This window comes from Diadema antillarum, unplaced genomic scaffold (genome assembly GCF_040938485.1).
Source record: "Diadema antillarum isolate AM-2024a unplaced genomic scaffold, OU_Dant_1.0 seq00001982_RagTag, whole genome shotgun sequence".
Lineage (NCBI taxonomy): Eukaryota > Metazoa > Echinodermata > Echinoidea > Diadematoida > Diadematidae > Diadema > Diadema antillarum.
In genome coordinates, this window is record NW_027272640.1 from 32070 (window position 1) to 166482 (window position 134413).

A 134413-nucleotide genomic window follows, 5' to 3' on the forward strand; every position below is an offset into this window, starting at 1 on the left:
ATCCACTCAATCAACACATAATATTGTTTACTTTTTTCTCTTTATGTGAGCGAAGAATTTTTCAAAATATCAGAACTGAGAACAGACAAGTAACAACAGAATACAGATCCCCCCCCCCCCCCCCCCCCCCCCCCCCGTTAACAGTTTGTAGAAATGTGTATCAAAAATCCTTGCTCTATTCAGTGATAGACACAAGTGGATATGGCTGTATGTAGGCCCCCTACATCGCACAAGCATGCTGGTCGACAGATTGATTTTTTTCTTGCAGTCTAGACTACTTCGTATGTTACATTTGTTATCGATAACCCATACTCGTCCTGAATTCTTGCCAGTTTACGCCTGCATGTAAAAAATGTAGTCCAAAAATGTCAAGTTATTTGCAGACCTACATTAATTTGTACCAACATTATCCAACTTTTGTCTACGTAGTCAAATGTGTGTACATAATAGCAAGGAACACACACACACACACAAGGCGCATTCTAGGCTCACATCACTTGCAGCACATTACTGTATTCACACTCATCTCATATACACACAACGTGTACGTATCACTCATTAGAACTACAGATGTATTGTACATAAATCTTTTTATCTACAATGACAAGACATCTGAAGACCAGTGTGATGTATTAGCAAATTGTACTTGAATCTTCACGGGTTTCAAAGCATATCATGTTTCTTATACAAGTCACATATCATATAAAATATCTCCAGTTCGATTCGAGAAAACTTCATACACATAAATTATGATACAACTTTCCCCACAAAAAAAGAAGAAGATACACAGCAGAAAGTTTACACAATACCTGCACCTGTAATCTAAATATTAGTACATTGTATACCATGGTTAAAGATAAAAATTATAGAGCAACAAATAGGCACTACTAAAATAATGTCACATGCATTCAAGCAATAGGGGCTTGTACAGATCCCCTGTTTTCCTAAATTAAGCAAACAGTGATGCAGAAACAGTATTACACATGCCAACTTCCATTTTACAAAATGCATGTTGTTAGGAGTCTAAAAAAAAATCCACCTCTTCAGTGCTTACAATGACATCTCATGGAATGAAATACACTAACAGAGAAAATCACCTCAAAGTCAATACACCTGAACTTTGATTAATGATTTGGATTATGCATGGCTGGAAGACATTTGAACTTGAAGGGGAAAATGTTTTAAAAAATCAATGAATACTTCTAGACTTTTTATAGAAAAGTTGTCAAGCAATTCAGAGCAAACATTTTCTTCACATGCGATGTAACACATAATATGTAGAGATGAAGTTTGGCAGAAAATTATGAGACCTGTATGACTCCTCCTTGACTACTAAGTGCCTTTATCTGCAAAATGCGTGTGAGGGACTGTGCACAAAATGGGCAAAACTTCCAAGCAGAGTTCATACATGAAGAGATTAACAAGCAGTCTACTGTAATCACCATGAATGTTTCCTTGAGATTGAGACTTAATGTACATAACACACAGCAGGATACAAACATGTATATTGTACTTCACACTAGGCTATGGAAACATAATGTTATGTCAATGTCAGTCACAGCCTCACTGCAGCTGTTTGTGCCTAGTCAATCATTAAAATCTTAATTTCACCAGCAGCGCCTTTTCCATGACCCCATCTAGTAACAAACAAAAAACAAAACAAAACAAAACAAAACAGAACCAACCCACATTATCTGTGGTTTAAGGGTGCATTTGTCCATTAGAATTTTCGTAATTCATCAGTGTATTAGCTTTTCATATAGTGGAAGTAACTTCTTTTTTCTTTTAAGCCCCATTTTGGTCATATGCTATTTCAGTTGCATTATTATCATCCTGTAAATTACTACATTTTTACCCAATATTTAAACTGGGAACATTCAAGATTAAACGTAATGTTCTTCTTTCAAATTGGCAATCTTTTTTTCCTGATTTAGCAGAAGTTTAATGAACTTGACTGGTTCTATCTTATCTTTCTCCAAGTACAGGTAGTAAGACATTTCTGAGTTGCCAATATATGAAAGTTATGATGATGATTTCTGCTGCATAATTACCCCATGACTTCATGAACTACATGTATAAGAGGCAATGCACACAAGTCATAATCTGACTAGCTGGTTAGCCTATAACAGTGACTTAATTTCAGCAATGCATGCTTGAAATAAATTTTAGCCACATATGACAAATTTCAACGTATTAAAACAATGTTACACAAGTGGGCAAGTAAGAAAGACAACCTGAGAACCAGCATTTGCTATGAACTTGTATGTCTAATATTTGCCTTGTGTCATTAGAGCTCAATATAACAACACAAATTTTGATCTCATTTCATGCTCATTTCATGCTCATTTCAAACCCTGTAACAATGCTCATTCTTGTGTACATAAAATAATAGTTACTGTATGTCACAAAATGTTTCCTCCCTACACAAAAATCAACAAGGAAGAAAGTAAACATTTTGATTACCCGGTACAAATTTTTGACAGAGACTCACATTTCTGTGTGAATACAAAGGCCAGATAAACTTCAGGTACAATAGTGATGCCTCTTTACTATATGACAAACATACACTTGGAACTAACACTCCCAGAGGCCAGCATCAATCCATTCATAATACCATTGTTTTTCTCAGGGGATTGAAAGGTCCCACATCTTCCCTCCAGCTACATATTTACATGTATGCAGGCATCCTGCCAGTTAACACAAGGGCAGAAGTCAAGGTTGACTCTCTGCCATTCCGGGATCAGTAAGCTGGAGCTATAACAGGTTACCATTGCATCAGATTTCCAGTTACTGGTACTCTGCACAAAGATAACTGAAATTGCACAAGTAATCTTGTGAGTATCAGAGAAGTGTGTGTACACAGAGTCTCTAAAGTATACTTTGTACAAAGTATCAGCAACCACACTAATGGTGCATGCAAACTCTGAAATATTGCAGGTACAATACACTGTACATATGTATTCCACTGCCAGCAAATTGGTCATGTTGTAACCCCTACTCATTGGGTACAGAGACATCAGCACTGACAGACATCAAGATTAAACCTGGCTGAAATTACGGGAGAATTCCTCTTTAAAAACACAACAGCAGGTATACACATAACGCAAAACAGGAGTAGTGCACACTCAACTTAAAAGAAAATTGGGCATCTTCAAAGTCAGTATATAACCTCATATGAAGTTAAAAGAATATAATATAAAGTTAAATGAAGAACTCAGATACAGTAGCTTTTTTCTGTTGTTGTCAAAATACAAGAGTATTGCACATGTCATGCTGCAGTCATGTGACCAAGTTTGCTACCTTAGGGAGCTAACCACATGACTCATCACTGGTCATACAATTTGCATGTACAGTGTACCTCTCTTCACCTAATGCTGAAGCTTTCACTAATCTTTATGTCCATGTACTCATGCATTGAAAATTTCACCTTGGAGTAAATTCTCCTGTAAACAACCCAGAAATGCCTCCTTTTCCTTTCATATCTTTTTTGCGTGTGTGTGGTTATGTTTTTACTACTCCAGTACAAACAGCCAAGTACATCTGAAATATCCTGACTGATATTTTGTAAACCATTGTACAGCAGCAAAGCTGATACCTGACAGCATACTGTCATGCCAAAGTCACTTACAGAATCTCTAAGTGGAAAGAAATAGAACCAGAACATCTTCTGCTGAGTCATGTTTCTTTCGCAATGCCAATAGCATAAAAGTCAAACACAGCATCAATGTCAAATACAAGACTCAACTCAAACAGATTCCTTTGCTGAGATTTTGAACTTTGACACATCTGCATTCTCCTCAGCATGAAACTGACTGGAAGGGAAGTGTATGCATACACACCCTGCCCTATCAATAGCTTTACCTGGAATTTCTGCAATCAAAAGTCATAAATGGTAATAATACCAGATAAGGAAATGAGACTAAACTGGAACATACTAGTTTGACAGGGGTACATGCTAGCTTACTTTCTGCAGGCTTTCTTGTGGATCCTTCATCTAACCTACAATTTGTACATGTACCAGAACTAAAACAAGTTCGGTAATTTTGAGACTTTTCGATCTAAAGCACGAGTCAGTTATATCAAAGTCATTCTGAAAATGAGGAGGGATGCACCTGTAAACAAGTATCTAAGAATGAGTAACATTGGAAGTAACTATTCAGAGCTCACAACATACCAGTACATATCTGTGAGAAACTTATGAAATACGTGGTTGAAAGTTGAGGATGATAACACTTGTTGCATGTACATGTACAAATGTAAGTGTACATGTACTTGTACTCCATTTTCTGAACATCGACTTGGGTTGACTTTGTAGTACAAATTTTATGCTTGAAATATACTTATTTGACACTCTGTGTGCTTTTTGACTGAACATAGCCAGTGTAACCTTATCTCTGATAAAGTACTTAATTCAATGATGGCATTTTAATATTTACCCACCTGTCACGAGTACAGCAACTAAAATCAATAATTGTATGATGTCCCTGATGGCAAAATTGGATTTATATATGGTATATCACCTTTGCAGTGTTACACAGCTCACTCATGATGTAGGTGTTGGACTTGTATTTTCGCGAGAAAGTTCAAAGTTATGTATGGCAAACTTTTTTCCTTTCATGTGACAAACCACCAATTCAAGATAATATTCAATGACACCTTCCCTCAAAACAGCAAGAATATAGTTTGGGATGTTATGTATTCATGATTAACTAAGCTTCAAGGAAGATTTAAAAAAGCTTTTTGGCAGATGTCCTTGCAATGAAGGGTATGGTGAATTCTGAATACATTGTACCTTGGTGAAAAGGTTCTATGCCACGTTACAGGCTGCCAACAATGTCATATTAAAAAAATAATAATAATAAATCATGGAGGTCCAAAACAGTAACCAGGCAGGTCATTGTGTGCTACAAATACAATATGTATCTCCCTACCAAAATAATTTCCCCAAATCACAGAGACTTCATTATTGTGTTGCCAAGACATGACGACATACTATTTAAGTTTTCAGCCAGCCTCCTGGATGGAAAAAACTTCAAAGTGCTGGTATTATCATAGTATGTGATAGCAAGTGAAAATGGATGTTGGAGCACAAAGAAAAAAAAAAAAAAGGGTCAAGCCTACACTGGTACTAAGATTCATCATACAATGGACATGGTCACAGTATCAGCAATTTTTTTTTTTTTTTTTTAATGTCCTATCCCGCACATGGATTTTAATGCATGTACATTAATTCTGGCATTGTATTTGAAATAAAAAAATGGAGATTTAATTCTTGGGCAAGCCCCTCTCATACATGTAGATTTAAAACAGCATTGAATGATTTGCAAAGCAAGCAAATAAACACATAAACACTGATAATGTGAAATGTTACATGTTGTGGTTCATTTGTAGGTATGCAGAAGTTCAGAAAACTGGCAATGTCCACAACTAAATATCTTTTTTAAATAACATATGCAGCATACAGATATGAAGGTCATGTTTTCTTAACACAGCTTCATCCCATGGTTAGTAACTGAATATTCATTTATAAGGTAGCATAGAATCAAAGTTCGTACAGTGAGGCACTTATTACTGGTCTACAGGAAGAGTTTTAGGCAGGATGCAGATGCTCCTTGCCCATTCTCATGTTTGGGACACCTCTTTCGGTGGAAAGCGAGACTGAAACACCTGCATTCGGTGAGCTGGTGCAAGCACTGGATCCAGAGCCCGAGCGACCTCGGCAATACGGGATTGGAACCGCATTCGGTCCCTGGCGCAGGTCTGCCAGTCGGGGGGATCAGAGTCTGAGGCCTGAACAGGAGGGGAGTCCTTCTCAACCAGTACGATGAAGGACGAATCAGCACAGAAGCGGACCTACATTTACAAGGCAACAATTACAATGGGGGAATAAGTCAGATAATATACATAACTAAGAAATGAAAATTCGATTTTACTGACAGCATGCTAGGGAGAGTGAAGGCTTAAAGTTTTTACACTACCCTTGCCATGTCATCCATAAGCGATACTATACACAAAGGAAACACTAATCAAATCTAATTGTCAATGGATCTACCAGTAGCCTCTGAACAATGGCGTACCAAAAACTTTAAACGCTGTACAAAGTAACAGCATTTTCAGCTCATAAACAGGTACAATGTACTCTGGTTACCTAGCTAAATTCTGCTCTCATCACCCTTATGCAATCAAGTAAACAGTGACTCATTGTTAGAGTGTACAGGACTCAATACACACATATCAAGGAATAAAAGTAAAATATGAAAATACTGACATACTGGTAATATACTGCATATTCACTTTTGCAAGATCTTCCTATTTTTTGCCGTCTTCTCTGCCTGCTTCTATCCCTCTCTCTTATCTTCTGATGCAATATGTTTGCATACAATACATAAATTGCCAATTCGTTCAGAGAGACTTCTTGAGCAATCACTTGCATGTACATAAGGTTGTAGCTTCTGACCTTTTGTAACACATCACAGAACAACTTTCCCATGAATTGAAAGCATCATTAAAGTATACATTGCACATGGTCTTTGTTAAGAGAACTTTTTTGAAAAACTATGTCATACACTGTATTGTAACATTACCTTCAGAATGCGACTGTGGCACATATCAATTTTTTCTCTTTTTTTTTTTTTAAGCAAGAGTATGAATTTCATCATTTATACACATATCTGCATATGAAATATATTTTTTTCCCACCTCACTAGCTAGCTTCATTGGTAAAATACTTGTTTCTTTTTAATTATGAAAAAATGTACATTGAACATTTACACAGCCAGGTCTGTGATTTACATTGTCAAAGTTACCTTTTTCTGTGCTCTCAGTTGAGGTGATATTTGGGCTTTCTTCAGGCAGCTGGTGCTGGATGTTCGCTTCATTCCCACTCCGTCTGGCAGTGGACTTCCTGAGGGGCAGTCGATGTCGTCCTTTGAGGAATACAAGCAGACTGTGGGAATCTCAAATGTGGGAGTCTCATCAGCTGCACAGTTAGGTGAGCTGCTACTGGCTTTCTCGGCAGTGGCAACATCTTTGAGCACATCACAAAGAGAGGTATGGTGTTCATCTATACTAGGGACGCTGGTCTCAGTTTTCAAACTCTGCTCTGTGGAAGACAGAATGGAGTCCTTGTGCTTCCATGCATCCATTGGGCTGTACGGATCTCTTGCTTTGTGAAATGAGTTCCACAGGAGATCATCATGCAGGTTGCACGAGTCGTCGAGAGTATCCCACTCCTCATCATCCTCATCCTCGTCTCCAGAACTGGCTGCCGATCCCAAAATGAAGGCTACTGAAGGGTGAATAGGAGAGGTAGCGCCCGATGCTTGCTTTGGTGTAGAGGAGAAATTCTTGCATGCTGTTTGGAGTTGAGGCATTCTGAGCTTGAGAGGTCCAGTCTGGTCAAGCCCCGACTCGTGAAATGAAGCACTGCCCGCTTCCACACTGCCATCCACGAGATCGTTGTCGCTGTTGTCAACCTCATCCTCTGAGTCTGTCAGGACATCACCTTCATCGGTTCCAGAGTCCACGTGGCTTTCAACCGACATCTGCCTCAAGCAAGACGGGGTCGACGACACTGGAGTACAACTCCATCCTCGCAGGGGGTCATAAGGATCATTCACACAGAAGCTGTCCCACAGATCCACGTTTTCATCTGCTGAGAAACTGAGATCAGAATTTGCATCGCTAAAATCACTATCCTCAGATGGATGCAGAACTGACGACGACTCATAGTCAGCTAGAATAAGATTAATAGAGGAATGACGACTGGAGGGTACACTGGCATTGCTTTCATTTGAACTTGGCTCAACTGCTCTAGTCTCAGCATTGCTACTTTCTCTCTCCTCACTAATTTGCACTTGTTCACAGTGAGAGGTCTGTTCACTAGCCACAGGACATATTGCACTTTTAAGATCTTCAGGTTCTCCACACACCTTCGCTTCCTGGGGGGAATTGCTGGCTGCAGGTAGTTCACTATTTGCGGTAATTGTGACACCACCAATTTGATCTGCCTCAAGCTTCTGTGAGTCACTCTGAGCTCTGCTGCGAGAATGAGCTGTTTGCACATTATCTGAAGAATGGGATGAACAATTATTATTTTGCTGTGTAACGTCCCTCTTTGAATGCTTGCGCTTGTCTCTTTGACTGTTCCTTCTATGCTTCTGATATTTCTGAAAGTGTGGTTGCCTGTTCCGTTCCTGGGGATATAGTACACCGGGCTCCCTATTGTACTGCCCTTGCATCATCCTTACATGAGGCATCAACCACGGTTGCCGTGGAAACTGTGGATGATGTTGCCACCTACCAGGATGATCACATTGGTTATTGAAACCCCTTTGTGAATAGTCCATAAAAGGCCCTGGCCTGCTCATGCAGGGGTTCCATGGCTGATAGTAAGTCCTCTTATAGTTCTGCGTTGCAGAGATAAGGCTTGGTTGGTTATTAAAATTCTCACTAAAATACGGATGAAAAAATGGGGGTGGATTTCGCTGTTGAGGATGATGATTCACATATCCCTGGTTGTTAATCCACTTTGGGGGATACGCGCCATCCATATTTTGGTAAGTGTTGGACTGGTTCCCACTCATCATATCACAGGAAAGATTAGTAAACTTTGCTGCAACAGAATCTAAGTCCGCAAGTCTGGATCTGGAGTCTGCGCTATGCTCTTCCTGACGAACAAAGTTCATCCCAGTACGACTGCGTTGGTGATGTGGCTTCTCAAACTCAGAAAACATGGTCCTCACTCTGTCAAACAATCCATTTACACAGCGAGATTGCTGCATCTCAGATGCCTGTAATTCAGGTTGGGAGCGCCTTGACCTGTGGCTCCACGAGTTCTGCCTGGAGTGTGGCGACCTTCTATCCCTGGAGGAAAGCCCAGGACTCACTTCCATTTCGTCACTGCCACTACCAGCTGACGAATTCTCACCACAGCTATCCAGACGGAGGTATGATGGCCTGATATTCTGCTGCTTATAGTGACGTTGTCTATCAACTGTCTCGTCCTGCTGAAAATGCTGTTCCCTATCTCCACGCCTGCATTGCCTGCTGTTGTTGTTGGGCAGTGGTCTATTGTTCTTTGGATTTGGGCTCATCATGTGCATGATATTGTCTGCTTGTGGCGGTCGCAGCTTCCTGGACCAGCAGTGGCCACTGGCACTGCCACTGGGATATCTTCTTGTATCAGTAATTGTAGACATGATTACAGGCAATACAGACCCACAGGATGAAAGTCAATATCACTCACCAAGAATGATGAGACAATTCCAACCCAACTTGCTCTAAACTACAGTACAAACGTGTCCTTAAGAAGGCAAATGAAAGCAATATGGTCCTATGCAAGTCAAGCATGTACACTGTAGTCTGTGTAAGTCAATGTGCCCTCGAACGGCCCTCAAAATCAAAAGGCAGGTAAACACTGTTGCTGCCAAGTAGCCTTCATCTTGACGGCAGGATGATGGAGCCTAGGAGGTCCCTTTTTATGGACAGTCGTATGCTTACCAACGCATCTTTCGTGCGGAGTCCATTTCCTCAAACTCGGGTAACTCACACAAGGTAACAGCTGGTTCTCAACGACAAATGCGAGTGCGTCTTCGTTGCATGCAAGTCCATGCACAAACTTGGTGATCATGTAATCGTGTACATTCTCTGCTTCGTTGTTAAAATTGACGATGAAATACTTGCTCACTTGTAATGCCGTCAAACACAGCAGTAGGCTCTCAACTTCCATTTCTATTGTGCGAAATATGGATAGATATAGTAGTGTGAAAAACTCAACTTATCCGTACGTTGCTCTTGACTAGGAACTCCTTGTTGATTGTAATATCGGCGACATGGTGACGAATAGATGTGGAGTAGTTGCGTATAAATTGTGGATATGTAATAGCAATGTGCACGACGTACATGCACAAACTAGCCGGTCGTCGCGGTACGTTTTGTACGTGACCCCCTGCGGAGCTACGGCGGGCCAGCTTGAGAAAGGCGAATGGACCGTCAAGTAAATTACGTGTGCGCAATTTCGGTCGTCGTGACGCACCGGCAAAAAGAAAGAAGAAAAAGAGAGAGGGAGGGAGAGAAAAAAAGGGACAGGCCGCCCTCAACATCCACCAAAAAATTGCATCATGGTTGTGACGTCATAACAATGGCAGAACTACGAGTAGTCGTACATTTCAGGTAAGATACTAACTTGTAGGAAAAATATCAATCTTAAACAGAGGTATAATATCATGAGTTGCTTACTTAAATTTTATCAAAGGGAATACTAGAACAAACCAATTACAAGTACTAATATCTCATGTAAGGAAACTGCTTCTGCAATTTATTGTGAAGTTAAACTTCTTAGGTGTTCCAGAAGACACATTGTTAAAGACTATCATTTATGTTTATTCATAAGTCGCCAGTGCATACAGCGCTGTCGGGTTTTCCCGTTGTTCGGGAGATCTCGACGAATGACGAAATTTCTCGAGTCAAGCCGAATCAAGAACAAGATATTGATCAACAACTCGCAGATGCTAGAGGGCGTCTAGAAACTGTAAGATTTTTTAGTCCACTCTCAAATCCTGAATTTCATGAATGTAACAATCATAAACTCCATTTTCCGTTTGATATGCAGTGTTTTCGAATTCTCCTACAGGGTGATTTCCTAATCTTTGTGGTGGAATCACAACGCTCAGGCGCTCTGTCGTTTCTAGAAAGCCCTTGCTTATCTCATAGGAATTATTGGCAAGCCACTGCGTCGAAATCCAGAAACGATCACTTCGGTCTAGAAACTTAAAACAAAAAACAAAAAACAAAAAACAAAAAACAAAAAACAAAAAAAAAAAAAAAAAACGCGGGAAAAAAACTCGCAGACCACGTTAAAGGGGAAATCCATTCCAAATAATTATAGTCAGATAAAAAAAAGAGTAAAATCTTACAAGTTCAACGGTAAAAAATTGACTGAAATTGGATGAAAAATAAGGAAGTTATGACATTCTGTGAATTTCTGCAAAACAGTTCTTGTACAGTGGATATGAATATGCAAATCAGTGAGCTAACCATATCATAATCTCACAATTTTCACAAAATTCAATGTTTCTGTCATTGAAGTCTGATATATTATGATGTTATTCCCGCTTGAATAACTTCAGATTGATGCGTTATAATACGAGGATTTGAGCCTCGGGCATAATGATTGCGCTTGAATGAAAAAAACTGGAAATTTCACAATTTTATGCACAAACTATATGGTAAGTTGTGAGGGAATGACATGCTCACTTTTCCATTTGCATATATTCATATTGACCGTTCAAGAACTGTTTCCCCAAAATAGCGAAACTTCAAAATGTTGTAACTTCCTTATCTTTCATCTTATTTTTCGTCTTATCAGACTAACTTCCTTTTGAGACTGGATTTCCCCTTAAATGATGAGAGAAAGGCTGAAAATACGCAGTTGACGGACGATTATCTGAACACAAAAATACATAAACAAACTTTTAAAAGCAATTCACGTCACTATCAACTTGAACTCAAAACTGTCTGCTTTTTGGTTGTTTTTGTTCTTGTTTTGTTTATTAGTTTTATTTTCTAAAAGATAGTGTAGGCCTATCGTTATTTCAGAATGGTAATTTCAGAATTCAGTATGGAACGAGTTAAGATGTTAAGAAGTTAAGAAGTTTTGAGAATGCAGTAATTGGGTTAGAGAAGCCAGGAGCAATTTTCATCCGAAGGCTTTAAGTTGGAAAATTATAACTCTAAGCGCTATAAAAAAAAAAAGGAAGAGAACAGTATAACAATTCTGCGGTACCTGAAATGCTTGTCTATTTTTGAGCTGCACGCATGTAATGCCTACACCAAAATACGTGTGTGCTTTTATACAAATTATAAGTAATTCTGAAGGAAACATTTTTAAAATTATGACGCAATGGATTTAAATCTCTTACTGCTTGTAAATAGCTAGGAGAAACATGTTTATAATAATTTTCATAGAAATGGAATACAATAAAACCCAGAAATGAAGAGCTTGCTTCCAAAAGGCGCTAAGTCCATTAAAAATGATGGAATTAGCGCCTTTCGGAAGCAAGCTCTTCGAATTATAGAGTTGAACAGTAATTTGTATCTTTTATATAGGCCTACTTTTACTGTTTTACACGTTTCATGCGATTCATGCATTTCAGCGATGTGTCAAAGGCCATGAAATTACCAGAATGATGAATTCACCGCCTAATAAATGCTTTAATAATACGAATCCATGTGCCTGTGAAACAACACACAAATACACATACACACTCACGCAGATGGGTACAAACCATACGCACACAGCAGCATTTTTTCCAGTAAAATTTAATTCATTTCATCCAATTTTCATAATGCAACCATACAAGAGTTAATTAGTCCCCCCCCCTCCGCTTGAGTGTTCACAACAAGTTGAACATTATTTTTCATGTTCATCGTAACACAGATATAGTATAATATTTCACTTGAAATAAATCATGCATTGCGTGAAGACGAAACATTGAATGAAAAATCACAAAAAGCAGTGAAAACAAAAACTTATATCTACATCTTCTCTCCCCTGCCCCTCTCTTAGGAATCTTTATCCCACAGTGGCGGATGTCGGGGGGGGGGGGGGGGGAGCGCCCCCTTTAATTCTGTTTTCAAAAACAAAAATGAACACCGGGCGCCCCCTTTAAAATATTTACTTGTCAGCTGATTAAACCCGGAAGTGGCACCAAAAATGTAAACTGCCCAACTTTACGGAATTCCTGGAACCCCCCTCCCAAAACAATGTATGTCTCCCCTTCCCCGTCTTCAATTCCCAGGTTTTTCCGTTCATGTGAAATGTCAGGAGTATCAACAAAATAAAGAAAAAAAATATGATCAAGCAATCTGGGGATTAGATGTATATTTATTAAGAGATAGTAAGAAATCAATATCAATTGCTAACACTTTAATCATCTTCACTCTTCAACAATAAAGCAAATGCAGCTAAATGACAAACTGCCTTATAAACATCGACGTAAACATTTTGTCAACGTCTATGGGTTACAGTTCGTTATTCCGAAGGTTCTTTAGTCCGAAGGTTCGTTATTCCGAAGCTTCGTTATTCCGAAGGTTCGTTAACCCGAAAATGAAATAAGGTTCGTTAATCCGAAATGAAACAAAGTTCGTTATTCCGCAGGTTCGTTACGGATCCCATTTCATCAACGAATCAACGATCAACGAACCTTCGGAAAAACGAACCCTATTTCGTTTTCGGATAAACGAGCCTTCGAAATAGCAAACTCTATTTCATATTCGGATTAACGAACCTTCGGAATAACGAACCTTCGGAATAACGCCACGCGTAATGTTCAGATCAACGAACCCTTTTTCATTTTCTGACCAGTGAACCTTTAGGTATAGGGAATTGTGTGTTTCGGATTAACGAACCTTCGGAGTATAATGAATAGCACCCACGTCGATGTAGGGCAAATTGTCAATCAGTTGCAATATATAAAAACATCCCAAAGCAAGAATTTCATTCATTCATTTCAATTTCCACGTGCTTTATACAGGGATTACAGAAACTGCACTGGCTGTCGGACGGAAGCACGGTATAGGCCTACTAGTGGATATAGGGCACCTGGTTCGAATCCTGCCCGAGTATTTATAATAATGCCCATAATTTCTATCATGACTACTACTCACTGACTATGATTCTGTGTTTATTTATGTCAATGGGGTAATTTGTTAATCAGTTGCAATAAAAACAGCTCGACGCAAGAAATTCATCATTTTGAAGAAATGAAGTCATCGCAACCTCAAATAGGCCTACTAACATGACATTACACTATAACTCTACCCCCGAGTATTTCAGACATTCCAATTTCAATAAATTAATGTTCATTCAATTTTCCCTTAACATTATTGCTAATTGTCTTTATTTCTGCAAAACAACTTTGTTTACTTTATAAAAGAATCATAGGATCACAAATCATATAATTCTAAACTTGAATATCATATTCAAACATCATTATCAGAAAATTAACACATTTAATTGGAACTGAATTTCCAGACAATTCCACAAACCTATCTGTCCAATATTCCTAATTTCTATTTATCAAATTGCTGTACTTATGATAAGAGTTTTACCTTTATCTCAGTGACAGAACAAAAAGCGTAATTATGTCTTAATTTTTTGTTGGCAATAGAAGAGTAAATTATTTCCGACTGAACCAATTGTAAAAGTTATACAGTCTGCAGTAAAGCACCGTATGATAATTTAAAATGAAATCATGTGTTAATATTCATGAAAGATGTATAATAACACCTGGATATATTACATTATGTCTCAGACTTCTTCATTACTCCAACGAAAACCACTTAGACCACACCTTTCATCTGCGAAAGTAACACAAACACACACACACACGCATACACACACACATACACACACGCGTCTATGGTGGAAACCGAGGACTTGTTTTACCCATAAGAATTTTACCACATAACCGAGGACCTGTGTGTCAGTAAGACTCTTGTCAACCGAGGAATCATTCGTATATTACCATCCAACTGAGGACTTGTTACAATAATGCTAATCAAGGACCTACAAAAATGTACCCCTACATGTAAAAGCAGACCGTTTGGAATGGTCTGCATACCGAGGAGGTCCTCGGTTCTCTGTGTGTCCTCCGTATAAATGTAAAGTTCGTATAAATGTCCTCGTTTTACACCATGGGTAAGTGCACACACAGACACACCAAGATATACACACATAGTTACTACTGCATTATCACTGCTGCATTTGTCAGATGTCAGTGCCATATAATAGTTAATGCTGTGGTGGTTTTTGAAGGCTTGTAAGAATCTACACTGCTTGTACAAGACACTGAATGAGAACTATCAGAGGCAATCAGCTACTAACATTCCAATCATTTATTCTCTGCATTAATCATAAGAATATGAATTTGTCAAATCCTATTGTCATATCGTTTTCTTACATAACCTTGTAGTCTTTATACATCTTGCAAGATAAATAGATCTTTTTTTAATCATTGGTACATGAACATACACATAAAATTCACCAACCACCTGCATAAGTACGTCTAGCGAATGCTTTAATTACTGTAGTGTAAACTTGTCTGTTCATATCATTGTTATCATGGGAGTTAGTTGTGTGAATGCAATTTATCGTCAAGGGTGGCAACATACACTACAATGCCTGAAAAATCACGGTATACATCGTTATCAGTGAATTCACAATCAATGGCTATATTCTCAGATTATGTAAACTGTACAATCAGCTGTCACAAGTAACCTGTTACATCAAGGAAACACCATCGCAGCTTTAATATCGAAAAAGAACAGTTTCCACATAACTTCACAAAGCAGATGTTGAGCAGGTCCAGTTACAAAAATAGAAGAACAAACAAACAAAAACAACAACACATACAGTTGTCTACAGATACTTAATAATTCAATTGTGAGTATGCAGGGTTGAGGCAGTACAGACATGAACATAAGTCATGGTTTTCTGGCCAACATATCTTCCATATTCCCCACACGTGGGATTTGTAGATAGCTTCCATATCTATGATACTTTTTGGGTTGGTTTCTTTTCTTTTCTTTACTGGAAGTTTGTTAGAAGTATGCTAACAAGAGAGACAAGAAATATCTGGATTTAAAATGCAGCTGCAAAAAAAAAAAGTCATCCCCTTTTTATTTATTTTACTTCTCCAACAATTAAAGTAACGAGAGTAATTATATAAACTTAGACCATGAGGGACGGGCAACAAAACTGTTTACACTGTGACAAAGTCGGTATGGCTATCTGTCACTTTTCGGGGTGATAATCAACACTCAATACACATGCATGGAATCAAATGTCCATAAATTTCTTACAGATAATAACATGGGAAGTAACACCACAGACCAAGTCATATCACTTCCCTCTCCATTCCCACCTAGTTCTGAGTATAGCTACAAATGGAGACAGAATACACCTGAATCTCATCAGTTCAATGATAATTCTGGGCAACAAAGTTAGAATTTACACTTTGATGAAAATCTGCAGTGAAAAAAACAAAACAAAACAAAAATGCTCATTCCTCAATTAAAATATCAGTACATTTAGAACTTCAAAATTTTACCTGGATTACAGCTGATTTACAACCAGTTTTTCCTTTATGAATCCATACTGTCTTTGTAACAACAAATAATACTTGTCACTAACCATTGCTCACTTGAAAGGTATTTATTGGATAACGTCCATTGCAGCCCACAGGCTGAATTGCGGACATTTACATGAATCAGCACGAACTTTATCCTATACAACTCATCAAGACAGAGCTCCATTGGTGGGGCAGTATTACTGACAATCCTAGATAATATTGGCTTTAATCTCTATCACTTCTTTACTGCTTTCAGTCATTGTAACCATCATTATAAACTTCTACTGCGGCTGGGTAAGGTCTATACCATCTTAAAATATATATCACATATCTAAATTCTTGTGGCAGCTTATGTCTTATCATATCCCATCCAAACACAAAGACAAGTGGTCTCTGGAACGCAGCTGGAAATGCTCTAGAGGCATTGATAGAAAATAACAATGAAAAGTAATAAAGCTTTAAACAAAAGAACGGAACACTGTCATTTCAGATGAGAATTCAAACATGAATGTATTTCCACGATAATGAAAACCTGAATAACATGTACATATCAGTATATCCCTTCCTTTCTTTCCTTTCTTTTTCCCCTGTGCTGCCAGATTACTGGGGCTTTAGTAGCAGGAAAATATGATTTACGCAGATCATAAAGTGCTTGGAATTGAGAAACGCCCAATACACACGTTTAGTCTCCACCTACAGAAGAAAGTCCAATTCAAGTTCAGAAGAACAAGTTTCCAAAAAGAAAAGAGAGTAAAACAAACAGAACAGTACTTGTTCAATCAACTTCAGTCACATAAAAGTAAAGACTTAATGATTACAATAATGATCACAATCACATATTACATCGACCCTTGATGGTGACCACTATATTTTGCTATAACTTGCCAGGCTTCTTCATTAGCATTTGTTTAACCATCAACGCTCGAGCTCATTGTAATTAGACAGCCCACTGAAGCATAACAACAGAGAGGTCATCACGACATGGTAGGGATAGACAGGGATGTGAGGGATTAGGTAAGCTGTATTCACTGATGGTTAGTTTCTACTAGATAGTTGTGTCAATCAGTGAAAAACAACAGCACTCCATTAACCCATTGAAGACTAGTCCCGAGTATATTCCGGCAGGTGTCTATGGGAAATGAGCCCGTCCTGAACAGGTTAAAAGTGCTTTGTGCGAATACAGAACAGTAAGGGTTGAACAAGGGCATAAACTTAAAGGGACGCAGTCCTCACGAAATTAAAAAAAAATATGTTGTTGTTGGTACCTCCAATGAACTACTTTCATCAAAAACAAACTTTCAAATCACCAAATAAGCTCGTACATTTCGGTTAAAAAAGTGTGACTCTGCAAATGAGCAAGTCTTGGCGGAGAGTCATACGTCATCGATGCACAACTCTTTCCAGCGGTGTTCTGCTCGTCATCCCTAGTTATTTATAAATACATGTTTACTATTTATTTTTATATTAATTGTATATATAAATAAGCTTGAAATATTTTGTTTGAAATAATAAAACCACATATTGTCACATTTTATGAAAAAATCAGATACGATCATTTTGAACACTTAAATTGGTTTTCTGAGGCACGGCTGTCAACTTGAGTGGGGCATCAATGACGTTGCACCTTTTGGCAGGCTCTTACACGATCGCTTGCAGGAATTATTTTTTAAAAATCACGTACGGAGACAATTTTTGATGTCCACGCGTATAAATTGGTGAAAGGTTATATTTTTTACTCTTCTTAATTATCAGTACAGTGAAAATCTCAGGACTGCTTCCCTTTAATTGGCTCACAACTCTCCCCCTTGTTACTGCAGAGTAATATTGCAAGATGCTTCTTTTAGTCTAAAAAAGGGAATCAACAATTGTGACCCCACCTGGCTTAAAAAGTCATCCATGCTCATAACATTCAATGATTTGATAAATGGATGATATCCTCAAAGCTTCCACGTTATTCCTGTCAAAGAGACAAATTTAGTGTGCAAATGAATGTAATTCTTTTGAGACCATGATATCACTCCCTTATCTTATCTAAAGCAGGAGTGCCAGTACGTGTCTGCCATCTCTACTTCTTCTTCTATCCCCTTTTTATTAAACAAACTCATTTCAGGGGTTAGATTCTTTCAAGAGAATAATTCCAGGTGTTATATTCAGAAAATCTTTAAATGCTTTGCAATGTGAAAGACTGCATAATTCTAGATATGCTTAGTCTATATGCAAATATTCATCAAGTTCTGCTTCGAAATGGTTTCGTTCACAAAACACTAGGGGAAAAGACAATAAACAAAAGAACAAATGAACACACAGAAAAAAAAGGAATACATCAAAGACTTACAGATATCTGAGGACATTACTTTCCATACATACAAAAATATAACTCTATATCCCAGCACTGTCAGCCAATAACTTGCTGCACTAAAAATTTATGCAGAACTATACAGTGTAGAAAACAACAGGCTGCAGTAAAATATCATATTTCCTCTACTCTCTGCATCCTTTCTGCCACAGTATATCACTATTTCCTTTCAGTAAAACAACCAAGAAAAACTCCAAAGAAGAAAAACCCTTGCATTCACAAATACAGGTGTACTATCAGAGTTTCTATTTGTTAGATTATTGCATTGTTTGCTTCTCTGAGCAATAACTGACCACAATCCTGCACACTAGCTGCCATCACTTGCTCGTCGAGAAGAAACATATAAATGTTAGCATATGAACTATCAGTTCTTTTTGTCCCACTGTGGAATGGTCACAGAGAATAAGTATTATTTCATTTTCTCTTGCTGACACATCCTAAGTCTCACCAGTAAACTAATGGCATTTGCAGGGAGGGTGGATATCCCAACAAATCTGATATGCAACATTTGCTATTTTCATGCCTAAGTGTGTACCTTGCTTACAATTTTCTTTATAACTGTACAATAAATTTAATAAAACCCTGAAATACATAGAGCTGTTACATAATAGTAAGAAATAAATGGGAGATGACACTTACATTTTTTTAAATAATTATATGTGAACTGTCATGGACACATTCAAGCTAATTAAACATTGGTACACAAACCAGGTTATACATTGATTTCTTTCATATCAAAAGCTGATATCAATGAGGTACAAATAAATTCTAGAAGATGTCTTTAAAAGGCATACTGTTGCATATTACAAACTCCCAGCTATCCAAGTATCTGAACACAAACATGATATTTTCCACAGTCACTTTGCTGGCCCACTGCAAGAGATTAGATAGTGATAACTTTGTTTAATGTTATTTCCATTTCTATGTACTTGCTATTTAAATATTATGATGTGTAACATATAACCACAATTGTCTTTAATTCAATGGTTTCAGGTCTTTGCAGCAACACTGATGGGGCAACATTACATTCTGAAACAAAAATAAAGACAATTCTGTAGTCTACAGGCAGGGTAAACCATGATGGTCTCAAGTTGTAATCAAAGAGGATGTTACCTTACTTTAACAGACCATGCTGCATTATAGATGGAACAGAGTGAACATGGGGAAAACTCTGTCATGAATCTGCAACACTTACATTTTTCTTTTGCTTGTTTCTTTGTAGGTACTGTGAAAACTAATAATAGAATGTTGTATTCATAAGTCCCTTTGCATTGCAGATAACAATTTGGCTTAAACAAGCACCATGAGCACCAAAAGGTGAACCTGTGCATGAGACAAATAGCCACTATTATCATTATTATTATTTACCCTCTTTCAACTTGAATCCTGCATTTCTCTGCACATTACATGTAATTGCTTACAATCATATAAGTCACAGCAATGCATTACATGAACTTCCTTTGGCGAATGGAAGTCTGCAATATTATCATACATTTACACACCATTCTTTATAATGTCTCCAAAGAACACACAAAGTATGTTTTTCCTACCATTCTATTTTGTCAGAAATTATTTAGGATTAAACGTACATTGCCTTCTCCCAATGTTCCAACGTCTGTACTACTGGTACCGGTAATACAGGCAACACAGTCCTGCATACAACTTATAGTTGGCATGATGGAAATTACCCTACAGCATAGGTCTAACTGCCACTGCATATCACATGTATGTAGATACAGTATAACTTTGAAATAAATTTTGAAATGCCAGCCTCAAGCTTGGTATTTACAATCTATTCTTCCCACTGACTTTCAACATACACTTGCACCACTGATCTTTACGGGACGTGCCTGGATATCTCATTGGCCCATTTACACTGCACAAAGAAGTGAAGCCGCCATGCGGCCATCTTACCAGGCACACTCTATGGGGACATGCACATATTTTCCAGCAGAGACCAGGGGTGTATCCAGGATTTTTTCTGGGGGGGTCGTAACCAAAATTTTTGGACCTTTACCTTTGCGAGGGAGCGGAGTAACCGAGCGGGGGGAGGGTGTGGGAGGGGGGTCAGGTGTCCCCCCTTCCACGGTAGGGAGTTTTTGAATTTTATATTTCAAAATGGGGCAATTTGGTGCATACAAAAGTGAATTTTTGGCATGGCAGTGCAGCTTAGAAATAAGGTAAATTATGGCATATTAAAACTAAGTTATGAAATTTACGAGGTTTTTGACAATTTGCTGGAACACCACCTGGTCACTTTTTTTTTCCTGTTGTAGGCCTATATAGAGTAAAAAGCCCTCAAAAAACAAAAATGCCTTTTACAAAAAGTGGACCTTTTGAAAATTTGGGGGGGTCGTACGACCGTCCCGACCCCCCCTTGCATACACCCATGTAGACTGTCACCAAGATCATGTGATAACATGAGCTTCGTACACAAGAGAATGGGCGATGTACGTGGTAAGATGGCAGTGCGATGGCTTCATAGCGATTGGCCTATGAGATATCCAGTTACCTCCTATAGAGATCAGTGGCCTGCACACACACAACCCTGCATGCAGTCATGTCATTGCCATTGGTGAGGAGTATGTGGTGCTTTGTGGTCCCACATGCTAGAGATGATGTTAGCTGCCATAGAATAACCATCCACACACATGGGAGTGAAAAATCAGCTGAAATGCACAAACTCAGCCAAACACACAAAATAAATGATTATGGGTGGCGTTAATCATAAGAATCCAACGTTAAAATTTTGTAACGAGGCATCAGGCAATAGGAATCCACGTTCAAGCCAGAAATTCACAAGAGCTAAAGTCATGTTGGACTCTAGAATATGATTTTTGTTACATTTTTGCAACAGGACCTGACCATTCAGGAGTTACACTGAATTGATTAAATCTTATTGGAATGAAAATGTACAACTTTTACAAGTTCCTATGCTACGATATGTATGAGGGGGAGGAGGTACAGTGTTAAAGATATAATGATGGTGTCAAAGCACTGTTCACTGTCAATACTGGTAAGGACCATCTATGAATCTACACTGTGCTGAATAAACAATGAGACATGAACCAGCTGCACCCAGAAGACTCCATTACCCATTACCTTTTTGACATAGAAAACATGCTGGCGATAAACAAAATAAATGCTACTCATATACACAAAAACCCAACTTAAAAACTTATAACCGGAAATTCTATGTCTCTCTTTTTTCTGTCTGCTAATTCCCAAATAGTAGTTGTACACAACCTTTATCTAGTACATGTTCACCTCAAACACATTTATTGCACTTTGTAGATGTATAGTATACAGTACTTATGGAGGTTGAACAAATACAGTATCTTTTGTAAATCTTCAACAAACACAGCACATCACTGCTAAGACTTTACATACATGGAATATATATGGACTACTGAAGGCAAAACTTTTTTTTTTTCAACCCCACACTGTCTCCTGAGCCATGTTGTAGTTAGCACTCTAGCACAGGAATACATTTGTAATGAAGAACACAGCAAATTACAAGCTGCTAGCAGAGCCGATATGATGTGGAAATCTACCAATGTGCTGTGACAGCGATTATTTGAGTGCATTATTTTTTGTCAGTGTTTATCTAATATTTCAGGACACACAGCTATAGTCTGCAGATTATTGATGTAGCGCCCTCTACAGATAGTGCATCAGGTGACTGGGTTTGTGTTTGAGTTTTCATTCAAGCTACACTTCTCTTTGGGGTGATTCCCCTCTTGATCAACCTCATAAAAGATTGACAACATGTCTTCATTGATGATTTACACAACTCCCTATAAAAATATTCTACTTCACTGCTTTGTGCTGCAATCATATCAAATTAAGCATATTCTCCCTTTTTTTTTCTTTTTGGCTGTTGATGTGCATGAATATGGAAGGTTACCTATTTGTCTTTCATTTCAATTCACAATAAGTCTTTTTCCCCTCCGTATTTCAGTCACTTCAGAACTAATTTCCATTCCTTTCCAATCCATTCCATCACATAATTTAAATCCCCCCCCCCCAAAAAAAAAAAAAAAAAATGTTCTTTGGGTTTAGCCCATTTGCCTACTTCTTCTCCTGAAATGTTATCTGCTGATTATTCACTTTACATTAATTTAGTCCTATTGTCCAAAATTTGAGCCAATAAAACTAAGGCAAGTATATGGCCACAAGACACCCTTTTGTAACTACCTCTTTAGGGTGAACTTTTTGTGTGTGTGTGTTTCTTCATTTTCAATATTAAGCCAAACTGGACCAAAAATACTAAAATATTTTTCTTGTACAATCTTGGTTCCACTTGTCTAGAGTTATACTATCGACCATGGTTTCTAAGTGATACTTTCTATAGCATGAATCCGAGAAAGGTCACTGCCTGTTTAACTGTGGATGTACCTCTTTCTCTTGAAGTCATTTGGGCAAAATGTTTGTCGGATATACGAGATGTGAGTGTGCAAATTCTGTTGAACTGATGCTACATGCTCTGCTATTGATTAGTTTGCATGTAGAGTGTAATTTTCGGCAGCAATTAGCACATCTAAGTCTCACTCGAGATACTTCATGCTGGGCGCGTGATATGACCCATGCAAAAAAAAAATTGTGGTATTTCAAAGCTGGATTACCCAAAAGTGGATGAATGGCCTTTAGCAATATACTCAGATTACTCCTGTTCTATTTACGATGATTTAAACTGCTAATCTTCTATTTGTCTTGACTAATTTTTTCCTCTGTTAAAATAGCACTAATCACAAGAAAACAGAAGTATTGAAAACCCTGAATCCATAACTTACATCACAAATCAACCCAGAAAACATGCCTAAACAACTTTTCACTGCAATAGGCAAGCTATTTGGTAAACAACAGATACAACATCATAAAAGGCACTTGGCATATACGTCCCTTCCTGTTTTTGATTTTGCGTAAGCCTCACAATTCAAAGACAACAGCATGTATTTCAAAACATTGGATTCATCTGGACTTATTATATACATAGCAGAACAAGATGTGGCACAACAGGGCCCCATTTCATAAAATGTTGCTATGACAACAACTCTTGCTGGAATGGCAAGTGTCATGGTGATGACAAGAATCCAGCTTCCTGATTGGCTGTTGCTATGGGAAGTTGCTATTCTAGCAAGTTGTTGCCCAAACATCTTCTATGAAATGGGGTCCAGGAGTGCACTTATGAGTACCTTCATGTGGAAAATATTCCATCTTCACTACACTATCACTTGGATCATTACACACCATAGAATAAGTATACACTCTTGATTAGCAATATTGTGTTTATACTTGTAACTGAATAAATGACCGTACAGTAGTTCAACACTAACTGTATGTTAACCTTGCTGAAAAAAACAGAAAGGGTTAGCATTCATATTAACTTTGACGTTTTCTAGTGTCACCACTGGTACACTTTCATTAGTGTACAAGTGTATCAATTGAAAATATGCACCTAGAATGTGACAGCTAGCAGGCTCAAATGAATTAATGGGCAATTCTATAAAAATAAATGCACATGTCATGCTACTGTCATTCCAATGAATCCCTGGCAGCAAGAACTATGTGTGACTCACTATGGGGTTACATGTTGTCAAGTCATTTCTGGCCTACAATTACTTCATAATCATGTGCATGAATGATTTGTTTTCCTGCTAACTGTCCAAACTGTCCATACCTAATGGACACTCAGATTGTCTGGCAAAGAAAGAAAGAAAGAAAAACAAAAGAAAACAAGTCATATATTATACATCATTACTGTGACTTCACTTTGAAATCAAGGAAAAAAAAAATAAGTGCCCTAAAATTAACTAATTTCAATGTATTTTTGCATTACCCCTAACAAACACATCCACACAACATACATGCACACACACACACACACTCACAAACAAACACACACACATACCTGGGCACTGAATACATAACTCTGTATCATCCCTGCACACTGAAATATAATAGTAACTATTAGCGAATGCACAGAAACACAACCGCGAGTGCCGCTTCTTCGCATTTGCCTTTAAAGTGTGTGTGTGTGAAGAAACAACTGCGTGTATCGTAAAGGCGTCTAGCTGCGGATGTTTAAAATGGGTCTAGCCCCGTACACTGTCGTAACCCTTGCTGCTGCACTGGCCTTGGCGTTTGAAGTGATACAAGCTGGGCAACTCTGTATAATGTGCGCATATGGAGCATGAGGCCATTTTTTTTAAAACCCACTGCAAGCTGCCCAGCCATTTCGTATCAAACTTTGCTACATATTTTGCAATGAGAGCAAGTGCAGTAGGTGAACAGGCAAATGAAAGAGGTTAAAAAGACCTAAACAAATAAATTGTAAATGAACAATGGTAACTTTCCAATGGCTTGGATTATTTTCCATTCTTGGGAATCTACTTCCCACTCATAAATACTGTCTAATTGTCCATCCTCTGATGAGTTGTTTGATGTTGTAAGTATATACGAATGAGCAGGACACAAATACAGCCTTTAAATCGCAAAGAATAGAACACAAAGAAAGGTTTCAGAGATTTTACACGTTCTTTGTATTTTACTGTTTTAAATCTACACTGCACTGACATACAACACTGTGGCATGTCCATATACACAGTAATAACCATGAAAAAATAAATATCAGGAGAACAGACTTGCTCTTGCTTTTTTTATGAATATAACCTTTTTAAATGTTTTTTTTTTTCATTTTATAGGTTTTACAGTTGGATGTGAACAATCTGTCCATGCTAGGTAAACTAGGTTAAATAAATAAATACAGATATACTCGAGGCGACATAAACTAGACACACATATACACACACTTTATGTCCCCGGACTATATTGCAATGGAACAGGGCTGGTAGTGAATGACATACAGCATACAGGCCCCTACTGTTTTCAGATTAAAGATTTTCTCTGTCACGACAAAATCCCCCACAAAGGTTTCATTTCATTGGCGCCTCTTGCCATAATGATGACACAGTTGCAAACGTCTTTGGTTGCATCCTTTGGGTAAATGAGCACCGCTAACACATCGTTGAGACTGTAATGCATTGTAATGCATAAGGCAAGGTTATGGGAAAAAGTTTCAACAACTGCGCTATGCAAAGGAGTGCCATTTTCAATAAAGATGGCCAGGTCTACTGGGTGTCCATCACTATGTGCAAGCCAGTATCTTTGCATGCCGAAATTTCTAGGGGATACAAGTTTCTGGATTCGTTTAGCCAGTTTTCATTCTCAGTTGACGTAAGACCTACCTCCATACAATGCTGAAAGTTACTACTGCACTCTGTACTTCAAAATCAGTATATATGGGACTGAGAGAAAGTTGTGGGTATTGTGTTGACTCATTTCATTCCTCATGGCAATAAAAAGATGAGACTTACTGCAGACATAGTGCATGTGTGTCTACACCACTTGTAGCAGTGCACCTAAAAACAGTTTTGCAGCAACTGGAACAGTGTTGGTATGCACACATCCATAAGCACAGCTATTGGATTTTTTTGGTTTTGTTTTGCTTTGCCTAAAAATGAAGCCAGAACATGGAGGTACTACTGTTAAAGATAGCCAGATTACTGAGAAAGAAAATCTTGGCAGGCCCATATGCTAAAGCTACCACGCTAATAACTAATAAATCTCAAAATAACTCTACGATCAGTGATGCACGCGATGGCAAGAAAGTAACGGTTGAACAACAAAAAGTTCCCCTAAATTACGGTAGCAAAAACATAACAAGAAGCCTAGCACACTGTCATTAAAGCACAGATCAAGTTACCAGCACAGCACCATTTTCTAACGGCCTTTGGGAAGGTGATTGACAAAGTTGGAAAAATCATCAACAAAATTCTTCAGGACGTTACCAACTAAGCGCTGCAAAGATATCAGTTTGGTCATGTGACAAAGACATCACTAGGGTGGCACTTGTCGTATGACTTTCAACGAAATGTCACTGACAGGAAATTTTCTTTAAAAAAAAACAACAACAGGGACTTTAAAACTCTGCGTCTCTCCACTCAATATCACATGTGAACATTCAAATGGGCAGAATACTGTAAGCACAAAGGCTCTGCCTTTCACAAAGTTTTGAAGAAAAAAGAGTGTGCGAAGCCAGGTAAGGAGTTCTCCTCAAGACGCTCAAGTCAAATGGCCAATTCAGTGATAATCTGATATGTCCTTTAAACATCACAGAAGCTGAGTCCATGACGCTCACATAGTTCGTTTGATTTTTGTTTTTTGTTTCACTACCAGACCTCAAATTTTTGGCAAATTATTGTATTACTTTCACATCTTCTGCCAAAGACATAACCAAGCCATAAACCCTCCAAAAAACAACAAAACAAAACATCCAAATGACAAAATCTCTTTGAGCAAATTAATAATTCTTGCATTGAGATGCTTGGTTTATATATATAATAATGTATTGCAACTGATTATCAATCAGTTGCAATATAAAAACAATTCTCTTTGGTATAACTGCTACAAGAACGAAGAGACCTGCCATACCACTTGTAAACAAGGTTTGGAATAGATTGCAGCACTAAAAGCAAACATTTGTACTTTTTTTTTCAAAGTGCACAAACATTTGATCAAATGTTTCCCATCGATCTCACGGTAAACCATACTTGGACTCCTATATCAGCGCTGTGTTGATCTTTCTTTTGTAATCATTTTGTTCTTAGTTTGCATGAACCAGGGGCAATGATGTGCAGTTGCTCAACATGTAGGTAGAGTGACATGATTTTTTGCTACTATTTTGTGTTTGCATCCACATTGGAGAAGAGTTGAAAAAGGCCTCAAGCCTTTAGGACATTGACATGCGACAGCCTAGCTGTACGCAACTCACTAGCCAGCCCTGCGTAGTGGGAGGGAGGACGAGGAGATGAGGGGGAGAAGAAAGAAAGAAATTCTCCATCGTCACGGATTTGTGTTCAGGTTTGACTGCGAATTTGACGACGCCGACGACGACGAGCCCTGTGATTGCGAGGTGGAGGTTGAGGAGGAGAGCGAGAGACTGATGTGGAGAGCCTCCTTGAGGTCCTCCAGGGAGCCCGAGATCTCCTTGCGCTCCAGGAGCTTGAACTCCTGGGTGAAGAGGACCATGTGGGTGAAGATGGTGTTGAGGTGGCAGTGGAGGTCCAGCCGCATCATGTGGTCGTAGTGCGCGCAGTAGATGTGCTCCAGGACCTGGAACAGGAACCGCAGGATCCGCTGGACCACCGACTCAAAGTCGGCTGGGAAGACTTTACCTGGGGACGTGCAGGGAGAGACAACAGATGTCTTTATGCCTCAGCAACATGAAGCAAAATCCCAAGTATAATGTACGAGGAGCCAAGAAATTTATACTGTGGACTCCCATTTTAACAAACGCCGTTAAAACGAAATTCTTGTTACAAGGAAGTTAAAATTCAGGTCCCAAAATCATCATCTACAAATCTTTATGTACTTTACTGTTCAGCTCGTTAACTAAATTTTGATATAATGAAAGAAAACCGCCAGCCCCAAGGAATTTGTTGTAATGGGAGTTGTCTGTACCTCATAGATGAGAAGAAATGTCAGAACTTTGGCAGCAGTAAGATAAGATACAGTATGGAAGACACTGCACTCAGCTGCAGGAGCACATTACTGCGCACAGTCATTTTGCGTCTTTTAAATACAGCCAAATGCTAACATAACATCCTCCCACGGACTCACCATACTTTGTGGGGAATACCCCCTCGTCGTCTATATGCTTCTGAGCGAATACCATGACATACTCGATGTACTGCGGTGCCGTGCATTTCACTTTTTTCCCTCTGTCGTCGTGCCATTGATATTGTCTGCGAGTAAACCAAAAGATAATGACAGATTGAAACCATCACCGATATAAACGTACATGTACACAACTATTACAAATCTTTGTGACAAAGCAAATTTTCCTTCTTACTAATACAATTGTTTTCCTCTTCCCCAAAATGAACAATTACTCATACTTTCTGAAGTTTGCAGTAAACTGATAATGAAGATGATCATACAGACAACAACTTGCATAAAGTATCAAATGAGTAAACTATAAAATGCAAAGAATGAAGGTACATGTGAGCAATTTTAAGTGCAGGTAACCCACTTACAGTCATTGGTAATTCCCTTTCAATCAAATCTATTCTTTTCCTTTACTTTTTGTATACACAAACTCCTTTAGATTATATCACATATCATTTTACGATAGCTTAGCATGATATCATATGACTTCAGAACATTGTTTTTTCTTGAAAGATACAAATGTACATGAAGATAATCAAAATAAGGAAATATGTTTTGTATTTTCTTAACATACCAATCCGTCCATCCAGGATGTAAAAATCATGCAATTAGAAAACTGATATCAGCACCTTTGTTGTTGTTGTTTCTTTGTGTACTCTTTGCAAGGGGAATTGTAAGTGATTTTGGTATGGGGTGTCACTTAGTGAAACAAGGAGATAATCACTAATGAGTAAAGGAGGATGAATAAAGATATTCCAACTCACACATTGCCGGGTGCTGACATACTTGTACAGGATTCATTGGTACAAAACTGGCCTGCTAAGACACCATAGAGGACGTTGACATTATTAAAGAAAGAGAGAGCTGCAAAAAAAAAAAAAAAAATAAGAGAGGGAAAAGAGATACATTCAATGGTCAGTAAAAATTTTTAACATATTGAAAAATACAGTGTGCAGTGTATCTCATCAGCCCCACCTCCATTCTTTAAATGATTGCAAGTGAAGGTTAAAGGTCATCAATCATGACTAAATGGCTGAGCACTGAGTTTACATGCAAACCATTAAAAAAATGCAGAGGTATGAATGAGCATACACCTAACAAGAGAACTTTGATTTTCAATTTTTAATATCAATTATCAATCTTACCCTTTTCCAATCCCATAAACCTATTAAAAAGGAATTCAGATTGTTTAAACATTGATGTTGTAGATCCATAATATAGAATTATAATTGTTTTCATATCATCATTGTTATTTCACAAAAGGCCTCACATGGAAATAGTCAAAAAAAGGTTTTCTATGTGTGTTTTGTGTTTGCAAGTGTGCATGCTACCTGTACATACGCTGTATGTGTAATTGAGTAGGTACATACGAATTGTAGCTTTCAGAATCAAAGTCTATATTTAGAAACAGAGACTTCTGAGAAAACATTTGCTTTTCAACACCAATGGCACTTGTGTGCCTTCATGTCTAGATATCACACACAAACACACACACTCTGACATTTTGAAGTGTTTCTGTGTCCCATTCCATTGGAAAACTGACAAGGTGCAATCACATTCAGTGTTCTGCATGAATGCTCACTGAAGTGATATTGTTACACAGATCCTTGGTGAATGTGGGGACAGTATAGCACCCAGGTTTTGTTGTGTCAGCTATATGCAAGGCTGAAAACTGCACATACACATGTAAATCAGTGGAGGGGGGGCTAAGACAAATATGATGCACGAGCAAAATGTAACCACTGAAGTAACTCTAATGGTGCTGTACATCTTGCACCATGCTGATTTAGAATGAATGTGAAAAGCAATCCACAGTTCTGCAAAACAAGAAATTTTCGCATGTATGAAACTTTTGTGAATTTCGCGAGGAGCCAAGATTTGCGAAAGTAAAATGCATGCAAAAAATTCACAGTTACACAATACACTGAACGTCAGTAGCAATTACCAAAAGTTTCATGCTGCCAATATTTCTGGTTTTACATTATATTGACTTAAATTATCAAATCATGACTTATGAAACTAGAAAAGCACTCACAGAGTGCAGACCTCTGCCAAGCAGCTCATTTTCACCCATACATACAAGCTGAAAGTTGCCCAATTTCCCAATAAAGAAGCCTTGTGTTTACCTCAACAGCTTCCTGCTGCGCGGCATCTCAAGCAGAGCAAGCGCTTTAGTGTGCGTATGCAAACCTCAAATGCGCGCAGCTTGAACTCCCAAGTTCATTGACCCTATTTGCCAAAAGACAAAAAAAAAAACTTCAAAAATTTGTAAAAATTTCCCAATCACCGCAAAAATTTAAACATCCTTTCCTTACAAGTGTTATCATCAACTTTTTCTGTAGGTTTCATCTAAGTCTGTTTACAACTTTTTGAGTTATTTTGCAAACAAACAAACAAGCAAACAGACAAACAAACAAACAAACCCACACTGACAAAAACATAACCTCCTTGGCGGAGGTAATAAGTCATGGAATCTTGAAGAGTAATTGCTTGTAACCACATACAGACAAACCTGTCTGTAGCGGCTACCCCACGGGAGACAGAAAGGTAGCCATTATAGACATGTGGCCGCTAAAGACAGGTGCTCACTAGAGTAGGTTTGACTGTATTCTGTTCAAGAATGTATGCACATTACAAGATGTGGTGATCACATTATTGCCTCAAACTCTCATATTGGTAGGCACCTACTATACATAATATTGGAGGAATCATCTTTTGGTCTATAATTTAGCAGTACAGCTGTTTCCCTGAAAGTCATAATTGCTATGAACACAGCATTTCATCTGCAATCAATGGATGAAAAAAAAAATGTTTCATCCTTTATAATTCTTTTTCAAAGACGTAGACTTAGGGAAGACTTTTAGACTATATCAGAGTTCAGACTAACATGACTTGTGAGATGACGATATATCATGCAATTTGCAGTCATTATATATGATTGTGGTTCATGAAAATGTGTGTGTCACTTGAGAATTCTGCAATTTTCTCATTTCATGTCTAATTTACACAAAACCTCTTCTTTTTTTTTTGCTCTCATTACTTTACTTGGAAAACATACAACCTTTCAACAGGTTTGCGCAGCCATCTTTTTTTTTTCCGTGGTAACTGTTGATAATTTGAATTTGTTCATTTGATACTGTTTTAATTCCCGGAGATATATTATGAGAGTATATATATTAGGCATATTTTATGATATCACACCGCATCAGATTATTTAATGATGTAGAATTTATAATTTTGTTGTACTCCGATCAATATTTGTAAACATTCATTACATTGTACATTTGACTGTTTGTAAACATGTGATCAAAACGCAGTTTAAGTGTGACGAATGTACACTTATAATCAGTAATGCCGTGTGGTGGGAGAATGAGAATTTGTAGTGTCTGTATGTGTTTATGTGTGTGAGAGTCACTTATTGGATGTGATGAAGAGATGATTGTGTGTATGTGTTTATGAGTGTACCTGTGTTTGCGCGTGTGTGTGTGTTTGTGAGAGAGAGGGAGGGGAAAGATGTGAATACAATGTAAGAAAAGGAAGTAACCGCATGGGTCCCTTTTAATCAGTTTATGTTTACTCGTCACGTACAGTGTGTTGAATGTAGTGAATGTAATATATTTTATAATGAATAATGTTGTAAATGATGTTAATTGTTATTCTTTAAATAGTGATGAATGATTTGAAAATTGTAAATACTTTCTTTTTTTAATCAACTATGTATTGTGTGAACAAATGTTGCAATTCAGCCTTTTGGCTGCGAGAACATTTCATTTATAACCATACCATACCATACCATACCAATTTACAATTTGATTTTTTCAAACTCATGTTTGACAGCTTGGTGAAAAGAAGCTTGCAGTTATTCGAAGTTATACACTAACTGCATTTACCATGGCAACAGCCAACATGCACTTACTGCTGATACATGTAGGCTGCTACCCAGCTATTGCTTAAAAAAAACTTCAAAGCATTTGAAAACATGCAATAGTTGTAAAGCTGCCCTGTGACTGTGACCCTACAAAGTCTGGGGGCTGGGCCCAGTCCATACTTCAAACACTTGAGGTGGGGAATGCAAACTTACTATTGGTACAGAGCCATTCATTCTGTTCTAGACCGTGGGGTAACCACACAATTTCTCTGATGTCGAACTCTATGATTTGTGCTTTGACGTTCTGGGCATCGAGGTACGGCTTGGGCTCTTCCGTCGGACTTGCTGGTGGCTTGTTCTTGTCTTTATTACGCGCTTTCCTGAATCATGACAGAAAGATGTTAAACAGAGAGACACAGAGATTAATGCAACATACTGAATATATATCTTCTTTACATGAGTGGTAAAACTTACGATGACATCAGAAACATTTCCACAAAGGGGACATGCTTGCACGTCAGCAGCCAATCTAACAGTGTTCAAAGCAGAAGAGTCTGGATACCTCCGTAGACCACTTTCATATTGGGATACACTGCACAAGACAACATCAAACTGACTGCTCAGTAACTTTTGCTGAATTTTTATAAATTTGACTGCTGCCAGCTGAATGGTTGCCTCCCGCCTACTGCCATGACAACTTCAAACATTGGAACTCTGCATCAGTCACAAACTCTTCCAACTATTAAAACAGCCTTGTGAGGAAGAAAGTCTTGGGTCCTAGTCTAGTGTGATTTCGGCCGTTTACAATCACTGTTTCTAAACAACTGCAGAGGAACTTTAATTTTCACACAGAAGTACAATGTAACTGTGCATGAATTGAAAGTTCCACATGGTGTTTACGAAGCATCCTCTTTTCTAGCAACCAATTTACTGTTATTTTTTTTTTTTACAGATCTCATTAAACACAGACACAATGACAAACTTGCACTGATGTGACCTGCAGTCCATACAACCATATGTGACCCGCGACAACGGTTTCAGGCAAAAGTCGCAAGAGCAAATTCCCTTCTAGGCGGGGTACAAAGATTTTGACTATCATTTTTGTCGATTTAGGTTTTTTGCAGAAATCGAATCTTTGATATGTTTTCTACATCTACACTAAATTTCATAGCATAAGACTAAGTTTTTCCTATCGAAAATGGAATTTTAAGCACCCTATGTTGGATCGCACTCGTCAGTTTCGAGTTTCTTTCGAACGCCGCGCCAATTTCCCCAGTGTTGCTACGGCGCATGGTCTCGCATGCGATTGGCTGGTGCGTCGCATACATTTCCATAATTCGGCTTTCGGAGACACCAGTTGCAGCGTGTGGGGAATGCTTTGTCCACGCGTGCACGACTACATGCTCCATTGTTCTTGCTAGAGTGGTTTATACGCTCGCTCTGTAGTGCGTGCTCTTCGTTTGGCTTTCTGTCCAAACTATTCTGACGCAATGTTCGACAACAGAAGTGAAACAAAAATCGTGTAGCATGACATAATCGTGTGAAAAAAAAACTAAATATTCTCAAATTTGTCTACTTGTACATGTAGTAAAGATTATGACAGCAGACTGCCTCAATGGAAGGCAGATAAGAGGAAAGGAGCGGTCACATGTGACCAATTATATTCAAATACTACACATCAAAATCGCACCAAACTAACGAGTCGTGTTTGGTTTTTTTTTTTTTTTTAATTTAAGCAAAAGGGTCGCCAATGATAAAGACAAATCAACCACAATGAAAACACAATTTGTAAATGTGTGGATTCGCCACCGCTCCTGTTACACATGCACACAGTCATGGCGTGTGGATGCCATTGCGTAATACGTGCACCATACACGTCATGCACATGTACACCATACGTGCAATTATCGTATTCGCCATCTTGAAAGACGTACTGGTAAACAAAACCGAGCGAAACGCATTGTTTTTCGGCTCCATACGCTGAGCTCCGAGGAAGGTGCCCGGGAAATTTGACTCTCTCAGTGAGCAAATCAGAAGGCGATGTGGTTGCTAGAGGCAGGGCTTAACATCGATTGGCACCTTCGTACGGATGGGTGATTCTCCCCTCGCATCGCCGCTCGGACATTGTCTTTGAGAAAGAGGTGAATCTTCAAAGCCTGTTTTCTCGCAATTTTGTCAGGCTAACAACTTTAAAAGTGCATTTCATTTCTCTTTGTATGCCCACTTATGGTGCCAAAGAATACAAGTGTTTTATATCAATGCAAAGCTTAGGAAATGGGCAATGTGATTCAGTGAAAAAATGAATTTTCAAAATTCCCGACTTTTGACTGAAACCATTGTCGCCGGTCACATGTAAAATTGGTGGAGGGTTGTTGTACATTGTCAATTTGTGTTACCAGGTATACAATTTATGCATATAAGTTGATTGCCTGATCTATCAACCAAATCACACATTAAAATTGGTTACCCCGCACATACTAATTACATGTAAGTGTCAATTTAGAGCACTGCAATACGCATACATATTGTACATAGTAATCTACTAAATGTATTAGTCCATGGGCCAAGACCCGAAAAATGGGTTGTTGGTACCACCTGAGGTGGCACAACCTTTTCGGTGTCAGTTTGTTTGTCGGGCATAGATATGCTTGTCAAGCTATGATAGCATTTCCAAATGAGTAGCTTAGTCATAATAAATGATTTTTTTACCAATTTGATCTCGTTTTTATATCCCTATACTTCTGAATCGAAACTAACCGCTATACAAAGAAGAGCACTGTCTTCCGTATGTCCACAGGTGTTCTGTTGTAAACGCGGTGCGCTTAGTCTTTATTCAAGGCAGCAAAGGGAATATCCAAAGGGTTATGACGTTCACAGCTGTCACGCGGTGCGCTTAGTCTTTATCTAGACCAATGTACCGTTATCATATCTAAAGTTCCTCATAAAAGGGATTATCTATACTGTTTTTACACTACCCTATCAACAAATACATCAGTTTTAAACAAAAATCACTCTGTTCATTTACAATATTATTCATTATAATGTATCGTAGTGTACCGGTACATTTTTTTTTTTGCATTATCTTATATTGTTGGATGGAAATAAAGCGACATTGGCGTGGTATTAGTGTTTTCACCGGAGCGTTTTCGCCGGAAAATGATAAATAATTGAAAAATACGGTGAAATTCACGAGGAATTGCTTTTTGCTCTTGTTGTTTTTTAGATAAAAGGATATACACTGTATCATACGCTTTGGATATTCCCTTCGCCGTCTAGAATAAAGACTAAGCGCTGTGGACATCATAACCTTTGGATATTCCCTTCGCTGCCTTGAATACAGACTAAGCGCACCGCGTTTACAACAGAACACCTGTGAACATACCATAGAGCTGCATTTTACATCTCTATGGAACATACAGAAGACAGTGCTCTTCTTTGTATAGCGGTTAGTTTCGATTCAGAAGTATAGGGATATAACAACGAGACCAAAGTGGTTAAAAATTCATTTATTATGACTAAGCTACTCTTTTGGAAATGCTATCATAGCTTGATAAGCATATCTATGCCCGACAAACAAAATGACACCAAAAAGGTTTTGCCACCTCAGATGGTACCAATATCTGGCCTGGCCCATGGACTATATGGTTGTACATTCTGTAGGTGGTCACATCTCTGAATTCTAGCATGTGGCATGCAAAACAAACAAACATGGAGAATATAAACTCTGAGTTACTCGACTTTGGCTTTCCACAATAATTAATTGCAAAATGCCCCTCTACATCAATGTATTGACATATTTGAAAAAATGAGATGGTTGCCAATATGACCACAATTGTCATAATGCACAACATTGCTACACACAGTTTGAGAGCTGAACTCCCAGGGGATGAACTGTGGGAAGGAATGTATGGTGATGCAGATGTTGGTGACTGACACAAGTAATTATCAATCATATCAAGCAGCAGTCTTTGACAACAGGGAACATATCATGAATAGTTTGCAATCAAGTACCTAACGTGCATGAATGTAGCCAATGCTAATGAGATAAGGCCACTTGAGGGAAACCATACTAATAGTCTTTACAAAGATATGACCAAAGTGTAGAGAATCATGGTGAGCATTTTGAATTCCAGCACACCTATTCATATGCCATTAAAATGGAATAATCAATGAACTCTCAACTACAAATTGTACATTGTATCCACATACGTGTACATGTACACTGTACATATGTGTGGATGTGTGTGTCTGTTTGTGTGTTCTCGCACACAGCTTCAATCGGGGATATCGCACAAAGTGTAGCGTGCCACTCAAGGCAACTAGCCGGGATACGTTTCATGGCATATGCCCATTTGTTTACAGTACTGTATACAACTGTACGTCATATATTTTCGTGTCTTTACAGGACAAGTCCACCTTCATAGACATGTGGGTTGAGTAAATGCAGCAATATTAGTAGAACACATCAGTGAGAGTTTGAGGAAAATCCGACAATCCGTTCAAAAGTTATGAATTTTTAAAGTTTCTGCTCAGTCATGGCTGGATGAGAAGACTACTATAGCTTGTGATGTCATATGCGTACGATATAAGGAAAATAAAAAGAGAATTTCACAAAACTTGAATTTTTGAATACAGTGCACATTTCCTCGACTTGTTACACTGACTTATGTTAGAGGTAATATTATTCCCCCCGACTTTTTGAAAGAAAAAAGTCGAGTGTTCTTTTATTATGTGAGAAAAGTGAGAAGATCTGGAATTTTCTTTATACTTTCTTTATATAGTAGTACTCATATGACATCACAAGCTATAGTAGTCTTCTCATCCAGCCGTGACTGAGCAGAAACTTCAAAAATTCATAACTTTTGAACGGATTGTTCGATTTTCCTCAAACTCTCATTGATATCTAATATTGCTGCATTCACTCAACCCACATACATGTCTACGAAGGTGAACTTGTCCTTTAATTTCGGGAATAGCAGCTGACTTGCGAAATTCGCGAAAATAAGAGCCTTGCAAAATATTCAGCGTATGTAGTATTTAAAACAAATGAAAAAGTACAGTATATAATGCACCTGCCTGTTCTGCATATTTAGGACCTGTATGTAGGCAAAGAGGTTTTCACACTATTCAAATGGGGATATTTAAAAATTTGTGCATATATATATATCCTTGAATGTTGTGTATGCACCTATACACTGTACATGAAACCTGATTTTTTACTTTACAACTAAACTGAATTTAAGGACTACTTTTTTTTAATGGTTTCCAATTTCAATTAGTCAATTTATCAGGGAAAAAGAAAAGAAAAATAATTTTTCAGAAACATATAAAATGGAATATGCCCAGTTACTTTGAGCAAACTATCACATCCCCAGTTGAAGCATCTTACGAGAGTGCGTGTGTACAAACACCGGTACATTATGCAGACACTTGATTAGGAGCCTATTCAATGTTTTTTATACCATACATATAATTGTATTTAATGCTTATTACAGAAATTACCATAAAAACTACACAGGGCCCCCCAGCTAGACTACTGGAACAGATTACCCACACTTGGTCTTTACCTATCAAGGACCTGAACTGGGGATTATATTGACAAGATTTATATTTCTATGATTCTATTAAGTAGCCCCTGATCTCCTTACAGACAGCTGTTGTCGCATGTTGAATGGGCTTTTGAAGCTGAGGATATTCACCTGTCTGTTGCGGAATGGCATCCAATCTACGATAATGGTGGCTTCAAGGACAACATTGATAATACTCTGTAAAATATCGACAACACACACTCAGACAGTTCCCCTAATGACTGCAAGGTAATCTACATTGTATATTGCATTTATCTACCGTATAATTTTGTGAACTGGGACTTGTCTGACTGCCGGTATGTTAATGCAAGCAGATTAATTTGTTATTGAGAATGTGTTGATGTACATTGTTTTAGTGCTCCACCGGCATATATAGTGTGTGTGTGTGCGTGTGCAAAATTTTACTCAATTGGAAACCACTGATAAATATATGGCATGATACAGGATACTGTCATGCCTACTACACAACCTTTTCACCAGAAAAAAACCTTAATTCTTATCATGAAAATATTATTAGGAAAAAAACACTATTTTCAGTCAAAATCCACTGAATTCACAAAAAACCCCACTTAATTTCTTAAGTCTCTCTTTCTCTCTTCCGCCCCTCTATTCTACCTCTCTCTCCTTCTCTAAGTCCTGCTGGTCTCTCTTTTTTCTCTCTCTGAATTTATTATTATCATAATATCTTTCTGTATGTACAGTGTACAGCTACATGTACAGTACCTACAGATAAACACCTTCTTATTCTTGATGAACAACCGAGTAAGGACTGCATTTGATATTAATGTCTCTTTTCCTCTCTCTCTCTCTCTCTCTCTCTCTCTCTCATTTTCTAAGTCTGTAATCACTTCTTTTAGTGTCAAGATCAACTGGTTTATACAATGTACTGTAAAAGTTATTTTTGCGAACAGATATTTTCGCAGAGGTCATAGATATTTTTGTGATGTCTTCTTTTGCAATTTGACACAGAGGCTATCATAAAATGGTAAGTGCACTAATGCCTGTCTGATCACTATATTTTTGCATGCTGTTAAATTCGGAGTCCAACAATGATGCGCGAAATTTGCAATAATCACACCCTCGCGAAAATAACAGCTCTTACAGTACCTGTTCGTGAGTGACACTGGCCATAAACTGTTTCTATATACCTGTGCATCACGACACGTATGATGGTAGAGATTCTCTCCCCTGCACTCATCTGTCTCACAACTCCCATCATTGTCACCGCTGTCGCCTCGCTTGGCGATGACGGAATTTCGGAGGCCAAACCACACAATCTGGGGCTGTAGCTGGGTGTTTTTCGGCCACAATTTCATGTGCTGATCAGAAACCCTTCGGTTCTTCTTTCTTCTGCCACGGTTATTCCAATAGTTTGGGTATAAGACTAATGGAGTGCAAACAGTTTCGTTAAGTTGAAACAAGTTGACTCCTTGATGTTTTGGACCTCGTACACACCCAGAGGTTGAGGGTACAGGGTTGTGCTGTCGGCACACATTCTTATTGACAATTCATTAGGATGCCTCCATCAATGGCAGGTTTTCTTTTGAAGTATGCACACAGAAACTGTTTACGTTAGTCCAATAACCCTATATTTTTCTTAACTTTTTATGAATTTCTGGCAGGATTCTTGCCATCAAGCTCTGAATAGTGTTGTTGGAATCATCAGAGCCTATAAAACTTTGTAAATTTTAGTGTGCAGTCAAATGCTGCGATACAATTTTTCAATATTTCATCGCAATTCACAAGTGATAGAAATCAGGTGTGCTTGTCATAATGCAGGATGACTGTCATGCCAAGCGTGCACCTGTGTAAAACACCACATCGATGTATAATCCACAACAGCACCAAGGATGATCTTAGAGAGCAAACAGATCTTGGAAGTTCAGATTTGCAACACATTTGATACCCTGGACAATTAATGCACTTATATCAGTCTTCAAAACTATCCTGGGAGTAACGGAGGTATTCAGGTCGTAGTCCAGTCCACTCTGGTACAGCAGCGTACATGTAGTCCTCAGACAGACTCGTGCTTTGAGAAGTTTTATATCCCCGCCATAAAAGGATTTCGACGTGACACAAAAGCCAAGTCTGAATTCCAGATTGCGATACCAAGCAGACAGTGTGTACACAATGCACTCATCAACAGAGAAAACTTTCACAGTACTACGAGGGGTGAGTGCATTCAACAGCACATCTCTTCTTGCTAGCAAATGCTGATGTTGCTGCAAATGATGGCGGTCAGTGAAGTCACTTCTACAGGTACGCACACCACCACACTGGTATCAGAAGGGCCAAACTGGGCAAATGAAGACGAAGGTTCAGATTTACCTGATATTCGCTTTTAAATAAACATGGTATCTTTCATCAAACTTTGTGTCAATGGCTGCAAGCATCCCAAGCGCAGGATGTGTGTGAAGCTGAGGGCAAACAGCTCTGTTTATCTCCGAGTCTGATCCTAAACGTTCATAGTATTTCCCTTCAAACACTTCAACCCCCCTTTGTTTGTCCGGTTGTACTTTAATGGTGAGGAAAAAGGGATACGCACTTGTTAGTCCGCGACCAAAGTCTGACATAGGATCGCATGGGGCGTGCGTCACAGAGATAATCATCTTTACAGTGTCATGGCTAAGTATAATACTGCGTGATTAGATGACGTATTATTTAACAGATAAATCATATATATCTGACTATTAAAAGACATAGCAAAAATTGCTGTAAGAAGGTCACGATATTCTGTAAGAATGAAGTTAATATTAACAGTTTGATGGTATTTACAGACCAGTCACTGCAGGATTATATGATCAAAGTACATTCTGATTGCTTTGAATAGTAATATCTCATTATATATATAAATTTTGTCTGTAATGCACAGACGCATATAAACAGAAAACAAATAGAATGATACACAGTGTAAGTTAATCAACCGTCCATTCCTTTGCCAGATAGATCCCAAAACAAAAACTGTTAAATGTGACCCCAAATGAATACTTCTGTGGCTTTCAGTTCCCCACAGGCATCACAAGCAGCCATCACCACCTTACATTGTAGGTGTATCAGCCTTTCAGACACAGATACAGATAGGCCTCATAGCCTTACAATGTCAGCACAGCAAGTCATTTATGAATACATTGGTGAAGCAAGTATTTCACAGTTCCATAATATGTCTGGCTCTGATGAACCATTCCATGGAAGGGTCATTATCATACACTGTATGGGAAAAAAAAATGCAGAGAACATAATCAATATTTGGATGTTATTTTTCATGAAGAGTGGAAGTACAAAATGTGTAAAATGTTTCACTATCTCATACACTGTATCTTTGGAATCCAGCCTTTTTGTAAAAAGTTACATTTTCATGACTGAGAATGAAGTTTTAGGAGAAATAAGGTTGCTTGTGGGCTGATGTCCATGTTAAAAAAGATATGATTAAAGCAATCCACTGCTTCTATCTACTTTTACTAAAGGGTATACTCATTTTGATTCAAACGTATGAGTTTTGTTTACTCTAATAGCAATGTCCCAAATAGATCACTTTGAAAACAGGTTTTATCAGTGTCACGCAAGACACTATAGAATGGCTGTGATGATAGCTGTAGGATGTCATGCTGCAATGTATAGATCTGTCAAATGTCTGTAGTACTCAAACCTACTTAACTCTGTCTGAAACAAAGTAAGACAACAACTCCTTGTCTGCAATGAAGAATCTAGCTAAACCTTGTACATTTAGATATAAAAGCATAGAAAAAGAAACTTGAGAATGATAAAAATATAAACACAAACACAAAATAGAATAGATGACTTACCACAGAAAACTCATCATGTCAAAGGAAAGCCAGCACTGGAAAAACTCTACTCAGGTATAGACGAGTGCAAGAGTGAACGATTGAGCAACACAAGCTCTTCACGAGTCTGCAAACACTGTGCGCCGGAGCCCCTTACTGTATTTAAAGTGGGTGTCTTTTAACCGCGTGAGGACAGAACCCCAATTATGTATTTCATGAATGAAGAAGAGCAAGGATTGGGTGGAAAAAACTCACTGGCGAAGAGAAGACGAAGGCAAGATGCACTCAAGCGCTCTGTCTGGGGATTTTCACAATCAGCCTCTTTTCTTTACTGGTGATTCTCTTTTGACGTGCAATGAAAATGTGATACACAGAAGAATGTCCGCAATTCGAGAATCCGCACAACACACACAACCCACGTACTGGCATAAATTCATCCAAGGTGACAACTTGTGCCAACCAATTAGAGGAGCACAAATGAGTATCCAGTTGATATCACGTCAGGATAGCTTGAAGTGTCCTTTTCATTCATCAAGGCTCTGATACTGAAGCTCAAAGCCCGTCCCACTCCACTACCCACTCTCTCCCCCTTCCCTTCTCCTCCCTCCCCTCCCCCCTTGAACCCACCCCAAAACATCGACCCAATCTCTTTAACCCTTGTTATACCTGATTACTAAATCAAAAACAAATACAAAAACATCAGGCAACAGATCTGCTCTTTGTAAATGACCCAGAAAGAAGATGCTGTAAGAATTCATGACACCCTCCAGCTTTTTCCTTCACATTCTTATCATGGCTACCACATCCAAATACTATGTACAGGACAGCCACTGGGCAATGTCCCGGGGCTGTAAACCTATGACTACCCCTTGCAACTTTTACTAATACATGTAATTCATCCCAAATATATGGTGTCAGAAAACTAAAAACTGCAGACATTTCTAAGAATTCAAGCCTATTATACTCTCAATAAATTTCTTTTTATTCAAGGGCTTCAAGAGGCCACCCCCTCCCCCATTCAAGCAATGAGGTGTGGGAAAGTTCTTTCATTGCTTTTGTAATGATAACTGTACATGTTATACTCAGTGCAAGAGAATCTGGACTTATCCATAACAAATTTAAACAAAGTTACTGCAGTGATGTCCCAGCAAGCACTTTCTTCTCTCTCCCTTTCTCTCCTATCACAACCCCCCCCCCCCCTTGCTCCCCGAAGGACTTGGAGGAAATTATTACTACCCCTGTGACCGATGAAATGCTTCCTCTACTTGTTTACCAAATCTAAGTAAATCTGATGTCCCCCCATGGGGTTGGGGACTGCTTGATACAGGCGCAAGGAGCCAACTCGCTCTCTCTGTTTTTTTGATGTTAAAGGCTCTGCAAGATTCAGGGAAGGCGAGATGACAGAAAGTATTCATACATTCTCTCCTTGACTTTTCAAAATACATTTGAACAAAATCCATTAAATGGCATACAGAGTGTACACGCACGCACACACACACACACACACAAATCATTTTGCTCACATCATACAAGTACGTGTACAATATAGACTTTGAGGTGAAGGAAATAATTCAAAGTGACAAGGTAATGACTTTCTGATGGAAAATGAGAAGTCAACTGTTGAGTTTTAGAATGCACTGTGTGATCATACTGAACAGTATCACAACACAACTACAATGTACATGTACTTTTAAAATATTCACTTTAAATATTATATTTCTTCATGTCTTGGTGAACATCTCATTGCTTTTGTGAAATGCTTACTCCTGAAAAATAAGCACCTGTGCAGTGTGTCCTACAACTGAAGTGATCAGTAGGGCCTAAATCTGTCAAAGGAATAATTTCAAAAATCATGTACACATGTACCTCTTTCCCTATGGTGAAAAAATTAAAGTAAGAATGTTTCCATTCAATTAGTGTGCCCTACACCCCTCTCCTGTAGATGAATTTCTTATTGTCTTACATTGCAGTTCCGATTTTGGTTTGGTTGCCTTTTTCTTTGTATGTAAAGAATTGGAGCATGTCATCACTTACAGTTTGTGATGGGGGTATATGCATTTAATATTTGAAGCAATTTGACTTGGTATAATAGTATGACTTGATAAACTAGGTCTTTTGACATTCAATGTAATCTTATTCAGCTTTCATTTCAATTCCAAACATTATGCAGGGCAACAGTCTCCTGCACAGTACATGTAGGTCACTAATGTCACATTTTATGGCAGGAGCCCTGCATTGGGTTGTAGAACTATATACTGTACTTCAGATTTGCTTTAAAACTTTTCTGAAACTACTGTTAAAGTGGAAATTTCCAGAGTGTAGTTGCAGTGCAATTGCAGTACGATAGATTTTATCCCTTTTATTTTCTTGACACCTGTCATATTTCAAAACTGGAAATACTGACATGCAGTGTGAAACACAGCTGCGCACTGCATCCCATATGTTGTAGAAATGCATGCAAATTGTAAAGAAATGTACATGATTTTCAGCTGCACTGCATTTTTCTCATTCTGAATAATGTTCAAGGTACATCTCACTGTAGCAAATACATACAATTCGTACTGCCGGTACACAGTGTGCTGTCTATAGCACATATTGATTTTTTTCCTACAAAGGATGTTTACTCCAAACCAATTTTCTGCGTGGATGATTCCAATTTCCACTGAAAACATCAGCTGTTGCAAGCATTTGTCCTCTGGAGCAGGAAAGGGCTGTATCGGTGTCAGATAAACGCGAGAAAACAAGTCTTCAACTTCATCCCACTGATAGAAAGCATGTGGCGATGAGTTACACAGTCCAGATTCGTCAATCAATTTTCGCTTACGAGGAGACGATAAAGTTGCTGCTGCTCTAACGAATACATACAAAAAAAACTTTCAACTTAAGCGCATCTTCCTGTTTACAACTGCAATGAGTTCGTTCAGCACAAAATAAGAACACGAAATGCACATTTGGCCGGATAAGAGTAATTTAATTGCACTGTTATATTTTTAAAAGTACCAGTTAGAATACCCACTACAGGGTAATTTTATCAAATCTCGGCTTGGCATTCCTTCTGACGAGTCAATCTGGAGGGTTCACGATCTGTGTCAGTTGCAGAGGAGATAAAGGATGTATAGAGATACATGTACAATGTGTACATGTAAATTCAAATCTTTGAAGACTTTAGACAATAGAAAAGAACCCATTGCATCTGAAGGTATTTTGTCCGGTGTTTCATACTAATTGATTAATACTACTATTGAACACAAACTTGCATTATTTCTAAAATCAAATAGGGCCAGTCATTTTTCAGTTCCTTACATTTGTAGGTGCTTTCAAATTCACTAATTAGAGTTTTGCTTGATTCTGGGTGCACTTTTGCAAATTGTGTGAACACATGTACATATGTAACCTCTAAAACCATGAGTGAAGAGATGGCGCACACACATGTAGCTTGACCTTGTTGCATTGATTTCCGCCATGGTGCACGATGGTGTATCAAAACTGTATCTTTAATGAGTTCCTGTACATGTGTACAATGTACATGTTTGTACAGCAGTTTGTAATTTGCACATGTGAACATTTGCAAAATGACCTGAATTTAATCTTTTTCTTTCTTTCATGGTTGATTTAATAGGCAGTTCACTCGTTTTCTAAGCAACATGATGATGATGATGATGATAGTAATGATAATAAGGACAATAATAATGATGCTAATAATAATAATAATATCAAATTCCTAGAAATGTATGGTACTGCCATCATGATTAGGATTGGAATATGGTATATGTACAAAATTTATAATGTACGATGTAAGTCTATTAGTGACCTTATGTGTATAAAAAAGGAAATGTGACCAATATGGTTGTATCCATACAATGTACAGTGTACAGGGTCTTGACATCTGATGACATTTCATGTAAAATGTCCAAATGGTCTGTACATGTACTTTCTGTGTAACAAATTGTACTTTCACTGATATGCACTTGACTGTTTCACTGCCATCAGTAAAGTTGGCTTCCTATTTGAAATGACCTCTTGTCATTTTGTCTGTTTACATACCATTTCTTATAACAAAGCATTCAAAGGGGGTATATTGTATTGTGCCCACTCTGTTCATACAAGATTAAAGGGATACATTTGTAGTATTGTTTTGGTTGAGATGGGGATTCAGCTTTTAACTTTGTGTGAGATACATGTAATTAGAAACCGCTTATGAAATATGAAAGAGCATACAAAAACAAGTGGAATTCAAAGTTTATTGATGAAAATTGGTTTTGAAATGGCTGAGATATCAAAAAACAAAGAGGCCCAAATAAGAGGTGGTACCCACCTTAACAAACCTCTTTGTTTTACTTTGTTTTTTTATATCTCAGCCATTTCAAAAAAAAAAATTCATAAAATAAACTTTCAATCCCTCTTAGAATTGTATGCTCTTTCACATTTCATTAGTAGTTTTTAATCATCTTGCAAAAATTAAAATCTGAATCCCCCATCTCAATCAAAACAAAAAATTACCATTTCTTTATCATCTCATCCCATAACCCTATCCACTAAAAGCTATTTCTTTCAACTAGGCTTTCCCCACACGATTTGCTAATAATATGCTTTTAATGAATTATTCTCACTTGGTCTTCCTGTTACAAACTATGGGGATGGATGGACTTACAGTTGTAAGGACAGGAGTGATCAAGCACAGATCTTCTGTATGTGGGTGATAAGGCATAATCCAACATTGTGTACAGAGACTGAGTAAATGTACATAATGACTAAGACGAGTGCAAAAGAAACATCATGTGCATGCTCATGAACATGCATACTTTGTGCCTGGTGAGTCATACATTGTAAGTTCCCAGGTCCCTCCCCCTAATGCCTAGTTTACACCTCTTTTTCTTCAAAGCAGCATTGTACTTTGTAGCTTGGACACACTGTAATGGCAGTTCTTTCAATATCACGCAAGGGAAGCGTCTTGAGATAGACTTGGCATGGAGTTGATTCATGAATTCTAAGGAAAGTGTGAAACCACTACATGGTATTTAACCTCTATGGCGCTAGTGTAGAATGACGTCAGTCATGGAATACTCACTATGGGGTATTCACATACACAATGTACTACATGTACAATGACCACAAGAACTGTGTTTATTTCAGGTTTCCAGAACTAGGGTTTGAAATGTGAAATGGTCACTAGTTTAGCATCACACTCACAGTGCGGTCTTTATCCCTCTTTCGGAACTGAATGATCTAGGCAAGTGCATTCACTATAACCTTTTAAATGAAGAGCCGCTACAGTGCACAGACTGGGATATTGGCCTTCAGAACAGTGCTGGCTGGATTTATTGCTTAATTAGATCGCAAGTTTACGAATGGTGCACACATTAGGTCACATAAGATTATGCTGATAATAACAATAATGATAATAATAGTAATAATCATCATCATCATCATCATCATCATCAAAATCATAATTATAATAATACAGTGCTTACTATATATAGCACATCACTACCGTAGTGTCTCTATGCGCTCTATGATAGTTCCACAATCAATTGTACATGGCGTATGAGGTGTTATTACCTGTCATGGTTACTATCACAAACATTAACACCGTCTGTCTTTCTTTTCTTTTTTTTTTAAATCATGGTCTAGTGGACCTGTTACTATCTATCCATGGTAACTGATGCAGTCAGCAGCACTATGTTTTATGAGTTGTGGTTTAATATGGATACATTAGTGCTAATTTTTGATGCAAAGACAATCTACGAAGACTAGGAGAAAAACCACAAGATATAAAGTTTTTCAAATCTATTTGTCTGTAATCGAGGAGGAAAATTCTTATAATATTTACTGATAGGCAGGAGTAGAATTCCTTGAGTCCTCTTTAGGGAATTCATACACTATAAATGACTTTCCACTTCTACACTATGTATTTTCTCCATGAGTGAGTCTTCCTCTCTCAACCCCCAACCCCCCCCCCCCCCTTCAGAGGTTCTGTAATTTAAATCTAAGCCTATCAGAGCAGGGTATAATTTGATTAGTATCATGGCATTATTGCGCAGATGCTGCAATGCTCGATACGTTGATACTGTTCACTTGATACACATCATGTACAAGTGTATCATGTATCCAGTGTACAGTGTACATACAGTGATGCCATCACCAGGGGGCATTTCATGAAGCGTTTTGGTCGGATGTTTTTCTGACAAACTGTTTCAAGTTACGGAAATCCTTGCATCTGATTGGCTGAGAGCAAATTTGTCTGACAACTTTGTCTGACAAAATGCTTTGAGCATGAAATGCCCCCCCCCCCCCCCCCCCCCCCCCCGAACAGTGGGGGCTAGAAATGAAGTTTATGCTGTATGTACATCATTCTCTGAGTGCTGGACACCTGTTCTGCAAGAATCACATGGCTAGCCCTGCCTCTTCCCTACACCCCCCCCCCCCCCCAAAAAAAAAAAAAAAAAAAAAAATCACTAAAAATCATAGTTGAGCCATTCACATTTTCATAACAGTATTCAATTAGGGTAATCATAATAATATGAAAGCTATAATGTGCTGTAAACCTGTAAATGGGCTGCTGCATTAATAAGATAGAAAAGCCATAATGTGAGAATGGCATCTTTTATTCTTCTCTTCCTTTCTTCACAACCACCACACTGGAATGTTGTTCCCAAGGGCAGTTTTTGTCTCCTTACTGGTCTTTTGTTTTCACAAACAGTTCCTTGTAATACACTGACTTGCAATAGGAGCATTCACACTTACACTAAATAAATTTTTTGGAAAAAATAATGCCTTTGGCGACACTTTGTGGCGGAGGCATAAAAATGCAATGCCATGGGAAAATTATGAAATCTTTATGATTATCAATTCTTAAATTTCTTTATACTTTCCTTAAAATTTTCCACTAATGTCAACAGGACATTGTAATATGCCTAAATATTGAGCAGTGCAAAGATCTATTCAGCTTGATTTTTTTTTTTTTAAAGCTTACAAAAAGTGATAATTTGCCCTGCAACAGGGGACACCCCTGTCCACACCATCTCTCCCAACCCCCTCCCCCCTTTGTGCATGGTTGGTTTGCTCCCTTCCAGTGTCTCATTCCAAACTCTCACTCAAGGATGGCAGCTCTCTGAAATGTGTACGTACAGCATGTGTACTTTGTCCATATACAGTGTGTACAAGCACTACATCATCTTTCAGACAAATAGAATTTGAAATTGTGCATTTTGCATAAATGGGAGATGTGTTCACTGTCTTTCTTGAACCCTCTGACAGTTCAATCTCTCATTTCTTAAGAATCCACTAAAACATAGCTTTTACATCGTATTGACATGTAAGCACAGGGGAGAGTACTCCTACTGCATCTTCTGTTGTTTTTTCCCCTCTTTGATGTTTGAGGGGTGGGTGCATAGTGGCTGGGATAACAGTTTACTGTAAAAGTGGAAATTTATGTAACGTGTAAATTTTAATACATGTACATGTAGAACAAAAAGAAAAGCACACTATTTTTTTGTTTTGCTTTTTTACATGTACATGTAATACTACATAATCTATTTTGATTCTGCTGAATAAAAAACACACAATATTCATTTTGCCAAGCCGAGCATGAAAAATTACTCGCACATAAATTAAAAAATGTTCACTTTTACAGTATTGTACACATACAAATTTATAGGATGATCAGCCCACTCACGCTCTTGTACAGCTCACAACTAAATGCATTTCTCAACAACATTGCAATGCATGCATTGTACTTTCGGTTTCAGGGAAGAAGGAGAGTTCAACCTAATGCTCTCTTTAAGAACCGCAGTGAACACACAATACACATCCCCTTTGTATTGTGTTGTACACGTATGTAATCTCTGTACATGTACTATGTAATCTCTGGAGATTGAATGACATGAATTCCAGCATACAGTGTAAGACACTACAAGTACATTGTACTGTGCAAGCATGCGACTCTACACCATGAAACCATCATGAAAGTCACAAGATAATTTTTAGCTTAAGGCAGATTCGGAAAGACCTGACTCTGAACTTTAATAATGACATAAAGTATAACTCAATACAAATGGACTTTCTAAACTCATCCAAACAATGCAAAGAGTACTCTTGGACAAGGCATTTACCTGGTACTGAGAAATTAGGATTGACGTCAAGTGCTTCATCTCACCCAGCAATGAATGAGATAAAAAAGGGACAAAAACAGGATGCAAAATTCCATGACAATCACTATGAAGTGATCATAAGATTAAATACATTCTTTACTATTTGCAGATGAACCAAAACCCAGCTTTAATACATCAAAATAGTTCTAAAATGTGAGTTAGGGATAGAAACAACCAGTGTAAAAAGTTAATTGGTATACTGGTAATCAATGTTAAGTATTGTGATGAATACAAAATGTGAACAATAATAAAACTGTTTCCAGACTAAAACCATCCACACTGTACAATGGTTTTGTGAGAAAAATAGTGATATCTCCTTATATTTTAGGCTTTATTGCAATTTTTTTTAATATGGGTAGTTGTTTTGTGATTCAACTGACCTACCCATATGCATCAAATGTGATAACTTGAACATTTTTAAAATCACTGCTCCCAATGGTAAGCAGAACCTTTAAACTGAAATCTTGTACACTCATTATTAAAGCACTGTACATAGTCATGACTAAAACTCACTTTCAATGCACTACATGTACGGTACTGTAGCAACATCATAACGTGAAAAGTCCGGTCAGGGTTTTTAAGAGATACAAGGGACCTCTACGACACACCTAATCACACACACTCACACACACCCACACACACACACAAAAAGAGTTTCAAATAAACTATTAAAAAAAAAGAGCTCACTAGACAATTTAAACTTAAACTGCTAGATCTTTTGGCAGTCTACCCGTGCCTTAAGTTGCCTTGGGCAGGGAGGTACAGTACAATGTATGTGGATGTGTAGCACTCTGCAATAATAGCCAACTAAGATTTGCCCAGTAGTGGTAATCAATAACAGCTCTTTGGTGGTCACACCACATTGGTGCTTTTCATCATACAGTTTACAGTGTACTGTACTATCCTTAGATGAAACCTTTGTGATTCTTGCTCAAGAATGTCTTCTAACAAGGGATATCATATCCTTTCCAGGAATACAGAGTATCCACACTCTCTGCTGCTTTCTAGAATCAAAAGCTGAAACTTCACTGTATGACAATCTTTTGCTACAAATTGAAAAGCCCCTCCATATGCCAGTTGACATCACTGAACAGAGTAAAATCAATACACGGCAGTAGAACTTTCATTGAAATTTGACATACTGATGGAGGAAAAAGACTAGAAAAGTTTCTAATGAAATTTAGGTTTTGGGTTTTACAAAGCAATATTGGTTGCAGACAATGAAGTGAAAATTGAAGCTGACAATAGTCCTAAATTGGTTTGAAATAATTTGTCAATGAAATCATTTTTGATAAATACCATAGACTTAATTCATCACCTTTATCAAGAATCTGAAATCAAATAAAGATTTGTGTGTAAAACACTCGGAGGTTTGTGACGCACTGACATTACTACTTCATCTACAATGTATCATTGTTATAAACAGTGTATACATTTGTATGTGAAATCATTATTTTGAAGTGAAACTTAAGCGCTTGCCCTATTTGTTGGACTAACCTGTGTTATTATCAGCTTTAACATGAGATGGATTTTAGCCAAAATATTTACATTGTACTAGCAAATGAATGGTACAATTGTAACACATGCATACTGTACACATACTGTAAATGTACACACCATGTATTTTTCCTTTGGATCAAACAATTTTCTCTACATCATAAGCCAAGCTGTTTGTTGTGAGGCAGCAAGAGTATCAAGTTGCTCATTTGCCTAAAACTGCCACCCCTCAATGTTAGGGAAGACAATATTTCTGTGTGCCATAATTGTAAATACATCAGTTGCCTCAATCCACTATTGACAAAGGCCCCATACTCCAAAATGCAAGTACTTATTAATTATACTTGCACACGAGTTAGCTTTAGTTGCTCAAAATAGTGGGCAAGTAGTTTGCAGCACCCTGAATCATGTACAGTATTTCTGATGATCCCAATGCCAATTTTCCTTCCATGTCAACTTGTGTACATGTAATCTAATCACAATGATAATACAAATTTCACAGAATAACTGTTCAAGAATTTTTTTAAATGTTATTATTTTTTTTTCAGTAACACTTATTACACAATCACTGTTGTCATTACCACTCATTCCCATAAGTACTGTAGTTCCTGTACTGTACGCATTGCGCTTGTGCATGAATGAGCATGTAAATGAGAAAAAAAAAAATTATTTGTAGGCATTAATTGTTGCATAATCACAAACAAGAAAACATTTTTTTTTTTCATTATAATACTAAAAATTATTTTTATTTATTTTTTTTATTTTTTTTGTAACCCAGGGTACAGTACAGTGCTAAAAAAAACCCCCCAACATAACAATTCAACAAAATGGCAAATTTTCATTTGGTACCCCAGGGAATCAAATATTGCATCATATATTGTAGTGCATATAATGCACTTGTCAATGTAATGACTCACCCCACTACCCCCGGACATGGGTGCGTCATTTCCTCGTTTGGTCCGTCAAATTTGTGACCCAGGTGTGCGTCATTTTACCAGCTATGTCCGTCAAATTTTTGACCGAGAGGTGCGTCAAAATCCCATCATTGTCGTCAAATTTTTGACCGAGGGGTGCGTCATGGTACGTCACTTGGCTATGGAAAATAACACGCATTATTCTGAACCGAGGGGTGCGTCATGGTATGCACTTGGCTATGGAAAACTGCACGCATTTTTGCACGCTACCAGTACCGGATACACGTACGTACCGCGAGTGAATTTACAGTGAGCGCGATCCCGCGGCAAGTGAAAATCAAAGTCGGGAAGCGTTTTGGAGTAGGCCTAAGAGGGAAAAATGCTTGCCCGAATCTGGCAAGCAAATGACTTAAAAGCCACCCTTTCTCCTCACATTTTCTTTCCAACAAACTCATGAAATCACGCATACTCAATCTCAAGCCAGACGGACTGTTTAGCGATATAACGATTTCAACCTCACAGTACTAAATAGTAAGGCAGGCAAATCAAAGATCGTATACGGAATTCCGTATACGATCTCTGGTATACCGTTGCATGGTGCGTACTGCGCGTACCTGCAGTATAGCAGGCAAGTCGAGTGTTCGTGGTGCGCGACTCGCTCGCTAACGCTGTGCAATTCGCAAGTGAGCAGCGTGCTCGTTATTCCTCATCGAACGTACATCGTGCATGGATTGTGTTGCATTCAACCGGACTAGAAATGGCCGCGCACATACAGCGCATCTGCAGACAAGTCATATGTATATATGGCCAGGTGACTATGGATTGCATGCACACGTTGATTATACATTCGGAATATCGTAGCAGCAGAGTGATGTACGGTGAATGACGGTACGGTGCTTACAGGGCCAGGGTAAGGGAAACTTGCCGAAACTTTGACAAATTGTGTTTACGAACCGAAAGAAAATGAAATTGCTTGAATAAAGCGTATGCAAAAATCCTTTCAGTATTTACGGGGGTGCGTCACATGTACCGAGGATGTCCGTCAAAAAAGTGACCTAGGTGTTCGTCAAAAACCCCGTGTTGTCCGTCAAATAAGTGACTGTGGTGTTCGTCAAAAACCCCGTGTGGTCCGTCAAAAAGTGACTGTGGGGGTGCGTCAAAAACCCCGTGTGGTCAGTCAAAAAATGACCATGACGCACCCATGTCCGGGGGTAGTGGGGTGCGTCATTACATTGACAAGTGCATAATGTCATGATAGTATGTAGTAGTCTTCTGATCCAACAGTCTCGTCACCAAAATGTCAAAAAATTCATAACTTTTGAATGGATTGTCCGATTTCTTCAACCTTGTCCTGATGTATTCTAATAAATACAATAATATTTGATGAATTCTAATAATATTTGGGTTAAAGGAGAAATCCAGTCCAAATATAAGTTAGTCTGATAAGAAAGAATAAAATATTACGAGTTTAACCGTATAATTTTGATTGAAATCGGATGAAAAATAAGCAAGTTATGACATTTTGAAGTTTCGCTATTTTTTCAGGAAACAGTTCTTGAACGGCCATTATGAATACAGGCAAATGACAAAGAGAGCATGTCATTCTCTGACAACTTGCCACATAGTTTGTACATAAAATTTTTAAATTTCCAGTTTTTCACTCAAACGCAATTATGCCCAAGGCTCAAATCCTGGTATACTATTCTGAAGTTATTCAACCAGGAATAGCATCATGTTACAGACTGAAGTGACAGAAACACTGAATTTTCATCATTATTTTTTGGACACGATCAAAGGAAAAGTGTGTAAGGTCATGACATGATAAAGCTCACTCATTTGCATATTCATTATCCACTGTGCAAGAATTGTTTTGCAGGAACTTGAAAACTACAGTAATAAGACTCAGCCCTAGCCCTGACCCTCTGACTCTGTATGCTGATGAAATCATGCAATTCATTCAAGCTTACAAGTTTGTGTATGGCACAATGCGATGCACATGCCTGATCCATTTGCCATTGCAGACTATTGCTATTCATGTTATGGGTACAATGCTAGTCACCTGGGGAGAAAACAAGGCAAAACTACACTGTAAGACGCCAACCCCTCAGCCCTTGGTTCGCCCCATGGAGCGAACCAAAAGGGGTGGGCAGTGGCATCTTTCGCCCGTTTTCTTGTGTGAGGGGTGAATGTGTCGATGATACTGCGTAAATTTACTGGTACGCAGGTCATCAACAGAACTGGGATATGGGTGATTGGGAGAATTGAGAAGTACATTCTTGAATATCGGTTCTAGCAGTTAGCAGATAGCCAGTCACAGTCCATAGCGCATTACCATCTGACTGAGGAGTGAAGGTGAAGACGTTCTGGAACTCCTGAAACTCCGCTGATCCCGAGTCCTGTATAACCTGGATGTGTACGGCGGACCCCACATGGTCCCTGCTTTTTCCATCCCATCATAAATTACGATCATTACTAACTAGACTCTCGAAGTAGCTAGTACTAGTACCGTTACTACTGCTTAAATAATCATGATAATAGACATGGTAATGGAAGGGTAGTCCCCCTAGTTTCCCATAGTAGCTATTCGTAGCACGAATTATGCAGGAGCCTAGTTAGTTGGGAGGATCAAGGAATAGGACTGCGAGTGTACGTCCTCTCGTGCCGGTGCATGCTGTGTGTGTTGCATGTTGTGCGTTGTGTTGATATGAATGATAAACCGGCGATTTGCGGGAAAACAATAATAACAAATGCCCTTGCTTTCCCGCACTAGATACAAATGAAGGGAGAACCATCATCGCTATTCCAGAGAAATAAAGAAGGATATGCTTACCCCATCAACCAATCCATGATGAATAAGTGAGAATGTTGCCAGTAACTTTCGATTTATATCTGTTCCTTACGGATGGATCATCATCTCATAGCCACAACACATTCGCGATTGCCTGATCATCAACGTACTGTACTCACTACACACAGTATTCATTCACTACATAAAATCCATACAGTCCTCACGCAAATCCAACAAGCATCGGCAAAACGCACTTGATTTCAAAATTGGCAATGATTGGTAGCGATTTCATACAATATTTTTTTTTATTGAATCATTAAAATTCTTTTGAATCCAAAATTAAACAATCATATTATTAATATAGTTTCAAGGGTCGATTAAAGTAAAATAATTAATATCATATATTCTTATGATAATATACATGCATTATCTAAACTCTAATCTGTAGGACTATAATTGCCAATTTCTTATGCTCATGTGTTTTATATTGCAGACAGCGAAAGAAGATAGACCATGTAACACTAATAGAAAACTGACCACGGGCAAGCACAAGCTCGGACTTCATTTGTCACATCGGCGGTCAATCGTCGTTTAAATTGTAAGACTTAGTACAGATGTAATAGCCAGTATAAATGTAGTTCATCAGTGTATGTGCTCTGTGTATGTTACTCTCAGAATGTTAGTGGTAGTCACGAAGATGTCGTGCTTGTGTGTGGAGTTATCCGACACGAATACTGATAGTCCCAGATGTATTATTCTGTGTGTGTAATGTACGCTCATAGCTCTTCGGCCTTTTTAACATGTATCATCACACGCGCTGCGCTGCTAGCTGCTGCGGCCTGCCTTTACCGCGATACCGGGTACTGTAGTGTAGACATCTAACGTTTCATTTTCAATCTGAAAAGATGTCTAGCATGTCTGGATAACCCATATTTAGCTGTACTAGCACATCGTCCATGGGGTCCAGTGCTGGGACCGGATATGAGGCATGAGCATGATTGATGACTCACGAGGGTTGGTGGGTGGCAGCGCGCGCAGCAGCAGCAGAGCGCAGCGCAAATCTCGCTATGGCCAATACGCAAAAAAGTACCTGGATGTGGCTTTTTTTGGCAATTGTGCACTTTACGGCCCTATATTATCGGTGCGAGATTTTACCTTAATCGAGCAGTGCGTACGAATTGGGAGTTCCTATCACTCCACAGGCACCGCGGGTCGACAGCGGGTCTTCCGGCACTGTACTGTATACATGTGTGTGAGATTTCGTGTTGGGATGCAAAGCTCTTCAGGTACGCCACATGGTTGCTCTAACGCCCTTCCCTGCTGCCTCTGCGGCGCGGCATGATCGAGCGCGAGCTGTGCATTGGCACACACACAATTAGAATGCAAGGAGTGGTAAACTTCTGTGCTTCAATCATGACTTTAAATGAATGAATTTTGCGTTATATATTAAGCAGGGTATCACTAATTAACCTATTGTGGAGGACATATGTCCGCTTTGGCGGCCTTGGCGGAATTATTCTGTAAAATAATAACAAAAAACCCCCAAATCTTATCGTGATTCGTCAGTCTGTTAGTGTTTATTTTGTCTACACAGTTACCGTTTGACGAGCCCGACCAGATGCCATGTGAAGTGTGTATAGCTACCGATTTACGGGCAGCCACTACATGGACACACACACACACACACATAAGCCTTGCCCGCATGGTTGGTTTGCGCGATTTGTGATGGGTTGGGATCGGGATGGATAAAGAGGCATGAAAATACATGTATTCATGTAACTGTTGTGGCGAGCTAGCGGCGCAAGCTAGGAAGTTCAAAAATGGAATCTATTGTATCACAGACTACTGCAAACTTTCTTACACTTTGTGCTATGATCATGGCAATTTACTGCAATGCAACATTGTATATTTTGTAAAGCTTGATAATCCTGCAGCGGAGAGCAAAGGCACGCAAAATCGCGATCGCACATTGTTCAATGTGTCAGCTAGCTCCGCAGAAGTGCCGTGAGTGAGGCGGGCTTTTAGTGACCTTATCACTTGTCAAACGATGTTCCATACAGCATGAGAAGCTCGCCAGCTGCTCAGTGCGGGATGGTTTATGGGATATCACCTTAGCACACGGCGAATGAGGTACCGATAATATAGGGCCATAAAGTGCACAATTGCCGCTTTTTTGTCAAGATTTATTGCACTTCAGGGACTTGGGCACTTCTGGTGCGGGGCATATTTTGCACAGCGCTAGCCTGCATATAGTGTACGTGTACGCCTAGCACCGCGCCCTGCCCGCCACGGATAGGCGCCAGTACCTGAGCCAGGCCTGTGATAGGCCCCTAGCGTAGCCCCTGTATTTGCCCTAGGCCTTGCACTTACAGTTGTATGCAGACAAGCGTAGACATACTGCTCGATCATAGCGATCGACTTGCACATCAGTCATCTCTGCATACCCCACAACAACACTAAAAATAATACTTGAAAATATTCTCCCCCCTGGATATCGTCATGGAAGGTCCTTCTCGAAACTTCGAGAGAATGACCGTTCCCCAGCTGAAAGCATTTTTGACATAAAGAGGCATTCCTTGTCGTGGAAAACACAAGCCTGACCTTGAATCACTGGCAGTGAAAGTGGACAGTGAAAGCTGAAATGTACAGCGTTCACCCACATCACCTCTCGCATCCAGGGATATTTCTGTAGACTTCTTCGTTTATTGTAGTACGACCAACACATGGCACTTTTATTAGCAGCTTTGCAGTAACAACCCATAGTTGTATTTACAGCAATTTCTCTAGAATGGAGAAATTTCAAAACAAACGCTAAAATTCAAGTCGAGGAAACAGTAAGTACACGCCAGAATACAGTCGGCCGGCTGTATACAGAGTAGCTGTAAGCTGTATGCAAGGAGCATTCGTGTATCACACATACGAACGGAAGTGACTTGGCTTCCCAAACTATCCCATAATGCACCGTAAATGACGCTTAAATCAACATCCGGGTACTTTTTGCCTATTAGCGATTGCGAGATTTACAAGCAGGCAACCAGCGCAGCCGCGACAGACCACTTCTTCATCAGCATTCTCGTCGTAAAATACCTCAATTTATCGCCTTATAGGGAAAGAGTGCCATATGTAATTTATTTACCCCCCCCCCCACTAACCTATTGACCGATTCGGGTTCGTTGAGGGCAGCAGACATTTTACGGCACAGGGCGCAGCCATAGTGGGTGTATCAGCGACCACCCTGCTCTCCCCCACCCCGGGGCAACATGTTTATCACGCACTTGTAACAAAGGTTCGCGCACTAAGCAAGCATTCGCGCACTCAGTACAAGACACCCATTGGCTAAAGCAGTTTTTCATTCTGCGCGCATGCTAACGTAGGGAGAGGGGTGGGGGAGTGCGGAGGGGGGGTCTGCTGATACACCCACTATGGCTGCGCCTATGCTAATAATACACATAGCGCGTCACAGAATCGGTCAATAGATTAGTGTTGTAGGACTCCGGGGTCCATGTGACCCTATGACACCGAGATCAACGTTACCCTATATCCCTAACCCCAAACTGGCCCTGGGCCCTGGCCTAACCCTAACCCTATAAAGCCACCTAAATATATATCACAAATTTAATTATATTAACGTTACTTATAAGATATCATTTTGTTTATTTTTTTCAGTTAACGGGGAGTACATATGGAGCTCTTGCCTAATATACTAGTTGCATGGGTAAAATTTACAGGTGATGGTGGGTTACATGCACCTCCAGTTTTTAACCCCTACAAGGAGTATTTTGGAGGATTATTCTACCAAGTACCAAGTTTAGCAGTAGACCTATTCATTAGTCAAGTACAAAGTACTTTATGTATGCACCCTGCTCGAATGTTCATACTCTTTGCAATGAATAAATGAAGTGAGATCTTGATAACAATATATGTGCATACCTGTGTACATGAGTTACATATTGTAAAGTTCTAAATTTATACAGTTCTAACCCTCACTGCACTCTTGCACTGATGTACAGTGTACTTTCGTATCCATCTCAAATTCTACGCACCGAAATGGCACAAAAGTCACAGGAAATACTTACTGTTCATGGCTTATTCCCGACCACTCATATAAAGTTGAAGCAGATTGGTTATTAGGAAGTGTTGATGTTGACGTGGTAATTGATTTTCATGTCATTGCTCAAATACAAAACAACTCACTCTTAGGTTAGCGAGCAATATCGCTGCTAATGCAATCAGAAACTTAATATTAGTTGCTAATATTAGATCTATGTGCTTTTCTTTTATAGGTTTGAGAGATTGCCATGGCAGTGAGTAGTGAGCCTGTAGCCCACGAGGTGCCCCCAAACTGGAAGGACAAGTTCACCAAAGAAGACAACCCTCATGGTTTAGTGGAGGAAAGTTCATTTGCGACACTGTTTCCAAAGTACAGAGAAAAATATCTCAAGGAATGCTGGCCTCTGGTGCAAAAGGCTCTTAATGAACATGTAAGTCATTGATGTTGCTCCTCAATTGATGATATCTTTATTGCTTTTTGAATGTGAACACGCACAGTCCAAAAAAAAAAAAAATACTTTGTACCTATTACCTTTTGTTCATCATTTCCAAAAGGTCGTCTAGGAACTACCACTGGAAGTTTAACTTGGGGGTATGATGAGAGTGGAGTTTACATGATTACACAGTTTGAATTAATTTTGAAGCTTAGATTTAAAAAATGCTGCATTTGATGTCCACGGTATGCAGGGGAGATCATTCCAGAGCTTCATGACTTCTGCAGAAAAGGATTCTGCAAATGGTGTTGATGTGCATTGAAACACAGCTAACTGCTTGTCATGTGTTCGCCTACTTCTTAGACTTTTCCTCTGAAGATAATCTTGAAGTGGTAAATCCAGTTTTTTTCCTCTGAAGATAATCTTCTAGTGGTAAATCCAGTTCTGCATTGAGTATCTTGTTAAGTGTTGTTAGCCTTTGGATTAGGCGTCTTTTCTCAATGCTGTCCCATTTGAGTGTTGCAAGCATTCTGGTTACACTGGACTGAGGAGTGATGTCTCCGAGGACGAACCTTTCTGCCCTCTACTGCACTTTCTGTGGGAGGTCCCTATTTTTCTTGGTTCTGGGGTTCCCTGCTGAGCTGGCATATTCCAGGTGGGGTTGAACTATGGACCTGTAGAGGTTTTCTTTCATGGTTCTTGAGCAGGAGGAGAAATTGCTTTTCAGGTAGTTGAGCATCTTGGTTGCTTTGGTAGCAGCATTGTCAAACTACTTGCCCCATTTCAGGTTGTTCTGGGTAACGATTCCCAAATATTTGATCTTGTTAACCTCTTCCAGGGGCTACCCATCATCTGGTAGTCAGTCTTGCTGGGATTTTGTTTTCTGGAAACTCTCATTACTTTACACTCTGAAGAGTTGAACTTCATGCCCCACTGGTTAGACCAATTTAGACGATTGTTGAGGTCAGTCTGGAGAGAATTTTTGTCTTCTGAACTTAGGGTTGGCCTGTAGATGATACAATTGTCAGCAAATAGCCTGGTTGTTGATGTGACAGACTGTATGATATCATTTATGTAGAGGATGAACAGGTGTGGACCAAGGATGGTTTATGTGGGGCACGTCGCTAAGTACTCGCATCCATGGAGATGTTTTTTCATTCACTGCTACCCTCTGTACATGCCCGGTAAGAAGGCCGTAACTTTGAGTGGAACATTAACTTAGTTCTCTTAATGACGAAGAGGAGAAAAATAACCATCTCCGCTAGTATCAAAAGTTATGTGATGTGTCTTATTCATGATTGACTAAAAGAATTTTATCACAAATAAGATGCTTTTCTTGAAATAAGTGATTTTGTTTGTTTCTCCACCATATCCTTGTACACTGTGTAAGTAGACTCACCATTATAGTGAATCAACAATTTTCAAATAGCTATTCACATTTACAGACCATTTTTTTTTCATAAACATTGACCATACAGTAAGTCAAAGGCCCTGTATGTAAGGGTTACCTCAAAACAGGTCAACCTGTTGAAGACCAGTAGTCCCAAATGTACTTGGGCAGAAGTCCATGGGAAATGTGTGTACAGCAAAATGAGCTCTTCACCAACAGGTGAAATATGTTATCCTGATCCAATGTGGTACAGCAGAGCTGTGTAATAATATACAAATAGTGAATGGTCACAAGTGCGATGGTACAAGATTTTGCACGAGGTGAAAGATAGAGGCGCTCTATTCAACGATGTGAAGCTGAGTTGAAAAGTGTGACTCATCTTTCACCGAATGCGAAATCTTGTTTCATTGCATGAATAAAGACCATACACTATTTGTTTGATTTACAGCTCAACACCTCACCTCAACACCTCAAGGACGTCAATAAACATATCCACACAGATACTTGAATTTAGCACAGAAATGGCAATCATTTTCCTTGAAAGGTGAATGAGTAGCTGCACCACAGTCACAGTCAGCCGTGTATGTACGTACACATATGTACCCGAAACCAACCGGTTGAAATTGTTTACAAAACTTGAGTGACAAAATACACACTTATAAGCATCATGCTTGTAATTGTTGAGTGCACAGAGCAAATTTTTATTTATTGTGACATCACAGCCATGCAATGGAACAAAAACTTTTGAGTCAATCGTGAGTTTAACACGGGAGTCAATTGAAATTGGTGATATCAGCCATACCATATCCATTTTTTCTTGCACAGAATTGCACGGCTGACAGCAACTGTGGGCAATGGTACTTTTAACTGCATGTCACATGATGTGCAATTGACCAATCAGATAGCTACATTCTTTTTAGAAGTTGTATAAAGACTTACTGTTCATTTCATATTTTGTTTTTCGTTTCATTCTTTTTTTCAGACAGGTTATAAATGAAAAGTTGCCCCGGAAATGACAATTTAACTATGGAAGTGATTTTACAAAATTTCTCGCCCATAATGTGGAAGCTCCTAGCGTGACATGGGACTCCTTCTGACAGAGCAGTATGCATGTGACAATGATCCTATCTGAATATTATGTGAGACAAAATTTATAAGTAGGTTCTGTATTCAGTAATAGTTCTTTCAGTAAAGATCAAACAAGTCCCCATAGCTTACTGTATAGCTGTTTATTCTGTGAGGTTTTTATTTTCGCAAATTTCATGAATCAGGTGCTTTTTGTGAATTTAACAATACACAGAATTATTAACACTGATCTCAGCATGAATGTGATGTGCACGTGTACATGTCTTACTATATTACTGTACAGTGCACTCCTGTTATAACGAACACGGTTATAACAAAATTCCGGTTACAACGAAGTAAAAATTCAGGCCGCAACGTTATCCACTCTATGTATTTTCATTGTTTATTTGTTTGGTTATAACAAAATTTCGATATAATGAAAGAAGACTGCCGATCCCGAGGACTTCATTATGATGGCAGTCCACTGTACACACTTAAAGGACAAGTTCACCTTCATAAACATAAGGATTGAGAGAATGCAGCAATATTAGTAGAACACATCAGTGAAAGTTTGAGGAAAATTGGACAATCGATGCAAAAGTTATGAATTTTTCAAATTTTTGTGTTGGAACCGCTGTATGAGGAGACTACTATAGCTTATGAGTCATATGCGTACAACAGTATAAAGAAAATGTAAAGAAAATTTAACATATTTTCACTTTTTTCGCATAACAAAAGAACACTTGACTTGCCTCTTTCTAAGGGCAGGGGGAATAATATTACCCATAACATATGTCGGTAACGAGTCAAGGGAATGTGTACTTTTTTCAAAAGATGAAATTTTGTGAAAATCTCTTTATATTTTCCTTATATTGTTGTACGCATGTGACATCTACACTGTAAGTTATTCATACACTGCAGTAGTCTTCTCATCCAGCGGTTACTGCACAAAAACTTCAAAAATTCATAACTTTTGAACGGATTGTCCGATTTTCCTCAAATTTTCAATGATGTGTTCTACTAATATTGCTACATTCTCTCAATCCTTATGTTTATGAAGGGTTGACTTGTCCTTTAATGATTGCAAATTTAATCACTCTCAAAATTGTCAGGACATCCCGATTTGCGAAAAATTAGACTTGCGTAAAATATGGCGAAGAGAGCTAGTTTATCATTTTCATGCCACGTTCCACTACTTGGCTTACAGGGCATCAAGGCTAACCTGGATCTGGTAGAGGGCAGCATGACTGTTAAGACAACTCGACAGACGTGGGACCCATTTATCATCATCAAATCCAGAGACATGATCAAGCTGCTTGCCAGGAGTGTTCCATATGAGCAGGTACAGTCAAACCTGCCATAGCAGCCACCTGTCTGTAGTGGCCATCTGCTGTATGCAGCCGCTAAAACAATTCCCCTCAAGAGAAAAACCATGTTAAGACCCTGTCTGCAGGGAGCACCCTGTCTTTAATGGCCGCTTTTTTGTCTTCCATGGGTGGCCACTCTAGACAGGTTTGACTGCATTTGAAAGGCAGAGGTTTATTTGTAGACTATAAAGTAAGCAAGAACAAGAACAGACTCTTTCCCCCTTATTGTGAGATGACTGATATCCTCAAAATTTACAACATGCAAATATTCAATTGTCTCCCATAACAAATATGTGCTATATCTCGTCTCTAGGTCGGGAAATCACAAACTGCTCTCCTGACAAGGGATGATTACTTCTCATTCCTTTTCTATGATTCTCAATTATTTTATTTTATTATATTTTATTATATTATTCGGCCACTCTTGAAATCTTGTGACAATTGTTGTAAAGTGTCAAACTCTTGACATCGGAAGGGTATACAGTATATCTGTTCAAGAGAGAAAGATGGTGGTTGCGGCTAACAACAGGTAAAACATTTGTGGAGACTTATACTAGGACATTGTGAAGGGGGTTCTGTTATCCATATGGAGTACTAATGTGTGATTGTCGTAGCCATTCATCTCTATGGAAACGGGATCTAAACAATCTCATCTGGCCCAAGTGTTTGTGCAGGCAGCACCTGGTTCCAACCCAAGCTATAACAAAAGACTGTGACATCATTACCTCTGTACTCTATTCATTCCCATTCAATAATTTCGTGTGTGTTAATATTCATGACACTGACAGGCTATTCGTGTCTTGGAGGACGATGTGTCCGCGGAGGTCATCAAGATCGGTCGGATGGTAAGGAACCGAGAGAGGTTTGTCAAGAGGAGACAGCGACTCATTGGACCTAATGGATCCACTCTCAAAGTAAGTCTAACTTTGATTTGCCCATGCACTTAGCTGTTAACTTAATACTTGCCAAGCTATTTTATTGGCTTAAAATTATCCCTTTCAGACAAAAACGAAACAACTAAAAAGCAAAATAAACAAAGAAATGCAGTGATGAAACATACACCAAAATACCCGTAATGATGGCACCATCTCATGCAAAAGTTATGATATATTATAGTGATTTGGAGGAGGTAACCTATATTCACAGATGATTAGTTTTAGGACATCTATGCAAATTGATGAATGAATCACAACAAAGGTATGAAAGAAACATATCTCAAAAAAAAAACAAACACAGCTGAAATCTTTGAAATGAAAGTCCCACTTAAAGTTTTGTCAGTCCACTTTCAGAAATTCATAGTGACTAAAGTTATGTGACCAGGACATTGTCTGCCTGCTTGAGCATTTGCTGTCAACCAAAATCACAATCTTGTTTGTTTACATGATCAACCATCATAATGTTTGCATGTTAGTGAAAGAAATTTATGGGGGGGGGGGGGGGGGGGGGGGGGGCAGAATCCCCCTCCCCTGATATAGCATAGCCAAAAAAGCCCAGTCAACATTTGTGGAATGTATTGTTACTCTAACTATACTTCTACTTGAAGTGTCACAAATTGAAAGGAACGCCCACTTTTGGATTTTCTCCCACTCCAGGCCATAGAGCTGCTTACCAAGTGTTACATCATGGTGCAGGGTAACACCGTGGCTGCTGTAGGACCCCACCGAGGCCTTCGTGACGTCAACAAGATTGTGACAGACACCCTCAACAACGTCCATCCAATCTACAATATCAAGGTAAGACTTGCACAACAGGATCAGATCATTCTCTGCACATAAAATATATATCATCCCATCACCGCAAGAGCTTATTATGTCACCAAATTAATTTTCTTGATTTGATATCTCTAAGATTTCCAAACTCCAAGATGTCTAATGATGTATGAGTTCCCCAGTACATTTTCAGAAACCTCTGTAGAAGTGATAAAAAGCCTGACCACCAGATAAACATGTTTTCTTGATTCTTGGCTTTAAGTTTAGAGGAAATCCAGCCTGCCAGAGAATAAAGATTTAAGCAGAATAGATCAGTGTTAGATGCCATTGCAACAGCTTTCATTAAAAAAGAAAGACATCAAATTTCAAAATGTTTTAATGCTAGAAATTCAGTAAGGTTCTTGTAATGATTAAACATTTTAGATAAAAACCAGTGACAAGTTTTCATAGTTTTTTCTATCATATGAATTTGTTTTTGCGGTTTTCTTAGCTTTGATATCTGCAAGTCTGTCGGGGTAGTTTGAGAGTGGGTAACATGCAACCAATGTATTAAGCTGATACATCTGTCTTTGTTGGCGAGAGTGAAAATGCAAGTGCCTCAGATATTGGAATAGGCCCCGTCTTGTTGGACTCTTCTGAAATCTCGACAGACCTTTGGCATTCACTCAGATTTGGATGATTTGTGGCTTGCGTCCTTTTTGCAAAGCTAGGGCAGCAGAGGCATGAATGATTGAAGTGTCATGTCTTGTCTTCTTTCTTGTCTGTTTTTGGCAGATTCTGATGATAAAGCGGGAGTTAATGAAGGATGAGAAACTGCGCAATGAATCCTGGGATAGGTTCCTGCCAAAGTTCAAGTCCAAGAACCTGAAGAAGCGGAAGCAGCCTCAAAAGATCAGGAAGAAGAAGGAGTACACACCCTTCCCTCCACCTCAGCCAGAAACCAAGGTACAGCTTTAGTATCAAGCAGTTTAAAACATAGATATACAAATCATATCGTTGCAAGCAAACTTCACTCTTTTGGTTGGAGAAACTGGCCAAATTGTGAAAATGTGATAAAAATAGCATGTTTATACCTACTTGTCCTCAATCACGTAGGCATTATCAGTTTGAGTATTGGTTCATCTTTAAAAAACACAACATTTCAATGCTTTTTGAGATTGATCTTACACTCTTATTTTTTATTGATTATCAATGTTTTGTGTGGCTCAGATTTTATTTGAGCTCAATGCATCTTAAACCTGTATATGAAACATGTTATGGTGCTTATGAAAATTGTGATTTCCATGTATATTGCAATTATTCTTGAAATTGCAGGTTGACAAGGAGCTGGCCACTGGTGAATACTTCTTGAGAGAAGGACAGAAAAAAGCCAAGTTAAAAGAGGAGAAGAGAGTAAGTCCTATCCCCTTTACACAATATATGACATGGTTTATGCCACATTATGTCAATATTGACATTATTTGAACAGTTCTTCTTTCCCCCTTCAAATGGGACATGGTTGCTTCACATCTTTACCAGAAGATGCACAAAACAGAACACAAAAGAATGAAGAGGAATACTGCCAAAGCATACCAAATTATTCTGTAGCTACTCCATAGCCATACTCTGGCAGACCACTTTGTGAGATGGTTTTAATGCGTACAGAGTAATATCCTTACTGTACAGTGTTTTTTGCCAATGATGAAACCAAAGCTATTTTCAGTATGGGAAAACACTTCTAAGTTTGGAAGTTCCGACAGTTGCCACCATCACAATGCTGTTGCCAAAAGTTAAAACTCTGGGTAGAATTCACTGTAATTTTTTTTCTTTTTTTCCCCTTTTTTGTAAGGGGTATGACCCCAAGATGTGATTGTTGGCTTTATGTTACATCTTAGTGGATATGTTTCAATTTATTGCAAAAGCATATAAGATGCTTCCTAGATACTTGATGAAATAGGAATGCAAGGGGAATAATAACTCCTCTTGCAGCTCCAAGAATCTATAATACTGAGATGAACTATATTGTGTCATGGGGAGGTTCCATGGTGAAAATCTCTTATTTAGACAATAAGAGTCTGCACTGTGCGAGTAAACTCTGGATGAGAGGCTGTAAAGATGTAATAGTTCTAACAGCCTATCTGAATGTTGTCAGATTTGTGGCATGCACAGTTTGACTAGGTAGGTGGTTCCAGATCCAAATTGTCCCTGAGAAGAATCCACACTTGTGTGCATTTATGGATGTCTTCAGTATGATGAAGTTCAGGTTGAGATCCTTCCTTTCATGGTAAGTTGCTGAGATGTCACTTAGATGCAGTCTGTCACCTCTTTACACTTCTTCCATCTTCCAATGACAGCTGAAACAGGCAGAAGCTGAAGTAAGGCGGAAAGACAAGCGTCAACAGCCATTCATCCCTCCTAAGGAAGCCGCTGCATCCGAGAAGAAGGCAGCTCCCAGGGAAGAGAGTAAGATGGACATCGAGAAGCTCAAGGCAAAAATCAAGCAGTCCCAGGTAACTAAATGTCAGTGCAGAATGTCAAGAGTGTGCATGTTTTGACCTTTGACCCCTCTAGATGAGTACTTGATTATCCTAAGAGAACAACCACTGGGCAATTAATGGCTCTGGGATATGGCTTGTATAGGGAGGGTAATAGACATCAGTGTTTTGGGGCAGGGGGTTTGGAGGGGGCTTGTGATAGGAAAAGGATGAAATTCATATGGTATCAGTTTGGAAGATGGGTACAGCCAACAGATTTTGTGTACCTTTATTTTGTTGTTGCTTCAATTTCAATAAAACAGGTATAAAGATGACAACACTTTGTTTAAAACAATTTTCCCTTTGTTGTTTTTATTCTCTCAAAGCATGATGACTTTTAACTGATCTTTTTGTCTTACAGTTTGATCATTCATCTGTTACCATTCCCATACTCATTCACTCCATGTGATTATATACCAGTCTGGTTGATATCATGTGAATACCATGTTGGTTGGGAGACCCTGAATATGTACTTGATGGGATATGGTAGTACTGTATAATTCAATTCATATGCATGATAATTTTCATTGTTGATTGTGTAATTCTGTCTGCCAAATACAACAATATTTACCACAGTTATGAAATGTGCAACCTGAATATCAAATCAGTAAACATTTGGAATGTCCAGCTGGGGCCTGTTGCATAAAACTTACTATTGAATTTCAATGGTAACTACCGTCAAAATTAGGCGTCACAGCCAATCAGCATCAAGGATTATAGAATTTACCGCTAATTTGAAGACTTACCGCTAGAAAGGAGCGGTAAGTCCAGCGGTAAGGGTTTTATGCAACAGGGCCCAGGTCATAATGTTGTAACCATTCATCAGAGTTTACATTTTGAAAATCTTTAATTTGACTTATGTGTTTCCTTCCTTCATATTCTGTTCTTAGTCCTGTTCAAAACAGATATTGTTTGTTGTGGGGGGTTCCCTGTGGAACTGCAGAGACTCCAACCCCAAGCACCTTCTGATCTGGAGATTTTCCCACCTGAAACCCCTAGCAAACGGGAGACTCCAACTTGATGTGCGCAAAGCGCACATCACGAGCGCAAAGTCCCTTGCAGTCTAGGGTTCTAGATGCTCTCTCGCGCTATTTAAGGCTTGTTTTTGAACATACAATCCCCTCGACATTCCGCGCGATGTATCGCTAACGCGAAAAGCTATCGCCGCGACGTTTCATGACTTTTTTCTTTCGAGTCTCCCGCATCTTTTGACACCAAATTTGCGATACCCGGGCGCGCGGTTTCGAAGTTGCGCATAAATGTATGTGCATGTCAGACCAAAAATTGCTCAAAAACGTGAATTCGTGTACAATTTCAATGCAAACTGTGCTTACAGGCAAATTTCATAAAAGCATGATTATTTTGGGGTTTCATAGATTAAAATCAATTAATAACATATTTTCTTGTTCGGAACAATGTTGCGGACAAGTTTCATAGAAAAAAAACAATGAAAAACATAAAGTCGAAAAAACAAAGAAATACATAAGAAATTAAAAAAACAATAAAATACTTAAAGGACAAGTCCACCTTCATATACATTAGGATTGAGAGAATGCAGCAATATTAGTAGAACACATCAGTGAAAGTTTGAGGAAAATCAGACAATCCGTTCAAAAGTTATGAATATTTTAAGTACCTGCGCAGTCACTGCTGGATGAGAAGACTACTACAGTGTATGATGTCACATGCGTACAACTATATAAGGAAAATGAAAAGAGAATTTCACAAAACTTTACTTTTTGAATAAAAAAAAACATTTCTTCAACTTGCTACTGACGTATGTTAAGGGTAATATTATTCCCCCTGCCTTCTGAAAGAGAGAAGTTGAGTGTTCTTTTGTTATGCGAGAAAAATGGAAATATGTTGAATTTTCTTTATATCATTGTACTCATGTGACATCACAACCTTACTTAGTCTTTTCATCTAGCCGTGACTGAGCAGAAACTTCAAAAATTCATAACTTTTGAACGGATTGTCCGATTTTCCTCAAACTCTCACTGATGTGTTGTACTAATATTGCTGCATTCACTCAACCCACATGTCTATGAAGGTGAAATTGTCCTTTAAGAAATTCAAAAAACAATAAAATACTTAAGAAATTTTTTCTGATGGCACAATTTTTTTCTCTTATATTTGCTCAGGACACTAAAAAGAATATTTACACAAAAAATGTGCCCATTTTGAGCATTATTGAGTGATTTATACCAAATTGTCTGATTTCATGCATCATTATGCATAAATTAGCATAATTTAGCATAGATGATAATTTTTAAAAAATCTAACTTCATGGTACTTTAGATTACATCATAGGCAATGTGTGTGCCAATTTTCGCCACGATCGCGCTGTCGACGGCCGAGATCTGGAGGGGGGCCTGGGAGCCCCCCCAGGTCTATGATCTACCTAAATAGCCCGGCCTAGTTAGGGTTAAATCTCAAGTGGGAGAACGGGAGATTTTGCAAAAATGGGCTTTTGGCGGGAGATCTCCCGTCGAAAGCCGGAGAGTTGGAGTCTCTGGAACTGCCTGCAGTTAAGGTTTTCAGTTATAAAGCATATTACTTCTGAACTCTCACTGGTGATTTGTCAAATACCAATATTCTTTCTGCTCCTTTCCATCCTGAACAGAAGAGGAAATTCCACTCCAAGGGCCCCAAGGTGTCTACAATACCTAGCAGCAAGAAGAAACAGAAGACGTGACAGGACAAGATCCTCCCTTATTGAACTTTGACCTTTAGAGATTAGTATGTGATTGTTACTGACACATCATGCTGGACCATGCACACACAGAGCGTTGTCACTTGATGTCCAGTTCTGGAGATAAAGTGCTCCTTTGGCCTGGAATCAGCTGTTTACTCCAGAGACTATTTTCAGTGCAGTCGAGAGCCACATGATGAGCCATACACTGGATTTTAGTGGCACAAGGTTTACCTATAATGTATTTATTTGGTGCTCAAGAACAGACAACATGCATACCAGTGGGAATTATTCTAAACATACAGCAAACAGTATAACCAGATTCTTGCATCAGTAAAATATAAAAGCCATTGGATAGAGACATTCCATGACACAAAGGTTCTTCATTGTGAGGACGTAAAGGTTCATATCTCTCCCCTTAACTTCAGATAATCTAATATTTTTTGCCTATGATATACTGTAAGAGTGGATATTTTCGCGCGACTAATTTTTCGCGCTTGGCCTGGTAAGAAGAGTTTTGTGTGTTTTTATTTCCGCGGAATCAAGACATCACGCACAGGAATGTATAGCAAGCAAAAATATTCGCATGCTTTTATTTTCGCGCTAGTTTCTGGTTGCGCGAAATGCGCGAAAATTTCAACACCGCGAAAATTTCCACTTTTACAGTAAATAGTATTCTTTCACATCACACTATAGCTCATTCATACCTTTACAATGCATTTATGAGGTTAATTTGGTGCAGAATACAGCAGGTCTCTACAGGAGCATGCCGAGTGGGCCATCTTCCTCTTCGCGTGTGACAGGTCACCACTTGATTTAACTGTGTGACACTGATGCCAGTCTCTACAGTCGTGTTGTCGACAATGGCACAGACCGGGCTGGCCTTGCTTCCTATTCTCCCTGGAAGGCTTGTTACAGGGAGCATGCATTTCCTCAGTCAGTCCCGACAACAGCAAGATGAGGTCATCCAGTAGCTTAGGATGCATTTAAAGGGACTGTACAGTACATGGTTGAGGTAGGGATTCATGTTTTGAACATTCCTAAGTGAGATAATGAAAAGCCTCTTATGAAATATGAAAGAGCATGTAATTTTAAGAAGGATTCAACGTTTATTTGATGAAAATTGGTTTTCAAATGGCTGAGATATCCAAAAAAGTGCTAATAATAAAAGGCGACATGCCACAACTTTATTAGGATACTTGTTTCACCTTGTTTTTGGATATCTCAGCCATTTCAAAACCGATTTTCATCGAATAAACTTTTGATACCCCTTAGAACTGCATGCTCTTTGACATCTCATAGAGCGCTTTCTGAATATCTCGCAAAACGTTAAACGCTAAATCTTCACCTCGACCAGAACTGTACGCACCGTTTAATCTCAAAATTTTCTGAGGCAAGCTCATGATCCTATAAAACACATTTGAGATATTTATGGGCAATAGGTAAAATGCAACCGTGTTTATAAATGCGTTTAGAAATGCCATTCAAAGGATGATTCGAAACGTGTTTGAGACCATGATTGCTCTTCTGCGAGTAGATAAGCGAGGAAATAAACTTGAATGCATATGTGGAGTATAATGTGTACTTGTGAGTCAGCAGATATTTTATTTCATGCTGTTCTGTGATTGATGTACAATTATAAAAGTGCCATGTTAGTAGGGTTTGATCGAAATAATAGATTATTGACTTACATTGCACAAGCTTAGGATGTAACAGTTGGTTCATATAACATTGTATGCATGTATTTCATTTCAAGCCATAGCATTACAATGGCTGGCTGCATGTGTATTCTTTTATATGAATCATGAAAAGGATGAAGTAAACAGTGACTGCTGGTGGATTATGGGTCTGTCTGGTTGTGTGTGACCAGCTGTCTGAACTACAGTTAGTGTAATCATTGGCTGGCAAAACAGCAACAGTCTGGGATTAAAGCATGGTAACACACACAAACACACACACAAATTCATGTTAGCTATTGTTTCCTTTCTTTACATTTTCATTGTCTGTCTGAGCAACATGACTCTAGGGGATACATACACATGTAGGCCCGAATTCACGAAGGTGGTACAAATGAAACCATGGTTTAAACCATGGGCAAAAACCATGGAGCGCCAAACGTCACACAGAATATTTTGTTACGAAATTGGTCATTTCATCGACAAAATGACCGTTTGGTTTAAGAAATTATCATTTCGTGGACTTTTAGTTACAAAATGTTGTCATTTCATGACAAAATAATCATTTCATCGACGAAATGACTGATTTCAAAACAACAAAATATTCCATGCGACACTTGGCGCTCCATGGTTTTTGTCCATGGTTTAAACCATGGTTTCATTTGTACCACCTTCGTGAATTTGGGCCATTGTGCACAAAATTCATGCTTAGTAATCAGCAACATGCAAGAACACACGGAAACAAAACACACATACATGTTAGTATATGATCTCGAAAATGAAGAGAAACAAGAGACCCGCGGGTCTAGCGCTCACCTGAGTATCGCACCGCAAGTTTACCTTTCACGCAGTCACTAATCTAAATTATTCACAGCTCTACTAAAATTTGACCAGGCATTCTAAAGTAGAAGATGAAAATGTACAATAGGGACCCAATTTTTTTAAGATTTCTTAATTTGGGGGGATTGGGGCCCCCTGGGGCCGTCTGGGTGGGGCATGGTGCCCATTTTGATAAATTGTGATCCTGACCCCCTAGGGATGCTACCTGCCAAGTTTGACGAAAATCCATCAAGAGGTTTTCAGGAAGAAGATGAAAATGAACAATTCAGGCCCCTATTTGGACCTTCCCAGTCCCCCCCCCCCCGCCCCCAAGAGGGGCACCCCTGGATCTGCTGTGAACAAACTTGAAACTACAGTCATTAATGTACTCACTCATAGTATTATCTTAGCTCTATAACTTCTGATTCTAGAGAAGATTTTAAAAGATTCCTTCATTTTGGGGGGTTTGGGCCCCCTGGGGGCCCCCTGGGTGGGGCATGGTGCCCATTTTAACAAATTGACTTCCTAACCCCCTAAGGATGCTACCTGCCAAGTTTGGTGAAAATGGGTCATGGGGTTCTCAAGAAGAAGATGAATATGTACAATTTAGGCCCCATTAGGACCCCTCCCCACCCCCCTCCCCTGGGTCCCAAGGGGGGCACCCCTGATTCTGCCATGAACAAACTTGAAACTACAGTCATCAATGTATCAACTCATAGTATTAACTTAGCTCTATCACTTCTGGTTCTAGAGAAGAAGATTTTTACAGATTCCTTAATTTTGGGGGGTTTGGGCCCCCCTGGGGGCCCCCTGGGTGGGGCATGGTGCCCATTTTAACAAATTGAGTTCCTAACCCCCTAGGGATGCTACCTGCTAAGTTTGATGAAAATCGGTCTTGGGGTTTTCAAGAAGAAGATGAAAATGTACAATTTAGGCCCCATTAGGACCCCTCCCCACCCCCCTCCCCTGGGTCCCAAGGGGGGCACCCCTGATTCTGCCATGAACAAACTTGAAACTACAGTCATCAATGTACCAACTCATAGTATTAACTTAGCTCTATCACTTCTGGTTCTAGAGAAGAAGATTTTTACAGATTCCTTAATTTTGGGGGGTTTGGGCCCCCCTGGGGGCCCTCTGGGTGGGGCATGGTGCCCATTTTAACAAATTGAGTTCCTAACCCCCTAGGGATGCTACCTGCCAAGTTTGATGAAAATCGGTCTTGGGGTTTTCAAGAAGAAGATGAAAATGTAAAAAGTTTACGCACGACGGACGACGGACGAAGGGCGATTGCAATAGCTCACTTGAGCCTTTGGCTCAGGTGAGCTAAAAATAAGAAGTATCACTAAAGGTGATTAATACTCCTGCTCCCACAGTCCAGATTCCTGTGAAAAAGAATTGAACCAGGGTTTGATAAAAGGTTACGAGTGTGTGTGTGTGTCTGTCTGTCTGTACACATGTGTGTAGTACCTTGTGAGTACCTGGTGAGTTTGCTTCACAATTGTTGAAATAGTTCACTCCACAACATTTGAAGAAAATATGCAATTACCATGGCAACACCTTATCGGGCACAAACACAGAGTGTCTTGCATAACTACCCCTATAGATCATTACAGGCCCTACATACTGAATTTGAAATAAATTGCTTAAACACTGAAGAAAGTAGTTCACTCCACAAGGTTTTGATGAAACTGTGGTTACCATGGCAACGTTTTCTCCGACAAACACAAAAAAAACATGTCTTGCACGCCTACACCTCAATGTCATCATGTAACCCAAGTTCCATCAACATTGCTTCAAAACTGTAGGAGGAGTTCGTGACACAAGATTTGCAACAGACCGCCCGACCGACCGACCACATGCTGATTCATATCATGGACCTAATACACATGGACATTCATCGTATCGTTGATTAATTCATGCACCCGTACATCTCAAAAGCGCCACAAAGACATTTTTAGCATGCTTCACTGCTTTGATCCCATGATCGTCACCGCCAGCAAGCCGGGAGAAGAACAAGACGGAGATTCGAGAAATCTAAAACTATATGCGCAGAAGAAAATAACTCGCAAAAATCAAGTAAAGTGAATGTGCAGTTGTGGTGTATGTTAGGAAATCATACCTCAAACAATTTCGCTTGGGAGAAGCAGGCAGTTTTTAAAAGAAAGCTAACATTTTGGAAGAATGATTGTCATTTGTGATCTCAATATTTCACTTTTCTCCGGCTTATTCCAGAGCAAAAAGGGACGGTAATGGTAGAGAACAGATATATCTTGCCATTAGGCAAGGTCATATGTGTGTGCGAAAATGTGCGAATCAGCAATTACCCATCTTTTGACACAAAATTTGTAATGATCTCAGGTTTGCTGCTCCTCATCATCTGTATTTATTCAAAGACATTTCCGTCTGAAAAAAGGCACATCAGCGAAACCAGACTGAAATGAGGGAAACGATTCTTTTGTTAGTGACGATACATGATTACACAATCATTATTGTCAAGACACCTGAATGTACTCATTAAGATGCACATAATCATGTGTCGGTGACGATCATTACATCAAAGAAAGACTACCGTGAATAGTCCATGTTATATTACGTCCATGTTCCTATATACCCCCTTATACACTTCATGTATGCGGGTGTATCAAAACGAGAATTGTGGGAATGTGTTTTGCTATTGTGAGAGCAAAATTATGTTTAGCTTGAAATACCTACCTACTATTTACACTCCAAAGGACTTCCAACTCACAGGAAGCCTACTGCATCACAACGGCAACCTGAACACAATTTCAAAACCTTGTTCTAGTTGAACAGTCAAGAGGCCCACATGTCTTTTTCTCTTAATTGAAACACTTCTGCAAAGGAATGCACACATTCTGACACATAGAAACATTCCTACTTCTCAGCAAAAACAGCATAGTGCATTGCACATACAGACAGACAGACAGACACACCCACCATGCAAGTGAAGTCTCCTGTCTTTCTTCTGTGTAAGACTTTAAAAGCAAATTTTACTCCGAACGGATCTCTACTCTGGACAATTATTTCATGACGTTCTCAGAAATGCATTAAGATAAACATATCTGATATCTGTAATGCTAACGTCAAGTTGGTCTCAGTTCAATGAGCTAAAATGACTGCTGCATGTGCCCTAAAACTAGATTCATCTTTTATTAGTCTATGATGGGACATAGAAATTTTAAAGAAAAAATAAATATTTTAAAGGAAATAAGTTTAAAGAAAGATAACAGCAACACATTGTTTCTTCTTTTAATTCAATTTATTTTGCTTTCTGACGTGGCTGACCATCAGAGGCAGACACTTAAGCAGTGAAGCACATTTCACAAATCATCTCTTTCCTATAGTATGTACAACATGTCATCTTTAATCTCAGGAAAAACACTCGTCTTCGTTTTGAGATTCATGTGGTGACCACTTCAAAAAACCTAACATTGCATCGATAAGAGTGACATCAAAATCACAGGCTATACCCTGCATTTATGTTTCTCTAGTAACATATAACTTGCTTTGGTTTCATTCTCATAATGAAATGATGCCCTGGTTTCCATGGTTACCATTGTACTTGGCCATGAGAGGATACAGAGGCTGTTTCCATAGTAACAACACTGGTGCACTTGGCATCAGCTGGCATCAGTTTGGTTTAATACAAATTTCTTGCACCCTATCTGAAAAAGGCAACTACAAGGATTGACCAATGTACTGCAGAGAATGTATGTTCTTAGAATGGCTTCTGCTGCAATTCAATAAAGTGTGATGATGAGAGGATGAATCATTTAGTGAAGTCAAAAATTCCACTTAAGGAGGAATGTCACACAATACTGAATGTCACATATGGATTTGCCCAGTTGCTAGCCACCTGCAGAGACAGATTATCAGCAATGGCAACTACCAAGACAACTGTATGTTAGCAGTGAGCATTTTGTTGAAGTCACTGCAGTTTTGTTTGTTTTTTGTTTGTTTTTGAGTAGCTATTCTTTATAGTACAGTTCTCGTAAGTCTTAAATAAAATGCAATAGGTATATCAATGATAAAACATGTGCGTGGAGGGGGAAAGGTGGTTATTCAGGATGTAGAAATTGAAATAGCAATGAAATCAATACATCTTCCATCTTATGTCAATTGCTGGAGAAAGCAGAGAATAGTACTCATCCACTTAGCATTAAAAGCAAGAGGAACCAGAGGTTGAGAGACTAACCTGTCCTTTTTGTCCCTATTTATGCAGCCATAGTCCTTGGTTTAGCACATACAGCTAGTAGTTGCAATTTTTCACTTCATTCTCTCAAATATGTTGTTAACATCTTGTGTCTCTGTTTTTATCATAGGTCTTCAAGGGGGTGTGGCCATTCTATCTAAATCCCAAATAGCTATACACTCTTAATTCACAGTTGGGGCTGGTTGCACCTCGTCAATTCCAAGATCAAAGTAGCGATCGGCACGGTGTCTTCTGAGTCCCCTGATGGCGCCGTACTCCACCGTGGTCGGCGTCACTCCCAGGTCTTCTAGTCCCGGTACGCCAGCCTGAAGGACATCTGTGGTGTGTTGCTGGAAGATGTGAAGATGAAAAACAAACAAACAAACAAACAAACAGGACATAATCAAAATTCCAATGGACGAGGTGTTCAGCATGAAAAGTATATTGCAGTTGTGTACTTACGTGCAATGCTCTGCACAGACACTCGGCATATAACTCCCAGCATGTGAAAATATGAATTGAGTGAGTACAGGGGGTACTTGACCACATGCATGCAAACAAATTGAAAGATTACTGAGATTACCTTTATTACGGAGAAGTAAATGCAAGAAGAAGTAAAAAAATCACATTCTTTAGACAATATGGCTTTCAGTGTAAGCATGCTATTTACTGAAAAAAAAACCCAACAACAACAAACAAAACAACTCCTTAATATTTATTCTTCAATCTGCACTTTGATAGCCATCGTCCATCGTATTTGTTGAGGTCATGAACTTTGAGTGTTTTCCATGTGATTCATGAGACTTTTCAATCAACTTGCATGACTAGGCTAGTTATTACCTCCTCCAAGGAGGTGAAGTGATCATTGGCATTGGTTTGTCTGTTTGCAAAATAACTCAAAAAAGTTGTGTACGGATTAAAATGAAACTTGCATAAAAGGCCGATATTGACACAAGGAACACCTCATTCAATTTTGGTAGTGATCCAGGAATTTTTATGGATTTTTGAAGGATTGTTCATATTTTAGCATAAAAGGTCAACAAACTTGGGGTTTAAGCTGTGCGTATTGCTCGGGCAAGGCGCCGTGTAATGACGTAAACAAAAGGCTTCTATTTTGAGAAATCGCATGCATGTAAGAGTGGAAATGAGTTGCTGGCTTGGCGGAGGTCTGTGCTTTCCGAGTGCTTTTCTAGTTTGTACGGTAATGTCAGGCAAAATGTACAGGACGGCCTGAAAAATCATCACAGAGATGTTTGTACATCAAGGTATGCAAGTCCCCATTATTAAACTAGTATTTCTGTCATGAAAGCAATCATGAAAAGAAAATTAAACTTTGACAAATTGTCCAACAAATGTGAATGGTAAAGCGATTAATCGTATAATTTTCTGTTTGTGGCTCTAAAACATTTTCATTGGCCCGAATAAAAGGGCTGCTATGTATGATTCAGCTATACCACCAAACACAAATTTTATCTTGTTACTCTATGTGACCACTATACATCGTCGCATACTGACCATGTGGCCAAAATGGGTAGGGCAGCAGCTACATTTACACTCATGGTCTCAATGAACAGGGGCCTTCACTCCTTGTTGAAAGGGGGACTGTTAGTGGCTACAAAGAGCAGGTGACCACAAAAGATAGGTGACCACTATGACAAGTTTTACCATATGACAAAGGCAAGTCTGTGCGTTAAGTGACTCACCAGTTCAAGCATATCTCGGGTCAGGAAGGGGTCAAAGGGTGAGAGTTCAAATCCACGGGCTACTAGCCTCAGAATCGGGCGGGGCACGTAATACCTGACGTACGGTCTTCGTGTTACCCGGTAGAGGAAGTCCACCAGTTCCGTGAGATGGTAGCCCTTGGGTCTGGTCAAACAGAAAGAAAACACATCTCGTGAGTCCATGGTATAGACATGCACAGGATGAGGGAGGAAACCATCGAGGAAAAGGCTAAAAATCAAGTATTAACGAACACCTACAAAAAACGGTACAGTGAGATAAAAATTACAGCTTAAAGGGACTGTACAGTACTGGTTGAGGTGAGGATTCAGCTTGTAACATTTTGCAAGATATTTAGAAACCACTCTATGAAATGTTAAAGGGCATAGAATTCTAAGGGGAATCAAAAGTTTATTTAATGAAATCGGTTTTTGACATGACTGAGATATTTTAACGTAAGGAAAAACAAAGAGATCCTCATAAAAGTCGTGGCCAGTCAATTTTATTAGGATCGTTCTTTTGGATGTCCTAGCCATTTCACGGCCAATTTTCATCAAATAAACATTGAATCCTTCTTGAAATTATATTCTCTTTCATATTTCATAAGAGGTTTCTCATTATCTCGCCCAAAAATGTTATAAACCTGAATCCTCACCACAACCAGTACTGTACAATCTCTTTAATATCTTGCTAGTCCTATCACTGACATAAGGCAAAAGCAATTTACAGCATTTAAACTTCTTAGGTGATACTAAATAAAACAATTCTTCAAGACCTTTTTTTGTTTTACTAACATGCTTCTACACACTGTGGAATATTTCTTTTCCATTTTCTAGCCACAGGCAATAATTGTGTGAGCATTGATGCATTCACTTAATAAGAAACAGAACAGCTCCTAGTATTTTGAATTTGAATTGAATTTTCTCATACGTACTGACACAGAGAGTCTCCTGTGAATTTCACAGTGTAGTGCTGTCAGATTTCAATAAAGCTTACAGTACCTACAGCTTACACTGTACTTGGCTTTACCTTGGGCAAAACTGTGATAAGACCGATGGCATATTCATTTCTTCCCCTACACCCCCCCCCCCCCCAAAAAAAAAAATATAAGCCACAACCTGATACTTACCCAGCAAGCTCGTACAACTTTCCATCTACATCCTTTTCCCTGGTGAGAGTCATGATTGCCTGGGCAACATCTGCCACCTACAAGAAGGCAAAGGAATATGCACACATAAAAATGAAAATGTAACAAAAGGAAACACACAAAAAAGACTCAAATTGATACAGTGGACTCCCGTTATAACGAAGCCCTCGAACCAGCAGTTTTCTTTCGTTATATCGAAATTTCAATATAACCAAACAAATAAACACTTAAAAAACTAGAAATGTCGCTTTGGCGACTGGTATGCCTCCGCCATAATGCATGATTTTCCCAATAGGTCTAGATAGTACATGTGGACAATGTGTGATTACATTTTCACAAATTGGCAAAATATTGAAATGACAAGTTTGTCACAAATGTGTTGAATGTTCATCTTCCTTGACCTAGGTTTAATTGGATGAATAGGAGAGCATGTATCTAGGGATTTAAGGACTTTAACTCGACTTTGACCCATTCACACATTTAGGCATTGAGTAATTTTCAAGGTACAGGTGTGGAGAAAAAGTGCAATTTCTGAATTGAATAGTAAATTGTTACCATTTTCATCTGTTCCTTGACCCTAAAATTCATAAGATAATCACTTTCAAGTAGAACATGCATAATATGTACTATGTTTCAAGATAACTTGAGCCACTTCCGAGATATGAAGGAAAAAGTTAGTTCAGCACTTTCACTTGATCTTTGACCTTTTGACCTTTGAGGCAAAAAAAGAAGAAAAAAAAAACTTTCCAGAGAATTTCTATTAGGTTACACATGTATGCATACACCAAGTGTAAAAAAAAAAATAACCCTGCTGGCATTGCATGATAGGAGGGAAATAGTAAAATTTTGAAGTGTTGCACTTGACCTTTGACCCCTGACCTTTGACCCCATGAACCCTACATTCTCTAGATAATCACTTCCAGTCAGTATATGTATATACTATGTTCCATGAAGATACCTTGAACAATTTTCCAAGGTATGGAGAAAAAAAAAAGAAGTTTTAATATTTTTACTTGACCTTTTGACCTTTGACCTTTGACCTCATGACCCAAACTTTCACCAGAGAATCTTAATTGGGTAATACATGTATACACTAAGTTTCAAGAAAATATCTTCAGGCATTCAATAGATATGGTGGAAATAGTGAAATTTTAAGTATTTGACCCTGACCTTTTGACCTTTGACCTTTGACCTCATGACCCAAACTTTCACCAGAGAATCTTAATTGGGTAATACATGTATACACTAAGTTTCAAGAAAATATCTTCAGGCATTCAATAGATATGGTGGAAATAGTGAAATTTTATGTATTTGACCTTGACCTTTTGACCTTTGACCTTGAGCATGTGCACCCAAAAGTTGATAGGCACAACTTCACCCCCTAATACACATACATGCCAAGTTTCATTAGGATACCTCAACAGGTTTTGATAGTTACCTTGTCCACAAAATTCATTACGGACGGACGGACGGACAACCCGAAAACATAATGCCTCCGGCACCACTTCGTGGCGGAGGCATAAAAACATAGAGCTGATAATGTGGAGGTCTAAATTTTTACTTCGTTGTAACCGGAATTTCGTTATAACCGTGTTCGTTTTAACAGGAGTGCACTGTATTCAGTTCAACATGGATACAAGGAAATGCCATAAACACTCATGCAAGGCAACTTGTGTGGAAGACTAAAAGTGCTAATCCACTGCGTTTTCCCCATTGAATGTAGAAACTTATCACAACAGAGACTCCAACTCTCCCGTTTTCGACGGGAGATCTTCCGCCGAAAACCCATTTTTGCAAAATCTCCCGTTCTCCCGTTTGAGATTTGATTTCTCCCGCCCTGGCTCTTTGTCTCCCGTTGGAAAGGATTTCTTACTTATTTCTATCATGTGTTGAAAAAATAAGCCTTAGATAGCAAAGAAAGCATCTTGAACCCTAGGAACTTCGCGCTTCGCACACATCCAGTTGGAGTCTCCCGTTTGCTAGGGGTTTCAGGCGGGAGAATCTCCAGATCAGAAGGTGCTTGGGGTTGGAGTCTCTGTCACAATGAGCCATAAGAGATCATTAAATTGGAACTGCTAAACTTTGACTCAACTAATACAGCTCTCACAAATTTTCAGACACAATATCATCCCTCAATGAGCCATGCTCACCATTACTTGCAATTGGCACACAGTTAATGTTCAAGTCTACAGATCTTGGTGGTTGGTTGTTATGCATTCATGACTGATTCCACAGTTTATATTTCATTGCCCAGCAGTCAAGTTTTGCTTGTGTACCTCATAGAAAAAAAGCCTTTTGCTGGAGTGAACTGTGATCATGTACGTTACACCCCTAGTAACTCTAGCCCTGGAGGATACAACCTTGGCACTTCATGAAAACTTAATTGGAAATATCAAGGACTTAAACTAGGATTCTTCCATAAAAAGGACACCATCCAAAGCAGAGGAGAAACACATCTCCAAACTACAAAAGCACTCGTAGAGCACAGACCTCCACCAAGCGGCTCATTTCCACCAATTACACATACATGCTGAAAAGCTCCCAATTTCACAATATAGAAGCCCTTCGTATACATCATCAGCTTCTAGCGACGCGACACTTTGCCCATGCAGAACACACGCTCTAGTGCGCGCATGCAAACTTAAAATACACGCAGCTTGAACTCTCAGGTTCATTGACCCCATCTGCCAAAATATAGAAAATCCTTCAAAAATTCATAAAAATTCTCAGATCACTACCAGAATTTAATCACCTGTTCCTTATGTCACTGTAAACTTTCCCTGTACGTGTCATCCAAATCCGTTCACAATTTTTGAGTTATTTTGCACACAGACAAAATACAAACAAACAAACAAACCAAAGCCGGCAAAACATAACCTCCTTCGTGGAGGTATTAATCTGTCACAGATGTAGGAAAATATACTCACATAGACTGGTCTCTTGACAACTTTCCTGGCTGATGGGTAGAGGGGCACACCCCCAAAGAACCTTTGGTCTGAGTGAGAGAAGAGGAGGAAGAGAAGAGAGAAAGACAAAAATAGCACATGATTTACAAACTATACATCTCCTGACAACAAGTCAGTATCCGTTTTTAAAAATCTAGCCAACTATTGACATCTGGGTACTGCACTAGTAGACTTTTTACTGGCTGTGTAGGGCAAGTAGGGTATCAATATGGCAGTCTTTGAGATATACACTGTATTACCATGCTTCTTTTGAGAGAAAAGCCATGGGTACATAACACTCTGTTATCGGAGTGTATCCCTGTAATGGAAGAAGCATTCTTTAGCAAGCATCCTGCCATCAGAACCATGGATAGCAATTGCACTCCACAACTTCAAGATGGATGGATGGTGCACACATGATCTAATGTAGACTGTGCTAGCTGATTTCAGGTGCTCAAGATGGGAAAAAAAGAGACATGGAATTCAGCTCATACATCCTCACATCTCTACAAAATCTTGATATTTTTCTGTAATCTTCATCTCTTGTTCATATCAACAAAAGAGTGGCAACATACTGCCTTCTAAAGGAAATATATAACAGCAATATCACAATCTATCATGTGTATCTAAGTTACTTGAGGAAAATTGCTGACTGGTTCAATATGAATAGATATTATCAGCAGAAAAGAGTTTAGCTGTGTGAAAGATCTGATCAACCCCTCCTTAAATATGCATCATGATATCAAAACTGAGGGCTTTTGCTACTCACTGGCAAAATGGTTGAAGAACCTGTCCTCTCGGCCAAACATTTGGGCCGGCCTGATGATGATGGCTTCTGGAAACTGCTCCCTGACAACCTTCTCGCCAGCAGCCTGTGAAGGGTCACAGAGTAACAGAGGGCAAAGGTCAAACATCTATTGTGATAATAAGCATGGCACCCACTCCCCCTCTTGATCCATTCCTTCTAAATAAATAATAGCATGATGGGAGTCATCAGATTAGAGTATTTCGGATCATACAATATTCCGTGGATACCAATAAACATAACATATACAAGCAAAAGGAAAACAAAAATCATCTGAGTCTGCATGAGGCATCATCCAAATTATCAATACAATTTTGTCTCACAAATGACACTCTATACTTGCAAGTTTTACCTACACAGGCATACATATTTAATTTGTTACTAGTCTTCTGGAAGTTGTTGTTGTTTTTAGCTTTGTTTTCTCACTGTTGCTGCAATTAAAATGTTTCTGTTTGACAAGAAAATGTGGATGACAAGAAGGATCTCTTCAATTCACAATGAGTTAAATTCACCTCCTTCACCCTCTTATAAGACTGACACATATTATATAGATGATGACTGGTGGGGGAGGGAACATACTGAATGTTCCACCCGAAGGGTTTGAAATGCTATTGAGGGAGGTTATAAGTCCCGAGACGAAGTCGAGGGACTTATTGCCTCCCTCAAGAGCATTTCAACCCTGAGGGTGGAACACTAGGTACATGTTCCCGACAAGAAAAGTCATCATCTGTTATATTATATGGGTTAGTCAAATACCATCATTCAATCGTTTGGTATTGTTTGTCATTTGTTACGTGAAAATGTTTTCCCATGGGAGGACATTACAAAAATGTTCTGCCCATGGGCGAACATAACCCATGTGCCTCCATCACGTGACGGTGTTCAGCCAATCACTAACCGGTATTTGACTAACCCATTTAATATATACCTTTGTTCTCAGGAACTTGGATGGAGAGGCCAAATCTGCCCCTAGGGCAGACACATGGATTAGCCTTGGTACCCCAGCCTCTTTGCAGATTCTTGCTAGATTCCGTGGTCCCTCGATGTTGACGTCTTCAAAGGTGTAATGCCTTCCATGATAGCAGAGAAAAGGACATCAAAATTTTAACAGCTGCAGTCGTATTGGAAATGACTTTGATGTAATTGCACTGAAAAGATTCATCACTGACAATGATTAATCTTGTCTCAGAACAGTTTGTACATATCATGTTAATCAAAGTAAGAAGTAGAGAAGTTCACACAGAATCCTTGCTCAAACATTCTCAACTAGTTTGATGCTACAAACTTTTAACATGCAACGAAAATGTGTATGTGTCAACAACAAAAAAAACCGATGTTGGCGAGTACTTTCATACTGATGATGACCAAGAATTCCAACTGCCTAGAACTTTACTCCAAACTTAACACCACATCCAAGTTGGCTTTCATAAATAGAGTAAGACTAGAAGCAAAGACAAGTCTACAGATTTTGTGGCAATCAGACCTGACGTGAGAAAGTGAAATGGAATGTTTCACATGTTGTCACAGTGAAATTAGAATCGACCTCATTTGGAAATTGGAGGAGGTACAGATGCTGTTATCTTACAATGTAATAGTTAAATACACATTTGAGCATGGTATAGAATTGCACTGCGAAGCTAGTGTAAGACAAGCACTGACGGAAAGGCATACCTTGTCTCAAAGTCTTTGCCAAGTAGGTTGATCACCACATTGCAGTGTGAAACAATGTCTCGGATTAGGTCATGGTCCCTCAGCTCATATTGCTACCGAGACACCGGGTCAACAAGAGGGAAACAAAACCAAGAAACAACATAACTGCATTGCCTAGGCTTTTAATAAAACCTCAGCAGGAAACCTAGAAATCAGAACATGGCAAGGACATAAAAGTCATAGACTACTGAAATTGCCAATGTGATAGCTTTTCAGTCTCTCAACCTGATTACAGCTCTCACCAGTGACAATCTACACATACATGTATCCTGTAATAATCCATGTGACACAATGTTGCTCCTGGATTTTGTGCAAGATTTCTGGTAAGGCAAGCTGACAAATGCATGGATTTTCCAGACCTCTTACATGAATGGTTTCTTGCATACTCAAAGCATATGAAAAAGTAGATAACTTTACATGCAAGTCACATTACAGATTTAATCTGGTTATCAACTATTCTGAAGAGCTATCAAATTGACATCAGCACTGTCCTTCTTCTCATATTATATGTGAACTTGGTTTCCCCATTTTTGCAAGGATTACTGCCTACACAGGAAAACTTAAAAACAGGAAAATCACATGACATTCTGACCGCAAAAGGCAACTAAAACTCACTGTTGTGCACGTGATATGCAAATGGACACTTGCCTGTTTTAAGTACTGGGGTTCCTGCCCAGATGCCAATTTCGGCAAGTGGGCGAAATATATCTTATGTTACATGCCCTGAAGGCAGTAATGAGAAAGAAAGAAATACAACACTCGCTTACCCTGAACATGACTTGTCCTAGGTCTCCCATAAGCTTGATTGGCATGACCCAGTATGGGTCACATCGGTGAGGTAACACAATCTGAGAGCCTTCTCGTCCTACAAATATGAGATTGTTATTCAATGATAAATAATATGCTATTCTCTGTCCATGGTAGCATCTTCAGTGTTGCCGCTGCTCTACAAGAGGGTCCTGTCATTATTACAACCCTAGCATTGCCAGGTACCCATTTGTACACTCGTGTTGAGAGGGATATGGTGGGTAAAAGCATCTTGTCCAAGGATGTATGAGGACATACAGGCACTTGATGAGATTTGAACTCAGGACCTCACACTGAAAGTCACGACTCTTATCCACTACTGTAAAAGTGAAATTTTCTGCGCTCTGCCGAATAAAACAAGTTTCCCGTGTTGACATCAACTACTGGAACATACGGCATGCAAAAATATTTGCGTGCCTTTATCTTTGCGCTAATTTCTGGTTGCGTGAAATGTGCAAAAATTTCCACTTTTACAGTATGCCACAGTGCCCCTGAAGATAAAATGTTGAATGATCACTTAAAGATAAAGTGCAGTTTGCATGTATAAAGTCTCTGTACTGTCCACTTTCCCTGTAAAATGTCACTACACTATAGGCTTATTATTAATTACTCATCTCACTTAAGACAAAATCCTACTACAGGTAGTAATGAATACTAATTATTGAGAATTCATGATGCACCAATTCCCCCTCAGTAAGATGCTCATGGTGCAGAAATAAAGAGATATGTAGAAAACCAAAACCTATAGAGTGTGCAAGAGTAAGACTACACTTGATATGCCTTCACACATCTCTATAGATGCACTCTGCAACAAACTATAAACAGTACAGAGTTTTGCTACAAAATGTACTGTACTGCCACTCATTTCATTTCAGCTGAATCCCTCATTGAAACCATACGGCCATTTTTACAATCAGTGGTGTAAAATGCAGTATTGACACTAATTGGTGTATAACTTTCTTATACACTGACAGATATGCATTATTTTTTCTCATAAACTTACCACCCACAGTGTCTACCTTGGGTACCTTAATGAACTTTCCTCTCTTTTTCTTTCAGATGTGGCAGGCACTTACATGCTTGAAATCCAACACTTTTGGTGTACTTACTCTGACATAGTATTTTTGTCAGAGCTAGCATATTAAATTGTTTATTCCTTTTCATTATTTTTGTTGCTGTTATGATAGACAGGTATCCAACATTAAGACCTATTATGTTTACCAGGTTCTGCTTTGTCTTCTTTAAATACTGAAATTGTCCAAACTTTATGTTTCGGAGGTGACATTTTCCGTTAACAATTAACCCCTCTTTTGAGTTAGCTCTTGTTCACAATTCTGAAATTCAACTTTGCTAATTTCCATCAAAACAGAATAGTAATCAATCTGAGTTAACTTTGATCCAAAGATTATTTAATTCAAATAACTTATCATTTTTTGGTGAGCGTTTATAAATTTATGTAACTTTTCCGTTAACATTTCTGTCACCTCCGAGACAACAGATTTATGTATTTAATTTTTTTATTCTTGACATCAGTTATACATTACATTTGCAAAAATGTAACATATCCCCTCACATTATCTCTGAAGGAAGGTAGTAGAAATATAGCCTGTTGTTTTCATTTCGGAGCAATTTACAATTTTCCGTTAACACTTGTCACCTCCGAAACAATTGTCACCTCCGAAACAACAGGCATATTATATTTGATAATTTCTCGAAGACAAAGCAATTTTGTTTGATTCTGTCCAATTGACAGGAATCTCTTTTGGATGACAATAGTAATATGGCAACAGGAAGTGAGAATTTTCTAGGGATTAATAAAAGATTCAATAAAAACTAAAAATTACTGTTTCGGAGGTGACAAAACACTGTTAAAAAGATTTTTTGTTCATTTCTGTTGAAGAGAAACCATATCATGTACTCCAATGGTTTCATTTATTTTAGTAACATAAGTCTGAAAGTGGAGAAATCAACTACCACACTCTCACTCTTTTTTTTATTACTAGACTGTACGTTTTAGGGCAAATTTACATTTTTTCACTTTTTTTAACAATGAGAATGCACAAAATACACCCATCTGTTGTATATATAATATTGTAATCAAGATCATTTCTCCTGCTTTAGTTAAGTAAACATATAGATGCTTTCATCATAGAAGCTTGATTTCCAACAAGCAATTTAGTTGTGAAGATTTACCAATCACAGCTTTCCTTGTAGGTTGCTTTTTCTTGTGTTTCGGAGGTGACATTGTTTGTTAACACCATATTGTTATGTGATAGTGAAAGGCAAGACTTCAGTTCCTTTTCACTATCTATTAATATTTTCTAATACATTTAATATACTACAAAATTATCACAACAGAAGTGACTTTTGTATACATAGCTCACCAGAATTCCCTTGATACCAAAGTAATACATGTGGCAGTTCATGCATGCCCTAGTCCACAATCTTTAAAAAAAAGAATGTAAAAAAAAAAATCATCAAATCATCAAACTCCACAAAAAGGCCACATGCCTACAGCTGGTGCACAACTTGTTCTTGAATTGTTGTTTTTCCATGTACAATGTGGTAATCATAAACAAAATTATGTGATTTTTTTTTTTTAATATGACAATAATTATTACATTTTCCAAGTTGAACCAACTGTTTATGACATTGTATTTTTTAAGATTATTGAAGTTATGTGACAACTAAAGTGAACAGAGGAACAAGTCCCCAGGACTGGAAAGGGAAAGATAAAAAAAAAAAAAAAATTTGTAGTTCTATTTCAGTACTTTTGATGAGGTGTTTACCTTGTTTTGTTATTATGTTTTATCTTAGAATTTGGCTTTAAGTACTGGAATTTCAAGGAAAAGAAAATAGTTTCTTAAAGGACAAGTCCACTTTCATATACATACATGGATTGAGTGAATGCAAATGTTCAACAGTAAAACATATCATTGAAAGTTTGGGGGAAATTGGACAATCCATTCAAAAGTTATGGGTTTTTAAGTATCTGCGCAATCACTGCTGGATGAGACGACTACGACAGTGTATGATGTCACATGCATACAACGATATAAGGAAAATATACAGGTGTAAGTGAATTTCATAAAACTTTACTTTTTGAAAAAAAGTGCATATTTCTTGAACTTGCTTCTGATGTATTTTAGGGCAATATTATTCACCCTGCCTTCCAAAAGAGAGAAGTCATGTGTTCTTTTGTTGTGCAAGAAAAATGAAAATACAGAATGTTGAATTTTCTTGATACTTTCTCTATATCCTTGTGCACATGTGACATCACAAGCTATAGAAGTCTTCTCATTCAGCTTTGACTGAGCAGATACTTCAAAAATCCATAACTCTGGAACGGATTGCCTTACTTTCCTCAAACTCTCACTGATTTGTTTTACTAATATTGCTATATTTACTCAACCCTTATGTCTATTGAGGTGAACTTGTCCTTTTCCAGTTTCGGTCCCTTATAGGTTTATTTGAGACCAGTTTGTGTCCGGGACCTTCTGTGAAGTTGATGGGGAAAATTACTGAACAAAAACAAATTTTCCCCTCAAGTTCACAGAAAAGCATTATGCTGCTCTCTTCAGCTGGGAAACACAAACTGTTGTCTTAACCAAACTGTAAAAACCTGTTAAAGATTAGTATGAATTACAATCTCAAACAAAATATGAGCTGGTATCCATTATCATGAAAGAGAATAACCAAACAAAATAACAAGTAAAAACTGAAAGAAAGAGCTTATATTTGAAAATTAAAGCTATGAGGAAAGACATGAATGTTCACTAAATATTTAACACCTGAGAAGTTGGGTTGTCTCTGTGTTGTGTCACCTCAAAAACAATAAAATGTTTTTTCTTATCATATACTTTTTACTCTCAAAAGTGACTGTTAAATATGCATGATTTGCAGGTAATTTTCAATCAATTCAAAAAATGTAAAATATATTTTAGTAATGTCAACAGTTTAAATGAATCTGGTGTATAGAAAATTTATCCCAGATGAACCAAACACCTTTCACCAGTATCATAACATTGGTATGGTGGCTATCAAGGATGATGAAGAATTCATGAACATCCTTGAATTAATGTATTTATAAAACTACCTGCAAACAAAAACGTACACAAGTCAAATAAGAATTTTTGCCTTTGGTATTCATACCGTATGTCCCCGCCAAAAAATTACAGTGGTACCCTCCGCAACGATAACTTTAAAGATAGTGAATCAATCTAAAATACAATGTAAGGGATTGAAACTATAACTCATTGCCCACGCCTTACAGAAAACCCCATTCACTTTGCTTCAGAGGTCAAAGAGAATTGAGGATTTTTGTAGAGCATGTGAGGATTCCCTTCCCTCCAAGTTCTGTATATTGTGCTTACACATTAATATGCAGTTCCAAGAGCATCCAAGTGCTGAACTTGGAAGAATCAGACTCCTGACATCCTTTATAACAATCCACATTTCTTTGAGATCACTTAACCAAATTGACTGGGGCTTTCTGCAAAATAGAGCTAAGATGTTATAATTTAAGACCCCAAAGTAGAATTTAGTTGATTTAATCATATTGGGTGCTATCAATGCAAAAGTCTAATTGTAAATTTTTTTGGGGGGACATAGTATATGAATACATGAACACAATGTTAACATTGAATGTCACCTCCGAAACAAAGTTATTCTTCCCTGGTGTTGTGGAATAAAATATTCTGAGAGTAAAGAAACATTACTGAAATGATCTTACACCCTCATTTCAATTTAAGGTAGAACATGGAATGCCATGTTTCTTCAGGTTACAATATCTAGCTTATGTCCATCATATTCTTACTGTAAATTAATATTCTAACACAATGTTAACATTGAATGTCACCTCCGAAACGAAGTGATTCTTCCCTGGTGTTGTGGAATAAAATGTTCAGAGAGCAAAGAAACATTACTAAAATGATCTCACACCCTCATCTCAAGTTAAGGTAGAAAATGAAATGCCATGTTTCTTCAGATTACAATATTTAGCTTACATCCTTCGCCCAAATGGAAGGCACACTACCGGTACCCATGCTAATTAATGAAGTGTAACAAAACACTTGTTCTGTGTGGTTTATCTGCTTGAAACAGGAGTTAATTTCTTGTTCTCGAGTTATAATTATTAAAAACATTGATAAAAAGAAGAAGTTTTTGTGTTATTGTCACTTATTCTAAAAAAAAAGTGAGTGTTAATATTAATGTCACCTCCGAAACATTCTAATATGTTAACTGTCACCTCCGAAACATCCATGTGTGAAAAATCCAAGTTTTAAAGAAATGATTGGAATTTTATTTAACCTACATAGGAAGGTAGCCCTTCTTAAAGACTTGTTATAGTAAGAGTTTGACCTGGCCTGCCCTCCAATAAATAGTTAAAATCTTAAAAATTGCATGTCAATTGGTATTTTTAGCAAAAATTTATAAATCTCATGTATTTTTTTAAAAATTCACTTTATATTCAACCCCCAAATAGTTTTGATTCACAAACTATATATTGTTGTTAACCATATAAACTTTGCATGGTGAAGTTTGACTACAGAGTTTTGTCAATATGGTGCAATTCATGAAAGCAAAATTTTGCTTAAATTTACTTCAGGTGCCAGGGTTTTCCTTAAATTACACCAATAACCCTTCAGCTTTAAGGTCTGAAATGTTATTTTTTCAAAAATTTGAATACTTTCAAACAGGAATCAAACAGAATAATGAAAAAATATTTTGTTTGAAATTTTGACCCTCCGAGTACAAAAGTTACACCACTGATCGTAAAAAAGGCCATACACAAGTTGTTTAAAAACTTATTTATTTGAGCCAGTAAGCTCCAAGACTCTGATGTTCTTTAATAGACATCATAATCAGACATTACAGAAGTACAATTCTTACCAAGCTAATTTTTGTTTAGTAATCTACAATGTCATTGTTTTCTGATAGTTTACTCAGACAAGAGGTAATAATTTCAAAATGACATGATTCATGACTAAAATAGGAAACTATAATTCAAATGGTCAAATCTCTCTCTGCATTTACTTAATTTGGTACTAATTTTTCTACAAAGGTACAATGTACATTGACAATGTACATTGTAGGTATCTTGAAAAAGAAAAATATTACTTGATGCCTTCTACTACAATCAAGATTTATAGAAAATGCCTTTGCACACATCATATCTTAATGTCTTCACTCTTTTAACAGATAAAATGTTTTTAATATCATTACAAACTTACAAATTTGGTTCTTACCGAGTCTACTGACAACATATCTGCCAAGAAATCCATTTCCTCCAAAGACGGCTGCAACAACTCCACTGAAGGAAGACCGGCCCCCTGTTCCCTTGGGCACCAGAGAGTGGTGGTAAATGGCCTTGGAACGCCGAGGTTCAACACACAATGGCCCACAGGCACTGACTCGCACAACCAGGGGTGAAACTGAAAGAATCCAGTTTGGAAAGTCTTCAGATTACAGACCCATTCTCACTGGGAAATATTGCAACATTGAAAATAGCAATACGTATCATTTTCACTCAAGTGCATTGTTACTAAATGACAGATATCAAAGTTATGGCAATAGAGAGTTATTACCAGTTTTGGCAAGCAATTAGTGCTAAAAGTCCAGTTTATTTAAAGGTCATAATTTTCTGTGGTGAGACCAGCGCGAACACGAAGCGACCAGCCTGAATGCATTCAGACTGTTGTTGTTGCTGTTGTTTTGTGTTTAGTGGCGTTTTCCATTCTCTTTAGAATATAGTACGCAAAACACTGCTCCATCAATTTCCTTTCCTTTTCTTTTTTTTTCACAAAAAAAAGGTAAATATTGTAATAGGGGTCCTTGGTCAGCTGCTGTTGGTACGTCTATTTGTCTGCTTAAAATTTATATCTTCTAGCTAATCTGGCTCACTGCCTCCCAATTACCTGTGGCAATTACCTGTGGCTGCCGGCTGTGCTGTCACATTCAGCATGATTATAAAATAAAAATCTGCATGGTTGATGGAATACATTTTTATCAAATCTCAAGTTTGTAAATCGATGTGGGATAGGCTATAGCTATAGAGCAAATAATCATCTCCCATTTCTCTGGCAACGGATACAATCCAACATCGCTGGTGGTGATCCTTGGCCCTGAGCGAGTTGGCCTTGACTGTCTATTCCTCAGCCCTCGCGTTCGTGTTCGCCTCGGCCTGATGATACTAGACACCTGCACCTCGCGGGTCACCTTGGCGATGTTACTTATACCATCGGCCCACTGCCCTCGCAGTCGATGATTGTTTGCTCTTTAATTTAATCATGATTATCTGCGACGAGGCCACACCACTAAACTACACACATGTATGTATACTATATAAGTAGGTGTCCAACACATCGACACTGTACGTTGAAACCGACCACCTCTATTCGCTGCATTGCGCACACAGGACGAACATTCATGCATGAGACTTCGCGCAGTGGTTTTGCATTTTTCACTGGGGATTTGATGATGTCAAAATATTACTGAAAAAAAGGATAATAAACAAGATCAACAGCAAAAACAATGATACCATAGATTATAAATGGCACATAGGAAAAGCACTAGACCTACGTGCATTTCACACGTATTGCCAATAGAGGGTAGGGGTGTTGGTTTCAAAGTAGGGTGTATGCAACTGAGCGCGTCAAAATAACAACCTACGGCCACATGTTCAAAGCAGCTTAGTGGCAGTTTAAAGGACATGTTCACCTTCATAAACATAAGGATTTAGAGAATGTAGCAATATTAGTAGAACACATCATTGAAGGTTTGAGGAAAATCAGACAATCCGTTCAAAAGTTATGAATTTTTGAAGTTTTTGTGCAGTATCCGCTGGATGAGAAGACTACTGCAGTGTATGAATAACTTAGATGTCACATGCGTACACCAATATAAGGAAAATATAAAGAGAATTTCACAAAATTCCATCTTTTGAAAAAAGTACACATTCCCCTGACTCGTTACCGACAAATGTTACGGGTAATATCATTCCCCCTGCCTTTAGAAAGAGGCAAGTCAAGTGCTCTTTTATTATGCGAAAAAAGTGAAAATATATTGAATTTTCTTTTACATTTTCTTTATACTGTTGTACGCATATCAGTTCGGGAAACCCACTCACAAGGGGGGCCCCTCCTTATAAGTAACCCGTCCCCCTTATAAGTAACCCCGTCCCCCTTAAACCCCCGGGGCACCCCTTATAAGGAGTCTCCACGCTTTTTTGCAATGCAACGCGAAAATGAAAGGACTGCGGCAATTCGCTTGATTATGTCCATAAAGCTTCACAAGTTTCCTAGTTACTCACGAAATTTGAGCAAAATCGGTTCGAGGCATCATATCTAAAATCATGGATTTAAATGCGATGTCAAACGACCCATGCGAATGCTGAAATGCGAGCGATTACTGGCGTGAGTGTCGCCAGGCGCGGCGGCACGGCAATGCTTGAGTGCAGACGTGGCGACTGAGTACATGTATTCAGTCGCCACGTCTGCACTCAAGCATTGCCGCGCCGCCGCGCCTGGCGACACTCACGCCAGTAATCGCTCGCATTTCAGCATTCGCATGGGTCGTTTGACATCACATTTAAATCCATGATTTTAGATATGATGCCTCAAACCAATTTTGCTCAAATTTCGTGAGTAACTAGGAAACTTGTGAAGCTTTATGGACATAATCAAGCGAATTGCCGCAGTCCTTTCATTTTCGCGTTGCATTGCAAAAAGGCGTGGAGACTCCTTATAAGGGGTGCCCCGGGGGTTACTTATAAGGGGGACGGGGTTACTTATAAGGGGGACGGGTTACTTATAAGGAGGGGCCCCCCTTGTGAGTGGGTTTCCCAAACTGGTATAACTCACAAGCTGTAGTAAATAGTAGTCTCCTAATCCAGCGGTTCGAACACAAAAATTTAAAAGATTCATAACTTTTGCATCGATTGTCCAATTTTCCTCAAACTTTCACTGATGTGTTCTACTAATATTGTTGCATTTTCTCAATCCTTACGTTTATGAAGGTGAACTTGTCCTTTAATAATATCTTGGTCTTGGAGTTAGAGTTCTAGAGCGTGTACCACAAAGGCAGAAGCGCATTTTCAATGCACGCTTGTGAATTCAGAGTATTTCCTTTACATGATAGTAAATTTTCAGGCAAATTGTGAGATATTTTAAATATCTATTGATAGAAAAACATTAGGGTGTCGATGTGTTGGACACCCAACCATACTTATCTAGGTAGTAACAGTAACAGCTAGAGAACGTACAGTGTATAGCTATAGTATAGCCTATAGACAAGGTCTATAATAGGTTAGCGGATAGCTGATGATAGCTCGCGAGCGGTGCCCGCGGTGCCGCACATCGCATGCGTCTATGCGGGTACGCACGGGGGACTGCCCAATCATTAATCGCGTATTTACATTGGTGAGCTGAGTGAACGATGAACGAGAACAACTCAGCATTTGAAGTCAAAGTATGAGGAACTCCTCCATGAATAACAAATATGCATGTAAACCGAGAATCTACAAAGGCACTAGTTGTGATCAATCTTAGCTTAAAGTGATTTACAACAGGGAATATGGACGAAAATAAGATACTTACGTGCCGAGGGCAGTTTTCTCGCGGCTGCCAGGGCGGCCATTTTGATCGGCAATAACAGCGCATATGTGAGTAATGATTAATTTAGTAAAAAATGATAATATTACCCTACAGAATGTATAACAATTCATAGTTTATTATTTATTAGAAATAGTATTTACTTATTCAAAATGAGACTAACTAGGTTCTGAATATTAATAATGTCAAAATTATATTGTATTTTAAACACTTTTAGAACAAGCTTGATACTAAATACTGTAGTCGATCAACCTCATAGAGCTCAACCACCACCGGACCGACGTGCACCACACCGGCACCCCGTATAAACCAAAGAGTGCTAGCTTTAAACCACTCTTTTTATTTGACCACTACTAGTACCACTGCATTTACTAGTAGGCCTACATCTACATCTCCTTGGCCGGCCTTCTTCTTGAATATTCCTCCCCCGGCATCCGTCCGGTACAGAACCACGTCGCGTCGACGTCGTCCACACTATTTAGTCTACCGCAACCAAAACGCAAGCAAACGTACGGGGTATGCAGTAATAAGTGAACATCGTATTCTAATCGTAATAAATTAACATTGTCAATGTCAATGACTTGCTTGATGTTGAGCTAGAACTCCTCGGAATCTACGTTCTCTAACTTGGAGCTTTCTTTTTACTCGTTGACGTTGGACAGACCAGTCTAGTAGTAGCGTAGATCCATTACTGCCAATGCAATATTTTCAGTGAGTGACTACTGACTGTGCCGTTGTTATACACTCGAACTTAAAAATAAAAACAAAGAAACACTGCGACTGCACACCAGTTCAGTTTTGTCAAGCATTCTTTGCCATTGTGAGAAAGTAAAGTCAAAGTAGTGATCAAACTTTCATACTCTCTCTCGGGAAAGGAAGTTTTGAGACGCCAACATGTCGTACATGCTGCCGCATCTTCACAATGGCTGGCAAGTGGACCAGGCCATCCTTGGAGAAGAAGACCGTGTCGTGGTGATACGCTTCGGCCACGACTGGGATCCCACATGTATGAAAATGGATGAGACTCTGTACAAAATCTGTGACAAAGTGAAAAATTTTGCTGTCGTCTATCTGGTGGACATCACGGAAGTGCCGGACTTCAACAAGATGTACGAGTTGTATGACCCATGCACTGTGATGTTTTTCTTCCGCAACAAGCACATAATGATTGATCTTGGGACTGGTAACAACAACAAGATCAACTGGCCTATTGATGATGAACAGGAGGTCATTGACATTGTTGAGACGGTGTACAGGGGAGCACGAAAAGGAAGGGGTTTGGTCGTCTCACCAAAAGACTACTCAACAAAGTACCGCTATTGATGGAGACTCAAAACAATGTGCCTGGCTTTTCAATCTTGGCAGAGAGAGTGCTCCACTTCTGCATTTTGTCATAACTCTGTACAGATATTTTGTTGTTGTTTATTTACCATTTTCATCAGGAATTTTCAAATGACACTCTGACTCAGTAAATACAATGTGTATGTGTAGTTACCCTGCCATGTCATTGTAGAAAGTTCTTAAAAAGACTTCTTTATGTCTCCATGTCCCCCCCCCCCCCCCCTAATTTTGCCTTAATTTCATGCATAGTGAACTTTTGACTGATGTTCTTTTTGTTATGTCAGTATTGTGCCCTGGTATTGTGGTCTGAGAAATTACAACTTTAGGAAATCAAATTAGCAGGATTATCAACTTACAGTACATGTGTATGCACTTGATGTTTGCTTTCATTATCTGTGGTTAATATTCTCAAATATGTATGCCTGAGAAAAGGCAAGTTGTAATTTATTGTTTACATCATTGATTTTTGTGAGAACCAAATCCAGGAGGCAAAACTCACCAATCACACCACTTTAACAGATGGTGTAAATACCATGTGGGTGGAGTGTTGAGAGTTCAGTTGTGATCCTTGTCATTGTTACATACATTTGTATACTGGAGCACTTAATACAGGTGTATAATACAAGGGATCATACTTTGTCTATAGATCATAGATATTTTAGTGATATGTTATTACGGTACAAGTAATTGTTATGAAGATAATTTTTTTTTTTTTTTTTTAAAGGACTTGGTAATTGTGGTTGTACTTCATCATGTAACTAAATGATATAAAGTTAGAGACTAAATGATAAGTTATAATGGGTTGCTGTTCATTTCCAGATTAACAGAAATGTTAAAATGCACCATATCTTCTAACCCCAGCCAAATTCAACCAATACAATGTACTTGGATACCAATGAACACGTTCTAATAATGTGTATTCCTGTCCTACAAAGTAGTGTTCAGCATTATAGCCAAATGGGAAACGCATTGTGCAAATGTGCTGTGCCAGTAGGTTGTGAGTTTTAGCACAATCCCACCCACATATACCTTCATATACTGTACATTGTACAGTTGTACAGTGTCTCATTGTGGTTGGAGGAGTTGTTTGGCCACAGCTTCAGAAAGCAGACCAAAGCTGTACCATTCTTAGTGATGTTAGAAATTCACATGATGAGTATTGCAATATTCCTTTAGAAAAAAACTTATGTTTTTTTTTTTTGTTTGTTTGTTTTTTTTGGGGGGGGCAGGGTGGGGTGGGAACAAAGTGTAACAATTTAAAACAGTAGATCAGGAAAGCTTTAGAAGAAGTTGGACAAAATGTGGGGGATAAAATTGGATAGCCATTCCACTTATGTCACTGTTCAAAAGCTACAATTGTAGTATGAACCCTACCCATTTTTTTTCCTTTTTTCCATTTTGCATAGTATGCATATTTTGTAGCTTGAAATACAATGTAGTTTAAGTGAATGATATTGAGTTATTTTACAAGGATGATTGATTACATTTTGTACTCTATTCAGGATTTCTCTTGGCTATAGTCAACATGGAAATATACACTGTGCAGTTTTGTTAAAAGAAAATGTAAAGTCATGCATACCAAGCCAGAGTAGTTGTAGGAGTATTATGCAGGTGGTGGCAAAGTCACATGACAGCTTTGTTTTACATCAATGCTAAGGTACTGTAGGTCAGGGTGGTCCATGATGTGGTTTTATCTTGTTGCAACGTTTTAACCACCATGCAAATACTTGACAACATATTGGAAATGGGAAACTTACAAATGAGACAATCATACAGAAGATCTAACTATAGATTTGTTTTTTCTTAAAAGAAAAAAAAAGGTTGGGTAATAGCTAATTCAGTGTGGTGAAATGCTTCAAAACGAGGTCAAGAGAGCATAAAATTGTATACAACCCTAGAGCTTCCAGGGTTCACTGTGGATTTTACTGTACCTGCAGGGAACTTTACACCTGTGTTGTGCACTTCGTGCATATAATATACGTTATGACCTCAATACATTTACAATGTATCAAGACTATGTTCCATGCACCCCCCCTCCCCCGTAATTAAGGAGTACAATGTAAATGTATTTCTGTATTTTTGTACAGCATGTACAGTGTACTGTAGGCCTATTGTGCTTTCATGTAATGCATCCCTTATTTGTTAATTTGTGCAGTCATTTGCAAAGTTTTTGGCTGATGAAAACAAAGCTCCTTTCAGGAATGTACAGATGTACACTACATGTGATGTTCAGTCTAAACCTCACATTCAATAAATTACATTGAATAGCATAATCAAATCTAACATTGTGTGTGAGTTATCTTTTAGTCACGACTGGATGTGGATGGACTTCATTGTCAATGGTGTGTACAATGAGTTACAGTATGTACATTGTGTCATGTACAATTGTATGGTGGTACAGTGGACTCCCGTAATAACGAAGTCCTCGAGACTGACAGTTTTCTTTCATTATATATCGAAATTTCATTATGACCGAACAAATAAACAATAAAGATACATAGAGTGGATAAAATTGTAGCCCATTTTTTTACTTCATTATAACGAGAGTGCACTGTATACATGTGTAATACCGGCCCTTGTTTGAAATGAACCCATTTTTTTTTTTTTTTTTTTTAAGTGGTAATGATGCAACAGCATAAATTTATGATACTGTACATGATTCACCACTGTACCTATACAATTTTTAATTCAATTTCTTTAATTTTTTTTTTTCACACAATGAGAATTCAGCTTTACATGTACTTAGTACAACGTACGTGTATCTTGTTGCATATTTCAATGCAATACATGTACATGTAAACAATATACAATGTACACCGTACACATCACCTTTACAACAAAGCATTCTGATCAACATCAAATTACAGTACTGCATACAGTACAGCCTTCAAATTGTCATAGATGAATGATCATTTACTGCTGATAAAGAGAAATTACATGTACTTTGTACTCTTATAATCTGTCAGTGACAGAAAAAACAGGTTGAGTGGCATTGGGAAGAAATAAAAATCAATTGATATGTATGTATTATGAGAGGGAATTCCAGCAACTATTCCTTGAATGTATTGCAATTGTTCGGAAACTGCATTTACTACAATGTACAGTACATGTGACTTTTAATACAACAGTGTAGTTTAGTGCTCTTGCTGGTTATATGTATGTTTGCCAAGGATCAAATTATAATTGCAGGGCTGCCAACCTTGAGTGAGAGTTTGGCGTGAGACACTGAGGGAGCGGAGCGACCTCCTGGCTGGCGCCTGGCGGCCTGCTGTGCGGCCGTACATACTACGTACACAGTCAGTGTATGTAAAGCGATGTAAACCACACGTCATAGCCATACATGTACTGTAATTTGCCAAAAGTACCAAACTACGCTCACGTGGTATATGTAGAAACCAATCGTAATCCAAAAGCTCGTCTTTGCGCACGAACCGAAAACAATTATTATTGGTAAAGCTTTACACCCGCGCCGAAAAATCTCGAATTTGGGGCTTGGGCATATCGATATTCGGAATATCAGAGAATTTACAGATATATTTATTTTTGTAGTCATGTACATTCCATTTTGGGGGTTTAGCGTGAGATTTCGTTTATCAGAGTGAGACAGTCAAAATTGGTTGAATTGCGTGAGTCTCACGCTCAATAAGTGAGAGTTGGCAGCCCTGTAATTGACCATTTTTTTTTCACTATAAAACATCTCTCTCTCCCTCTCTCTCTCTCTCTCTCTCTCATCACCTTCATCCTCAAATTATGAAAGAGCAATGCTCATGCATTGATAAACAAAAGATGAGTGGATGGCTAAATGTGTGTGAGAGTTGATCTAAATTTACTGTCACATCAACCAGTTTTAAAATCACATCGAGTTTCTTCACTGGATTTATTGATACATTACAATTACATTCAAGAGTAATTCAGCTGCTCTGTCATTAGCATTTGCAGTGTACCAATACAGTGTGTACAAAGTATGCTTAACAATATCTTCAGAATTATAAAATCTTTATAATTTTATGATTTATTAAAGACATCAAAGACAGGTATAATCACCAAAAAGTGGTATGTTGCTTAGTATAATACAACTTGCACCAATTTAATATCTTGTAACACACTAAGACAAAATACACGCACATGCATGTTTAAACAAGAATGTATGTAATGACAATGTGAAATGAAGCCCTGAGGGTAAATAGGTCTGAAAAAATTACATGGTTTATTAAAAGATAAACTAATCATCACTGGATCAACTTCTTAATAATTTTGGCATGTCATTTCTTGGCACGCATTTTGCTCCATGTTTTTCATTTCTAAATTACAATCCTATTATTTCCCCTCTAAAAACAGAAGCTGTCTATCAGATGGCCTTTCTCTCCCCTTTCACCCCCTTCTACCTCCCCTCCAACAAAAAATCTCCCTCCAACCAAAAATCTGAGTCAACTAATAAATACAGGAGAAAAAAAAAAATTGTTGTTTTCATGTGCATCATACACTGATACAGAATCACATCATGCTTAAGTTGTTACAGAGAAACTCACATCCACATTTCAGTTGTCCTTATCAAAATGAGAAATCAAGCATAAAAAGCGTAATTAAAGTGTACAAAACTAAGAATTTATGAAATCTTTCATGGCGAAAAGGTCTTATTCACATCTAAGATGCAAAGAACAAAATGACATCTGAAAGGCATAATTTACCATTTGCAGATGAAACAAAAACCCAGCATTAGTGCTTTAAAATAGTTCTAAAATATGAGTTAGGGATAGAAACAACCACTGTAAACATTTGAATCGGTAAAATTAATGTTAAGAAAAGTTCAATACAATGTATATGAAATGTGAACAATAGTTATAATAGAATGTTTTCAGACTAAACTGTCTACAGTTACGGTTTATTGAGAGAAATACAGTCTCTCCTTATACATATTTCAGGCTTTATCGCGAGTTCAGTGTACATACTTTCTGAATAGACACACATGATGAATACCAAGATCTTAATAAAAGCTAGGCATTTAGTGGAGGCCCTGTGGCTTAGGTTTACATTCCATACCATGTGCCTTCTTTGAGACTATATCAGCTAGGTATGGGGTGAAAGCTCGTGAGATTTGCACCAGCCCAGGGATGGGGGATCTTGAAGGAGATGATGTCCTTCTGTTATCTACCAGGTAGTTTGCACATCATTGTATGAATCTGTTCACACAAGCATCATTAAGGCACTGACTGTATTCACCATACTTCAGTGAGTGTTAGAAGGACTGTAACATTCTACCAAAAGGTTACAAACACTTCATGAGGTTATTTCACAGATACACTCATATGCATACATCAAATCTGAGGTAAAGTGAATCTCCTGTTTGTGAGTTAGATGATGCTATTCAATCCTACACATACAGTTAACCTTGTGTAAGTCTACATCATGTAAGTCGACACAAGAAGAGAGTTCTGGAACTATCTTTTTTTTTTTCTTTTCTTATTTTGGTGAATTCCGTGTAACTTGATACTGACATATGTTTACAGATTTTTTCCCATCCTGTGTATATCAACTTATGCCAGGTTTACTGAATCCCTGAAAAATGACTTCACTACAATAGGTGAATTTTATTCATTACAAAATGTACAGTTCCATACTTTTCACAGCTGTGGAGTTAATCACTTCATGCTGAATTGAATAAGACCTTGAAAACTACATATCGTCGCTGGGATGACAAGACCTTGTATCTGCAATTTTGGTGAAAATGACTTGTTTTGATTAATGGTCAAATAATGGGTTAAGTTATGTCCTACCCAAATCCCAACTGTCATACTCAAAAAATGAAGCCACCACGACATGTCAAAGGAAAGGCTATCCCATTCAGTATAGTGCTTTGGCCGCCATGTTTTTTGGCTCTCCTGAACATTTGACATTTTGTAGATACGAGGTCTTGTTGCCCCAGCGACGATATTCAATTCATACTGTAAATGAATAAACAAATTTCAAATATAAATCAGACACTTTCACGGATTGCTTGTACTTTTCCTTGTTTATTTTATTATTAGACTAGAAGGGAATTTCACTCCATTTTATGCTTTCCTTTTATCCAGCGTGGTTACCTGAAAACTACCTCTTACAAAATTTGTTCTTTAATAGAACTGGAATTCACAACTGGAATTCACAAAGCAATATATCAGAAAAATTGCTTTGGGAAGTCAAGATGCATTTATGACATTTTGATGCCAGTATGTTATCTGGCATGGCTTCTTCTCCATAAATCCACAGACCTTTTCAACACAAAACAATGATGCCATGATTTATTTGAATTTAAATGAGAATAATCTCTGTGTCTGTCATATAACCACAGGAAAAGTCATCATGAAAAGATCTTTTGATAAATACAGTAAAGTTAATGATGAGTGACATTTAAAGCAGATATAAAATGAGCAGTACTATGTCAACAGTGTGATACTAACCACATAAAAATCATTGCAAACCGTCCTTAATGATCTTTTACATTTATGTTGTTCAGACGATTAAACTCTGTACCCACAAAAGAGACACTACTTAGCATACATAGAATGGAACCATAAGTTTGACACATTGGCAAGATTCATCTTTTGTCTTTGGCTTAGTATGCACCATTAGAGTACATTCACCACAGGAACATGATTCGGTTGCAAAAAAAAAAAACAAAAAGAAGCAGAGTTTGATCATGCAATCACACATAAGAAAGACAAATAATGAAACTCTATAAGTATGCAAATGACCTGAGTAATAAAATGATAGATGATCTGCTAAATGAGTTGTACATGTATGAAAGCAGAGTTGTGAGTTACTGAATGTAATCTCTACACTACAGTTACTATTTACAGCTGCATGAAAGTGTTGAATGAAAACATTCTTTAAAGTCTTCTTTCCATAAACACAGGAAGCATAACTACTGAAACAGCCATTGCAATTTAAAATTGAGAAATGGCATCTTAGGTAAAGAAACTCTGATATCACAATGAATTACTTTGTATAATTTCTTCAAGATATGCTTGGTATTGTCTATTTTAAAAAATAACTTTTGGGATAAATCTTTAGAGTTCGTACCATCTTATCAGAAGCATCAGAAGACTGCATCAAGCCACATTTGAGAATTTTCATGGCAAACACATAATTTTCAGCTTCCTTAGTGCTGGGAACCATATGTAGCGTTGATATGAAGCCTATGTGTGTAAAAATGTTTGGACTGAGCAGGTACTGTCGCAGCTTTCTCTTCTGGTGGTAATCATCCAGTGCAAAGTCTAAGGGATTGTCACTGGAAAGCTTTGTGGCCTGGAGATACTCAAGGATGCCCGGAACTTGGGATTGAGGGAAGAGAACGGCCGGTAAGCAGCATGAGGTACCCGGCCCGAGTGTGTACAGGGAAGGGGATGCTGTCCGGGCTAAGCTAATGTATGGCTTCCCTAGCAACCAAACTACCAGGAGAACATACACAAAGCTGGCAAGAAAGACATCATAGTAACTTGAGTGATTTAGTAACGACTGAGATCCTCCATTGAGAGTTGTGTTCGTGAGATGACCTCTACCCTCCCTGTAAATTGAGAGGAGGAGCATACCAACACCTGTAATAACAAGGCTGATGGAAACCCATTCTATGGCGAAGTAATAATTGCGTTCATACCTTGCAAGAGAGTTGGGAAAGTTAAGCTTTAACCACAACCAGTCATTGCTGCTTACGTGCTGATCTCCATGAGATATATGGCTTTCAAGCCTATTTCTTAGGATGTACATCAAAACGGAATAAAAGTCACGATGGGGAAGGGCATCATCTTGAAGCAGTAACACATACCTGGCATCAAACTTTGATGCTTCAGAAAGACAGAATTGGTAATCTAGCTTCTCTCTCTCATACCGATTTATCTCAAGTTTGGTGGGCTTATTCACACTGAGAAAGAATTCTGACAGATTTATTGCTTCCTTGTGGTCTTTAGGCACACGATTGGTGTTGCATATGAACATGGTTGTGTCTTGTAGTCCCCCTGATTGTTGAAGGGCTAAATGTAAGGCTAACATGACCTGGGTTAAATACCTGGGATGTTTTTGTCTCACTCCGCTCCCTTCATACCTAGACATAGTTATAATCCCAATGACAAGGTTTAGCTTTGCGTTTTCTCGAGACTTTTCATACAGCATTTTTGTTTCTGATTTGGACATCTGGAACAGCTGGCTCTCAGCTAGGTCAGCTTGCTCCTGATTCATTCTTCTTGCCTCATCAAGGGTTTTCAGGGGATCATGGAATAATTTGTAGTATTTTGTCAGTGGGAGACTACGAAAGAAGAAAGGCAGAACAAGGAAAAAAGTGAGGGAATACACAGCCATGACTTTCAGCAAAAATCTTCGGCATGCTTGGTTGCAAAAACAAGACATGATTAGCTGCTTGCACCATAAGACTGGTTTACAGACAAGACAATGGCACAGGCGAGCGACCATTTTTGTACACTGCATTTCTTCACACCCAAACCCTCAAGTGCTACAATCCTGATAATAAGAACATATTCAAGATGTCACTTTTCTCACTCCCTACATGTGGTTTAGAATGCACTTACACGGATGCTAACACATTTCATTCTATAAATATTCATTTATGCGCATCATTTATCACTTGGTAGCACACATGTGACCCAATACAGCAATGAGAGTTAATGCGCGCAAGTTGTCATCAGAGGCTCCCAAACTGATGGCAGAGTCTTCTCGTCAACACAATTGGTTGCAACTTCCAGTATCTCCCCGAATGTCTTGCTGATAAAGTCACCACTTCAAGCAACTTTTCGTGCAGAAAACTAAAGCAAAATACTTATATATGTTGCCATGGCAACTAGAGATAAGGTTTCAGATTCATCGAAGGTCCAATGTCAATGAAATCTCAAAATATGCGGCAATCCATTGATGATTGGTTCAAGAGAACAATCAAAGAGGGAGAGATAGCTGGAGGACCACCAAAGATCATGGATGATGGCTTTTCTCGACAACCAGTAGTCATCAACAGAGTAGAGATACAATTGTAGCTCTCCATCCATGTCATTCTTTTTCCGTGGACCTGAAAAAAAAGAAGAAAATCATTACTGTTACTATAGTGTTAGAACTATCCCAGTCTGTACTAGACCATACACAATCTTGTGATGCATTTGCAGAATCTGAGCATTCATACGATTTAAGATACTGAGTATTTCACTTTGCTGCATCAAACCTAACAAAGAGATACAAGTCTTTATCAAATCAGAGCCTACATTAGCTATCAGGTCCATATTCAGGGCAACAATGGCTCCTCAAAGCGAGGCTGTGTTACATCGAGTCAAACCAAGTTTTATATTTGTAATAAGACGGCTGACTGTGCAACTATCCAACATACTATTACTACTAAGCTGTGCCAGTCAGCAACTTATACCCCTTTTATATTGGGCGTTAGCTCACTTCAGGTCCGCACCTGAAGCGAGCTAAATCTCAGTATAAAAGGTCGAAAAATAGTTAGTCTGAGCTAAAGTTAGTCCGCTCTAGGGGGGTGGATCAGGTCAGCTTCAGGTCCAAGCTAACTTCAGTATAAAAGGTACGCGAGTTTAGCTCGGGCTAAGTACACTGACCCGTGACCAGAAATCATGTATGGTGCTTCCGGGTTGCCAGTATGTATTATGTTTACTGCTGTACTGTTGCCACTGGCGTGCTGTGTATTACGCATCACATGCACTGGTGTTAATAGTATTTTATACACTGCTGTCACTGTTCGCTGTTTGGTAAAACTCCTAGTGAACTCTTTGAACTAGCAAACGGCATGATTAAATCTTGAGAAACAAAAAATAGACCAGCGCAGTGCATACACTTTAGGATGCTGATGACTGGTTGAATTTTGCGCTGGTGGGAAGGACAGGTTGATTGGGGTGGGGGGGGGATGTGGGGTGTTTGGTCTGGTCTCGAATGTAAACTTGGGTGGTCGAGAATGGCAGTATAAAATGACTTGGCCCGAGCCATAGTTAGCTCGCCTCAGAAGCGAGCTAAAAGTCGTGGGCAGTACAAAAGGGGTATAAGAGGGCACACTCAAAAATTGATAGTCCCCTTTGCAAGAACTGTTGCCTTCCAGTACTCCTTCTTCCAAGATGAACAAGAGGAACAATGAGAAAAAATGCTTGCCTGAATAGGGAAAGCAGAATGTTTTGAAGCCAGCTTTTTTTTTTTCATTTTTCCACCTTTCAAACCCATGAAGCCAGCCAAACAGAAGCCCAAGGACAATGACTGTTTTAGTGATCAATACAAAGCACTAACATTTCATTTCAGCAACTAACCAACATTTTGCAAGCAATACCAACACTCAATTGTGAACCGAGTTTGATTCTCCAATGTGTCAAGCCCTAGCTTGGCTTAGGACCTACACGTACATGATGTACAACTTACATGTGATTTTCTTTATTTCATTTTCTGATATTTTTGTACTTTCTATTTGGGCAAGTAAAATTCATGTTCGGGCAAGTGTTCTGCAACAATTTAAAAATCTGCTTGCCTGATTGGGCAAGTGGTAAAAAAAAAGCTATGTTATTATGTAGCACCCTGCCCAGGCAGAAGGTAGAAGTGGGCTGTGCAACTGTAGCTGTCCCTGCCCTGCTTGGGATTAGTTCCAACAAGATGTGTGTAAATCATGTGCAATCGCGCAGCATATTAAAATCCACCACTGCACCAGTAGGCGGTAATGGGAGAGCATCTGTTTTTCACTCGCACTCAGTGAGCATTGCATATAGTAGAGTACTAATGTTAGAGTCCTTATGCCAGTTATGACTATGTTTCTTCGTTGGGTATTATGTTTTTAAAGCACCATGGCATTTACAATATATGTAGGGTGGCACAGCCAATTACCGGACACTAGTTTTTCGTGGCTTTGAATTCCGTACTAAGAGGATGAAATTTCAGCTAAAAATAACATCACATACTCACAGACTCCTGGAAATTACGAATTCAGCCAACTGATGTCAATTGCTTCACTCCAGTTCTTAGAAAATATGCTTCAATCATAACCCTCTCCAAAAGTCATCTTTTTGCGCGGTGCAAAATTGCATTGTACAGTATTCATCGCATAATCGGGACAGGTTGGGAGCAGCAAACACGGCCCCTTTAAGCGGGGTGCCCGATTTCGCGATAAGCACTCACCATACACTAACGGCATACAACATAAACATGTAGTGCACACACACACACACGCATACTGACGTACTGTACATGTATAAATACACAACCGCGCTACCACTCGGCGCGACCCTCTAGCTCATTCACAACTGAGGAAGATTGTGACGTACACACAGATCACAGTGTATTGAAAGTTGAAACACTCAGAGACGAGGAATTTGGACTTTGCCCTCAAAGTGTATGACTGAGATTAAACAACGTACACAGCCTGAGCTGTGTGAGCGAGGCATGTTTTTTATTGGATGTGAGTAGGAATTGCAAGCGAGCACATGGCTTTGCTTATGTAGGGGAGAAGAATGTTCGCGAAAGCATGTGTTTCACAATGGCGATACACGGCGCTTTCGTGGCTATGCATGTACATTGTACGTGTACTGGATGGACGGAGGTCAAAACACACCAGTCCGAAGCTTGCCCTGTAAGTTCGATGTAAACGACAACTGATAGGGAATCTTTGAAATATTGTTGTGGTATTTTGGTATATTTTTTTTTTGTGTGTAGAATATCAACAAAATCAAAGATCGCTTGAAGAAAAATTATCCCGTTTATCAGAGGTCCCAGCCCGATTATCCAGTGAAAATAACATGCATTGAAAATGTTTCTGGGTAGCGTATGTCATTTAAGCGAGGTTCCCGATTATCAGATGCCCGATTATGCGATGAATACTGTATTACTGGACACGATTTTCGCAATGAAATAATCGACATCTTTTGCACCTAATCCTTGCACCAGAATCACAATTTATCCCACAAATCACCGTACACATTCTCACCGAGCGGATGACAAAGAAAAAATCGGCAAATGAGGCTCAAATTTCGTATTTTACAGTAAAATGTCTGTCTTGAACATTTCGAACAGTTCACGCAATAAAACATTGTGAGAAAATTGACAACTGGTTAGACTCTACTTCTAGTTTACGTGCTTTGTCTATGGGAGCTGCACGCATGGGTGATGAGTTGCGGGCCCCTTAGCGCACAATTATTCCGCATCGTTGGCGTTTGAGGACGATAGCTACAAATTTCCGATATCGATCAGTGAACTTTTGGTTCTACAGTGAAACCCCGTTATAACGAGTTCGGTTATAACGAGGAACCGCTTATAACGAGGTGATCGCGTCGGTCCCGTTTTCCTGTGCGTGTAAACCTATGGCAGAGCGAATCGGTTATAACGAGTTCGGTTATAACGAGATTCCGGTTATAACGAGGACAATTTCGGTAAATCATGATAAAGAAAAACATAAGCAATTTGATCGGATATAACGAGGTTCCATTTCTTGACCAAATTGCCGTTTTCAAATGCGCGACAAACGAAACATTGAAAACCGAATTCACGCTATCCACATCTTTTCCCGTTTTGCAGAGAACCGTTCCTTCCATGTTTTCTTCTTAATCACGCGATAAGACACAGGAATACCTTTTGATGTTCCTACTAAATCATTAAACATAATCATTCGATTTTCTTTTTCGCGAGAAACGCGTGCGTGATATGAGGTCAGACCACAGCGCAACGAGAAAAAAAAAATAGATAACGCATTTAAAAACTTTTCATGTAGCGACAATTGTGACCAAAAATGGACAATTGGAATGCGTGTGCAACTCATCATTATATCCTTTCAAATTTTAGTTCCGACTTCCAGTTCTTTTGCTGGTTTTGAGCAAATATGAGTTTGGATGATTAAAGCCGAAATAATAAAATCATCGCCCCGATCCCGCCGGGTGACAGTAGCGTTAAAATAGTCGAGTAACGCATGTTAACCTACTTATTCGGTGTTCAGAAAAAGAAACAAACGCAATTTTATTAGTTTGAATAGATCTGAATTTGTTCATTATCATTTAACAAATGATAATTTGAATACGAGTGTGCCGCCAGGTATGATCAAAGCAGAAATAATTAGTGAAATCATCGCGATCCCGCCGGGTGACAGTAGGGTAAAAAATAGTTGAATAACGCATGTTCAGCTACTAAATCGGTGTTCAGAAAAAGAAACAAACGCATTTATTATAGTTTGAATAGATATGGATTTGTTCATTATCATTTAGCGAATGATAATTTAGATATGAGAGTGTATGATTAAGGCCGCAATAATTAATGAAATCATCGCGATCTCGCCGGGTGACAGTAGCGTAAAATAGTTGAATAACGCATGTTAACCTACTTTATCGGTGCTCGGAAAAAGAAACAAACGCATTCAACAGTACAAGAACGGATGTACAAAACACGAAGAGATTTCCGGAAGAAAATAAAGAACGCATTTTTAATCCCTTCGCGTGCAACGATCATACATTGTATGAAATTACAGCCAAATGATTCATGAAATCATCGAATTCCCGCTGGGCACCAACAGCGTAATTAATATACCTCGCAAGTTAGCGGTAAACAACGCACGTATACCACTCTGAAATCATAGCGATCTCGCCAGGTGACAGTAGCGTAAAAAAAAAGTTGAATGACGCATGTTAACCTAAATCAGAAAAAGAAACAAACGCACTCATTAGTTTGAATAGATCTGGGTTTGTTCATTATCACAATTTTAACAATGCATTTCACAATGGTGATTTTTTCTTTCTTTCAGAATGGTCTACCAGGTACAGATTTGCGTAAAAAGGATGACAACCTCCCATATTCAATCCTGTCGCATATTTTTCAAGAACGGTTGTACAAAACGCGAAGAGATTTTCGGAAGAAAATAAAGAACGCATTTTTAATCCATTTGGGCGCAACGATCATACATTGTACAGCCAAAATGATTCATGAAATCATCGCATTCCCGCTGGGCACCAACAGCGTAAAAATACCTAGCAAGTTACGGTAAACAAGGCCTGTATGTTACTCTATATTTGCGCTGGTGTTTAGAAAAAGCTTAACAAACAAGAATTGCAATAAAGAATTAACGTATCATTTCAGCCCCTATTTCTTCGTCTAATTCACAAATAATTTCCCTTTATTCTCTCAATAATAACGCTCAATAATTGTGTAATAACAACGCAAAGGATATGTTCTTAAGTTTCATTGGGGTATATGACGTCATGCTTATGTTTTTCTTTGTTTTTGATGCGTACGGTTATAACGAGGTACCGGTTATAACGAGGTAATATCGCCGGTCCCACGGACCTCGTTATAACGGGGTTTCACTGTACTGGAATCTTCAGCATTTTTCCTGACACATGTGAGTGGGATTTCATAGAATTTTAGTCGCGAAATGTGATTCAAACATGCATAAATATTAACTATGATGAGGTGCGGGTCACTAACTTATAACTATAAATTTGAGGTTTTAAAAAATGTGAATTTTTTCGTGCTTTTACATTTTTATGTGGCGTTTTTTGCGATTTCGGTCCACACAAAGTTCTGTGAGGCTAATCTACGAAGTCTCGCGCGCACAGAATGTCAGTACGTAGTACGCAAAAATGTGCGTGTCCAGCAATACCATGCGTCCGGTAATACCATCATGCTTGCCCCTACCACTGCTAGAGTACTACCACCAGTAAATTGAGGATGAGCTGCAGCTGACCAGCGTCATGGCCACCGAACTAAAACATAGTGGAATGCGTGTCCCTATTCCCAACATACACGAGACCATGCAGCCAAATTACCGTATTGCGTCGCCCTCTTGCTAGGGCAATTTTTCCTTATATGGAGTGCACGCTTAGGTGCGGTCAGACTGGGCCACTGGTACGCGCGCAAGCAAGAGTACGCCGTCCAGCAGTGGCTAGTGATTACGACGTAACAATGGCAATGCACGTTTGTACATGACAATGGTCTTGCGCTTCGGAGACACAGCCCGCATTCTATATAAGGAAAAATTGCCCTAGCAAAATGGCGGTGGTAGCAAGTTTTGGTGGCTGCGTATTTCCTGGGTGAACACGCATTCCACTGTTTTAGTTCGGTGGTCATGGCTGGCCCATGCAGCCAAATAAGGATAACAGCACGCAATATTAAATTTTACACCAGAATTCACAGAAGGAAGGTGGACTAACTGACTGTAAAACAATGTTTGAATTTATCTAATAAATCATTCTCCTTCTCCTCTTTCTCCTTAACTCACGCACTCACTCACTATTAAAAACGTTACTCAGTCACGTCGCTAGCTCGCCTAGTCTTCCATGCATTGCATTGGCCATTGCATTAATTCGGGCACAACATGTTTTGCTAACTTCTATCACAGTATGTGGGACTGAGATTACCTCCTCCTCCTCCTCCTCCACTTTCTTTTTCCCCGTTGATGGCCAAAATAGCTATGTAATAGCATCGCCCAGTATAATATGACTCACTAGTAATACGTCACGTTCTTCCGTCGATTGTCATGTATCGTCGAGAATAATTTCAGTCAAAACTTTCCGACAATATTGGTTTGGGGTATCGTCGTAGTCTTGGCGCAGTCAGTCGTTTTGCTTGGGCGCCTAAAATTAGGGAGCTTTAGATTTTAGACGCGCGGACGTTCAAAGGGAAAAAAACATGATCTGAGCGTGCGCAGAAGCGTGCGTCAACTTGACCCGCGCTGCGCACGCTCAGATCATGTTTTTTCCCCTTTGAACGTCCGCGCGTCTAAAATCTAAAGCTCCCTATTGACGCAAACTCAACGCAAACTCCATTAATTAAACTGCATTAATTAGTGGTTAGCATTGAGTTTGCGTTTACATCAGTTTGCATTAGTGTGCGTCAATTAATAGGACGGGGCATTCGGCTTTACAATGACAGTTGATTGTGAATATGGACATGGAGGTGACACCTCCCTGTCGATATTAAAAAAAACCCAACAACAACAAAACCCACACTTTATTAGATATATTTTTTTAAATGAACAAACAAGTCAGATATCAATTGTGAGGCAATGACGATGTCCTCGTCACATAGTAGTAATGTGTTTGTGATGGCCATTGCAGTTTTGGAAAATGCAATATGTCCCTCGGATAGGACATAAAATGGAGGTCCGGTGTATGAGAGAGTAACAACTCATGCACGTAAAAGATCCCGCTTCATTCATTCATCGCAAAGAGCAGGGTGTTTAACCCGGTGAAGTGGTCCAACCTCACATCCAACTGGACCCATGGAAGACCAGCTATTGCAGCTGAATATGGGCTATCCAGCCATCTCCTCAGATGGAAATGACACAAACAATATTGTCTAACTTCGATAGTCATAAGCTTTACATTCTTTAATTTCTGGATTCAACTTCTACCAATGTCTGCTTGTTTTGGCCTTGCTGTTCTGCCCAAAAATACCACATTATTCGTAACAGATAGTTTATAGCGATGTTAAAGCACTCCCGAGGGCAAGCCGCCTCACATGGTAGTAGTATAGTCATAGATAAATCTGACTTCAGAGCACTGTAGCTCACTGGCGTAGCCGGGGGGGGGGGGGGGGGGGGGGGCTATGGGGGCGGTCGCCCCCCCCCCCCCCCCCCCCCAAGATTTGGACCGGGGATTTGAGAGGCGGAAAAAAAAATGCGTGTATACTGTATGCATGCACATGAAGCGGGTCTCCTTTTCAACCTTTCATCAAATAAGATCATAATTTTTGAATATTTTACTCAACGTGTGCACCAGATCGTTGAATTTCAATTCAAAATATGCAAAATCTCTCGTGCTTGGGAGGGGGTATCCCCCTCCCAAACCCTACCCGTCTGTGCCTCTTTCCCTAGCCTTAGCACACTTTTTAAATTTACAAAAAATTATGAATGATTCTGAGTGCAAAGACTTAATTATCACTTATATTCCGAAAAGTCAAAGTTCCCCGATGTACAAGGGGAATTTCCCCTTTTAATCGACACTTTCCTCCCTCAGTCCCCACCCCCCCCCCCATCAGTTTTTTTTTTTTTAAAGATTTCCCAAATATTTCATCAAATATGCGTATAAACCTTAAAAAGGCAAAAGCTCCATCGTACGGGAAGGATGGAGATAACACTCGCCCACGCCTTCTCCCTGCTCGCCCACCCCTCCCCCCCCCCCCCCCACGCATAGAAGTAGACTGTGGCTGATACACTTGCAAGGATTTCATTAGCTTTTAACAGTTGTCAGTGTAAATCCTTGCGTCTGATTGGCTGATAGCAAATTTGTCGGTGAAAACCTCCGACGAACTCGTTGATGAAACGCCCCCCAGGTCGATAAAACACGCAAAAACATGCATCAAATTCCACCATTTGCAGCATCAAAATGCAGAAAGTTCTCACCGTGGGAGGGGGTACACCCCCCTCCCACACCCTCCCCTCCCCCTCGCTCGCTCCGCTCGCTGGGGCTCAGTCTCGTTCATGATATTCAGAGTAAGAATTAATACAAAAAGTTATATATATATATATATATATATATATATATATATATATATATTATAGGCAAATTATGCAATAATAATCTACACTAGAATATACTGCAACTTCAAACAAGTGGGACTGTTTCAACTCGTTAAAACACGGAAACACATGCATCAAATTGCACCATTTGCAACATCAAAATGCAAAAAGATCTCACCGTGGGAGGGGGACACCCCCTCCCACACCCTCCCCTCCTCCCTCGCTCGCTCCGCTCACTCGGGTTCAGTTGCGTTCATTATATTCAGTGAAAAGAATTAATACAAGAAGTGTATTCAAATCATACCATTCTATAGGAAAGTTGTTCAATAATAATCTACATCAGAATATACTGCTACCTTAAACAAGTGGGATTGTTTCACGTCGATAAAGCGCGCAAAAACATTCATCAAATTGCACCATTTATACAACATCAAAATGCAAAAAGTTCTCACTGTGGGAGGGGGGGGGGGGACACCCCCTCCCACCCACCCCCCCCCCCCACCCCCTCCCCGTTCGTTCCGCTCGCTCGGGTTCAGTCCCGTTCATGATATTCAGTGTAAGAATGAATATAAGACATTTATTCAAATGATACCATATTTTATAGCCAAATTGTTCAATGATAATCGACATGAAAATATATTGCTACCTTAAACAAGTGGGACTGTTTCAATTTGAGAAAACGCGCAAAACATGCATCAAATCGCACCATTTACAACCCCCTCCCACACCCTCCACCCCCCCCCCCCCCTCGCTCGCTTCGCTCCCTCGCAGACTAACCGCCCCCCTAAGATCAAATCCTTGCTACGCCGTTGCTGTAGCTTATGGCAGCCATAACTGGGGCCCTGGGGACTTCCAAAGAAGAACAAAAGCACTGTCAATGGGTTATGAGATGCGATGAGGTGCGTTGAATTATCTTTTTGTCAGGCATACTTGAAGCCCCCGGTTAGAAATTTCCAAAAAGACACTATACCCAAACCCAGGCCCGTAACTATTGGGGGGGGGGGGGGGGGGGGGTTCAGGGGGTTCGAACGAACCCCCCGGCCCCCAGCCCCCCGCTAGCGAGCAGGGGCCGCTTGAACAACAGAGACTCCAACTGTCCCGTTTTCGACGGGAGATCTCCCGCCGAAAGCCCATTTTTGCAAAATCTCCCGTTCTCCCGTTGTATAGAGTTGATTTCTCCCGCCCTGACCCTGTGTCTCCCGGTGGAAAGGATTTCTTACTTATTGCTATCGTATGTTGAAAAAATAAGCCTTAGATAGCACCAGAGAACATCTAGAACCCTAGGAACGTCGCGCTTCGCACACATCAACTTGGAGTCTCCCGTTTGCTAGGGGTTTCGGGCGGGAGAATCTCCAGATCAGAAGGTGCTTGGGGTATGGAGTCTCTGGAACAACAACAACAACAACAGCAACAACAGCAACAACAACAAAAATACCCCTCCCAGAGTGAGAACCTAGCCCTCTTGGTTGCTTAACTCCCTCAGAAACACTGGCGTAGCCAAGGGGGGGGGGGGGGCGATGGGGGCGGTCGCCCCCCTAAGATTTGGACCGAGGATTCGGAAACGGAAAAAAAAAATTGCATGTATACTGTATGCATGTACATGAAGCGGGTCTCCCTTTCAACCTGTCATCAAGTAAGATCATAATTGTTTTTCAATATTTCACTCAAAGTGTGCACCAGATCGTTGAATTTCAATTCAAAAAATGCAAAATTTCTCGTGCTTGGGAGGAGCCTTGGTACACTTTTCAGATTTTTATTTTTACAAATCCGAATAATTCTGAGTGCACCAGACTTATCACTTATTCCGAAAACTCAAAAGTTCCCTTATGTACAAGGAAAATGTCCCCTTTTAATCAACCCTTTCGTCGCTCAGTTCCCCCATATCAGTTGCTTTTTTGTTATTTCCCAAATATTCCATCAAATATGCGTATACGAGATATCTCAATTTCAACTTTATAAAGGCAAAAGCTCCTTCGTACGGGAATGGTGATGATAGCACTCGCTCACGCCTTCTCCCTGCTCCCCCCCCCCCCCCCCTCCCGAAGACTGTGGCTACACTTTGAACATAGACAATTTTCCAAATATGCCACAATTATGTGTGCACAAAAACGTTTGACTGCAATCAGAAAATACAGAATCTCCCTCGTGTAGAAGGGGAAATAGGGCATATCCCATCCACATCCTTCTGCCTTGTCTCCTTCCACAGACTCGCTACACATCTCTGATTGACAAAGTTCCAGATATTCCAACAAAAGTGTGCGCCAGATTGTTGAATTTCAGTTTTAAAATTAAGCTCCCTCGAATAATATTATGGGAGAGGTATCTTGCCACCCTCACATTGCTTGGTCCCCTCGTATAGACTTAGTACATTTTGAGGAATGACAAAATTCGGAAATTGAATATTTCCGAATTTTCCACAAAGAGTGTGTTTCAGATCGCTTTAAACGCAGAAGCTCCGTCGAGCGGGAGGGGAATCCCCTTCCCACACCCTCGCCCTAAGTTCTATCTCACTAGACTTTGTACATACACACACACATGATGCACACTCGGAATAAGAGCTAAATTCCGTGATTCTAACACTTCCCTGAAAAAAGGCCGATTTATTTCCATTATCTTTTTTTTTGGGGGGGGGGGGGGGGGCGCTGGAAAAATTCTAAGTATTGCACCATAAGTTTGCACCAGATCGCCGAATTTCAGGTCTGAAAATGCAAAATCACCTCAATGGGAGGAGAAATGCCCCTTATCTACACACTCGTGTGCGTGCTTTTTCTGTTTGATTGCTTAACAGACAGCGTTCATGATATTCATTGTAAGAATTGATACAAGAATTTCACTTAAATGATACCATTTTAAAGGCAAATTGTTCGATAATTATATACATCAAAATAAACTTCTACCTTAAACAAGTGGGACTGTTTCAAGTCGATAAAACACGGAAAAGCATGTATCAAATTGCACCATTTACAACATCAAAATGCAAAAGTTCTCACCGTGGGAGGTGGGACACCCCCTCAAACGCCCCCCCCCCCCCCTCACATGCTAACCGCCCCCACCCCAAGATCAAATCCTGGCTACGCCGGTGCTCAGAAAGGTCCAATTTTGGACCCCCATAAAAATCCTAGTTACGGGCCTGCAAACCGAATTGGTCTATACGAGTGCCTCACATACTGTCAACCAAGAATTAGTGAGCATTGATTTCGCATGATATCAAAGAATTTATTCTCCGTATAGAATCTTTTTATAAGTGACGTTCGACACTGCAAGGGTCTATCAGACAGGGGGTTATACCGTGTACATGTGCAATTTGGGCTGAGTAATGGAAAATCTCACGGAATCGCTGATTTGTTAGCTATTTGAATGAAACAAGTACCGTAATTATAGTCACTTATTATACTGGAACGATTTATTCCAAACCCTTGAATACACTGCGATATAAATGGACGAAATAGCAAATGGAAATAATAGAATAGTAGCAAAATGGACAATTAGAAACGGGGTACCGGTGTTTGCTTCAAATGTTTAGTGCAGACTCCTCGTGTCTGGAAAAGCACCAAACATAGCATGCTTGTTATTAGGCAATTATATTTAGGAATTCATGCATGCTGTTGGTTTGTATAATAAGACTGGTAATGGCGCAGATATAAAGCTGTAAAGATTGGTCGAAATGCTTGCATCGGCGAAGAGTATGACATCTGGTTTCTAGAGGTATTTTGGGGCGCTGATTAATTTTTTTTTTTTTTAAATGCCGGATCCGAGAGATATGACCACTGGTCCTGAATTCCAATATCATGGTCGCCATGAAGAAACAATTAGGGCTTAAAGTTCTTATCTTGGCTTCTAAATGACTTGTGGCATTAATATTTCGTACACAAAGGCTTTTTGACATGCTGAATTCAAATTCACAAACATATCGAATGTTCGCCATTTTGGATTTCAGTATGCCGCCTCGACGAAAAGTTGAAAATCCCTATCTTATAAGTTCTTAATGACGAATGTCGCTGAAATTAGTTGCACATGAATATTATGACACGCTTGGTGAGGAAATGGAATAACGTGACTGACGAACGGTTTGCCCGCCATTTTGAATTCCAATATGGCTGCTATGATGAACAAGAGCTTAATTGATGGAGGGGGGGGGGGGGACTGCTGATTCAATTTGCATTGGTGAAGAAAAGGATTTTGTCATGAGGGCAGAGAGTAGGTCTACACATCTGGCCCCTTTGGTTCTGTCTACACTAGGAAGTTGGCCTCAAAGGCAACAGGCGCCGATAAAGAGTAAAGAGTAATCATGGTTTGTTAGCACTGAAGACGACAAGGAATTTTTGTCTTGAAGGAAGAGACTTGTTTGTTTGTTTTCCTCCTTTGTAATGCTCGCCGTTGCTTGCCTCACATAGCAACAGGCAGTCAGAGGTTGCATGCATTTGCATAAAATTCAGCTTTTGAAAGCATTCGCTTAACTAGAAAATGTTATCCGCACTCAGTTTGGTGGCGCAGACAGGTGGTTACTTGAAAAGAAGTGACATCTCTTCGCGATTGTGCAAATTTATGCGTAGGCTCTATAGCATGACACTTGAAAAAGTAGCATCTTCTGGCTTTGGTGTTCCATGTTCCAAACCGCTCTAAAATGCCTCCTTGTTTTTATCCAGGCAGGCTGTCGGCGGTTAGGATGGGATCCTTGTAGGAAAGTATGTTTAAAATGTTATTTTTAACGCTTTTTACAGAAACTGTAATTAACGGGTGATGAATGTCCATGGTCAAAGCAATTATAAGACTTGCGATAGAGCGTGTAAGCGACACGGAGCAATATGGGGGTATAAAAAAGAAAGGAGAGATTGTTTAAATAATTGTCGTTTTTTTCTGTAACACCTCTCAGACGGACGTCGTGATAGGCATCTTTCAAGAACGGTTGATTTCAGTAGCACCAATGAAGACACGGGGTATTGTCCATGTAGGGCACCAGAGGACATTTTGCTCCTTTTGTATTCTTCATAGTGGTTTGCCTCACATAGCATCAGGTGGCGGGAGTTTGCATGCATTTGAATACGATTCAGGTTTTGAAAGGAATCACTTGACTAGCAATGTTAACCGTACCGTTTTGATCCTTGGCTGACTTCAGGCGTTTTCACATCAGCCCGATGTTTCAAAATAGCGCGCTATTTCCTGACTTGGGAAATTATCCCGATAGCGAAATAGCGCGCTATTTGATGATAGGCGTTTTCACATCAGCCCGATAAAAACCCAAGCTCGAGATATTTTCCAATTTCCCAAGTCAGAAAATAGCGCGCTATTTCGAAACATCGGGCTGATGTGAAAACGCCTATTGTTAACATCCCCCAGTTTGCGACTTTTTTTCTTTAGAAACTGCGTGACTTCGATAGCACCAATGAAGACACGGTATTTTGTTAATGGGGCAGGAAGTGGTCGCTTTGCCCCTGTTGTAATGTTAGTAGTAGCTTGCCTCACATAGCACCGGGTGGTGGGAGTTTGCATGCATTTGAACACGATTTAGGTTTTGAAAGGAATCAACTGACTAAGAATGTTAACCGTACTCAGTTTGGGTCGTGTGATAGGCTACGCCTACTTTGAGGAACTGCTGATTTTGTTGGCACCAATGAAAACACGGCATTTCTCGATAAGGCATCGATCGAGTGGTCAGGTTGCCTATTTTGCCTAATGTTCGTAGTAGTTTGCCTCACACAGCATCAGTTAGCGAGAATTCGCATGCATTCGAATATATTTCAGCTTTTGAAAGGAATCATTTGACTAAGAATGTTAGCCGCACCCAGTTTGGTTCGTGTGATAGGCCAGGCCTACTCTAAAGCTGAGTTCACATGGGAGTATACTATTCGGGTATACGGTGCACATTTTCGAGGGCACGCGAATAGCTTGAATTGAACGATAGGATTTCCTAATACCGGGTCACATAAGAGGGCAATATTCGAAAATGCCGTACAGCTGCGTGTAGTAAAGTATAGTGGGAATCGTGCTTGTTCGATTTTCGTGCAGTGTGTACCATCTCCCGTTTATGAAATGATGAAAATTTTGGTCTGGATTTGCCCTTTTGCAAAAATAGGCATGTAGACTGATATTCTGATGCAGTGTTGTGTATCATGATCAAAATTAATATAATGTTATTAAACAAATTAAAAGATAATCAGTTTTAATTGATTTACCCAAAATGACCCCCAGTGGAGTTGGGTCAGTTTTTTTCTTAAATTCATATATTCAATTAAAAGCTTTCTTGTAACAAAAATGGTTCGTTCCAATATAATCTCAATTTAGAAACCGCTAATAACATTGCTGGGATGGTTGTGTAGGAGGAAGAAATCCTCCCTACATGGGATAGGGAGTTGATGGTGCGGGTGATGGTGTACCTATTTAGTCCATGGGCCAAGACCCGAAAAATGGGTTGTTGGTACCACCTGAGGTGGCACAACCTTTTTGGTGTCAGTTTGTTTGTCGGGCATAGATATGCTTATCAAGCTATGATAGCATTTCCAAATGAGTAGCTAAGTCATAATAAATGATTTTTTAACCAATTTGGTCTCGTTTTAATATCCCTATACTTCTGAATCGAAACTAACTGCTATACAAAGAAGAGCACTGTCTTCCGTATATATGTCCACAGGTGTTCTGTTGTAAACGCGGTGCGTTTAGTCTTTATTCAAGGCAGCGAAGGGAATATCCAAAGGGTTATGATGTCCACAGCTGTCACGCGGTGCGCTTAGTCTTTATCTAGACCAATGTATCGTTATCATCTAAAGTTGCTCATAAAAGGGATTATCTATACTGTTTTTATACTACCCTATCAACAAATACATGAGTTTTAAACAAAAATCACTCTGTTCATTTACAATATTATTCATTATAATGTATCGTAGTGTACCGTTACATTGTTTTTGCATTATCTTATATTGTTGGATGGAAATAAAGCGACATTGGCGTAGTATTAGCGTTTTCACCGTAGGGTTTTCGCCGGAAAATTATAAATAATAGAAAAATACGGAAAAATTCACGAGGAATTGCTTTTTTGTTGTTGTTTTTAGATATTAAAAGGATATACACTGTATCATACGCTTTGGATATTCCCTTCGCCGTCTAGAAGAAAGACTAAGCGCTGTGGACATCATAACCTTTGGATATTCCCTTCGCTGCCTTGAATAAAGACTAAGCGCACCGCATTTACAACAGAACACCTGTGAACATACCATAGAGCTGCATTATATTTTTACAGCTGTATGGAACATACAGAAGACAGTGCTCTTCTATGTATAGCGGTTAGTTTCGATTCAGAAGCATGGGGATATAACAACGAGACCAAAGTGGTTAAAAATTCATTTATTATGACTAAGCTACTCATTTGGAAATGCTATCATAGCTTGATAAGCATATCTATGCCCGACAAACAAAATGACACCAAAAAGGTTTTGCCACCTCAGATGGTACCAACATCTGGCCTGGCCCATGGACTAATTGGGTCAACTTGACGGCGCCAAAAGAACATCAAAGTAGGACACGCGTGCTACCTTATGTGACCCTCCATACTCGAAAAGCGTATAGCGAATAGCGAATAACGAATAGCGAATACCGTCTACCGTATACCGTCTACTTCTATGTGAACCCAGCCTAAGAAACAGCTGATTTTGTTCGTAGCACCAATGAAGACACGGTATTTTGTCAATAGGGCAGTCAGTGGACAGTTTGCCCCTTTTGTATTATTCCTAGTATAGTTTGCCCCACATAACATCAGTTGGCGGGAATTCGCATACATTTGAATGAAATTAGACTTATGATTGGAATCCCTGACTAGGAATGTTAACCGCACCCACTTTGGGTCGCGTAACAGAATATATTGAGAAACTGCTGATTTTGTGAGAACCAATGAAAACGAGGGATTTTCTCATATGGGCGTTGAAGAGAGTTTTTACTCCTATCATTGGCTAGGGGGTAGATTCAGTGAAAACAGGGAGGTGGGACCACCTCCCTGGTGAAAAGTATTAAAAGGGACAGCGTGGATAGAGGCCAGCCTGTATCACCGCTGGAGGAGAGTCTATGCTACATGGAGGAGTCGTGCATGCTGAGGAACGAGTCGTTTTCCCCTGCTGCGAGGCATCCGACATCATGCCGGTGAGGAGCGGGAAGGACTATACGGCCGTTTCGTAGACATCATCTCTCCCGGGGGTCGGGCAGCTGTCTACTTTGGATCCTTTGTACCGGCATTCAAAGCAGTTATAAGTAAAACACATTTAGCCCTCTATTTATTTTCTATTTATTTACTTCATGAAATATCTGTAGACTATATAGATGTATGGTCTTAGTGAGGAAAAAACTACACACAATGTGTGCATCTGATGCTTTTTTATGTTTACAAGTTATGTTATGTAATATTGTTTGTTTAGAACCTGTATTAACTGGTTACTTTATGCCTGTCGTATTAAAGGTGAATGCTAGTCGACAAGCCCACCACGCCGAGTGTCCCAACAGCCTTTATGGGGGACGTGCAGCCAGTGAGACCAATCCAAGCTCGGACAACTGCTGGACCGACCACGGAGCCATCCCCGGCAGCAGACACCAGTCCACCTGTACCCGCCACGAATGGGCCATTAGTACAGTGTAGTTAAGTCTTGTGTCTCTTAAATCTATGCTTGCAATATGACATTGTGTCACTTGTGTTGCGGTATATATAGGGCGTGTCCAATATGCCACTCATCTCTTTCATCTCTTGCATTCAGGTTCCGTAACCATTTATAGAATCTAGCAGTTAGCTCAAGTGGACATCATTTTAGCAAAATACGGTTTTAAGCGGTGATAATGTATTGGCTGTAAGCTCTCATTGCCTTCGTTTTTTGAATTTCATATTTCGGACAGAAAATATAGAAAATTGCTATGCTACTGCATACCATGTGCCACCATATTTATATCCTCGACTTCCGTTTGGTTTTCTTTTTATTTGAAAAAGTAAAACTAAAAAAACTTAAGTGAGAAGTTATACTGATTCTGATCAGTGTAGTGAGATGTAGATTGCGGAAAAGTTTATGAACGATATCATGCTTTATGTCTGTAGTTAATAGACTTCTACAGGTTACTTTTCCAGTCTACGACCCAGAATGCCGAGCATCTTATTGCCTTAGTGGGGCATACAACCAACGAGACTAATCCACGCTCAAACAACCCACTAGAGCTGACCATATAGAGCCATCTTCGACGGCCGGGGCCTCTCCTCCCGTACTTCACATTGGTCATCACGGTGGGGACGACCTTTACGATCCCCGGTAATGCATCTAAAGTCTTTCTTAAGTGACTTGGCTGTCTTTTTGGGGACTGGTTGATTCTTTGCTTCATCCCAGATAACTTTATTCCTTTATGATAAAATCTGAATGATCTTAGAAGGCAAATGACCGCGAACAAGTTTCGCTTTTAATTGTATATATACTTTCGGGTGGAACTGCTGTTAAAACCATTTGTACATCAAGTAAGGTTAGATGATATTTACATCAGATCCACAATCCTATTTCCTGCCAGACAATATAAATCTACTAATATCTTAAACCATAAGACTGAACGGAGGCTCTCCAATAAATGAATTTAAACCCTTCTTTTGGTTTCAATTCTCTTCCCAAGAAACCAACAAAATAGCTGGCGACGTGCTTTGTGATGTATGTCTTATGTACAACAGTATTCCTTGTTGCCTCGAGACATTTAGCTGAGTAACATGACTTACCCTCTAATAACGACAGCTTCGTCTTAAGACTTGAAAATCGCTCAAAGACTTGGTCAAGCATCAAATCTTTAGTATAAATACAGATTGATGGACTTCTTGTAGATATCTTGTACAGTTGATTGCAATAAAGAAGAAATATTATGTTACGAAATCAAAATAAAAAGTTTGTTTTCAGAATCTGTTTTTGTCTTTATTTTCAGAGTGCCCAGATTGAAATGTGACACCCATTTCATTTTGTATGCTGAGTATATAAGAAAATATGTCAAAAAAGTGCACAATGTACAGACGCCAGGGGGTGTGCTGTCACAGTGCCCACCCAGTCAGCACTGTGACAGCACACACCCTGGGTCTGTATACTCTGCACTTTTGACATATTGATCTTCTATATTCTGGCATACAAAATGAAATGGAAAATAAAATTCATTTATTCAGGCTTGTAATTTCGGGTATTTTGTGAAAGTGCAAAGTGTGAAATGTGACATCCACTTCACTTTGTATACATCACAGTATACAAAATGATTTCAAAATAAAGTCTGTGTGAGTGTGTGTGTGTTGGTGTGACTGCGTGGCGTGTCCCCATATCACGTAGAAAACAAAACTACAAAACAATATAAAAAAATATTAATTTCTTAAAAGACACAAACACTCGACCACACAAGACCCAATATCAAAGAATGTGCCACGTAGTGGATGGGTTGTAAACAAGATAGACTCTTGTTTACAACCCATCCACAAGGTGTGGTACATTCTTTGGTACTGGGTCTTGTCTGATCGAGTGTTTGTGTCTTTTAAGAAATTAATATTTTCTATATCGTTTTGCAGTGGCACAGACCCAGGGGGTGGTTCAGAAGAGCAGGAGTGCACAGACCCAGGGGGTGGTTCAGAAGAGCAGGAGTGCACAGACCCAGGGGGTGGTTCAGAAGAGCAGGAGTGCACAGACCCAGGGGGTGGTTCAGAAGAGCAGGAGTGCACAGACCCAGGGGGTGGTTCAGAAGAGCAGGAGTGCACAGACCCAGGGGGTGGTTCAGAAGAGCAGGAGTGCACAGACCCAGGGGGTGGTTCAGAAGAGCAGGAGTGCACAGACCCAGGGGGTGGTTCAGAAGAGCAGGAGTGCACAGACCCAGGGGGTGGTTCAGAAGAGCAGGAGTGCACAGACCCAGGGGGTGGTTCAGAAGAGCAGGAGTGCACAGACCCAGGGGGTGGTTCAGAAGAGCAGGAGTGCACAGACCCAGGGGGTGGTTCAGAAGAGCAGGAGTGCACAGACCCAGGGGGTGGTTCAGAAGAGCAGGAGTGCACAGACCCAGGGGGTGGTTCAGAAGAGCAGGAGTGCACAGACCCAGGGGGTGGTTCAGAAGAGCAGGAGTGCACAGACCCAGGGGGTGGTTCAGAAGAGCAGGAGTGCACAGACCCAGGGGGTGGTTCAGAAGAGCAGGAGTGCACAGACCCAGGGGGTGGTTCAGAAGAGCAGGAGTGCACAGACCCAGGGGGTGGTTCAGAAGAGCAGGAGTGCACAGACCCAGGGGGTGGTTCAGAAGAGCAGGAGTGCACAGACCCAGGGGGTGGTTCAGAAGAGCAGGAGTGCACAGACCCAGGGGGTGGTTCAGAAGAGCAGGAGTGCACAGACCCAGGGGGTGGTTCAGAAGAGCAGGAGTGCACAGACCCAGGGGGTGGTTCAGAAGAGCAGGAGTGCACAGACCCAGGGGGTGGTTCAGAAGAGCAGGAGTGCACAGACCCAGGGGGTGGTTCAGAAGAGCAGGAGTGCACAGACCCAGGGGGTGGTTCAGAAGAGCAGGAGTGCACAGACCCAGGGGGTGGTTCAGAAGAGCAGGAGTGCACAGACCCAGGGGGTGGTTCAGAAGAGCAGGAGTGCACAGACCCAGGGGGTGGTTCAGAAGAGCAGGAGTGCACAGACCCAGGGGGTGGTTCAGAAGAGCAGGAGTGCACAGACCCAGGGGGTGGTTCAGAAGAGCAGGAGTGCACAGACCCAGGGGGTGGTTCAGAAGAGCAGGAGTGCACAGACCCAGGGGGTGGTTCAGAAGAGCAGGAGTGCACAGACCCAGGGGGTGGTTCAGAAGAGCAGGAGTGCACAGACCCAGGGGGTGGTTCAGAAGAGCAGGAGTGCACAGACCCAGGGGGTGGTTCAGAAGAGCAGGAGTGCACAGACCCAGGGGGTGGTTCAGAAGAGCAGGAGTGCACAGACCCAGGGGGTGGTTCAGAAGAGCAGGAGTGCACAGACCCAGGGGGTGGTTCAGAAGAGCAGGAGTGCACAGACCCAGGGGGTGGTTCAGAAGAGCAGGAGTGCACAGACCCAGGGGGTGGTTCAGAAGAGCAGGAGTGCACAGACCCAGGGGGTGGTTCAGAAGAGCAGGAGTGCACAGACCCAGGGGGTGGTTCAGAAGAGCAGGAGTGCACAGACCCAGGGGGTGGTTCAGAAGAGCAGGAGTGCACAGACCCAGGGGGTGGTTCAGAAGAGCAGGAGTGCACAGACCCAGGGGGTGGTTCAGAAGAGCAGGAGTGCACAGACCCAGGGGGTGGTTCAGAAGAGCAGGAGTGCACAGACCCAGGGGGTGGTTCAGAAGAGCAGGAGTGCACAGACCCAGGGGGTGGTTCAGAAGAGCAGGAGTGCACAGACCCAGGGGGTGGTTCAGAAGAGCAGGAGTGCACAGACCCAGGGGGTGGTTCAGAAGAGCAGGAGTGCACAGACCCAGGGGGTGGTTCAGAAGAGCAGGAGTGCACAGACCCAGGGGGTGGTTCAGAAGAGCAGGAGTGCACAGACCCAGGGGGTGGTTCAGAAGAGCAGGAGTGCACAGACCCAGGGGGTGGTTCAGAAGAGCAGGAGTGCACAGACCCAGGGGGTGGTTCAGAAGAGCAGGAGTGCACAGACCCAGGGGGTGGTTCAGAAGAGCAGGAGTGCACAGACCCAGGGGGTGGTTCAGAAGAGCAGGAGTGCACAGACCCAGGGGGTGGTTCAGAAGAGCAGGAGTGCACAGACCCAGGGGGTGGTTCAGAAGAGCAGGAGTGCACAGACCCAGGGGGTGGTTCAGAAGAGCAGGAGTGCACAGACCCAGGGGGTGGTTCAGAAGAGCAGGAGTGCACAGACCCAGGGGGTGGTTCAGAAGAGCAGGAGTGCACAGACCCAGGGGGTGGTTCAGAAGAGCAGGAGTGCACAGACCCAGGGGGTGGTTCAGAAGAGCAGGAGTGCACAGACCCAGGGGGTGGTTCAGAAGAGCAGGAGTGCACAGACCCAGGGGGTGGTTCAGAAGAGCAGGAGTGCACAGACCCAGGGGGTGGTTCAGAAGAGCAGGAGTGCACAGACCCAGGGGGTGGTTCAGAAGAGCAGGAGTGCACAGACCCAGGGGGTGGTTCAGAAGAGCAGGAGTGCACAGACCCAGGGGGTGGTTCAGAAGAGCAGGAGTGCACAGACCCAGGGGGTGGTTCAGAAGAGCAGGAGTGCACAGACCCAGGGGGTGGTTCAGAAGAGCAGGAGTGCACAGACCCAGGGGGTGGTTCAGAAGAGCAGGAGTGCACAGACCCAGGGGGTGGTTCAGAAGAGCAGGAGTGCACAGACCCAGGGGGTGGTTCAGAAGAGCAGGAGTGCACAGACCCAGGGGGTGGTTCAGAAGAGCAGGAGTGCACAGACCCAGGGGGTGGGGGTCCCATGAGGGTTCTCTGATATCACCTTAATGCAACCTATGACGTCATTTATGGAAATGAGTGAAGCTCTTGACGTCATTATGAATGTCAAAATTAGTCACGTCATTCATTTATCTTTCTCTTATCAATACGTCATATTACTTTATGTTTTTTATTTCATTCTCTATTCATATTCGTAATTTCTTTTTTATGTATCCTATATTCATGTTTTATAACTTGTCTATCATTTAAATACAGTAGTCATATTCGATATTCTAATGTCCTAAACAATACCCACAAGTTATGACACCTAAGATATACTAATCGTAATACTACTTCCCTTCCGCATCAGCATCATTGAAACGGATCGATGCCCCTGGGATCGTTGCTTTAATCGACTGAAATTAAGAATATTGAGAAACACAATATCTACTACATTATACATGGAAATAAAAGGATATCTATTACGTGTATGACAAGTGGCAAAAGACAACCCGATATCTGAATTCTTTCATTCCATTTGCAATTAGACTTTTCAATAGTACCCGTTAGCTCATTAGTAGCTGAACTACCCGAGGCCGCCCTTGAGGTTGCCGTCCATTATCTGATAATTTTGTGTTTAACTGTTTCCTCTGTTTTCACGTGGAATACTATACTGTCATTGAGCAATTTGAGGGAGGTTAGGGGTAAGCAGGAGTGTGTCGGAATTGTTTCTGTGATGAGCGGGTCTTTTGGTGGAGTCTTGGGCTTTCAAATGGACGAATTGTGATAGATAGGGGACAAATTTGCGGTGATTTATGGTTTGGAAAGTTGTCGGGCTGGGGTGGTATTGTAAAACAGTGAAACTGCCCTGAAGATCCCATGTTTGCTTGTTTTTAATCACCATCATTATCATCTCAACGACAACATTATCGCCAACTTCATTATCAGCTTCACCATCATAATCACTGTCATTTTTACAGTCATTGCCACAGACGGGTCATTATCATCAACACCATGGTATCACTATCTTGGGATTTTACAGTTTTTGGATTTATGATGTAACAGCTGATGATGTTTGATATAGATTATGTTATTTATGAGCTGTTATACCTCCGCTTCCTTTTCCATTCTTATTTTTCTTTCTTTTCTCTACCGTTCATCCTCCCTTCATGATTTTTCTTTTCTGGCAAATTTACGTCTAATTACAATATATTTGTTATCTTGTATATCTCAGTATTAAAAGTGATACAATGGTGGAATGTTAAAAGAAATGTAGATTATGATATAATCACTGATATTGTTTTCGTATGTGTTAGTTTGCTTGTTGTGTTGTATTTTAGGGTGAGTTGGTTTGAGTTGTTTCAGTTTATCGCGGGCTGACATGGGGGGGGGGTGAGAATGGGAACGTAGCGACAGGGAAGGTTTCTGGAGTTTTTAACATCATGCCAATTGAGTCGGTTTTATGTCGCGTTTTTATACGATTGTTCTTTTCAGTTTGACTTTGCATGCATATTCAGTTATTTATTATTTATCATGTAATATTTCGTGATCTCTCTCTCTCTCTCTCTCTCTCTCTATGTATATATGAAGAGTTTGTTCGCAAAAATCAATAAGTCCATTTTTCGAAGATTTTGAAGTACGGCCTCTGTCATAAAGTACAAAATAATACCTTTTAAATGATATATTGGTCACTTCACATAAAGGTACATTTTTTAAGTTATGGTCAAAAGAAGCAAATTCTTTTTTATTCTCTTTATTTTTCTTGACCTTTAATCGCAAATAACTCCATTTGGCAAATATGGACAAACTCTTCATATATTTGTATATATATATATATATATATATATATATATATATATATACACAGGGCTCGACACTAACGGTGGCGCGGTGGCCCGGGGCCACCAAAAACGCGCGTCGGGCCACCAAAATTTCAGAAATGAAGATTTTGGTGGCCCAATCGGGCCACCAAAAAGTCGGATGATTGCCTTTACTTTTGTAGATGGACAGCGGTAACAATCGGCTCTGTAAGATGCTAAAATAAATGTCAGATGTTTGCTTTTTATTTTGGAAATGAATGACGGTAATATTCGACTCCGTATGATACTATAAGAAGTGTCGGATGTTTGATTTTGCGTTCGGAAATGAATAAGGATAACATTCGGCTCCAGAAGATGATGAAATAAATGTGGAATGTTAGCTTTGACGTTCGGAAATGAATACTAATAACATTCAACTCCGTACGATGAGAAATTAAATGCCGGATGTTTGCTTTTTATTTTGGAAATGAATAACGGTAATATTCGGCTCCGTATGATACTAAAAGAAGTGTCGGATGTTTAGTTTTGCGTTCGGAAATGAATAAGGATAACATTCGGCTCCAGAAGATGCTGAAATAAATGTGGAATGTTAGCTTTGACGTTCGGAAATGAATACTAATAATATTCAACTCCGTACGATGAGAAAGTAAATGCCGGATGTTTGCTTTTTATTTTGGAAAGTAAATAACAACAACATTCAGCTCCAGAAGATGCTAAAGTAAGTGTCGAATGATCCCTTTGACGTTCGGAAATGAATAAACATGATATTCATCTCCATATAGATAGTAAAATAAATACCGGATGTTCACGTTCAGGTGAATGATAAGAATAATGTCTCATGTTTGCTTTTATGTTCGAATGTATATAGCAACAACATTCAGCTCCGGAAGATGCTAGAATAGATGTCGGATATTAATTTTGCTCTGACGTTCGGAAATGAACAATGATAATATTCAACTCCATATAGATAGTAAAATAAATATAGGATGTTCACGTTCAGGTTTGAAGTAAATAGCAATAACAGATCAGTTGCGGAAGATGCTAAAATAAATGTCGAATGATCCCTTGCCCTTTGACGTTCGGAAATGAATAACAATGATATTCAACCCCGAATGATGATTAGATAAATGTCGGATGTTTGCTTTTACTTTCGAAAGTAAATAGCAATAACATTCGGCTAAGGAAGATGCTAAAATAAATTTCAGATGATTGCTTTTACGTTCGGAAGTGAATAGCAGTAATATTCTGCTTCATACAATGCTAAAATGAATGTCGGATTTTTGCTATTACATTTCGAAATGAATAACAGTAACTTTCAGATGCGTTTGATGGTAAAATATTTAATGTCTGATGTCTGCCTTGACGTTCAAAAATGAAAAACAGTAAAATTCGGCTCCGTACAATGCTAAATTGTCAGATAATTCATTTCACTTTCGGAAGTGGACAGCAGCAACATTCGGTTCCGTACGATAATAAAACAAATGTCGGATGTTTGCTTTTTTTAATTTTAAAATGAATGACGGTAATATTCTGCTCCGTACGATGCTAAAATGAATAACAGATTATTGCTTTTACATTTGGAAATGATTAACGGTATCAATCGGCTCAGTTAGATGCTAAAATAAATTGGGGATGTTTGCTTTCACGTTCAGAAATGAATAAGGATAACATTCAGCTCCGTAAGATGCTAAATGAATGTCAGTTCCTTGCTTTTACATTTGAAAAAAAAAAATGATAGTAACATTCGGCTCCGTACGGTGTTAAAATACTAGTAAATGTTGGATAATTGCTTTTACAATCAGAAATGAATAACGGTAACTTCCAGCTCTTTATAATGCCAAAACAGATGTCGGATGTTCACAAATGTCTGCAAATGCTCCCACTATATATATATATATATATATATATATATATATGATTTATATATATATATATATATATATATATATATATATATATATATATATATATATATATATGATTTATAAATATATATATATATATATATATATATATATGATTTATATATATATATATATATATATATAGGAACTTTCCACATGTTGGACTTCGAATGTTGTAATTATAAGAAGAAAGAGTCTCAAATATGCCATGGATCCAACGAGAAGTTTTTTTTTTTAATTACAAAATTTTCGGTCTGCCTCAGACCCTCGTCAGTGTATAAAGACAATGACGAGGGTCATTGTCTTTACACTGACGAGGGTCTGTCGTTGGATCCATGGCGTATTTGAGACTCTTTCTTCTTATAATTATATATATACATATATATGTATATATATTGTAATTGTTGTGCTTCGTATTTATATATGTTAAAATCCCTCACTAAATTTCCTATAATGTTTTTTTTTTTTTATTATTGAACGATTAAAATGGATTGAATTGAATTGAAGTGAATTGATTATATCATCCAGAAACAGTTGGGATTTGTGATTAGCACAACGGAATTTGCATGAAGTTCCTTGCGAAATATTCAAGTGCTTCAGGTATTTCTTAAAATGAAGCTCCTGTTTTAAAATTCGGTAGTGCAAACATTGGGGATTAACATTTTTTCTAACATCAATGCGTCACTCTTCCTTATACTAGTAAATGTAACTTAATCTGCCGCTAACTAAACTTTTGCGTCTGCTAGAGTGAGATTTGAGGCTTGATTTTCCCAACTTTCCGTGAGACCTAGGTTATCAATAATCTATACCAGTATTTGTTTTGTATTTTTGGGTGTTATTTTCCGATATTTGTAATCGATTTAGGTCAGTTTCACATAGGATAACGTTGGGTCTTGGAGTTTGCATTAATTTTCGACGTGTCATTTTCCGAAATTTAGAATCGATTTATGTGGTTTTCTCATAGGATAGCGTTGTGCCTTGCAGTTCGCGTAAAGTTTGCTTTAATTAGTATTTCGGGTGTCATTTTCCGATATTTGTAATCGATATTACTTGGTTTTCGCATAGGATAGACCCTAGGACAGCGTTGTGTCTTGGAGCAGGGAGCTATGGGTGAGACCTTCCTGCGTGGAGTTTGCGTTGAGTTTGCATTAATTAGTAGTTCGGCCATCAATGATCGATCATTACAGTCCGTATTTCTATACGATTATAAAATCTATACGATTATAAAATCTCTTTTCAATTTCTGGAAGCAGAGAGATTTAACTTTGATGGGAAAGATTCAATTACTTAAAGTACATATTTATTCAAAAGTTATATATCGAGCTTCTCTCACTCCAGTTCCCAGGTGGGTTTTTGATTCATTAGATAAAGTAGTTTTTAATTTTATATGGAAAGGAAAAAGAGATAAAATTAGAAAAAAATGTAATGTTTTTAGATTATAAACACGACGGGTTAAAAATGATGAATTTTGTTGATATAGTTAAATCACAGCGAGTTATGTGGATTAAGAAACTTCTTAATAAAGATGAAAATATGAAATGGAAGCAATATCTTAATTTTGTTACGAGAGACATAGGAGGAGAATTTATATTTTTGTGTGATTATTTACCAGTGTTGTTGAAAGTGAAAACTCAACAATTTTATAGGGATTTATTAGAAGTGTGGGTAAATACGAGACAAATAAGAAGAAATGTAAGTAATAGTTTGTATATTGGTAATGTTATAATATTTAATAATAAATATATACGATTAAATAGAAACTGTATATATGAAAATATGCATAAAAGGGAGTTTCGATTAAAACATATATTAGCAAATAATGGTGAATTGAAATTTTTAGAGATTTAGGTTTAAGAGTAAAAGATGTTTTTTGTTAAGATGTATTTATGAAAATATACCGATGGTTTGGAGGAGAAATATGAGAGAAAAAGAAAAAGATATTTTGGAAACTGATTTTATTATAGGAGGGAAAACAATTGACATTAGCAATTTAAAATGTATTTGCAATTTCTTAAGGAAAAAGAAAGTGCAGAACCGATTTTTGATAGAATTAAACGAAATTATGGGTTTTCTGTTAAGGAGATCAAAAATATATTTTTAAGGCCAAGACAATGTACATTAAATAGCCGATTACGAGAGTTTCTATTTAAACTAGTGCATGGTATGCATTGTTTATAAAAATCATCATCTTTTCAGGTTCGGTTTTGCTGCGAGTAACTTATGCTCTTTTTGTGAAAAAGAAGAAGAAGAAACATACAAACATTTATTTTACACTTGTGAGCCTTTGAAATTAATCTGGGAATTGAATATGTAAGAAAATGATAAAGGATGTTGATTTAAAAATTGTACTTAGGAAGAAATTCTGTTCGGGAGGAAGGAGGGCAATAGGGAAAAACACCAATTGCTAAATCATATCTTAATTTTGGTTAAATATTTGATTTTTAAATGTAGAGAATATGGAAACCACCTACCTATAATGAAATAGAAAATAATATTTTAGAGGATAGATTTGAGGAAAAGAAATTAGCATCAATTTGAAAGTAAGTATGGAAGGACCCGGAGCCAGATGTCCACGGGGAAGGGGGAATGGAGGGGAAGGGTAGTTGGGAGGGGAGGAGGGGGAGGGGTGATTAAAGGGAATATCGATTCCATTTGTGTTCTTGGAAAGATTGATGATGTGTTAAGTATTCTTTTCTTTTCTTTTTATATGAATGTACTGTCATGCTGAAAGTATACAGCTCGATTTGATTTTAACGAAAGTAAGTAAGCAGTGTATGTTGTTTTCTTTTTCTGGTGCATTGTATATTCTTTGCGAATGTACTGTTTCTGCTGAAAGTACAGCTTGGTTTGATTTCATTAGTGTTATGCTAAATCATTGATTTTATAATACATGTGATTTGATTTGTTTTGAAATTGTTTTGAATATGGAATCAATAAAAGATTATGGAAAAACAAAAAGTATTTCTGCGCTTCATTCTGTTCTACATTTTCTGAATTTTGAAAGCAAACTGAAATCTAAACGACATCTGTTTGGTCAAAAAATATGAATTTGATGATTTTTCAATAACATGTTTTTT

The 134413-nt window shown here is 39.1% G+C and overlaps 5 protein-coding genes across 6 annotated transcripts; 2 read left to right on the forward strand and 3 right to left on the reverse strand.

Moving 5' to 3' along the window:
• Nucleotides 1-22565: 22565 nt before the first annotated feature.
• Nucleotides 22566-54957, reverse strand: LOC139713476 (MOB kinase activator 2-like). Of its 2 annotated transcripts, none has more exons than XM_071625204.1 (5): nucleotides 54848-54957; nucleotides 32300-32466; nucleotides 28983-29082; nucleotides 28171-28295; nucleotides 22566-27725 (listed from the first exon to the last, which is right to left on the reverse strand). In XM_071625204.1, exons 1-5 carry the CDS (start codon nucleotides 54862-54864, stop codon nucleotides 27394-27396), a joined length of 741 nt encoding a protein of 246 aa, XP_071481305.1. In that variant the 5' UTR covers nucleotides 54865-54957; the 3' UTR covers nucleotides 22566-27393. The 2 variants fall into 2 exon arrangements, with proteins under 2 accessions (XP_071481305.1, XP_071481304.1); XM_071625203.1 differs by lacking the exon at nucleotides 54848-54957 and adding an exon at nucleotides 38823-39409.
• Nucleotides 54958-55324: 367 nt separating this feature from the next.
• On the forward strand, nucleotides 55325-70028 carry LOC139713473 (KRR1 small subunit processome component homolog). The gene is made up of 9 exons (XM_071625200.1): nucleotides 55325-55403; nucleotides 59089-59286; nucleotides 62952-63086; nucleotides 63900-64025; nucleotides 64704-64844; nucleotides 65595-65765; nucleotides 66135-66212; nucleotides 67154-67309; nucleotides 69957-70028. The coding sequence occupies exons 2-9, from the start codon at nucleotides 59104-59106 to the stop codon at nucleotides 70026-70028; spliced, it is 1062 nt and encodes a 353-aa protein (XP_071481301.1). The 5' UTR covers nucleotides 55325-55403; nucleotides 59089-59103.
• A 6745-nt stretch (nucleotides 70029-76773) lies between these two features.
• Nucleotides 76774-95499, reverse strand: LOC139713475 (NADH dehydrogenase [ubiquinone] 1 alpha subcomplex subunit 9, mitochondrial-like). The gene is made up of 10 exons (XM_071625202.1): nucleotides 95460-95499; nucleotides 92112-92297; nucleotides 85824-85921; nucleotides 85018-85109; nucleotides 84275-84416; nucleotides 83311-83413; nucleotides 82524-82591; nucleotides 79579-79655; nucleotides 78434-78596; nucleotides 76774-77080 (listed from the first exon to the last, which is right to left on the reverse strand). The coding sequence occupies exons 1-10, from the start codon at nucleotides 95497-95499 to the stop codon at nucleotides 76913-76915; spliced, it is 1137 nt and encodes a 378-aa protein (XP_071481303.1). The 3' UTR covers nucleotides 76774-76912.
• Nucleotides 95500-96048: 549 nt separating this feature from the next.
• On the forward strand, nucleotides 96049-97120 carry LOC139713477 (thioredoxin-like protein 4A). Its single transcript, XM_071625205.1, has one exon. It carries the CDS (start codon nucleotides 96369-96371, stop codon nucleotides 96795-96797), a length of 429 nt encoding a protein of 142 aa, XP_071481306.1. The 5' UTR covers nucleotides 96049-96368; the 3' UTR covers nucleotides 96798-97120.
• Nucleotides 97121-102941: 5821 nt separating this feature from the next.
• LOC139713474 (post-GPI attachment to proteins factor 4-like) lies at nucleotides 102942-105666 on the reverse strand. The gene is made up of 2 exons (XM_071625201.1): nucleotides 103875-105666; nucleotides 102942-102947 (listed from the first exon to the last, which is right to left on the reverse strand). The coding sequence occupies exons 1-2, from the start codon at nucleotides 105270-105272 to the stop codon at nucleotides 102942-102944; spliced, it is 1404 nt and encodes a 467-aa protein (XP_071481302.1). The 5' UTR covers nucleotides 105273-105666.
• Between the last annotated feature and the right edge of the window lie 28747 nt (nucleotides 105667-134413).

Coding starts and splice junctions, on each gene's coding strand:
- LOC139713473 (XM_071625200.1), top strand. CDS start 59,104: ATGGCAGTGAGTAGTGAGCCTGTAGCCCACGAGGTGCCCCCAAACTGG. Junction 64,845..65,594: donor ATCCAATCTACAATATCAAG/GTAAGACTTGCA, acceptor TGTTTTTGGCAG/ATTCTGATGATAAAGCGGGA. Junction 65,766..66,134: donor CACCTCAGCCAGAAACCAAG/GTACAGCTTTAG, acceptor TTGAAATTGCAG/GTTGACAAGGAGCTGGCCAC.
- LOC139713475 (XM_071625202.1), bottom strand. CDS start 95,499: ATGGCCGCCCTGGCAGCCGCGAGAAAACTGCCCTCGGCAC. Junction 85,110..85,823: donor TAGGACAAGTCATGTTCAGG/GTAAGCGAGTGT, acceptor GTGTCTCGGTAG/CAATATGAGCTGAGGGACCA. Junction 79,656..82,523: donor TTGTCAAGAGACCAGTCTAT/GTGAGTATATTT, acceptor GCCTTCTTGTAG/GTGGCAGATGTTGCCCAGGC.
- LOC139713477 (XM_071625205.1), top strand. CDS start 96,369: ATGTCGTACATGCTGCCGCATCTTCACAATGGCTGGCAAGTGGACCAG.
- LOC139713474 (XM_071625201.1), bottom strand. CDS start 105,272: ATGCAGTGTACAAAAATGGTCGCTCGCCTGTGCCATTGTCTTGTCTGT.
- LOC139713476 (XM_071625203.1), bottom strand. CDS start 38,893: ATGATGGGAGTTGTGAGACAGATGAGTGCAGGGGAGAGAATCTCTACC. Junction 29,083..32,299: donor TGAATGGCTCTGTACCAATA/GTAAGTTTGCAT, acceptor TTTTTTTTGCAG/CTCTCTCTTTCTTTAATAAT. Junction 27,726..28,170: donor GGTATTCCCCACAAAGTATG/GTGAGTCCGTGG, acceptor GCACGTCCCCAG/GTAAAGTCTTCCCAGCCGAC.